Genomic DNA, 144,179 nt, shown 5'->3' with positions numbered 1-144,179 from the left:
CATAAAAGCAGCGACTCCCTTTGGACTCCTTTTTTTTTAAGAGTCTAGGTATTTTTTTTTTTATTAACTGATGGCAAGGGGGTTCTTATAGCCTCACTTTGTTTGCAGTGCGGAGTGAATATAGATTTCACATTTAAATATTCTAAGCTTAAACGGTAAAACAAATGGCTAGGTGGCGTAAGCTACCGCCCGATCCAAAGGGCTCAGCCGGATTCATCCATCCATCTATCCATCCATTAGGTTGCTTCTATTTGGTTGGTTTCGGTTTATTTATTTATTTATTCATGGTACCTCAAAGGCCCAATTAAGGGCATTACATGAGGGGGGTACATTCAAGGTACACAGTAAAAGTTTTTACACCCTTAAGGGTGTAGATCAGTTTGTCCCAGGGCTAACACCCTTAGGGTGTTCAGGCAAGCACCCTTTATAGTGGGTGCTTGCCCAGCACCCTTGGCGAAGGGTGCTTGGCATGGAATGGGCGCCTGCTGCGGTGGCCCAGTGGATGCTGGGCCACCCCAGCCAAACCAGCGCCGGGAGAGTATCACGCGACGTTTTGGTTGTTCAAGGTCACATGATGCTCTCTTGACGCTGGATTGGCCGGGATGGCTGGTAGATTCCGCCGCCCTCGGACGAAAGGTGAAATGAAGTACAAGCCCAAGTGAAAATTTTATAAGAATGTGTCCAATACACATATCAGAACTTGTAAATTGTACAAAAATTATAAAAGGTATTCATATTCTTATATTATTGTTATATGAATTACAGCTTATGTTTACTTTTACAGTTTTCACTTAGGGGGATTGCAACTTCACCACATACGAGGCACGTGATAAAGAAATAATGAGTCACACTGAGCAGAACTCACCTCATGAAGAAGTATTACAAAAGAGCTCCTTGCAAGCCACATCATAACCCCGAGGGCAACTGGGTAGTGCTACGGCGTCCCCCTTTTTCGAACTCTAAGTGAGCAAGCAGTGGCCTCAAACATCGTACTGCACGGCTGAACCATTGCAAGCATCACGGGCTGCCACAAACGAAGCACGTGGAGCTTTTCTAGTTGGATAACACGTGACATGTTTTGTTTATCTCAGAGGATTGCAGGAAACAAGCTTCGCTTATCACTTGTCCCCTTATGCGCATCAGTTTACTAATTGGAGGCATGGTAGAGGGGGTGGTCTAGCTTTGACTGAACCAGAGCAGTATTTCAGTAAGTGAAGCCCACTACATCAATGAGAATGTGTTAAATTTAACATTTATTGAACCGTAAGAGACAAATGAAAAATGCAATGCATGCCATTCCATGACATAAAGAATGCTATCTGCAAACATTTAATGAAAAATATCACAGATTGAACTCGCACTTTACGTCAAAAAAGCGAATGTTTCAGAAGACGACGCTATCCTCTTGTCCATGTACAAGTAAAATTATAAAATTCTGGAAGACGACTATGGATGAGGAACTTGTACAGCTAAATATTTAAGCACCTCACCTACAGGAGGTCAGCATAAGCTATCACAGAAAGCGCCCGACGTTTAAAGTTAGAAAAAGAAACATACCTTTCATAAACCCTTCTATCATTCGTTCTGTAAGAAAAATAAAATTAACCTGATAATACTGACGAAAAAAGTGCATTATACACTTTTAAAACGGCTCACCAAAATATCTCTTCAACCACACACCTGTCTGCATACTTTGTTCAAAAATTTAATTACGACTGCCCTTCGAGTTGTGTCACTCAAGCCAAAAAAAAAAAAAAAAAATCCTCTCCAGAGCAACCGCGTGCTGAAGGCCTTGCGTTCGTACTGGATGCTGAACAGCCAATATACTGCCAACAACATGCACAGCCCCTCTCAGCATTAAAAACGGAGAACAAGCGCTCACGACCCACAACAAGGTGAAGAAAGTCTGCACCGTCCAGCTCTTGCTTGTTGTAGAGGACACATGGTGCCGGTGGAATGTTCTCGTCCTGCGTTAGGTAAAAGAAAAAAAGAAAAATGCATTTTAATGTAGAAGGCCAAAACATGTTTGCTCTTTTCAACTGCTATTATTTGCTGCAGTTAAGGCCATGAGCATCAGCCTCCACACAGGCATAGAGTGCTTATGTGTGAACAAGTAACCGGCGTCTGCAGCAATGTAAAACGAATGAAGAATTACAATCCGGATAACATCTCGACATGAAAGTATTGCGATATAATCTTAGGGACACTTTTGAGTATCTATTTCTGTACCAAGATGCATTTGGGAAATCTATTTGTATTTCAGTAGTGAAATACTTTTCCGATGTACATTATGATACGCTGCTAGACTGATGTATTTTGCTACATTTATTGCTGAGAATGAGCTGACAGGTTTGGAGATAAAAAAATAGAATCCACGCCACAAATCCGACGCATCACTGGTTCATTTTCGCAATGAGTGATTTTTTTGCTTTGCTATCAGATTTTGCTTCTACAGCGGCCGCTTTTCTTTTTGCAAACAGCGGCCTCCCTGTGAAAATTCGAGGTTATTGTTTGGATAAGAGGACACCAACAAATGCACAGATGAGAAACAATATGTCCAAAAAGGTGAGAAAACAAAAAAGCAGGGACGTTTGGGCAGACACGTTTTTTCTGGCGGTCTCATCGGTCGCCAGCGTTCTTTGGGTGCGATAATTGGTTCTTATCGGTATCAGCGAACATGGCCAAGGGAAGGCAAGTTTCAAGAAGAAAACGGGACAAACACCAACAGAGGGCAGGGAGCTCAGGTGCTACAATATATGTCGGCCACGAACACACTTTTTTCACCTCGCCACCCTACATTTAAGAACCGTATAGGGCTGCCGACTGACCATAATTGTACATGCTGATATTTGTCCCTTGGCTCATGTTAATTTTGCTTTCTCCTCTACAATCAGCAAATAAAGATGAGGGTTGCAGAAAACAGCAAACATAATGATGTCTCGTATGTAGCCGTAAAAAATAATTTTCATGAGCTACATTTTATGTACAGACACCGGCCATATGAGCTCCCCCGTCCGAACACCAACCGGTGCAGCGAAAATCCAGCATGCAGCGCGTCAAGCGTGGCAAAGTTGACATCTGTGATTTTCAACGGTGGAGGGGGTGATTGCACACAAACAGGTGCTCGTGATAATATATTTCTACAGCTGTCTATGAGACAATGTTGTGTTTGCACCTTGCTGTACCCCTCAAATTCGTGACAGACGAAGGTGTTCTGAAAAAATATACAATGAGCTGTAATATTGTTGAAATTTGGGCTAGTTGGTGAAACATGTTTACGGGTAAAACAGCACGAACAAGGACATTCTAAAGAGAAGATGTACGTAGACGGAGCGCTGACTGTCAACTGTTCATTTTTAAAGAAACGCCCAACGGCGTGGTCACACCAAACAAAAATTACACCACGACACATGATCGTCACAAGTTAAAACCCCTCAAAAATGCCAACTCACAATCACAAAGATCTATCGAAGGCACGCTGACACAGTTGTCTTTGAACTTGGAATAGTAAAAGGCCTCAGTTATCTCTCTAGTTCGTTGGTGACTGTGTCTTCCCAGGACCGTGGTATCTTCCAAAACCGCAGAACAACCACATCTGTCGCAGTGAACCGCCATATTCCCTGACGGAGATGCCCTAATCGAACACGCGTGTTCAAGTAATTTATAATTAATGCAGCGACCGGTCTGACCGTTGTAACTTTTTTATAAGTCAGGGGATTACTTGTTTTTATGCTTCTTATCATATGCGGCCCTGACAACCGATCCCCTCTCCACCCTCACACATAAACGTCCCAGCTTGGCCGGTGCTGAGAAAACGACAGGACCATCGTCGCGTTGCGCTACTTTCTTTAACCTATGCACCACCTTATGGATTTCTGCGTAGAATTCCTACCCATAACTACCTCCGGATTTCTCACCCTCCTCAAGAGGCACTCAGTCACACCTACCAGGAAATTGCAAGGGTAGCCGCCCTCCAAACGTTTGTTATGGGTAGGAAGTCTACGCAGAAACCGGTGGTGGTGCCTATATCCATAAGGTGGCGCATAGGTTAAAGAAAGCGCAACGCCACAATCTTCCGGTTGTTTTGTCAGCAACGCCTGCTGAGATGTTTATGTGTGAGGGTGGAGAGCGGATCGGTTGTCAGGGCCGCACGTGATAGGAAGCATGAAAACAAGTTTGTCCCCTGCGTGGGTGTGTGTGTGTGGGGGGGGGGGGGGGTCTACAGAAATTCCCTGACTTGCAAAAACGTTTACATCGGCCAGACCGGTCGCTGCATTAATGATAGATCCTGTGAAGACGCGTGTTCGATTAGGGCATCTCCGTCAGGGAAAATGGCGGTTCACTGCGACAGATGTGGTTGTTCTCCGGTTTTGGAAGATACCACGGTCCCGGGAAGACACAGTCACCAACGATAACGGAGGCCTTTTACATTTCCAAGTTCAAAGACAACTGTGTCAGCGTGCCTTCGATAGATCTTTATGATTGTGAGTTGGCATTTTTGAGGGACTCTAACTTGTGACGATCATGTGACGGTCATGTGTCGTGATGTAATTGTTGTTTGGTGTGACCACGCCGTTGGGCATTTCTTTAAAATAAACAGTTGAAAGTCAGCGCTCCGTCTGTGTACATCTTCTCTGTCCTGTGTCCTTGTTCGCACTGCTTTACCCGTAAACATATAATGAGCTGTCTGCGCCAAGAGAAGAGCAATTTCGGTGGCCCAAAAAGTAACCTGCGGCTGCTGGATGACTCGATGTAAAGGACCCAGAATTCGCAAGCTTGTAGAGAGGTGCAGAAACAATGTGATATCAAACTGAAAAGTTAATCATCTCAAATCATTATCCAATTTAAGCCCAAATTCTATGATTCGCACATGCCTATTATTTTCAGTACGAAGCCAAAGACAAACCAAGTAGAAGTCCGTTAAATTTATTGCCGAATAGAATATATTTTGAGTACCAAACTAGATGCTTTGCTTATGTTTGAGAGGTTGCGATAGAAAATGCAATACTTTAATTGGGTGAAAAGCAAAGCTTTGTAACAATTATGTGCATGATTACATTCTACAAGTCGTTTTACATGTAGACAGCATTCAATTTGAAAGCTAACAGAATTTAAAAAAAAGGCCGTGAAAGTTATGTCAATGTCTTCTTCACTGTGTGTTCGTGGGACTCGGCGGACATTAGTAAAGGGGATAACCGTCACAGTATGCTGACTAATTGACCGAAATCTGTTACCTTTGTAATTAATGGCTTTATGGGCCACGTTGCAACTGCAGTGTTAAAAGTCAGTCAATATTAAAGGCTATCCCGATTTAAACAATTCACAAAAAGTCAAGCGGCTTCGAGATATTCATTGTCCAACTTTTGCGTTTTTAATGTCAGATGCAGGAACCGAGCTCAGTTTGATCTCAAGAATTGGTGCCATTAATGGTGGGTAGAAGAATGACCGTCCTACCAGGCACGTCGTCACTATCTCGACAGTGTGTCCTTGGTGGATGCATCAGCGTCATACTTCCAAGATAGTGAAGGTGCGTTCGAAGCCACGCCATCCTCCTGAGGTCTTCTGAGCGCAAGATTTTGGAATTGGGTGACGAAAAGGCAGATTTTTAGCATTGAATATCTCGAAACTTGTTGCCATTCGCAAATTGTTTCAATCGAGTGAGTCTTTAATATTCACTGCCTTTGAAACTAAATTGAAACATGCCCTATAAAATCATTAATTAAAAATATGAAGACATTTTGGTATATTAGTTATGATTAACATATTGTGACGGTTATCCGCTTGTCTGATGTCCTCCGAGCCCCATAAACACACAGTGAAGGTGGCATCCAAGTACCAATCACGCTGTTTTAAAATTTTGTTCCAATCAAAATATAAAGTTTTGTATATATGTATATATAAATACCGGGTGCATGTGCATGCAGCCGGGCATCACCCCACTATAGAGATCCGCTTTTTCCTTATGTAAAACTGGATCAAGCTGGACAAGGCCAGTTTTACATTAACCTCCAGCACGGCATGTACCAAGGACCGCCAGAAATGATTGCTCGCCTCATAAAACACTCTGTACGGCTTGAAGAGAGTGGCTTGCAGTCTGTGACGCTTAGGTATACCCACTTGGTTCAGCTGGGACCTGGAATTAATTTGGATACAGCTTGCCAAATACCACAAAGTAACAAAGAGAAAGCCAGTAATACATAAGCCTACAGCACGACAGGTCCCAAGGACTGCTAGAAATTCTCGCTCACCTCATAGAACACTTCATGCGACAAAACCCTGCATTAACGACCGATTGAACTTAGTATAAATGTTGCAGAAAAATAAGGATCTGTATTCAGCTGCATCAAAACACGTGATCTAATGTAATAATTCTGTGTTCTTATAGAACACTACTGAAATAATTTTGAGTAAAGAGGATGACCACAACTTAAGCATATACTGAAAGAATCAATAACAATGATGAAACCTAGGAATCTGCTGAATGCCTTCCCTGTGTTTCGCCATCGAGTGGAAAACGTTTCTTGGCCTATATTTATTTTAGAAACAGGCATGATATCCGTATGTATTTTTTTTATCTTAATGTTCCGCATGATATTTTCTATATTCTAGGTTGAACGCTCAAGGGCATTCTCTGTTGTTTGTTTAATCAAATTTACCCAGATGTTAGTAAGTTGCTTCTATGCGTTTACTGTCCTTGGGTATACTAGTGGTTGTCAACAGTATAACACTGTGAGGTCCAGGAAGAAATTCCCTTTGTAGAGGGGTGGTAAACAGAAGAGTAATTGTAAAGAGCGATTTCATGTCTTCCCCTCCATTTCCTCTTTTGGGTCGCCTATTCCTTTTTTGTATATTAAAACTCAGCTCTGTTTAACACTTCTCTGCGTTTGTGTCATCCTTCAGAGAACCAGTCTTAAATACATTTTTCGTGTTTAGCCTGTATAGCTAGCTTGGACCCTCGTTTTTGTTTCTGCTCATTAATCAATGACTGTAGGATTCAACTGTAAGCACAGTGTTCATGCATACAAATAAATAGCAGCATACTTTTGTTGACTAGGGGTGCTAATAATTGGACCAGTTGGTAGCCAATAATTAAAAAGAAATCATGAAGAATATGGAAACAGAGGATACGAACGGAACACAGCATTGTGTTGATCTCCTCCTTGTCCGTGCGATTCACACTCCGTGTTTCTAATAATACATTTTTTTTTATATTTTCTGCTTGGTATCATCTGTATAGGGGTTCACTGAACGACTGACCTGCCATTGCATTCACTTTAGGGCAGCTCCCCCTTCCTCGTGGTGCCATCGTTGAGGAAGTGCTTGACGGGCGTCACTCCCACTCTTATGGTGCATTTCCCTAGGCTCCCGTAGGTTCCAAGCTGCTAGCCAAACGGAGTCAGCCCTGCCAGCCCTGCAGGAAATGTCAATTCCACTCAATTAGACGTAGACACCCACATTTTGCGTGTACCTGAAAGAAGCTCTAACAGAAAGGAAACAATATGACTGGCCCTTTTTGAATGCATTGTTTTCTTTCGCTGAGAATATACATACAAGTCATACGCTATTGTACATGCAGTGGTGCGGCTTAATTTATGAAGAGCACGTTTTTATATAACGTCGAGCTTCTTAAGAAAAGATTCAATATAATGGGACGGACATAAATAGCTGCTATGAACTGTCTTATGCATTTACAAATCATCTGATATCATAAAAAAACAATAGAGCAGGGTACGGCTGTACTGCATCAATTACAAATTTGTAACCAATTAATAGCTGGCATTTATTTATTTATTTATTACTATTGGCTATCAAACTTTGACAGAAAAAATATCCGGGCGAGTTGGCACGGTGGTAGTCTTTCAACTCGATCGAATATTCAGGTTTGACATTAGCGTTTCAGTTAATTTTTTTCCACCTTTTTTATGCTTTTTCTAGCTGCTCTGCTTTCTGTGAGGGCTTTCGCCACCACTCTACTCTGTTTCATACATAACGTGCAACGCTGTCAAAGGTACAGAAATGGTGCGCATAAAAAACAGAAAGAAATGTGTTACTCCGCGCGTTTCGTGGACGAGTGGTACAAGGCGCTGCTCTGGCGATACCGACGTCTCGGTAGCGGTGGCTCAAACCCACTTAACGCGCAAATATTTTTTTTTCGTTTTTAGACATACTTTTTATGCAAGATTGTGCGCATTGCCAAACTGCATATTTCAATTCCTCCTTTCTTCTTGCTTTTTATTTATAGATCGCCAAGAGGCCCCATTTCTACCATCTGCTCTGCCGCTTTGCAAGTGTTATTTGCCTCCAGCTTTGAGTTATATTTTTCTTTCGTGCAGCGTAGAATGAGGAATCGCACTGATAGCAGCCTTGTCCCAAAATTTATCTTAAGACGTTACTCGACAATAGTTGTGGCCTCTACAATCAGAATGCAATTAAATGCAAAGGTGCCAGCGCGCTTGTCCTTCGTCCCTCTTGTTCCCCTTCTCCGTGGATTATTTTCGTTGACTTGTACAGTTTATTTTGAAATAGCTGTCAAGGGTAGGAATCTCCCTCTCGGGGTAATTGCGATGCACCTTCAGGCGAATGGTGTTGTATGTAAACTCGTCATGCTTGACGGTCCCCGTGTTCGAAACGTTTACGTTGCGAGGTCTTCGCTTCGGGGACGCCACCTTGCCAGATAGACGCTGCGCCTTGCACTTCGCGACAGTACGGACGCACACTCCGGTGTTGTTACTGACCGTCGCCAGGACTTCACGACCGATCCAGGAAAGGCGTTCTTGTACTCGCGTACGCGTTGGCGATCACCTGCTTGTACTCTTTCAAGATCTTCGCACAACGAATCTTCGAAAATATCCGAGCAGGAGAGGTACTTGAGCTTGCTGCATAAGACGCCATCTTCTCAAAACCAGCCAGTGCCACACAACCCGAAAACCCGCCGTGGCTGCGGCACGGATGAAAACAATTTAAAATAGTTTACAATATTTTTTTTATTGAAAAATATTTCCGCTCTGTCGAAATTATAACGCCACCTATCAGTTACTAGCTCCGAAAAAACACATTTTTCAACTTTTATTTATATATATATTTCTTTTTTTTTTTTTTTTTTTTGCAGGGGACGCACTATTTTATGGGGCGAACGTAGACACGGTCGGCGATGCAAAGCGCTGCGCTAGCTTTGAGTGCGTTGCAGGCTATGTATGAAACGGAGTATAAAAAACGTAACATTCAATTTTTTTTTTTTTACATTACACTCTTGTGAACTTTGAAAGTGTGCCGGTTCGGCGAACGCGAAGAGACCGCACGTCTCCACGGCACAGGCATTAGCTTAGGCAAAAAAATCATGCTGCTCGCTCTTGTAAAGTTTTTCTCGCTCCCGCGCTATGAAACAAATCGGTGGCGAGCAGCTGTTGGGACAAGACGTCAGAACTAGCAATGCATGACCTGTGATTAACACTTTGGGACGGTGATTGAATGCTTGAACATCCGTCAGACGGCACTTGAACGCTTCGCAAAAGCGTCGTCGGAGGAGCGTCGTTGGACGGCGCCAAGAACGTGCCCACAGTTCCGCCGCATGGGAATCCTTCTCGCACTGCGGAGCGAGACACAGGCTTGTAAGAAGATACGCTCTACAGCGGGGCTTGGATTGCCGGCTGGACGCCGCGAAGCGGCGTGTACTGGTTAACTTTTCTAAATAGCAGCCGCATAATGTCGCCGCGAAGCGGCGTGAACGCAGGCGCGGGGCTGTGTTAACAAGCTCCCCAGTGATACACGCGCAGTTCGAAAAAGGGTGGCCCGGGCGGCATGAGCTCTCCGCGTAGTGCGCATAGCAATTCCCGTCCAAAGTGCACTACGTAGTGCATATAGCATCGCTCTAGTTAAAATGAAGCATAGCTTAGAAAGCACACGGTACACGACAAGGTTTGAAACAGCAGCCCACTTCGCAGAAACAAAGAAAGTTGCTTACCGGCGTTTGCACGAGTCGTCCATGCTGTCCTGAACTTACGGGCGTTGGACGCAGCGTCTCACAGCTCTCAGTCATTGCTAGCTATTCTTGGACACCGTATTCATAAGGAAGATATCTGAAATATCCGCTAAAACGTCTATAACGTAAAAAGGAAAAAGATTCTCGAAGCCTCTGAAACTCCAACGGCCATCAAGTTCGGCAACTCAACGAAAGCTGATTGCATTAGCAATGGTCTTGCGCAGTCTTCAAGAGTCTCTTTTCCTTTTTATTTATTTATTTATTTTTTGAACGATACTAAGCAAATTATTATTATATTAGTAGAAATAAGAATTTCACTGCAATAATAGTGTAAAACATTACAAAAAGTGAGTAAATCTTGGGTTTTCTTTAAACGGTTGTTTCTCTTGTGTAAACCGAAACCGAAACTAGCTCAAGCAACGTTTCCTTCGCCGTATTGGTTGGCGTGTGTGTGCGTGTTTGTACGCGCGAGTGTGGATGCGTCCGCGTGCATGTGTGTGTGCGTCTCTGCTTGTGCGTGCGTGTGCGCCTGCGCGCGGGCGTGCGTTTGCGCGTGTGCATCCGTGTGTACGTGCATGCGCGCGTGTATGTGTGTGACTGCGAGCGCGCAAGCGTCTGTCTGTGCGTTCTATTGCGCTGCGCCAGCAAGAAGACCAATTGGATGTCCCTGGACACTGTTAAAACACTAACTTATTGATTATTATTATTCTTATTGTTGTTATTGAAACATAGCCCTGAGACTTTAGACACAGGGCCATAGGATTTCCTATAGGTGGATAGAGAAAATGTATTGGTTCCCAGTCTTTAGACTTGGGATCATAGAATTTTCTATAGACGGGAAAAGAAAATTGATTGGTTCCCAGTCTTCAGACACAGGGCCCTAAACTTTTCTATAGCTGGCTGTAACTGTATTTATAAATTTCTAAGGCCGACCTTGCAAAACTACAGGGGGTGATGGCCTGCCATTGAATTTTCCATAGACGACCATAGACCATTTTTGTGTGGGATGTCTCGGACTGGTTTATAATGGGTTTTGCCTCTTTATTCGTGTGAGTTCTTGTGCATGTCATCATATTCTCAAATGAAGAGCTCACCCAGGTTGACATGGTCATGTGACAGGTTTTAGCGGCATGTCATGAATATTTGTCAAACATTTTCACTATATTTTGATTAGATGTTGTCAGATATAAACTCGAGACTAACTGATTTTCTTACTGTACACTTCCCTATAAATATTTGTAAAAAATGCTAGTATTGAGCATTTCACCCTAGTTTCCAATTTCTGAGCATGGAGTGATTCGTAAGGAAATTAAATATGAACTCATTAATAAAATTTTCTTTGCAAACATAAAAATTGTATACAAAAGAGACACTTTATTATCAGCTATTTGCATAAATTACAGCTGACATTATAAAAAATTAGACTGCTAACAACTGTTGCCTTTCAAGAAGAAATCTTACCTGTACATTATGGACAGAGCCATATATAAGCTTTCCAAAACCATTTCATATTATTTATTTAGCACCCTCTTCTACACCCTTCTCGCAACCTTCACTAAATGTAGGGTGTAACACAAAACAGCACCCCTTTCGGTAAAATTATGAGGGTGTATACCTAGATTTTAGGGTGTGAAAAGGATGTAGCCCAGGGTGTAAGTTGATAAAACACCCCTTTTACACCCTTAAAGGTGTAAAATCTTTTACTGTGTAAGTATCAACCAGAACAAAAGAATAGAAACAAAGTCAATAAAAAAAATAATAAATACAAAAATAAACCACACACACAGACACGCGCGCTCCGAGGAAAAAAAAATCTTGGATTACAGGGAAAGAAAGCAAATGCAAAGCGAAAGTATGTAGATAAAAGAAAACGGATGTGAAAATGAAGTTATAATGCTAGCATGCGCGACAAGAACCCACAAAGCAATGATTCAAACTAAATGATCACAAATAATAACAATGACAATACAAAAAATTCACTTTGACGCAAAAATGACAGAGTAGAAAAGGCAATAGAACAACAAAACAGCAATTTTCAGGATGCAGTGAGAGATCATGGGGGAAAGAAATGATTTGAGAGGGCATTGCGAAACATTTTTTTATCAGATATGTTGACGATGGCTTCGGGAAGAGCGTTCCAGTTCTTGATTGCGTTAGGAAGTGCTGAGTTATTAAATGCGGCTGTGGAGCCAAATATGCGTTTGAAGCTTTTGCTGTTATTTTGATGACGAGATACTCTATTCGGTGGTTCTAGAAGTGATGAGCCTGGTTGACCGGGATTAAAATGTAGACGATGTAGCAGACAAAGTAGTGAGATTAGGCGGCGAGTTTCGAGGGGGTGAATAGAGTTGTGCTGTTTAATGAGTGAGACGCTAACAAATCGAGAATAAGATGATGATATAAACCGAGCGGCACGGTTTTGGACAGATTCTAGTTGATTAATTAGGTACTTCTGATGAGGGTTCCAAATAGGCGAGGCGTATTCGAGTTTAGGGCGAACGTAAGTATTATAAGCTAGATGACGTAAATGGGCGGGTGCGGCCTTTAAGTTTCGTTTTAAGTAGCCAAGAGTGCGTGATGAGTCAGCGGAAATTGTGTTAATATGAGTGATCCAGGAGAGATTAGAGGTAAGATGTACACCGAGGTACTTGTAAGAAAGGACAGAGGGGAGGGGAACATTATTTAATAAATATGTGAAAGACGAGACTGAACGCTTTCTAGTGAAAGAAAGCAGATTACATTTAGAGATGTTAAGTTGCATTTGCCATGCAGTACACCAGTCAAAAATTATATTAATATCATTCCGAAGGACATCATGGTCATGTGAATTGTTAATGTTTCTGTACAACACACAGTCGTCAGCAAAAAGTCGTATGGTAGATGACACAGTGGTTGGAAGATCGTTAATATAGATAAGAAAAAGAAGGGGCCCGAGAACTGTGCCCTGTTGGACTCCAGAGGTCACATCAGTAGTACAAGGTCGAAAATCGCCTGTTACGGTAAATTGTTGTCTCTTGGTTAAAAAGTTACGGATCCAGGAAAGTGTTAGCGAATCTAAATTAAGAGCGGAGAGTTTAGATATTAGGCGACAGTGGGGAACGCGATCAAATGCCTTTGAACGTGCACGCGGTTATGTTGCTGTTTTACGTGGATTTTGCTTAAATTGGTGATACAATTATTTTCCTTGTAGCACACAACCTATGAAACAGTGACATTGAGCCACTTTGAGGACTACAAGGCGTGTTTGAGCCTAAATTGCGGGCTTTTTTACGAACTCCTTTGATGTAGCTAATTATGGTCGGTTGCGAAACGCCCGACTAATGCACAGGGAAGATTACCATCGTCTACGGCCCTACCTGATGACACTAGCTTCCAGAAAATACAACTAATGAAGGGACCAACACGGGAATGTAAAGAAGCATATCGACACCTTGATTAGCAATGTGCTGCATCAGGCAGAACAGATGAACTCGCGAGTTTACTACTCACTGTTTGGTTTTAGTGGGAACCCAACCTTTAGTGAACTTCGCGGACTAGAAAAGTATAGATAATGACGTAGATAATTTATATAAACAAGTAGTATCGTCTCGGCCTCTTTTTTTTTTTAATTCAGTATTGGAGGATATCTTGACATGCCGAGTAGTAAATTCCTTAGATTATCAGCCCTCCTAAAGCAATCATAAGCAACATTTTGCGATATTTGCCCTAGAAAATAAATTATTCTTATGTGAACATTTGCTCACTCAAGATATTATGTAAGTGACTGACCCGTCAAATTAAATCTGACATTTGTCATCCGTAAAATTGGCCAAATAAAATTAAAGGGCGCAGGAGAAATACCTCGGAAAGTTTCGCTGAATTCTAGCGCTAGGCACCACTTCACGGGCCTGTGTGAACAAACATTTACTTGTTTGAGCAGATTCGCTTTGTAAATTTCGGTGTCGACAGCCACCAAAATTAAACTTCTATCAACCATCGACAGCCCTGGACTCGGGTGATTGTTATGCAGACGCCGTTTTTCCCGGCGCCAAATGTTGCGAACCCCAGATACTAACAAAAGTTAAAACAATGTACGCAAAAAAAACAAGAACAAAAAAAAAAAAACGTTGTCGTTATTGCGCATGCGCCGCACCGCTTTTGCGTTTGGATTTCGAAATAGAAACGACGTTATTTTTTGTTCACGCGATTCTAAAACTGGCTACTGTTAAGTTGTGTGTGGCACTTACACGGGAAGTCCCAACCTTTGTGTTAAAATAAATTAAGTAAATTGATCTGGTTATCTAAAGATAATTAATAAATCACTTAAATGACTGTCGAAATGGGAGTGAGCATGGTATAAATTTCTTAAACTTCACAAGTAAACCGACCAAACGAATGTTTACACTATAAAAAAAGATTGAGAACCTCATACACATGTATGTGTGATATTATGAACAAACAAATCGCCTGAAGTTGACGTGCCCATATTTTTAGCCTCAGATAAAATACAAGTTAAACGTTCGTTCTCTATTTCCTCCACGAGTTTCCTCACATAATCAACATCAATTGTTTTTTTATATATTATGAATAAAAATGATACTTTCATTAAATACAGACAGCCTTCTTGCGCTGACTATTTTTGACGCCTTCCGATCCTAAAAGCGCGATATAAATAAACGCGCTCAGTTGTCATCAGGACCTTTGAACCCTCGTGATGTCTTAGTCGTTGAGTAGACGTATCGGACTACAGTTGCCGAAGTAAGTCAAGAAAGCGCGGTGAAACGCGGCAAAAAACACGATTACAACGCACTCGCCAAGGCGCGGAGGGGGGAGCGGAACAGCAAGTTAAAGCAACCTGATGGCTGCCGCGTCACGTGATTCCAAGATGGCAGCGCCCATGCGAGGGAGGATGAAATGGAGCGTGCTCCAAAATGCAATCCCGTCATGCCCCGCTCAGGCGAGGAGCGAGAGCAGACGACAAGGGGTCGTCTGCTACGATGTTCGTACAGCGGAACCGAAAGAAAAAAATTAGGTTTTATTATAGAAATCGTGTACCGGGGGCAACGCAATCAAACGCGAGTTTAAATTGTGAGTGTCTGCTATTTCGTAAAGGAAACAATTGACAACACGTGCTTTATTTACAAGTTTTTAGTCGCTCTGTTGCCGTACAGACTCTGAAATATACCAGCCAGTGTGTGAAGAAATGCTCAGAACAAACGCATCAGTGGCCCCCCAGATCTTCATCAACGACCGTGTGCGGCGGAAAAATTCAACATTTGTCGACAAAGATTCCCCAGCAGAAACCTGTTTTCTGCCCAATAAGCATCCGAGAAAGCTAAACATAGTGACTTTACCCGAGGCTTGGGCAACATCGTCATGTTTACCACTTACCTACGTCAGCTATCTTGCCCCTTCGTATTTTGTTTGAGAAAGCTCTCGCTCTCGACGCCTTCACCAAGGCTAAAATCTGATCCACCTGTAACGACGATCGAAATCGAAAGTCCCACGAAACTTTTGCTAGATATTGCAACCAGTGGCGTCACGAGGGGGGTGCGGGGGGTGGACCCGCCCCGGGTGCAGCACTCCAGGGAGGTGTTGCGGCGGGCCACGAGACCGGGGGGTGGCGGAGAGGGGGGTTGGGCAACGAGCGGGAATTGGGTGCCGCCGCGGGCCATTTCCTTGCGTGCCGCTGACCCTAGTGACGCCACTAATTACAACAGACTAGTTTTAAGCAGTGCCCTAATTCAGTGGTTAACGCATAATGCCGTGCACAAACGGCTATAAAACTGAATATTTGGCAGTATTAATATTTTGCTATTGAACTTATATTAATTTAATGTATGATGTATTGTATATGTATGTTGATGCTCGCTGCATACCAAGAGGGGGTTAAGGCCTTGACAGGCACGCGTGCCTTTAGCCTTAGAACCCCTCTGCGGAAGATGTATCCGCAGGCACACACACACACACACACACACACACACAAAAAAAAAAGAGCTTCTGGGCGGACAGCATCATCAGTTTTCTCCAGTGTAAACCCCAGCTCTTTTGGAGTCAGTTGGTAGCGGAAATTTATGCTATCTGTAAAGATCTCTACAACATCCAAAATGCTTAAAATCATCGCTAAAAACAAAACAAAACAAAACAAAAAACTACAGGTTGTAGGTACCAATGTTTATAGATAAACGTTCGTAGCGGCTGCACTTTCGCATTCCACCCATCACGTCGACCAGAAAGGCGCTAGTTTCGGTTCGAGGTCGGTGCTCTTTCTACAATATAGATGGCGGCAGCATCAGTCTTCTGCACTCGGTGCATTTGGAAAGTTCGTTCGAGGGCAAGGCAGGCAAGGTTCAATGCGTTCAAGGCGAGTTCTCCGTGCGACACTCCGCGAGTGTCAACGTTGGCGAGCCTCGCACTATCTTAGAGCTCCGTCAGCCACCAGCTTCCCATTTAAAATTTCTAAAAATTACTTATAACTCTCCACTAAGACAACGGTTCTGGTTCGGATCAGAAACGCAACATTTGGGCGAAGAACGAGAGCTCGGCGACGCGTCAAGACGCTTTGGTTTCGTATTGGAAACGAAACCAAAACAACAGGTTGTCAGCGTTGCCCGCATGACTTTCGATGCTGCATTTTTAACAATATTTCGATATTATGCAATACAGTTGGCAATCAAATTCGCGACCGTTTACAAAAACATAACAGTAATATATTTTTGTACAGTTTCTGTTTTTAATTGCAACTCTACTTGGTTTGCTTAACGTTTTCCGAATTCTCATTCGAGTAAACATCAGTAAATATGGCCGCCTGTTCGTGTTATTGTGCGGCGGGTTATTTCGTTGACTTTGTTAGGTGAACATGCAGCAAGACGGAGCGCGAGGTAAGCATGCGACCACATCCCAAGATCTGTCCTTTTGCAAGTCGCGCTGCTACCGAGAAACGAGGGACAGTCTTGCTGCAACCGTCTCGGGTTTCGTGCAAATGGCGCGTCAAGTGTCGTGTATTTTTGCTTCTCGTTGCGTGTTTTCACAGCTCAGTGGTCAGTCCAGCTAGAAATTCCTCGTGTGCATCAGATCCAACACGGTCGATACGTGCTTTCGTTTATTCATTGCTTCCCATCGGTGACGTGATTCCGATGCCCAGGTTCCCCGTCAAGGGTTGTGCGCGAAAGCACCCGATGTCAAAATCCCCGTGTGAATCCCCCGTGTCAGGTGGCCGGGTTTTCAACGTGACGGCGGTGCAGTCTGCTTTTTAAGTAAAAGCCGGTAAGTACGCACGCGATCTTGTGTAACGTAATCATGACGTACCTGGGACTCGAGGAATAACTGGGTAAAGCTTTCCGTTCTTCAGTCGTGCGCTATACTCATTCACGTCTTGCGACGTTAAAAGGGAAGAGTAAAGGTATACGCCCTTCGTCGTGCATCTTGACAAGAAATGGCTATGTGCACGACGCGAAACTCCTATAAAACGAATGGTTGCAACGAGCTTCCAAAGCGGTGGCGTAGCTTAGTGGTCAGGTGTCTGCTTCGTGCGCAGCGGACCCGGTTCAAAACCCAACGTGGGCATACTTTTTTTTTTTCTAGAACATTTGTTTTTGTTTAGCATTTGGCGATATTTACTACATTTCTTTTTTAGCGATCAACACTGAAAAAAAAAAAAGAATGTTTTCGATCAAACTTTGCTAAACTAAATGGTATGGGACTCCGAAATAACAGTGAGAGCGCAGGCGAGCTGGTGTAGTATTACCATTTCTTTAAACTACCCGAGACTGGTGCCAGAAAGCTATGATGCATCAAAATGTATAGCCATTTCCAGTCTAGGTGCACGACATAGTGCATATAGCTTTACTCAAAAGGGAAAATGAACATTAATTGGGAGTAACTGGCAAAACATTAAAGCAACAGCTTTTATCAATAAGCATTCAACCGAGGCTTTCGTCGCCTTTGAAGCATGCACGGATGTACAGTTCTGACGAAATGGGTTCTTTCAAGACTTAACCTGCAGCTCATGGCGCCATACTTATCACAGCACCAAACACCAGTTCCATTAAAAGATTTGTTGTATCCGTAGAGTGACTACTGGCGACTCCAGCGAAATCGACGCCGCGTAGCGGCAACGCCGAGAGACTCAGGACAGGAGGTCGTTTCGACTCCGTCGTCTGCTATCACTGCTTGATTCTCGTAGGCAGCAAAGAAACAAACATTGTTTCCAATAATTATTTACACTTCCAACATGTCATTCCTACGCACTGACTAAAAAATGGTTTGTACCGTCAAAAAATCGCTTTGCTTTCGTATGTAATAACCAATTTTACGCTGCAGTGCAAGATATTTATAGTTGTACGCATGCTGAACGACGAAAACAACCTCTTTTCGTCTGCCATTTTGCCTGACCAGCGTGCCCCCTATGCACGAACTCAACTCTGTTACGTCACGCCGCGGTGGAGGCGCATCAAGCGCACTTCCGGTCTGGGGCGGTGGGCGGAAGTCACCGTGCGAGACATTCATTCCTGTTTCCTTTTAGGAGATACCAGACGAAAGCCTGCCTTCTCATCAAAACGCCGAGACCGGGGCTGTACCAAAAGAGTCGAAAAAGGTTTGAAGACCAGTTTTTATGTGTTTTCTGCCTTCTCCATTTGTCTGAGAACATGGATAGTACTTGTGAAAAGGGCAAACCAGACGGTGTCGAACTACAATTGCTTGTGCGGGAAACACTTTGGGTTGAATTCAGGGATGCTTGTGGTCATCAGATTTATTTGTTTTGTTCTAACATGAACGAGGGAAAACCTCCAAGTTGTCCCGACCACCCGTGGGTTCACTGCGTCTTCAAGTTCAAACGGCCTCCTGATCGTTCGAACTGTAGTCTGCTCTTTCACACTTGTCTGCATTGTCGTCTGCTTTTTCAAACAGCAGCGGCCCATAGACCAAATATTGACCCGATAATTGCAATAAGATGTAAGTGCAGGCCTCAAAAGTCTTTTAAGTTTTAAGGTTAATTGGGATAAGTAGGCTCAGTGTAAACATTAGATACAAGGAGATGTTGATCATTGTTACCAGTGGCCATCACCGACTTGTAATGCCCGATTCTGCTTGCGATTTTGAGCATCGACGTCGACCATCTCGGCTATGGTCAAGACTTTTGCAGCCCGAGCGATGTCGCGACTGAAAATAGCAATTAGAATCTCATCGTCAGGCTTTAGCGCCCATTCTTTCGGCGTCCACGTGAAATGAATCGCCGCATGTCACATTATTCACATTATTCAGAAGCATTGTTATGAAGACTTAGAATGAACAATGCCAGCGCGAAAAAGAGCACGGAGACTCACACCGGCGCCGACAACATCGCCTTCCAATGGTTTGTTTATGGGCGACGGCGAGCTTCTTGCCCACACTCCATCGCGCAGGCGCGGCGCCGGTGGCGTCTGCTAGGGGCACTCCGGTTTGTTTTGTAAACATGAGTTGGGGGGTTCTGTAGTTTGCTGGAGTCGCAAATAATCCTTGGGCCTTAGAGTGGGACGCATATCGAGAAGGGAGGGAGGGGGAGGACGGGGATGTGGATTATTGTGTTGCGAGACTTGAGAAGTTTAAATTTAGGTAACAAATCGCACCTTCTATAGTTTCGTATACTTTGGGCACATTTCTTTTTCATGCAATTTGCATTTGCATGCACATCTAATACATTTGATTGCAGTATGCCTTTAGCATTAATGTATTTATTTTCGTATACTATGTCCATAGCACTTTTCACATGTCATAGGCATAGTAACCATCAGCATCTTCTCTGCCGAGCATATCTTGTTCCTTGATCAGAGAAAGCACCCTCTCACTAGTGCGATCCTTCCGTTTAACCGCAAAATTTATCTATTTGCGGTTTGGGAGAGCTGAAACGGGAAAAAACGCCGTCCCACAAGCATGCTGATGGGACAGCGGGACCACAGCCAGAAATGCTAGACCTGTCCCGCCTAAATTGGGACGTCTGGTCACTTTATGTGTAGATATAGATAGATAAAGTCTAAAGGTCTATTATTCACATGATGCATCTTGTTGGCGAATCTTGTGCCCCGAAACTAGGTTTCGGGAGACAAATGACCCTTGTGAACGCGACTAAAAAATTGGCGCACCTCACAAAAAGGTTGCGTGTACCGCTTGCTTCTGGAGCAATTTTTTGCTAAAACCTCATTGAGGCATGTCAAACGCCTGAAGGAGAAATGCGGACGCTGCCAAAGGCCGCCCGACTTTGCTTTGACGTCTGACCTTCGAGGCCGAGCAAGCTTTCGAAAGAGTGATTTTTGGCTGATTCCGTATCTGAGCCAAAGCCGAAAAGAGAAAAGCAAACATGATGGCGAGCGCCAAGCGGAGAAGCGGTGTGTACGGCGGGGTTGGTGCATTGCTGGCATGGTGCAGGTCCATCAACAGTCACGGCGAGTGCAAGCACTCCATATAAACATGATGACTGGGGATAACTTTTGTTCAGCTGGGTAAAAATGTGCGCAATGCTTCGAGATTGTCCGCCTGTCCACGGTCTTTCCCGGGTTTGGCAAGCCTAGTAAACCCGGTGAGCAGAATCTGACGAAGTTTATGGAGTAATAATATTAAAGCAGACTGCCTCTTCACACTGCATATTTCATATAATTTTGATGCGAAATGCTTGATATTCTTATTGCAGATGACAAGGTTTAGCGAAAGTCTCGTGAGTCAATACGTCACAGTTTTCGCGCGTCAAATTCGACACGTGAACAGGCCGATTTTGCGAAATCTCGGCTTCGCTAAACCGTGGCGCGTTGAAAAGATGCATCGTGTGAATGAGCCCTAATTCTGCGTTTGAGCTTCCTCTATGATGGGGGAGTGTATTGCTGGTAATGCAGATATATGCAGTTAACCCTATTTTGTTACCTTCACTGAAAAGACCCTTTGTAGACCTGCAACGTATTAGGCTAAGACATGGAACAGTACTGATTGGAGCGCGAAGAGAAATATGGGTTGGACGCAGTAAGGACTGGGCTTTTCGCAGATGTGGAATCTCGGATGGGGTTACTGAATTCGAGGTTTTCAAAACGTGCGGCTAGTGACTCGGGGCTTTTGCGACAGAATTTTGCGGGCAAGCCAATTCTGCTACAATCCTGCTACCCCCCCCCCCCCCCCCCCCCCCCCCCAATTAAGACCACCTCGCATCTAGCTGCACAAGATAGAAACCGAAAACACCCGCAACATCAGCCCTTCACCTTCATACCCACACGCTTTACTCAAACAGTAATCACCATTTTGCTTTCATTTGTACTGCTGAGACCCTGGAATGGAGTTTGCCCTGGCAGGTTGCTCCATCAGTGCGCAACTTTTGCAACGATGGGTAATCCGTTTCGTCATTTGTGCCTTGAAGATGCTATGCTTGTGTTGGCAGAGTGCGCAACGACACAAAAATTCAAGCATCTTTTTTTTTTGCAGTCTGCGTTTAGAACTATGTTTGTCTCATTCTAATGTGTAAAAGAGCAAAGGCTTAAAAGCATGAGGTCCTTGCTTTTTGTACATGGAGTGTGGGGGGGGGGGGCAGTGATGGAAGTGCTGCGCCAATTGCGCCAAATTGCGCCAATGACGCAATTCTGCTACATGTAGCGCCAAATTGTCATTTTACCGAAGAATTGCGCCATGCCTTCGCCGAGATGAGATGTAGCAATAAGAAAATAGAAATTGAAGTCTTATCAGAGCGCGTGGCGGTACCGCGGTATTTTGCGCGCTGCAACTGTTGCGCAAACCGAAACTGCGAGGGCGCATTACCATCACCATCATTGAAAGGAACAACGTTAGCAACATCTGAGACCAAAGCCGCAGAGGCTAAGCGAAGAACCATCCCACTAAGCAGATCAGTGGAGCAGTCTATTTAAAAAAAAAAAAAAAAAAAAAGAAGGCCGAGCTTGTGGATGTTTTTTTTGTTGGCCCGCCCTGTTCCCGTGGGCTAGCTACCAGCGAAGCCAAAGCTAGCGCGAGCCCAATGCTCTGTGCATTCCTGACTCGCGCGTGGGCTCGTGCACTGTGGGCTCCGTTACGGGCTCCATGTGCGCGCTTGTAGCTTCGTTTGCGCTCGCACCGAAGCTGAAACGAAGTATAGTTGAGTTGCACCAAACTCTGAATGTAGTGCTGGTAAAGCCTCAGCGTCCTTTTCGGAGTACAAAGCACTGCGCGACTCGCGCGACTGCGGTGTCTGCTCCGCGGGTGTCGCTTCTCTGTAGCGCGTCGGTGCATGCCAAGGAGCGCACTCAACGGGTTAACTCGCCGTGATCCGATTGTGACTTCGCCAGCACATCGAAAATTAATCGGAATTTTTGAAGCGAATATCAGATACCGCAATATTAGAAGCTGCTGCCCGAAAGACAACTCTAATCTGAACTAAAATATTCCACAACAGTGAGGGTCGTTAGATGCTGCTGCAGATACCTTAAAAGAAGTGCAGGCTGATAAAACTAAATATCCTGTACCATCAGAACTCAGTGTGACATATTTAATTGTATTTTTAGAGCGCAGCTCTTAGGCGCCCGTTTCCGGCTTGAGCGGCGTCGCCGTCGGCGTAACCGCGCGGTGCATTATGGGTAAATTTCCCCGCTAAATCTAGCGGAAAAATTTCCCCGCTAAATTTAACGGAAAAAATTTCCCGCTAAATCTAGCGAAAAAAATTTCCCCGCTAAATCTAGCGGAAAAATTTCCCCGCTAAATTTAGCGGAAAAGTTTCCCCGTTAAATCTAGCGAAAAATTTTACCGCTATATCTAGCGGAAAAAATTTCCCCGCTATGTCTAGCGGAAAAATTTTCCCGCTAAATTTAGCGGAAAATATTTCCCCGCTAAATCTAGCGGAAAAATTCCCGCGGAAAAATTTCCCCGTTAAATCTAGCGGAAAAATTTTCCCGCCATAGCGGAAAAATATCCCCGCTAAATCTAGCGGAAAATTTTCCCCGCTAAATTTAGCGGAAAAATTTCCCCGCTAAATCTGGCGAAAATTTTCCCCACTAAATCTAGCGGAAAAATTTCCCCGCTAAATCTAGCGGAAAATAGCGGAAACATTTTCCTGCTAAATCTGGCTGAAAAATTTCCCCGCTAAATCTAGCGGAAAATTTCCCCGCTAAATCTAGCGGAAAAATTTCTCTGCTAAATCTAGCAGAAAAATTTTCCCGCAAAACCTAGTGGAAACATTTCCCCGCTAAATCTAGCGGAAAAAATTTCCCGGCTAAATCTAGCAGAAAACTTTCCACGCTAAATTTAGCGGAAAACTTTCCCCGCTAAATCTAGCGTAAAAAATTTCCCCGATAGACTTAGGTGAAAATTTTCCCCGCTAAATCTAGCAGAAAATTTCTCTGGGGGTCACGTGACACCCCCAGGTCACGTGGCCCCCACATGATTTTGGGGAGGGGGTTGCGTGATCTTGGGGGTGACGTGACCCCACCCTGGTCACGTGACCTCAGGGGGGTCCGTGACCTTTTGTGGCCTTGGCTCCTCCTCCTCAAGAGCTGCGCTCTAATTCGGCGTTACAGGGAGTTGTAAACGGCTTTCATTTTTTAGAGCGCAGCTCTTAGGCGCCCGTTTCCGGCTTGAGCGGCGTCGCCGTCGGCGTAACCAAGGTCACCCCAAGGTCACGTGACTCCCGGGTCACGTGACCCCTCCCAAGGTAACGTGACCCCCCGGTTGCCCCTCCCGAGGTCACGTGACCCCCCCGGTCATGCGACACCCCCCCCCCCCCCCCCCCCCCGAAGTCAGGTGACCCCCCCCCGGAGCATATTAAAGAATGAGGGGAGGAGGAGGAGGAGGAGGAGGGGTCTATTTCCCCTCAGTACCCTTCCCTTCTCCTCCTCAAGATCTGCGCTCCAATTCGGCGTTACAGGGAGTTGTAAACGGCTTTCACTTTTTTATCTGACGAGCAGATAAACTTTATCTTAAAAATGTTTTTTTTGTGTTTTACTTTGTTGAATTTTATATATCCTGTCTTAAAAAGGCGACAGGCGCTGTGTTCCAATAATAGAGATGGGCTTTATATAGCAATGTAGCATTATTTTATTTTCAAGTAATATGCCAACATATGCCGGACCCTGCTCCAAAAGGGCCACTACTTGCTCCAAGGCAACATTGTGCCTGCTACAAGGCCTGCTCTAAAAGGTCAAATGGCACTTCCATCACTGGGGGGGGGAAAGGGTCCAGGCAGGCACATGGTAACAAATGTTTGGAGATAAAATGCTGAATTTTTTTACCTATTTGATCTATATCCTTAGCTCTGGCGATCACTTAATTGATACTGTCTTTCAGTGATTGACTTGTTCCGTTGTAGCGCTCAGTCAAAACCATCAAAACTGCATTTGTGGCTCTTTTTTGTTTTTAATGAGAGAACACCAGCCTCACGCCAAAATATTCTGGCGTGAGGTCGGCAAAGGAAATGAGTAAAGTAGGTAAATGTTTGCCTTTAAGAGGGGGCGCACCTCAGAGCCCCATAGAGAATACATGAGGTTTTTCACCAAATTAAACAAATTCTCACATAATAACGGCTGCGCGGATCTTCTTGAAAATTTCGGCTTTAAAGACATTGAGTCATTATCGAGACACTAAACGCAACAGATGTTTCGTCATAAATTTAATTATATTCTTTAAAAAAATCATGAAAATGGTCAAAATCGGCTAATTCGGCACTCTTGCGTTCGGAGCGAATTTACAAAATTATCTAAATTCAAACATAAGAAGAATTGCGTTTAATGTCTTCTAAATTTATTACGGAATCGAATAATATTCAAATTATTCATGTAAGTCGATTTGTTCCGTAACTACAGCAAATATAAAGAACCAAGGTGTCGGTGCTTGTTTTCGTCGTTTTTAAGGTACCTCTCTCTCCCGTGCGGTGGCGCTCGCTGTCCACGAAATGCGAAATCGTCCGTTCGGAGATCGGCCGGATCGGCACTGTGCGAGGTGTTCTTTTGCGGCCGTGTTCCGCGCCCGTATCCTGTTTCATTCTGCACGCCGAGGCGTCAGTGTGCGTGTCTTGCTTTCCTGGTTCTCGCTGGGTAGGTCTCCGTGTTTTCGCAAGTGGCAAATTCACCTTGGAGCTATGGGTCGAAGACAACAGTCCTGTGGCAAGCGGACCGCGAGGTGTTCCACAACCTCGCGGTCCGTCAACGCGTTGTGCTTGTTTCTACTTTTTTTTTTTTCTTTTAAAAACGGGCTTTTTTTTTTTGACGCAAAGTTTTATTTTATCGTTATCCTTCACACAAACGTCCTTCGGCCTTGGGGTCGTGGAAATTGGGGATGAAGCGTGCACAGAGTAGATCGTTGTTTGCCTCCTTTTTATTTTTCACGGACGTCCTGTGACCTCCGTACGGTTCGTGGTCACCACAATCTAACGCGGGGAAAAACGGGTCGCCTGCTCTGTAGTCAGGGTATTCCTAGGGGAGGGTGATAACTCGCTGTTCTTCTGGAAATTCACATATCACCCAAAAAGGTGACATGGGTAATGATTACGGTATGTTTTTTTTCCGGTGCTTATTTTTGAGCGAAAATCGGTGCATGTTTTTCGGTGCTTATTTTTTAATCACCAGTGTATTATGGGTTGAACGTCTTGTGATGACGCTAAAAAGCGTTGATAACCAAAGAAAAATGCGATTGGACAAGAACATTTCAAATTTCCAATTCTATTCACATATCCATTACGCTCTTCTCGTGGGAGCATCTATCCTGACGAAAAATGCCAAAGTCATTGAGCTGTGAACGCATACTCAGTGTACAATCTTTCGGCCTAGAGAGGTATTGCGCACGCTCGAACGCGCTTCACAGCCCAGTAGACGAAGTTGGTGGCACCCAGAAGGCGAGTTCTTGAATGGTCTGTAGTAGGCAAAAGAAACAAATAACAATCAACGCATATCAGCTCTTCAAGCGAAGAAGCGCGTTTCTAAGGTGAATGGTTCCGGACGGCACTAATGTTGTTGGCGTTGTCGTAAGATGACGTCAGTTCATACGAACTGACGTCATCTTACGTGATGACGTGACACAAACACGTCATCTTACATGATCTCGTTACACGAAATGACGTCATCTTACGTGATCACGCTGCACGAAATGACGCCATCTTACGTGACCACGTAACACGTCATCTTGTAAGTCAACCTCTCCACACAGCAGCGCTTTCCGGGCCCGTGCAGTGCTGTAGTCGAAAGCAAGCTCCCTATGGCAAGCGAAAGCTTCTGAAGTCTCACATTGAGAATACTCGCTAGCGACCGTCTGTGGAAGCTTCGCACGTTGAGGTTTTTGTCGAGATCGAGCCATCGTGTTCCATTAACTATAGTTGAAGTTATCGTTCAATAAAGCCCTAAAAAATATGAATGTAGTTGGTGTAGACATCAAGATCTAATCAAAAATGCGGTTTGACGTCAATTAACGTGCATATACAAGTGTAGAAAAAAATGAGTTATTTGTGCATAGATGTTTAAAAAAGTGTTTATTATTCGACATAGGACTTTGGGAGAAGGATGTGTTCAGATTTTTCTTCATGAGCGCAAATATACCTGACGCAATAAATAGTGACGATTTCATCGTCCCAGTGGTGAGCAGGTGATTTCTTGCTCGAAACAATGATGCCATTTCATAAACCAAGTTCTGTGACATATGCTTTTCCAATGTCTGGTCACTATTTTGTAAACCTTTCAGTCCAAACGAGTATACTTCTGTTTGTTTTTGTTAGCTTAGGAGAAGTCACAGAGCCTATCTCTTTGTCTTCCTCTAGGACAGACGTACAGAGTTATACCGCAACACGCATCTGTGGAACACACAGAGCTATCGCTCTCCTGTTGGCGGTACAGTAGCAGACGACACAACGCAGCTCCGTAGTCTATCGAGGGCACGGCTAGCCGCGGCCCGTAGCGCGACCGTTCAGACTTGGGAAATGGTTTTGAAGAACCGAGAAATGGTATCTTGTGTACAATAATCACATGTCGTTAGTATACTAGTATTCTACTTGCTAAGCCAAATAAATATTTGCAGCTTGTGAGAATATGTTTGTGTGACGATTTACCGTTCACACTCCTGACGGATGTTAGCGAGTCCTTCATGTTCGTGGCTCGCAGTTATCGCTACCCCCCTCGGAGTGACTTCACCATATATAATTTTTTTCTTGCTTGCAGGACATCATAAAAATCACAAACACGCGAGAAAAAAAAATCTTATGAGTATGCGTGATTTTGAGCTTCGCAGCTCTAAAGATGCCCGGTAAATGTCGTCCAGTCTGTTTTGTCTATACTCCGTTTCACCGTAATTTGGCAACCCTCAGTCGCGGAGCAAAGCACGTGACAGCTACTTTTACGAGCAGTACTATGGCACCTGCAGCGCGTCTCCGACTGGTGTGGTTAGCGTCTTATGCTGGCCATACATCAAAAGTTGTCCCGAAGTGCAACAAATGACGTCACAGAAGACGGAGTGTCACGCTGTTGCATCTCGCGATCCTGGCAATTCATCGTAGAAATGCTGGCGAAAACCACGAGGGAACACGAGTGTCGCTGTCGTCATGGCGTTCCAACGAAAAGCAATCATACAATTTCGACGTTTTTGTAATTCGGTAATTTAAATTACTGTATATAATTTTTAAGAAAGTAAAGACATCATAACCAAATAGGAACTTCCGTGCCAAAACATGCAGTGCGAAGTGAAGACAACTACTATCTTTTTTTTTTTTCTTGATGTCCACAAAAAAAAAAAAAAGGCTATGCAGCATCGATCCTACCGTTTTTTTGTTGTTTTTTTCGCACATTATGTGATGTCCTCTAACACGAAAGTACCGACGTAAAAGCGCTGTAGAGACGATATAAAAACAAAAATTTAAGGGAATCGAGCTTTGTAGTAAACGGAAGAAAATAAATAATTAACGACTTTTTACGGTAAACACTTCACCTCTAAGTAGAACTTCAAAAAAGTGACGGTTACGCGCTTTCATGCCCATTTCAACAAAGTTGGGAGAACTATGTATTGCATCTTGTGAATAGACATGTGGAGCAGCATGTTTATATTAGAGGCATTGTGTGTAATCGCTGCGCAGTACCTGCCAAAAGAAGATATTATTTGGGCAGTCTCAACCGTTTCCGTCTGTGTGTGCTACGAATACAGCAACTCTTTTCGTAGAAGAAGTGATGAGGAAATGGCGTGCCCTTGATGATACGATTGTGATTATGAAATAAAATTTTTAATCAGCCAATAATTGCGACCTGTCCGGTCGCCTGGAACCCCGACAACAACTCTCGTTCTCTGGAAAGTTCATTCTAATATTTACACGTTTTGTGGAGTTCATCGAGCGAATAAGAATGTTCCAACGATGAGCTAAACCTACACGAGTTCCCCAATCCAACTCGGCGCTTTTGAATTTTAGCACCGTAGATAGTTCTGCGAAACAGAGTATACTTCTGTGCAAATATTCGTCTAACAGTTTTGCAACCTTGGAAAGCATCGGAATGATTCAGAATCACTGCGGAGTTGATACTCGGGAAGATAGGACGGGCACTTGGGAGAAACGGACCGTGGCATTTGAGACAGGGGCACAACCGGGGGACAAACGTGCTACAATCGCATACCCTTCCAAGGTCATCGCTTGGGCGACCGCGCGCGCGCCCAAGAAACCTTTCTTTTCTTCTTTTTAGGGGTGGTGGGGGGGGGGGGGGGGGGGGAGTGGAGGGGAGTGGTGTAGGCGCTGATTGTCTTCCTCCTTTGTGGCTTTTGACAGACGCACAACGAGACTGGCAGAACAAGCGCATGATTCATTTCTTTCGATGGAGGCGTTCTGTCTGTGTATGCGAACATGATTTTTTTCCCCTTTTAGTAGTTAGTTGTTCTTGCCTTGACTCGGGTCCCAGTGGGTGCGTTGTCGTTGTATGCCCACTATTTTTTTTTTTAGTTTATGGTAGTTTTTGCGCTGATGGGGTATCAAGGTAGACAAAAAGTAAAAAAAATGAAATAGCGCCTCGACAAAAAAAAAAAAAAAAAAAAAAGTTGCGATCAGGAACGTTTTCAAAGCCATTTTAGGAGCCTGCGGTGTTACCACAGGTGCAGGATTGAGAGCGTAACCCACGCACTTGAAGAGAAGGGGAAGCTCTCGTCTTATTGGAACTCTCTTTTATGGGTTTCCACGTCGCGATTGTCCTTCAAAATCAACTGTCATTTATTTCTCGCTCGTGGCTTCCAAGTACTGGAAGCCACGACTCGAGCCACAATAGTTTTGCGAAATCAAGGTTTCGCTGAAATGGATAACTCTCACGTACAGTTCGACGCGCAATACCTTTGCCGTATTGACTCGCGAGAGATGCCCCCAACACGGCTGAGTATGGCGGTGCTCCAGACCTAACATCTAAATTTTGTTGCCTTACCTGTTACTATTTCGCGCCCATTTTGAGCCATATCAAAATGAAAGCGCATGATGAAATAAAAGTCACACTCGTTTTCCGCTCGATGGAAATTTCACGCCAGCTCGCTGTCTTTGCTGGTACCTTGAGCGTTTCCCAGCAATGCGGAGAATTAAAAAAACAAAAAAAGAAAAAAAAAACGTACGATGGCATCCTTTGCGGGATGAGGACGATTCGTCACATGCGCATTCGTCACAGGACGATTGGTCACAGGATGATTCGTCACATAGGAACATTTGTCACAGGATGACTCGTCATGCGGGCAACTGGTCTCATTGATCGAGCAGGGGACGATAGTAAATTGTAAATTTCAACATCTGCCTACATACCCTGATGAGGAGTTTCACAATTTTCCACTGTCACGTAAACCAATGGTTATATAAACTAATATTACAATACTCATCCGCTTTTCCTTTTATTATATTACGGGTCTTCAGCAGGTTGATCTCAGTTGCAGGCTTGAACGAGCAATAATCCGACTGGCAGCCAAATTAGTTTTTAGTTTTGCCTTGCATACACCTATTCGACAAAACCAACAAGTATCGGAATTCCTTCTGCCGAATGTGTACGAGTACCCCTCGTGCAGCATCATGGCTCTCCCTGTTGCGATCACCTCCATCCTTTTGAATGTAGTTCAAAAATAGTCGCTCTTCTATGGCCTCCGCATTCACCGTTCAGGACGGACCCAGATAGGGTCCGTCCGTCTGTTACAAATTCTTTGACCTCGAGAAGCGAAAGACATGCTAAGATAAGAGGTGACCGACTTTCTGAGGCCCAACCAACATTCAATGTTCGGGACCGAATCAGAAGCTAAAACGTTCCTTACAAATTCTTCGCCTTTGTCCGCCCGAACCAAATTGAACAATACATTTTTGGGGGGACGAACTATTGTGAGACCGGTTGGCCGCGTGACGAGTCATCCTATGACGAATGTTCCTGTGTGACGAATCGTCCTGTGACCAATCGTCCTGTGACAAGTGTGCATGTGACGAATGGACCGTATCCCATCCTTTGCACACTCATTACTTCTATAACACTGAGCCACCTCGTATCCTTTTGTTTTTCTTTCATGGTACTAATTTCTTTCTGCGCATTACGGCTGTTACGACGCTAAGTCTGTCTGCCCTTCGAATTTAAACTTAGGCTCAGATCAGGGACGAACCAGTTTAAATCAGGAAAATATAATTAACACTGTAGCAAAGTAAATCTATCATATCGATCGGAAATACGATTTGGCACATTCCATCTGAACACATATTGTGCACAGCGAATGCAATAGCGAGTCAGCGTGCAAAACGCCGCCACACTGAGCTACCATAACATCTCAGCGATTTTTGCATAGCACCGAGCACGGAAAAGAGAAAACAGTTATTCATTCACATAAACGAAGCAAATTTATTTAAAGCCCGGACACTCCGTACGTCCAATCTAGCTAAGGTTATCAATAGACTCGACCATGTCATTTGTCGAAACAGATAAAAGACGTTGGCAAAAATGATTAGACTGAATAAGTCAATCTAACGCACGTATTTTACCAACCGACGGTCGCGCGCCTTCAATACCCTTTCCAATTGTCATTGCGCACCTTGGACACACTTTGGGAAGCAATGCATATTTACATCGCCGCCCGAGGTCTCCATTAAACGTGTAGTGCTGACCCAAATAAAATGCTAACCTGACTCTCAATCGCTCACCGCAAAGGACGATTTCGAACAGGCGGTACTGTAGGTCACTTGAGATAAAAAAAAAAAAAGAAAAACAAGCTATAGAAACGAGCGTCGTAAAAAAGGGGACCGGCATTTTTATTCCTACCTCCGAACAGAAACGAGCGCCACCCACTGCATCACACAGCGCAGAGGCTGGACTCGGTCACCGCGCGTACATACCAAGCGCGCGCGAGGGATGCAGAAACTTCCTCCGCCGGGAGAACACGGCAGATTTCGGGATCTATTTCACGCAGCGGATAACGCGGGCCTTTTCACACCTCGATACTGGCGCCATCTATAAGTTGTGCGTTCAACCACGTTTCGAGCCGCGCGCCATCTGGTGGCTGAAACGGACGAATAAATAGAGGTACCGCGCCCTCTTAATCTATTAAAGATGCCAAAATAGCGTTCTTACTCGGATTCACTGTTTTTGTGGCACTTGATATTGTTATTTCGTGAAGAGTTCCAGAGTGTTATTTGCAGAGTTGCTACTTGTTCTTTGACCAATGCTTAAATGCTTTTTAAATACACAGCCAACCCCTGATCTCCGGTCTTACATTCTCCTAAGGCAAAAGGTTCCACACCATTGTAATTTGCTCATAACATATAATGTTGCAATGTGCCAACTTTGCAATCAGTAATGTTTTATTAGCTTCTACTTCTGTTGAAACAAATCAGCATTTGCATACCTTAAACAAGTATTGCTGTGACTAGATCTTTTGAATCGAAAACGCAAAAAAGTTGGTCATGTAAATATATTATTCAAATAGAAAATATTGACAAATTTATTCTAAATCACAAGATATATTACCGTAAGATATTAAAAAATGCGACATATTGGCCAATTTGTGAAATATGAAGCCATAGAATTATGCTCAACTACTGTTTCAACAGCATTAATGTAGTTTTTCACGTTTAGAAGTTAGCAACGAGCAAGAGGGCAGAAGCAGATGACACGACGGCGACTGCCCATCGTTGCGCTTATTTGCCGATCGAGACGCTGACTATCGTCCGACTGCGGCACCTCTTAGACATGTGCTCAGGGGTTATACCATTACATCATCATTAGATGCGGTGTCGAAGGCCTTCAATGGTATGGGCAGCTTGCCTTTCTGCAGCACCACGGCTCTCCTGAGCTAAAACAAATATCTTTCCATCGCTGATTCTATATTACAGCGTGAAATGGTGGTTCTGAAAGAATATGATTGCTGTGCATGTGGTCATGTGGAGGAGCACTTTTGTGTAGCGGTAGAACCAAGCCTACTGACGTGCACTCTCAGCTCTGGCACGCTCCCTAGCGATCATGGTACAAAGACATATTTGATCAAAACCTGGTGTTTTCTCTGTAGCTTTGGCTCTTCTACTGCTGCAAGAGGAAGCGAGGTATTGGAGGTTTTGAGCTCTTAGCTTTCTCAAAACTGCTAACAAAGTGCACACTACCAGACAAGCCAGTCTCGTATTTGGCATTCAAAGACACTAAAACTCAAAAACCTTTTTTGTGAAGTTTTCGCGATAAGATGCCTATGCCATAAAATGAAATTTTCTCTGAGAAAAGATTTCTAACACAGTCCTTACGTCACAAGGCTCATTTTGCGTTTGGATCGTTTCGGAAATGGTCTACTATTTTGACATGTCAAGCTCCCGAGAAGAAGTGTGTTTCGAATTCGCTTCCAACTCAAAATGCATCTCACAACTTAAATATTGCGCTAAATGTTTTTTTATTATTTGACGTACGTGTCTTATCCACATACTTAAAAAAATTATTTTCTGGGAGGAGTTAGTGTCTCTACGCAGTCATTGGTGCTCGTTATATTGTACACTGTTCGCGAAACACGTTGCAACATTCGCCCATGCCCGCTCACCTCCTGTTCCGCCTAATGTGTCAACTGGTTTTTGCAGGTCTCCTCCAAGTCACAAAGACTAGGAAGATAACATCCGGTGCTGCCTTAGAGTGGAGACCCTGGACCAAGCAGCCATACTGAGGTGCTGTGAGTGGCTGTGCCCCTGGTGATTTTCCTGTCGAGCACCAGTGACACTTCAGAAAGGTAGATTGCGCGCTTTTTAGCACACCCATAAATGGTGTGGTATGCGGCAACGTTTGACGTAGGAATCTTTTCAAATACTGGTACCCATGTAGGCATTTGGGAAAATGGATAGATCTGTAGAGACAATTCAGCTGCATTTTTCACCATATTGGCGTAATCTATGTCTGCCAACTGAATATTTATAATACTCTATGAACTCAGATGTGAAGTGTTGCATATTTATTGTTCGTCGCAAACATGTTTTAAATTACGGCTTGTTATACTTTTTCAATATGCTTGCCCTTATGCCGAAAGCTTTCAAAAGCTGCTTACTTCAAGAAATACATTGACAAGGTAATATGCTTTGAGCTAAGTGCATTTTTATTGAACTGAATGGCACAGCAAACTTGACACTGCAACATCGGCTGAGTGCAATGGTGGAACTGCTGTGCCATTTGCGCTAAACGACGCCAGAATGAAAACCCTGCTACATTCTGCTCCAAAGGTTGCATTCGTGCACAATTTGTGCCATGTCTGCACCAAAAGGAAGCTGTTCTCAAAAAGTGTCTGGCACATGGCGTTCTTGGCAATGCCACTGAAAATTAAGAAAGTACAGTTGTTTTTTTGCAAGTATCAGGGATGGGCAAAATATATGCAAATATGTATCGAAATACAAATACAAAATACTTTGTCAAAAATATATTTAATTAAAAATCTAATTACATTTCCAAAAAAGCATTTAAATACAAGATACAAATACAACCAAATGCATTTGGTCTCCTCCAAATACTTTTCCAAATACATTTCTCAAAATTAGCGTCAGCGACTTCAGGGCACCTGCAACGGGTTCCTGGGTATCTCATTTTAATTTTGCAACGCACACTCGGGAGTTAGTCTGCGAGGCTCTAGTATTGTAATAGAAATATAATTTTAAAAAAATGTAATCAGCTTGGACGTAATAGGTGAACAAAGTACAGAGCTTCAAGCAGCTTTTTTGTCGATTACATTTTGGTATAGATCAACAAAGAACCGAGACGAACAAGACGCGCAGCATTAGCTAGATAATTTTTTATTGTTGCAACTCACATCAGTTACAAAAGTCTGGACGACCCGCGCATTGAGAATGTTCCAGGCAAAAATATGGATGGAAATCAGGCTGGAAAGCATCACAAGTTGTCACAGGCACTTATTTAGCCAGTCTGTGAACGTCGATTTCGTCACTATTCTTGCCCTGGACTAGCACCTGAATCACAAAGTCACTAAACGCTTGTGCTTGATTGACAGACACTGCATTCGGTGCAAAACATTGTTTTCTTCCTGCTCTGAACAGTGACAATAAATTTCAGGGATGTATTTTCGCCCACAAAAATTGTATTTAATTACAATTGTATTTGCAATACCCATGTTTTAGTATTTAAATACACACATAAAATAGCTTACCCAATTTGTAATTAAATGCAAATGAAAAATACACAAAGTATTTTAAATACATATTTCAAATACTTGTATTTGAAATACTGCCCATCCCTGGTCCGTGGGAAGAAGGAATATTTAAAAGGATCGATTAGCGCTTTTATTAGCATTATCATTTCATTGTGATTTTTTCTAAGTTCTCTACTAGAATGAGCCTTTAAATATCGCAGTGAGTCTATGTTGAGACCATTTTTTCGTATCAAATTAAGAAATTTTAGTCTAGCTACTTTTCGACGCTCTGCTAGTGATTGCAAGTTGAGATGAGTGATCATCGCGCTGACAGACTGAGTCTTTCGGTGTTGTGCTGTGATAAATCTGGCAGCTCTTCTTTGTACCTTTTCTGATTTTTCAATTTGTTTTTGTTTGTGTGGGTCCCATACGGCACTTGCGTATTCTGAGACTGGGCGTACAAATGTTAAATAAGCTGTAAGTTTTCCTTCCTCTGTCGCTAATTTAAGGTTTTGTCTTAAGAACCACAATTTGCTTTCTGCAAAGCTTGCAACATTGTCAGTATGGAATTTCCAATTAATATCACTCGATACGGTTACACCCAGGTATTTAAAAGTGCTGACGAACGTTAATGGTTTATCGTCTAGTTCGTAGTTATAAGCAAGAATGTGTTTAATCTTGTTTGTGATTCTTGAGAATACAGTTTTGGTTCAGTCAATTTGCATTTTCGACCACTTGCACCACTCATTTATGGTATTTAATGCTTTGTTCAAAGTGATCTGATCTTCAGGAGATGTAATTCTGGAGTAAATTAGGCAGTCGTCTGCGAATAAGCGGGCGGTAACTTTAGGGCCAAGGTTATTTGCGAGGTCATTAATATAACAAGAATAATACGGGTCCCAGCTAGGATCCCTGGGGAACCCCCGACGTGACTTTTAATGTAGCTGATCTAGCACCATTAACTTCGACAAATTGAGTACGGTTGGTGAGGTAAGCCATGATCCATCTCAGTACCTTTAAATTTATGCTGACGACTTTTAGCTTCTGGATAAGTTGTGCATGGGGAACGCGGTCAAAATCCTTTAAAAGGTCCAGACACATTGCATCTGTCTGGCCCCTTTCATCCAGCGAAGTGGTGAAATCGTGTATAGTTTCTGTCAGCTGTGTGACTGTCGAAAGCCTCCGCCGGAATCCGCTTGTGATGTGATTAAAAAAGCATCTCAATGCTTTTTTTAATCACATCTGCGTGATTTGCGGTATCGGTACGCGACAAGCGTGCTCGCCGCGGATTTTCTCGTGCTTATCACACCGTGACACGCGAATCTGCAGCATTCGCACTATGCGGGGTATCCCTTCGCATGACGTGCAAACTCTTAACTCGTTCCCGCATTTTTTTTTTGTCTGATTTTTGTGCGCGGTATTGGTTCCTGTGACATCCGAGTTTGTAGCGGCCGTGTTCTTGCGTCTATATCGCACTGTGAAGCGCGAATGCGCTGCGTCTGCGTTTTGCTGCCATACCCGTGACAGGGGAGTTCATAGTGAATTCCCGCATACTGATCGCACACGCGAGTTCGCCGTGTCTGTGATATTTATCAGTAATGAAATGACAGTGAGTGCGCAGTCGAGCTGGTGATAGTTAATCATGATGTTTAAAACCCCAGGCTGGTGTTGAGGGAAAAGTTAAGAAACTTTAAAGTTGAAGAGTTCCTGTTTCACGTAGCTTGTAGCGCCCCCCCCCCCCTGACGCATGCACGCACACACGCACACTCACATACACACACCATTTACCTTTTCATTTTGGTTGGTCATTCTTTCAGGACCTTATTGTATATAAATGTACTTAACTGGCGTTTGTTCACCTATCATCTAATTTCTGGAGAAAGTGATAACTACTCTATAAAATTAAACATTTGGCGTTTGGGGTGAGTGCTTTTGCTAAAACAGCTTCCGCGCTTCTCATTCGTGTCGTAAACGTAACATATAGAAGTGATAATTGGTTGCCTCAATCATCTGTAGAGTTTCTTGTAAATGACGTACATGGCGGATACACGTTCTGGCACCCAAACAGCAAGCCGGCAGGAGGACGAGGAGAACAGGAGGAATGTCCTGCTGAGCGAAGCAAATTCTAAACCATTGTGCTAGAACGCATCTAAGCAATGCGAACAGCAAGTCGTCTGCTTCTTGCACAGGGGATATGGTGACTTCAGAACGACACCGAGCTCCGATTGGTTTTGATCGAAATGATAGTGGGTAGACCTCAATGCTAGGGGCCTTGAGGTATACCCACTATTTTTTTAATCAGCCAATAAGAGCTCGGCGCTTTGATGTCACGCAACTCCTGTGGAAGAAGCAGACAAACCTTCGCTCCACATTGACTTAAGGAAAACACTTCGTTTTATGGTCTTACTTGCTAGTTTTGTCTGTCAGTTTTTCTTTTATTGAACTCCTAATCAAGCTTTCTTGTTTCTATTTAGTCAGTGATGCCTCTTTTAGTAAGGGTTAATTTTTGCGTATGAATGAATGAATGAATTTGGAGTTTTCTGGCGCAGCAGCAACATAGGCCATAGTGCGCCAAAATTTTTGCAAATGTATGAGCAGGAGTGGGTATAGGTGGTATCATGAAGTTTCTAATATTTTGCATTTGTACTTTTATCAGGTAGAGTAGATTTGTACTGTGTCGAGGTTTGGAATACCTTTGATTTGTACTCTGTTTATGGGTATTGGGATACTTTTGTTTGCTAAACAGGAGTCAGCATTGGACTTTATTTCATACCATAGTATTGCAGCTTGAAATGGTTTTGTTTTTAACTTTTGGAACATGCGATTTAGGTTGTTAAACAGTGAAAATGTCTTGTTTTCGTGAAGCTTAAGTTGTTTTTCTTTAGTTCCCTATACTATTGTAAATCCATGAGAGGAACCAACCCGCTACCACCAGGACAGTTCTCAATGGCAGCCATTCAAATATCTTTTTTTTGCTATGGGCTGGAATATATTTAAGGAAAGGTCATGTTTGGAAATGGTTCTGGAACGTCACATGGAGATGCTTTTTTATTTATATTTCTTTTTGTATTTCGAAAAACACAACTGTGCTTATAGCACCAAGCAGCTCCAAGATTTGCTTATACTGCTCCGAAACTCGATTTTTGTTGCTCCTGAGCTGCTCCAAAGCTGCTCCAAAGGGGTACCTTTGCTGCTTCCAGGCCTGCTCCAAAAGGCTGAAGCTTGCTTCCACCCCTGATTTAGTCGTATGTGCCACATATGTATACATGATCGAAGGGACAGACTAGAAGAAAGTCAAATAGTGAGTAGACAATATCAGGAGGGGGCCAAATTTCGGCATGAGAGCCACGTGCAGCTCTTCATGCTCCCCTAGTGGAGCTCTTCTAATCTGAGGACCCTCATGTTAGAACAGCTGAGACCAAACACCAAGCTTGTATACAAAAACATTACAGTGAGAAGCGGGTGCAAATCAAATGGACACTTTAGAAACACATGTAAGGGTCAGAAGGTGCAAATCACTTGGAAAGATAAGCTCCATATTTAAATTTGCTTATTTCTTTCCCCTCCACATGCTGGTTGAGGCAGCGTTAGCTTTGTGCGCAAATTTTTCCCTAAAGTTCATCTCTTAGCTGCCCGAGTTTTGCTGTTACAATGCAGTCCAGCTGCCTAGTGGAACACGAAGGCCTTTTTTCTACGCGATCATGCAATAGAAATGGTTTCGATTGACTGCGAGAGCAGATAAAAGGGGTTTTTACTCTCATGTCTCGAGCTCGCATGTCCATTGCCTCGCGGCAAAACGTGTGCACTTGGTCTGTGGCCTATGCTTAGGTACACTTTCCATAAAAGGTACAGCACTGGTGCAGGATGTAGGAGCTATAGTTAATTGGAGCTGGCGGAAGCAATTGGGACAGCTTTCCTATCAGTAAGGTATGTGCGCTTCTATTTAGCGCATGCGAGCGGTACCAATTGTGGCTGCATGTCTTTCATGATAGTAAATGTACAAGGTGTTCACTTTATTTCAATAGAAACATTAAGCCTGGAAATTATATAGATAAAAAGTATGGAGTCCTACTAGGCATCCACATACATATACCAAAATCAAAAATAGGAAATTACCTCTGAAGGAACTCCAGGGTCAATGTCAGGCCCTCAGCGTTGCAGATGTTAAAGGAATAGTGACTCGCCAAGAGTGCAACACATGCCGTTATGATGTCTGGTATCTTCTCAACCATGAGCCTGCCATCGATGCTGAATGTGTACTCGTGGATGGTCCACAGATCATCCCCTAAGGAAGTCTGAAAACATTCAGATAAAAATATAGTTGCTGACAAGGCATTGGATCAATGGGGCTGGGCTGCACCTACACATCGTGGACATTTCAAATAATGCTAACTATAATACGGGGGAAGATAAGGGGTCGAGCTTCGTTCCTCCCTCCACATTCCAAACACCTCCGACATTACTTTTTGCTGACAGGATGAGATCATTGGCTCGATTTTCCTTGCCTCCACAGTGAGTGAGCCCGCTCGAGGGTAGGCCACAGTCAGAGTCCTATTGCAGGAAGGAAGAAAACGGAGAATGAAAGCACCTAGGTAAATGCTCCCTGGTTAGTGGAGGGGAGACACGTGTCACCAAAACTGAACAGGAAGCTTGAAGACCCCCTTCCTCTTTAGTTGCATATGACCACCGCATTTGCATGGGTACTCACTGTATCATTATATTTAGCCAGTTACAGGTTAAGAAAAGCATTCGAGGGAAAGGAGAGCTGGGGAGAGGGAAGCAAACGGAATGCTGAAGAGGAGAGAAGGAAACCTCATTCTCTCTCATCCAGCATTCAGTCTGCTTCCTCCTCCTCAGCCTTCTTTTCCTTCGAAAACTTTTCTTAACCTTCTACTGACTATAGCATATACTTGTATTGGTTGCAAGGAAGCCAAATGATTTGTCACTTATCGGGACTTCGGAAATGTGTGTTGTCGCTATGGGCTATACGTAGTGATTATAGATTTCATGAATTGTCTAACAGACATGTGAAACACTTAAAATGATTTTTTTTTTTAGCTAAACTGTGAAACATGTTTTATATCCTCCTGACACCTGGGAAAACTTTTTATTGTGGATTCTTATCAAATTTACAGGGATATCTCTATATGATGTAAGGAAGATATGAAAAAATTATCCTACTCCAAAATCACAATTAGAATTGATGCACATTCATGTCCAATAAATTGGGCATTCATTAGCATGTCTAACAACGACAGAGAGAAGTTGCAGAAATATTGTATCAAATGTTAAATATCAGTGACACAGGACCAAGCGAAAAAAATTTTCATTAGCTTCATTAGCACAACACACTTCAGAGCAAGGAAACCTTTACTTGGTCAAGTGAGCCGTCTGAAAACAACGTCTTTCTTTTGTTATGCAAAAGAAAAGCTGGCACTTTGTGCAAAAAAACATTGTTTTCATACTGCACCCTTCCAACCTGCAACGCGCAGCGTTCAAAACATCAGCAAGCCTTGTCATGTGCCCCAGAATTTTGGCTCTGCTCTCGACCGGGGGAAGGGGTGCCCATTTTGTTGGTGGACAATAGTCTGCATCGCTCTCATCAGTGCTCTCCTGACTACCTTGTGTAACAAGCACTTCGCCAACGGAGAAGCAGAAATCTAAGAACTTCAACACGTCCTTTTTGCCTCTTTTGCATTGTTTTCATGTCTTTCGTAGAGAGGATTCATGCGTTACTAAGAGCAATGTCAGACATGAAAAATGACTCTGATAGTCCATCTCTTTACTCGTTTCTTAATGCGGCAATAGCTGATCATCCTGTCTGCCATGTCCACTCCCCCCATGCTCACATTGTAGACTTGTACAATGTGTGGCCTAGAAACATCTATGTATCTTTTTTTCTTTTGCATTCCACCTGTGGAAGGTGTCCTCCGGTTCTTTCCCATGCATGGATGACACTAATGTCACATAGCGTCGCACAATGATCTGTTGGTCATCACTGCAAACCCACACCTCTGAGGTCCTCCATCCTATGGCTTTAAGCTGCCCTTTTGACGACAGCCTCACCCCCTTGGGTAGGCGATTGTTCATCACAGTAGCCGTGCCTTCTATGTCCGATAAGCTTATCTAGGAGCGCTGGGGATGTAAAGTACCGGTCGAAGAAAAGCCTGGTGCCAGGTGCAAAAGTTTGGGCAAGCCTCAGGACAGCTGATTCTGCAATCCCAGAACTGCCTGGATACAGAAAAGACTTCTTTCCCTGATAAATCTCGAAATCGAGAATCGGGCCGCTCGGACTTGCCAAAACAAAGTGGTTTAGTCTTTCGGGGTTTGGCTTTCTTGGTAGAAACTGCCTTAGTTGCATTCTACCACTAAACGGTATCATTTGCTCATCTATGCTTGCCAGTTCCTCACGAGGGAGTTTGTGACATTCTTTCAGCACCTCCGCAATGAGAGGCCGAACCCTCCAGAGCCTGTCCTGATTTTTTTCTTCATCAGTTATGTTGAGGTCACTCGCAACTTTTAGTCGCGATCTGAGCTGAAAGTACCAGTCCCGCGACATACTGTTCGCGATGAGTGGCACCCTCTTTCTTTTCATCCAATACATTTTGACCTGAGGATAGCCCAGACAAGACATCGTGACTGAGGTGCCGAAAAATATTTTTATTTCATCTGCAAAGGTGTTAAGGCTCTTTCCTCTCTTAGCCACTTCTTTGGTGTTCGTAGCCATTGCCATCATTGCATACATTTCGTCAGTGGCATACTGCTGAAAATATTCATATGGGCTGCAGTCAGCTCTCTCCCACGTCGTCCGGAACGGCTTGGAAATCCGCTACCCAGGACAGAGGAGAACTGAAAGCAACATTGTACCAGCTCTTACAAATATGTACCAGACCTTTCGAGAACACAGCAAACTACCTTGTCGAGGCAACAAAGTGTGGCAAAGTTAGCAGTATGACAAAAAACAGTGGTCAGAACAAAAACAATATTCTTCAAAGCTTACTGAAAGCTGCACACAGATTAGAGCCGGACGCAATGTTTAAACCATCTCGCCCTCAAAATATGTTGCAAACTGCTATCATTGTAGCGATCAATGTAGAACAAGCAAATTTTCATACATCCATTCTCTTATTATGTATCTCGATAGCGGGTAAATCTCACCTCTGACAGGCTTTTCACAAAGTCTCTTTTTTGTAGCAGGGGTACTAGCCTGTGGCTCATCTTCCTCACTGCTGCTTCCCTCTGCAGAACCGGGCTCATCTTCAACAGGAACCAATGGAGGGTCATATTCAACGGTGTTGTCATCACTGTCTGACAACTCGATGTCAGACGCCTGTCCTTGTGCAATTTTCTCAAGTATTTGGTCAGCAGTTTCTTCACTGATGCGTGGTCAATATCCTAAACCAACCCAAAATAATAACATTCTGCATGAAAAAAATGTAAAAGACGGTATTTTTGTACGGCACGCATGTGACCAACTGAATGTTACGTCAGGCTCGCAAACTTCGCACTGAGTCTCATTGTCCCGTCTAGTGGATGTCGCAATCTCAAAGGCATTAGTGTAAAACAAAGACAACTGGAGACCAACATTGTATAGCGGCGTGGGCTCTAATTAGTTGACAATGACTTCCAAACGGAAGAAGTACCAAACTGAGCGAAAATTAGCAAAAACATACTTACTTCTTTGGTCGCCACCGTAGATCGCACTCGAAGTGAAAACCGCCATTTTGGAATCCTCTACAGCTCCCGCCGGTGAATTGATTTTTATGCAACTTCACAGATGGCACCACCAGATGTCCACAATGTTGGACATCGGGTTTCAACAACGTAAACACTGTTGATGTTTTTCTATGCGTTCAGATCCTCTGTCCAATATATTAGACAAATTTTGTATTGCCGGGTCTCGGGAGGATATCTAGAGATCTGTGTTTCTCGTTTTTTTTTTCAAGAATTTTACATACTTTTTTCGGCTTTTATTTGGAAATGAAGTTTTTAATTTTATCGGTGAATATTTTTAGAGATGTAAGCTTATCATTGTTTTGGTGAATATGCATTGACTAGTTCCATCTTTCAATGCATTCGGTCCAAAATGCAGTACATTAGATGGATATCTGAATTACATACTTGCAGCAACATTTGCAGACATGACAAACATAACCTTGGTTACCACTTTCATAGGGACGACGACCAATTCTAATGTGCAAAATTTCGCAAGCATAATCATACGCACTTTTGTGCTCTTCCCACTCATAGGGTTATCAAAACTGCTTCCCGCTAACCGGAGAGAAGTTTGAGAAGGTGTTGAAAGAGCTCCCCTTCCCACAAAAAAACCCAGCTTAAATCAAACGGCTTGACAAACAATGAAAAACTCCAAATCTGGCCTTTAGAAGACTACAGCCAACTTGACGCACAAGGACAATCACAAAATGAACACAAGTTGCGTCCAAAACAAACCCAAGTACTCCCTAAAGAGTGTTGTCCTGCAGACCCTCCGCCAACAGAACACTTCGCAGTTACATAAATAAAATAGTTGGCCACTCGGTCAATTGCGACGACACATCCCCTTTCCTCTTGCCTTGCCATAGTGTCCTGAAATGCTGACTTTTCTTGTTTAAAACCCAATTTGCAAAAATGAACTTGCGACTTTTACTTGTTTAAACCAAAAACGCCGAACCCCATTTATATTTATAGTTAGAGCCCTACATATCCGCGGGTATCCACAGTAATTGAAAGGTTGCGGATAAAAATTAGATGGATTTTGGCGGTTTGCGGATCGGATGCAGATATCACGGGCTCCGGATGCGGATATCCGCGGATCCGGATCTAAATTTTTGCCCGGTGGCATTCAGTCCGTCAACTGACGTTTCATCTACACATTGTTTCGTCAACATGTGACGTTTGATCGAAAGGCTTCTCGTGTTCGTCTCATAGAAAAACCTGAGACGTTTCGTTGTACACAACCCTGTTATTTTTGTAACAAACTTTTTGCGTCTCGCCTGGATTACAGGGGGAGGGAGACATGGTTTGGTTGAGCACGCCTTAGTGAATCGCGCGCTAGCTTTTAGCGGCTTAGTGAAGAAATACATTGTCGATAAGACGTCGCAGGGGCATGTGCCCCCAAAACATACAGCGTCGACGAACCGTATGTTCATGAAATGTATGTCCGTGAAAAGTTTCCTACGAAACGTATTTCCACAAAACGCGTTTCGAAGAAACGATAGGGATCCTAAGAAAGATCTGATTCTTACTGAAGATCACTTCAGTTAGTGCATTTCATCTTGTCGAAAGTGCTAAGAAAAAAGTAAAAGTAAAGAATGCAGGGCATCAATCATGCCGAGAAAGCTAGTTCTTCGGCAGGGAAAGAGCGGAAAACTTTTTTCGGGCAAAGAAAACCTCAAACGAACAAGTCACAAGAAAGTAGAAGAAACCTCCACCTCTCCGCAGAGAGTGGTGTGGTCATGATACCAAAAGCAAAAGAAGTGCTTCGACAGCGAGCGCGACCCCGTGGCGCCATGGTTTGTAAAGTTTTGGAATCAGTGGCGCACGCACAAAGGCAGCCCTTAAATTGCCTGTTTCTTTTTTGTATGCTTATAGTTCTAGCCAAAAAAGCGTTGGACTCTGAGTTAGCGGCGCATCTGCCCGCTTGCTGACACGAAACACCGTGAGACTCGAGGCGGCCACATACGCTCGGTAACATCACAGAAAGGATGTTGTCTTTCTACCACTGCTTCTCCTCCTCTCTTTCCAATCTTTTTTTTTTAAATTTTTTTATGACCTCTTTTTTTAGGCATTCAGACTTCAGGGGAGTGTTAAGGGGGGATGTGGGGATGAAAACCCAACTTTTTTATTTTCAAAGCCAAGTGAATGAAATTTTCAGGGTATGTTTATAGCATGAACAATCGAATAACAGCAACATTTCATGGTGCTGCACTTATTAGTTCTAAAGTTAGAAGAGTTTTTCCAATTTATTTTAATGCCTCCTTTGTTCCGAGCATAAAGTAATAATGAAACACAGTAACAGTGTGTAATTTGTTCTGAGGATTCCTGGATAGGTACTTAAGGGCAAGACAAGGCCCTTTTTTTAAATTTCATTTTAGGAAATATTTGCCGCAACATTGTATTTTATGTGATCAGCGGTCCTCACATTCATGCAAAATAATTGATTTGTCATAAATAGCTCGGACATTTTTTTTATAAAAGGGGCTTGTCTTGCCCTCAGAAATTTATTCAGCATCTAGATTAAAAAAACAGCACAGAAATCCATCACACAGTTCTTAAGTTATCACCTGAACAAACACCAAGGTAAGCAAAAAATTCAATTTTGAGAAAACGGCACTTAAAGTTCCACTTCAGTTTTCAGCGTTAAAACGCCCCTGCAGAATAGTCTGAGGTGTCCTTTTGCAGTCTCTTGTTCTTCCGCTGTTCAGTCTTTGCTTGTTGCCTCTTGTTGGCCTTGCGTACCCGCATGGCGTCCTTTTCAGCCGCCCGCCGGAGAGCTAAATGAGCTGGCTTGAGCCCCAGTGCCTCAGAAATTGTCTCAGTCGCCCTGTACAGCCCGGCATTAAATCTCAGCACTGCCTCATGCAGTGCTGTTTCAACAGCAATTAGTGAAGCGTGCTGCTCCTTAGGCATCAGCGACCACAGCACCGAGTGAAAAGATTCGGACGCGTTCTGGGTCCTTGCCCCCATGCAGCGCTCAAGCAGTGATCTCTCAGAGAGGCGTTGATAGACCGGCAGCATTGCTTCAGCAACAAATGCTGGGAGGTTGTACTTGTGCTGGGGCTGAGGTTCACTCTTCGCTTCAGCAACTCTGTGCTGGCACCACGACTCGCTTCCGTCCGGGCAAAGTTCATGGTGGGGATTCTTGTCTGTTGATGTGACATGGTAGTATGTCGCCATCACTGCTCGCTGCATTTTTGTTAAGTCATTGCAGTTGTTCCTTAGGGCCCAACCATAGTAGCCTGTCAGTTTGTCGATGAGCACCTTAGTCAACTTGCCCTTTCCACCCAGAGGCTTGTCACTCTTTTGGACGATATTTCGGAGTGCGGTTCCCATCCTCTTCTGAACATGGTTCAGGCATTCCTCCTTTATGATAGGGACAATTCCGTATACATTCTCTTGCGAGAGGGCTGAGAAGGTCCTGCTGTCCCCATCCGAAACAAGCGTTGTGTAGCGCAGGTCGTGCTTCGAGATTGACCGCTTGAAAAGAATCAGAGCGGCTTCTACCTCCATCTGTCCCGATTTGGCGTCAGTGTTTTTCTGGCAAATGTGGTGTTGGTGCCAGGTGTGGTAGTTCTGGTCTCCAGGCTTGGGTCCTATCTGGCATCCAAGGCACAAGTTCGACAGAACCACAGCATCCAAGATGAGGCCAGTGTGGTACTCGATAACTGCACCAACACCAATGTGGGACGTGTAACCACGCTTGTGCCATGTCCCATCATACATTATGGTGACGTCTCTGTGGAAACCTGAATCCATCTCCTTGTAGATGGTTTTTACTGCTGAGGCCGATTCAGAATAAAATTCTTCCAAGCATTTTGCCTCTGGCTCCTTGAAAGTATTCTTGAGGTGCTCTTGGAAGGTCTTATGGTGGAGACCCCTGTGAGACACATTCATTGCCGCCCATAAATCGTTCAGAGCAGTCTGCCCCTTTCCAATTTGCTTCACTGCCATCATGGCTCGAATGTTGACCTCAAAGGCCCTGGAATCTTGCTGGCGTGGTGAACTCCATGAGTCTGCTATGATGCCGCAACGGGGACACACGACCTCCAACTTCAGTGCCAGCCCAAGCTGGGTGCCTTCTCGAATGGCCAATCCACTCTCCAAACAGTTCTTGCAAACTGTACAACACAGCAGTTCATTCAGAACATCAGTCTGGATAAGTAAAAACTTTGCACCTGTGCTTGTGGCAGACGACACCGTTCCGGGTGTGGGACCACGCTGCATGGCCTGGAGCTTCCTCTCGGTCGCCGACGTAGAAGAAAGTTCGGTTTGGACGGCATCACGACGCACAGCTGCCGCTTCGATCTCTTCTTGGGTCAAGAAATGCGTCCGCAGATGAACACGGGACGATGGTTTCTCTTTCATTGTCGCGGACGCAAAACTGGTGCTGGCGATCTCGGAAGACCCCGCGGCGCAGAGCGAGCTCGCGGGCCCATGCGTACTCGCACCGAAAAATGCTTCCTCGGCGACGGCTGGCGCCGCGGTAAACTCGTTGTGGGACATATCAACCCGATCGTCGTCGCCGGTCGGCCGAGCTGAGTCCGACTTCGCCATGCGGACAAACTTCATAGATCGCTTCCGGCTGCCAAAGGCGTGCTAAGTCTTGAATTTCATCTTCCTCCGCATCGTGCGCGATCACAAAATACGCAGGAAAGACAAATCGAAACTAGTAAAGGGGCGATAAACGATCGTAAAGGTGGCGAAAGAGCGAAGCGGAGCTGGAGAAAGCAAGCAGACCACTGAGTTAGCAGACGATGCGAACAGGCGACGCGGGAGAAACCGGTCGGTAGAACGGCGCTCCGGGAGAGGAGGAAGGCCGCGTTGGCCAATGACGACCTCGTATTCTGTTGAGCGCCCGCTTTAGCCAATCACGGCTCTCCGATCGCGAGAAGGAAAAACACCAGCGACGCGGGAACCACGAGGCTGACGCCATTTTGAAAGAAGGCAAAAGAAAGAGAAAGAAATCAGCTTCAAAACGGGACCAAGATGGCGGCCGCCAGCCGAACGAGGCGGGAGCGGCGACCGCGCAAAGTTGGGCTTGTTTGGTGTGTTTGATTGTCGATTTTGAGCTCCCGCGGCCTCGTTAGTAATTTTTTTAACACATTTCTAGCGCGAATTAGGTGCTGAAACTTACAGAGAAGATAGTTTATGGAATAAAGAACCCGAAAATGTTATTTTCCAAAAAACGCCATTTTCGCAATTTTTTGGTTTCCAAGACCCGCGTCCCCCCTTAAGGGGCCACAGGTGAAAGTTTCCGGTTCCGCGTGCGGCAGGGAAGAACGTGGTCGGCATGATTTCCACTGATTTTGCTAGTCTAAATGTAATCATGACCTCTGGTGGTTAGCAAGAACATCGACATGGTTCCACATTTCGTGGATGCGGTTCGGATACAGATACAAAGTATGCGGATGCGGTTTGGATGCGGATACAAAGTCTGTGAATGCGGATCAGATGCAGATACTCAAATTGTTATCCGCACAGGGCTCTATTTATAGTCTATTCAATTCAATTAGTTTATTTTTTCCAACATAATTGGCATCCCCAGAAAAGAAGCTGTCAAAGACAGCTTGAGGGTGTCTGAGGGCCCATGCAAGTAGCAGCAGTGATTCATCGAAAAAAAAAAAAAAAGTAAAACTAGAAAAAATAGCACAACTTTGGCATCATTACAGAAAATACGAAAAGCAAGTGAACAGTAATACAAAATGTCTGTCAATATTGTACAGAATGGACAATAAAATTCATATACATTCAAGCACATAAGATAAAAAGAAAAATAATTGCAGATACCCACTATAGTCATTACACATTTTATAGCTAAGTGGATTCACATGACATAAAATATATATTTCTGCATTAATTACAATTTGTAACATTTGAACTTGAACTTCTGGAACTCCATTTGGGGAAAAGGCAAATTTGCAGTACATATAATGATACAATATACCGTATATTCGTGCAGTTGTATAAGTTGCACATCCGTATATTGAGCCATTTTTGTGGAGAAGTTGGTATATAAATCGCACCTCTTCGCACGGTTCACGCAATGAGTTCTCTAGTTTATGCGTATTGGTATCGCGAAATCGGAGTTTCACACAGTTGTTAGATCGCACATACCATTTGACTCTAGGGTGACCACCCATCCCGTGACTCGCGGGACTGTCCCTCATTGAGGGCTTGTGTCCCGCGTCCCACAAGGAATTTCCAAATCTTTAAAGGGATACTACAACGAAATTTCGGCGCTCATTTTTTGGTCTATATGTGTTCAAAGGAGCAGCATCATATCGAACATACCAATATCCTGTTAAAAAAGTCACGAAAAGGAATTTTAAAATGAATTAAACAATTAGCAAAGAGCGCCTGGTGGACGTTGCTAACGCCTCGCTTGTAATGCCCGTCTAGGAACCTTGACAGCTACTGACGGAGGCTGTCTCGCCTCCGGCCGCGACGAGAGAAGAGGGGCAGGAGGAACTCCCCTCTTCCCGAGAATGCCTCTTGTGTGTCGCAGAAGTCTCTATTGTCCCCCTACAAGATTACAGAAGATTAACCCGTCACTCAAAATTCGTACAAAAGCAGCCGCTTCGGTGGCTGGAACGACTAGGCCATCCTCTCGACGTCAGCCTCGCCGTAGCTTTGCTCGTCCTGAGACAACCTACGTCACAATTGCGTTAGATGTCACGTGGTCTCCGCTGGGCCTCCTCCGAGTGATTGCCAGAGTGGGCTGTTTATAACGAAAAATACAGCCACCAGGCTCAAAATACAAACATGCGATTGTCATTTACGGATATTGTGGATCATATTCAACCTATTTTTGAACACGACGGGAATATTTTAAATTTCGTTGAAGTATCCCTTTAAAATGTCCCATATTTCATACTGTTGTAAAATTCACTCAGCAACTCATGGTGCTGCCGAACAACGGGGCACGGGGAAGCGCGGAGGTCGCTATTAACGGTGTGAATCGCAATGGTACGCTATTTTCTATCCAAGCATTGCGGGAAGCGACCGTCCTTCTTGCATGAGAACCGACGTGTATGCTCTGTTGTACCTCTCCCCTTGGTGCAAAAATATTGTAAAAAAATTGCTTTAAATATAGGATATTGTTAATATTTTCAAATCACTGTGTTACTGCAAAATGGTTGCTGTTGACTTTTGTTTTTGGTGAAGACAGCCACACAAGGCAAAAAAGCCTGCAACTTACAATGGTCGAAAAAGAACATAATGTTAAAAATTTTTATAGGACCATGTTGACAGAAGCAAGAGTTGACAGGAAACAATAACCCAAAAAGATTCACTGTTTCCTATTTCCATTTGATGCTCTCAGTTCTGCTGCAGTTGCTTTTTATGCTTTCAACTTCGACACATTTCGTAACATATTTTGCATAAAAAATATCATTGGGAGCGAAAATTATTTTAGCCTAATTGCTGGAATACAATTTGCAGGTGTATAAACTGCAAAGGATATTGGATATGTTAACAGAGCCTCGGTTCGTGGTGTGCGTTTTCATAAACTTCCTCTAACCCCCTCTTCCTCCCCCCCCTCCCCCCCCGCGTGTCCCGCATTTCGCTAGCAGGAAGGTGGTCACCCTATTTACGCGCATTTCGACTTGCAAGAAAGTTCCATAGTATGGTGCTCTATGGCAGGGGCAATCCAGTATTCCGTAGCAAAATGAAAATGCGCAAAATAAGAGGGTAGTTGAATTTATGAGAGCAAACGCATGCTGAGCAAACGAAAGTTTAAGGAGCTAGACATTCGGGAACCAAGCTCTGGAGCACTAGGCCTAGCCGAGGCCAAGTCTTGGAGACGACGCAATCATCGATGCGCAGGCAGAAAGATAAACCTTGACATACTTTTTTTTGGTACCTCTAAAAGATTGACTAGCCACAATCCTTCCTTTTACATGTAACAACACGGCTGGAGCATGGCACAAAAAAAACGGCTTATCAAACGGAAACTGAGAAAGGCGTGAGAAAATATTTAGCAATGCGTGTATACCAGCCCACTTACTTTTCAGTGTTACTGAACTGAAGCAAAAGAAATGCGGAACCATGGCTGAACTAGGCAACATCACTGTTGTGTGTCCGCCGACAAAGGAGAGACTTTGGTACGGAACGTGTCTTTATTCCGCAACCAACATGGGGAGCGACTTGCTCCGTAGCGTCCTGCTCAAGCGGCCCAATGAAAACAGACTACTCGCCGCCCGGGTGCCCCATCCCAGAGTTCCCCGCGGCGTTGTACCCAGGGTGACCCGACCCGAACCTCACTCCGCCAAACACCACATTCTTCCGCACTTGATTGAGAAAGTCCCCCTTAGGTCAGTCCCCCGGTGAATAACGATCAGGAGGGCAGCGCACTCTTGTTGGATACCGCTGAGTCGGCGTTCGAGGCCTTGAAATACTGGTCGACCCCGGGTCCGTTGAGGCACTTGTAGGTGGGCTGGCAGGGGGAGGCTGCGCTTGGCTTGCTATACTTAAAGCTTGCGGTATGAAGCTAGCTCCATCTTCCTCCCGCGACGCCGGCGTTCCAACTTCCTGGTCCCCCTCCTGCCGAATGTGATCCTGATGGCGTCGCCAGATGACTGTGTCATGGTCCCGGTACACACGCAGCTTGTACGAGACAGGACCGCTCCTTGACAGTATAGTTGCCTTTAGCCACTTGTCCCCCCGATGGGGGTTCCACACACGTACCCGGTCCTTTATTTTAAACTCTCGGGTACGGCAGCTTCTTTGCAACATCTGGCGGAACTGATGCCTGGCCACTCTGTTTTCTACAGATGGCTTGAGAACATCCAGTCTAGTGCGAAGGCGTCTTCCCAAAAACAAAACTGCTGGCGCCTCCCCCGTTGTTGCATGTGGAATGTTTCGGTAGGTTTGCAAAAACTTTCCTAAGGTCTGCTGCAGTGGCTCCGAGGCAACTCCCTTGCGCAGCGCCGATTTTAAGGTTTGCACAAATCTCTCCGCCAGGCCGTTGCTACTGGGGTGATACGGTGCTGTTAACACATGACGTGTTCCGATCCGTTTTAGAAAGTCCTTGAACTCGTTTGACGTAAACTGTGTACCGTTGTCAGAAACCAACGTCTCGGGCATTCCAAAACGCGCAAACACCTCCTGTAGCTTTTCAATAGTCTTTGCCGAGGTTGTCGCTTGCATAATAAACACCTCTGGCCATTTTGAGTGGGCATCCACAATTACCAAAAACATAGCTCCTCGAAATGGTCCAGCGTAGTCTACATGTACCCGCTGCCATGGTTTGGTGGGCCACGACCAAGGATGCAAAGGCGCTTGCGTAGGCAGATTACGCTGTTGCTGACACTGCTCACATGCCTTCACATGGTTTTCCACATCCTGGTCCACTGAGGGCCACCAAAAATAACTCCTAGCTAGCTCCTTGGCTCACACTACTCCTGGATGCCCTTCATGGATTTCGTCCAGCAGCACGCTCCGTAGCTTTTCCGGCACTACCACTCGCAGTCCTAACATAAGGCAGCCCTGTTGTGCCGACAGCTCCGTGTTACGTTGAAACCAAGGTTTCAGCGCTTGGTCTCCCACGTAAGGAGGCCACCCCTTCAAGACGTAGTCGTACACCCGCCTCAGCAACGGGTCTCGTGCGGTTTCTCTTGCGATGTCCCGACTGTCCACCGGCAAGGACAGTAATCTTAAGGAACAAAAAGACTCCACTTTTTCGTCACTCTCTTGCCGCCCTTCCACTGGAAGTCTGGAGAAACAGTCCGCTTCAACATTCTCAGTCGACCGCTTGAACACCAAGGAATACCTGTAGGCAGACAGGGTCACTGCCCACCTTTGCAGACGTGCAGCCGCCATTGCCGGGATCCCAGTTTTTGGTCCAAAAATAGTCTGCAAGGGCTTATGGTCCGTCACAAGCTTAAACGTGCGTCCATAAAGGTAAAAGTGAAACTTCTTCACCCCAAACAGCAACGCCAGCGCTTCCTTTTCCAACTGGCTGTACCCTTTTTCTGCAGATGTCAGTGTCCGTGACGCGTATGCGACTGGCCGCGCAGTTCCATCTTCCAATATGTGAGACAACACAGCTCCGACACCGTAAGATGATGCGTCACACGCCAGTTGTAAGGGTGCTGTTGGGTCGTAGTGTACGAGCACTTCTGAGGACATCAGCAACTTTTTGACTCGTTGGAAGGCCTCTTGACATGTACGGTCCCAGTGCCACTTCACATCTTGATGCAGTAGCTTGTAGAGTGGAGCCACTATGGTTGCCAGTTGAGGAACAAACTTGCCGTAGTAGTTCACGGCCCCCAGAAGCGATCTCAGCTGCGACACGTCTGCTGGTGCTGGTGCCTTTACGATAGCAGCCACCTTCTCCTCCGACGTCCTTATTCCTTCAGGACTTATCACATGTCCCAGGTACTGCAACTGATCCTGGAAGAAGGCACACTTTTCTCGCTTGATGCGAACGCCTCGTTCCGCAAAACGCTCGAACACCTCCTCCAGACTTCTTAGATGCTCCTCCTGTGATTTTCCGGTAATTAGCACGTCATCCAAATAACATGCCACCCCTGGGATTCCTTTCAGCATGTTATCCATTACCCTCTGGAAAATTGCCGGGGCCGACGCTATTCCAAAAGGTAGGCGATTCATGAGGTATAGGCCTTTGTGTGTCGTGATGGTCAGTAATCGTCGGGACTCCTCACTCATGACAACCTGCTGATATGCTCTGTTGAGGTCGATTTTTGAGAAACTCTGACCTCCCGCTAACACTGAGAAGAGCTCATCTACTCTCGGCAAGGGATAACGCTCAACATCCAACATCGGATTCAATGTCATCTTGTAATCGCAGCACAATCGTATGGTGCCATCCTTCTTGGGAACAGGCACTAATGGTGTCGCAAACTCGCTACTGGTTGTCGGTGTGATGACACCAAGGGCTTCTAGGTTCGACAGTTCCTTTTCTACAGCTGGAACCAATGCAAAGGATACACTCCTGGCCTTCAAAAACTTGGGATGACTTCCTTCTTTAAGGAACAGCCTCGCCTCCTCTCCAGAGATCTTCCCCAGTTCGTCCTTGAAGATGGCCTGATACCTGTCTAGTAATACTTGCAACTTGTCCACTGGCATCGGACTTGCCCCTTGTGTGCTCCTCTGAAGATTGTTGAAGCCCGTCACTTGCTTCCAGTTCAACCGCAGCCTCTGTAGCCACTCCCGGCCAAGAAGTGGTGGCCCTGACTGGTTCAGGACATACAATGGCAGGACTCTTGTTTCCTCTTGATGCGAAAATTTAACTTCCAGAACTCCACAGGGCTTGACAGTTTCCCCGGTGTACGTCTTCAACCGCAGCGCCGTCGGCTTCAAGTTCAATGCCGCAAACCTCTCACGGTACTGCTGCTTTGAGATGACTGATACCGCTGCTCCGGTATCGATTTCCATTGTCACCGGCGAATTCTCAACCAGCACTTCTACCGTCAATGGCTGGTCTTTTGGAGCTGTAATGCGGTTGACATGGGCGTCCTTAGTCACCGTTAAAGTTTTCAGCGACTTCTTCCTTCCTTGCGGCTTCCTCTCCTGAAATGAGCGGCATGCTCGCTGAATATGCCCCACTTTCTGGCATTTGTAACAGGTGGCCTCGCTGTGTATGCACGTGCGTGCGAGATGCTTGCTTGACCCGCAACGGTAACAAGCCACCCCTCGCTTCTTAGTATCTTCTTTGTCACCTTTCAACTTGTGGACGCTGGCGCTTTCCACTTGGTCGCTGTTGCCACCAGACCCGTGCACATCGGATGTGCTTTTTATCGCTGTCTCCAAAGCCACGGCCCGGTCAACCGCTTTCTGCAAGGTCAACGTCTTATCTTCGGCGAAAAGTGCTCGCTGAATATCCACGCGGCGCACTCCGCAAACGAACCGGTCACGCAATGACTCATCCAAAAACGTGCCAAAGTCGCACGTTCGTGCGAGCGTCCTTAGCGCGGCGACGAACTGCGCAATAGTCTCGCCCTCCTCTTGAATTCGGCGATGAAATCTGGCTCGCTCTGCAATAACAGATGGCTTGGGTTCTAGATGGTCTCGTAGTAGCTGCGTTAGCTCGTCGAAGGACTTCGTTACTGGTAGCTGAGGAGCTGTTAGCGACTTGAGTAAGTTGTACGTCGTAGGCCCAATTAGGCTTAAAAAGGCGTCAACCTGGTCGGTTTCCGGCACATGGTTCGCTCTCAAAAACGACGCTAGTCTTTCTTCGTATGACGACCATGAGCACAACGAAGCGTCAAAATGTTCGACTTGCCCGAACTTGGCCATGGCTCTGCACCATTCCGCTGCGTCGCTTGCTCCTCCGTACCCGCCGCAGTTGCTGTCTTCTCAGGCCTACACGGCGTCCACCAGTTGCTGCTCGAGTTCTGCTCGCATGGGTGGTCGGTCGAAAGTCCTCGTCGCCACTTTATGTTGTGTGTCTGCCGACAAAGGAGAGACTTTGGTACGGAACGTGTCTTTATTCCGCAACCAACATGGGGAGCGACTTGCTCCGTAGCGTCCAGCTCAAGCGGCCCAATGAAAACAGACTACTCGCCGCCCGGGTGCCCCATCCCAGAGTTCCCCGCGGCGTTGTACCCAGGGTGACCCGACCCGAACCTCACTCCGCCAAACACCACAATCACTAAGATAATGTAGAAAGGAAATTGAATTGCTTAGACACTACACTGCATAACAAGGAGGACACCAGCACCAGCTTCAAGGTCCCCTCTTACACCATAGAAACCGAACGCATAGTACAGAACAAAAAGCAACACCACAAGCATTGAAAGTCCACGCATCATCATGAAGACAATTTTTCATTATTTCTCAGATTTTTATTTTTTCCAAACTCACACATGGGAAAACTCAAGCAAGGAAAAGGAAAAAAAAGAAAAGAATGAACAGTTGTTAGTTTGCACCCATTCATGTACATTGTGTTTCTCCTCATTGTTTTCCTTTCATTTTTTGGTCACGCGTTTATTCTGTAGAACTTCGCAGTGCACCACATTCGGATATGTACTATAACCAACTAGCCCAAACCCAAGTCTCAGCTTTATTAATGCTGTAAAAGCTTTATTCTCACTGTCTTGCCTATCCACATTGAGCCGGTTTGGGGAAACCATAAAAATGAAAATATCTCGCCTTTTGGAAGAGGAAACACCACCTATGGTTACATAATTATGGTGCTCTACAAAAAATGGCGTGCGGCATATAAAAAAAATTATGTCGCACTTCGAAAAAAAAAAAAAATCTTATATAAGTCACATTGTTGTATAAGTTGCACCAAGAAAAATGTTTGAAAAAAACCGCGGCTTATACACCAAAAAATACTAGTCATAAATATACCCAGTGCTGTGATGCAAAGAGAAAGTGGAAGGCCATCCTCGATTTTAGCTGCTGTTAGTAATGGCTGTTAAAATTGATGTATGGTTATGTTAAAACAAATCCTCACTTCCACAACCACTTGTCATTCTTAAAACATTCAGGCTTTAGGAAAAAATGGTCATGGTTGTTGTTAAATAATTTTTAATCAGATATTCTTCATAGAAAGGAGCACATACTCTGACAATATACCATTGTTGATAGCACACACTGCTTAACAATTTGCTTTAGGAAAAAATTAGGTTGAATGCAACATACATTGGCAGGTAACAATTTTAAGATATTGTGCAAAGGCAAGAAGAAAGGATCCAGGAAGTAGTAGTGCAAAACTATTGATAGTACTATCGATAGTATCAATAGTCGCCAGAAATCAGTCTATCGACAGTAAAAAAAAACTGGTGATAGTACTATCAATAGTCGACTATCGAAAAACTATCGATACTTCTATCGATAGTCGACTATTGATAGTTTGTGACACCATCGATAGTTTTGGAAAAACTACAGTATCGATAGTCAATTTATCTATAGTTTTGCATCATTACCAGGAAGTCAAGAATGCTTAAGATTGTAGATGTTCTCAAGAGGAATACCATATTTTCGCACGTATAACTCGCCCCTGCATATAACCCGCAACCCCAACTTTGAACCCGCAACAAATGCAAAAAAAATCCATGCATATTACCCGTACAATGAACTATGAAATGCAGTGCTCACACTTAAGGAAAAAGAAATGTTTATTTTCAAACCTTGCATAACGTCGAACTTCCTTTCGTAACGTTTAGTCATCACTGCTGTCACTACCACCGCTGCTGTCGATAGAAGCGTCGTCATCCCAAACAACGTCATCTTCCGTACCGTCAAGACGGTTGCTGATGGAGCACTTTCGAAAGCTCCTGCGCACCATCTCGGCGGGAATCTCTTTCCACGCGTTATTAATCCACTTGCACAGGAGCGTAATGTCCAGTCTCTTGACCCGGCCCGTTGGTGTCAGCTCGTGGAGCTCTTCGGCCATCCACTCCGTGTATTGTCGCTTCACGTTTGCCTTGAAAGGTTTGTTGAGGCAAACGTCGAGGGGTTGGAGTACGGATGTCATACCTCCTGGTATCATTACAAGGTCCGTGCAAGCCTCTGAGACGAGCCTTGACCGCTTCAGAGCTGTGGCCTCGAAACGCGTCCAGCACCAGCATGGATCTTTTAGCGAGCATGGCCCCTGGTCTGTTTTCCCATATCGTCTTCAACCAGTCCATGATGAGATCACTGTTCATCCAAGAGTGTTCTGCCACACGGACAACAATTTTGAAAGGCACTGTAATGTTCCGTAGTGTTTTGCGCTTGAAAATTACATAGGGGCATAGTTTCGTGCCGTCGGCTAAGGTGCACAGCATCACAATGCAGGTTAGCTTCGTAGCTGCTTTGCACCGCTCCTAATTTCGCTCAACTTGCCACTCCTGATTTTGCTCAACTCAGTTCCCAGGGAAAGCAGGATTACCTTTTCGTTGTAGTCCCAGGCTTTGTTCTTGCACATGGCCTTCGTGTGCTCTGCAATTGAGATAAGAAGACAGAAATGTACACACTTAAGCTTTGTAAATGTAAATGACTGCAAAAATAACTTCCTGATGGAGTTATACACTTTATATCACAATTCTGCAAAATGAAAGTCAAATGCAAGTAATAGTACACCTGCATGCACTATTTACAGGACCGTGCAACGATTTTAACATTACAAGAATCTGCACTATATTAATCTTACGTAGTTTACATTAGCACCGTGTATTGCAAAGCAAAACGTTTAGAATTTCCTGACCTGCAATCGCGAATGACTGTCACGGAGTGATGTGGCCATTACAGTCTGAATAAACTCGGCAAGTCATCAATGGACCTCTTGGCAAATATGTGCTGCCACCTAGACACGCGACTGGGGTCGAGGCTAAGTGGCGAGAAAACAACGCGCGCGCGAGGCCTCTCCCACCCGTTGCACTCCCAAAACGTCAGCTACATCCTGTTCACCCATTGAGACACTGTGACCTAGATACGGCTCCCCCAAACTCGCCTTTCTCCCCATCGTGCGTAATCTTCCGCCCCGAAGTCGACACAACGAAACCATCTTCCCTTTCTGCTCGGCCAGAAGGAAGAGAGAGGGGGTACTGGAACCAGTTACTCTCGAACCGATGTTTCTGCAAAAGGTCCATTATTTGCTCAGTCTAAAGCTAAGTTATCAAAAATGTGCCAGTTTAACATGACCTTAGCACGTCGTCAATCGTTGTGCTAAATTCTGCCTTCGATATGAACACCAAGTAAACATGCCAAGAGCCTTTTATTGTCATCAAGATTCATTAGACAGAGTGTCAATGGTGCAATCGGCCCGACATCAACAACATCATTCCACTTTTGCTGGTTCCATAACGAATGGACAAAGGCCTGTCAACACTCATGCTTTCTTGCTTGTCCAGGAACGGTTACAAGTCGCAAACATCAGGGATGCTGACTAGTTGTTTTCGGACATGATAGAACCACAGCTTGAAGAGTGCTCTGATCCAAGCCAAAAACCTTCAGCAACAAAGCAGACTAAAATAAAACAAACACCTACACAAAATAGCCGTGACGGCTGAAACGTCCAGTGGGGGCCGATTTCTGATGGCCTATGTGAGCCTTCGGCCCATTGACTTTTCACCCAGCAGATGATAAAGGCCTGTTGCATGAACACGGCGGCGAACAGCCCATAAGCCGTGGCCGTTGCGGTCTTGGAATATGTCTGGATATTCTGGAGCTGGCCGCATTCTGGGAAAATTCCGGAGCCAGGCCCTTGCTCCACAACCTGCAGGACAGACCAAAGAAAAGAATGTTTCAGAGGAAACTCAAGAGCAGAAAAAAATGTGATGAACAACCTAAAGATGCAAAACAGCACGAAACACAAGGACACAAAGGAGAGAAATACATACAGGACAAGGCGCTGACTATCAACTTTCTTGTTTTGAAAACTTGCAGTTATGGGGTCTTTTTTTTTTCACTGTGGTGTAGCTTTTTCAATTATCCAAGGTCCAAAAAGGCCATCTCACTGTATCTGAGGTTCACTGACGGTTGGCTCCCGCACATTGTTTTCTTTCTTGCTATATGGTAGTCCTCAATAATCCTCCTAGAATACTGAGTTTGGTGTTTATACAAGATATTTGTGTCACTGAACCGTGGTTCACAGTCACAGTCCTGACAATGTATTGCTAAATAAGAGTATGCTCCACCCTTTAATGAACTGTGATGTTTGCAAAGTCTGACCTGCTAATGAATTCGTCGGCGACGTCATTTCAATTTATTTTGCGGGAGAGCTCTTTGTGAGTGAAGAAGTGCCAGGTGATTCAGTCGAGTCCGCCTCATCGTCGATAATATATAGCTTTTAAGTGGCCGCAGACAAGAAAATCACCTTTCATAGGTGCATGACTGGTGAACGGAATTTTGATTAACTTCGCCATTTCCGGCAAAAGATTCCTCAGGTGCTGAGCTTTGGCACGCGAAAATATCAGCACTACGTTGTGGAATGTGTAGGGGTGCAGTGTTGTGCTGCTTTACTATATCAGCATATCTCTGTGTAGCAACAGGCGTCCTGGTTCTAGATCGTCCCCATAGAATTTCGTGACATGCGTGACCCGATGATTTCATCACCTTCAGCCATTCTTCAGTTACTCAAGATAAACCTTTGTTGCCTGTTTTTAGATTGGACACGACCCTAGGTTACTGTATTTACAGGTTTATTACTGGACTGAGAGCCACATTGAGGTTGCTGGACATCATGAGCACCAGGATCGAACTGTCTCCATTCACGAATGCCAAATGCACCGTCTCTTCAGCTCACCGGCATATTCTAGCAATGCTTCTCATGACGTGTCTTGTGCTTCCGTCCAATCGTCCTTCTCTTTGACAAGCCGGGTAATCGGTCACTACAGTAAACAGTATGAAATGAGCATGCAACACTTTGGAGGTTGTGCGTGACAAGCACCATCAAATGAAAGGAACAAAATTTTTTTGTGAGATACAGGAACACATTTATTGCTGCAAAATGATTTCTTTTATCATTCAAGCGATTTTTATTTGCTAAGATGTTTTTGCGGCTGTGTATTTGAAGCGGAAGTTTTGTGTAAGGATTTGAGATACTACCGTGAAGAGTGTTAGCTAAAGTGGAGCCCACAACAGTTTTATTTCACATCCAGATATCCCGTGTAGCTCTCCAACGGGAATTCTTCTCGAATTCTTCCAACGGCACAGGCTGGCAGGACACATCGATTGTAGCGGCCCAGTCATTACCACGTCCACTGTGTGAATTGCTTGTAAGCAACAAAACGGAGCCTCGGAAGTTGGTAACTCATCGCCATAATACAAATGTTAGTGGTGGCAGTCAAATTACATCACACGCTATGACGGTTTGAGTACAGGATTATTTAAGGTGCATGAAAGAAAATAAAGTTAAACAAGATTTAGTTGGCAGAATTCTTAAGAAGGGAATGCAGGACTACACAGATATGGCATTTTACTGTGGCCAACTGGGAATGGAATAACATGAGGCGAGTGCCTGACCATACTGCTTGTGTACGTAAGAGGCCTGAAGGTTTTTGATAAAAGATGTGCATCATGTGCAGTCTTGGGTAGTAACGCGTTACTAGTAACGCGTTACTGTAATTTCGTTACTTTTTTGGTAACTTGTAACTGTAACGAGTTACTTTTTAAAAATGTAACTTGTAACTGTAGTTCTATTACTTTTTTCTGAGGTAACGATGAAAGTAACGACGTTACTTTTGTCGTTACTTTCCAGTTTTTCATGAATAATATATCACTGAACGAGTACAATTTAGCCATTTTTTGCGCTTTCCAAATTGTCTCTTCCGACATTTCGAGTGTCAAGTTATTTTTTGCACAGACTTGTGAATAAGTTCTTTCTCGCCAGTCACGACCCGAATATTGCCACGTGTAGGTTCGGTGAAAAAAAAAAAAAAGTAGTTATCTTTAGCACGCGCTTGTACTTTGTGACTGAACACTTGCATCTTAGTGTCTTGAAGAACTATCTCTTTTGCGGTTTTTCTTTTTTTCTGCGCAAACGCTTTTTAATCGAATGAATCAAACGTGAAACAACAATACACGCGGAGGGCACTGCGAATGTTACGTATTTTGATTAGCGCCGCCACTCCGCACTGCGCATGTTTCGTATTGCGCCATCAATCCAGTGTAGTGTCAACAGTCGAGGCAAAATTTACTGCTGTTTGCGCGGGGTTTGTTTCTGGCTTGCCGGGTACAAGCTGAAATATGTCCAGGGACTGTATGAACCCAGCGCAACCGTCAACGAGCCAGCAATAAGCTAGTGCTACGAAGGATATGAATGTTGATAAGAGTAAAGAAAAACTACCATGGCCGGCGTACAGAGAGTATTTTGCTGACGTGGAGGAGGTTACTAACACTTTGACCGCAGAAAACGGCACTCTATTGCCTCACCGCCTACCCGGCAATCAAAAACCTTTTCCGGCGAAACAACACTGCAATCCCATCCAGCGCGTTAGACGAGCGCCTGTTCAACAAGGGCAGGGACGTGTTCGTTATCAAATAAGGGAAACTTTCAGAAACTAATTTCGAGAAGCAACTGCTGCCAACTTACAATACGAAGTAAAAAACACACTTTTTTAATTTTATGCAAATAAACTTGGTGAAAAGCGTTTTCTAGTTTCTCCTAATATTTTTTGCGTTATAGAAAAAGTAACTGAAAAGTAACGTCGTTACTTTTTAAAAGTAACTGTAACTGTAACGAGTTACTTTTTTGTTGCGGTAACTGTAACGGTAACTTCACTACTTTTTTCTGAAAGTAACTGTAACTGTAACGAATTACTTTTTAAAAGTAACTTACCCAAGACTGATCATGTGTCAAACTTCTGCCTCACTTGCATTTAATCATTTCTTGTAAATGGGTAACAGGGCCACATCAGACGGCACATCTGCCTTTTGTCCCCTTACCCAATACCTCGTGTCTGAATAAACCCGGCAACGCGAAAGTGAGTCGTCTGTCAGTATCCCACATGTAGTGATGTATTATGCAAGAAGAGGGGTGTGTGCCCCATCAAAGCTTTAGTCTGCCCCTTACTATAATTTTGAAATTTCTGCATCATGATAAATGGGGCATAGCTCTCTTTGGCATAGGGAATACAAACAGAATTTCTTAACACCAGACCTCAAAGTAGTAGCTGGAGTAAAGAGAGGCACCCTGACCATTGAATGCTGAAGTCCTTAAGGTAGCCAACACTTCCTGAGATACCTTGGATTGAGTGGTCTTTTGGTCTTTGAGGCTGTTCACCGCAACTATTGCATTTTGCCCAATGTGCACATTGACTCGAAAAAAACTTTTAACAGCAGGTTGGTTCTACTTTTTCGGCCGAAAGGGTACTATACTTTTGGCTGTGAGGGAAAAAAGCCAAAATCAGCGGTTGCATATGTATATGTATGTTCTAGCGGTGTTGCGTTCTGCACTACCTGCAATGCCGCATAGCATAGGAAGCCCATGGCAACCAGCAACAGGTCTCTACAAATCATTTCAATCAAACTATCCACTTCTGTTCTCCTGATGTCGGGTGACGTTCCACCTCCTGCAGAGCCCAAAATGTGACACGCAGCACACGGCTGCAGGCGTATCGCCACAAAGTGTGTGCTCCGTTATGCATTATGCACCCCTCCGGGTGTGTCGTGACCTCAAGTGGGCATTTGCGGCAGCAGACGCACTCCTTTGATGTCGGCCTTACGTCGCACTGCTTACAAGAACACCTGTGATTTCAGCGAGAGGGATGTGATATGAAAGCTACCTGAAAACAGCACGAAACGAGACGAGGAAATGAAATGAGACGGGGGATTGTTACCATGCCGGCGTGGTGAGCCGCCATTCATCTGGGTCTGGAGTTAGGCTAGGGCTAGGCGCAAGCGAGTCCTCTTCACTACAGGATCTTCTCTGATGCTTCAATGGCATGTCCGCATAGGGGACAAGCCCCATAGACCCACTAGAATCGAGCATACCGTGCTGAACGTCACTCAGGCTATCCCGCCAGGCTGCCATGCTTTTCGCGATATAGATACGAGATTCAAATACTACTCTTAGAAAAAAGGGTGTATACAGTCCTCCCCAAAAGAACTCTCTTGACACATATGTTCCTTCAGAAAGGGAAAAACTTTCATCCCTGAAAGAACAGTAGCAAAGTTCCTCAGTCACCTTCATCTCATTATGGCGGCTTGAATCAATGAAATCGAGCTCAATAAGGCTTAACAAGGATGCTACGTCTATTGTACGGGGCGAGAGGAGCAGCAAATAGAAGCGTAACACAAACTTACCGCAACCTGTATTTATTTCTGATGCCAGCTTGCCCCCGCAGGTAAAGAAACTTGTATTTCGAAAGCAGTTAGCTTTCGAAAGCAGAAAGCGATACCCAGTTACTTTGTCCACTTTACCGTGTTTGCCCGATTGTAACGCGCTGGTATATTTAGCCCTCAAATATTCGAAAAATAACATGGTGCCGATTGCACCGCACAGGTGAAAAAATGGAGGGTGAATACCACATACCTGAAAGACACATTTTATGGAACGAGTAAACTCACACATACACTCGAAATAACCACACTAGTCACTGTCAGAGTCCGACGATAGCTCCTTTTCGCTGTCCATAGACCACAGACAGTCCTCGCTGCCGTCCAAGGCGTTGGAAAGGCCACACTTTTTGAAGGCGTGGACGACCATCGCCCGAAGAAGTGCCTTCCAGGCGTCGTGTACCCATTTTGCTAAGTCGTCAAGCGTCGCCCTCTTCAAACTCCCCGCCGGCGTCAGCGCGTGCTCCCCATCATTCAGCCGCTCATTGTACGCTGTACCTACATAGTCCTTCATCGGCTTGTTCAAGCAGACGTCAAGCTGCTGAAGTTGAGAGGTCATGCCACCTGGGATGATCACAAGGTTGGTGTGGCAGGCCACAAGTGTGTTCTTCACACGGTCGCTGATATGGCACCTGAACGAGTCGAGCACCAACATGCACACATGCCCAGATCGGCACCAGGTTGCTTCCTCCACACCGAGTCTATCCAGTCGATCATGAGAGCTGTGTCCATCCAGCCTTTGGGGTGCACCTGAACGATAACATTTTTAGGAAATATAACGTTCGACGGAAGCGTCTTTCTCTTGAAGATCAGGAAGGGGTCCAACTTGTGCCCGCTCTGCGCGGAGCGGAGAACGAACGAGCTTGCTTACCCAACACCCGATCACTGCTGCGTCCGTCCATGAGTGAAAACGGATCACCACAACTCAATTTCTGGTCGTACTGGTTGTGAAAGTTGTCCAGACACCAATGACACGGCAAGTTCTATTGGGAAGGAGATTGAACGGTGGCGCTGGCTAGCGGCCGCCGTCGGAACTATTCTGCGGAAATAACAATCCCGCCGCTAAAATTCGTTCAGCCATGGAGGACGAGGACTTGAGGCTCGTGAAGGGTATGTGGGTAATATATCTGCTCCAAAAGCATCTGCGTAGGGGTAGAATAGTCTCTGCTAGTCTCACCTTGCTTTAAATGTCGCGGCATTCTCTTTGGACGCAGAAACTAACCCAAGTGTAGGCACTCGCGATCGGCCACTTCGCTCCAGCTCCGCGCGCCAGGTCGTACGTAACTGACGCGGTGTGGCGATATTTGTGCGCTTCCAAGGTTGGAGAAACAGTATTCACGAAAGACACGCATTGTTTTTCAGTGTCACTGTCTCTTGCAACGATTATCAGCCACATCGACGAGAGCAAGAGTTGCCTCGTTGAAGGCGAGGACGTGCTGAAACGTGATCATGTAATCGAGTGCAGCGTCGCCCCAGAGAAATTTTCACCAAAACAGCAACCAAAATAGTCATTACATTACGTTTTTCTTGAAATGCCGAAAGGCAGAACAAACTGGTGAACATTATAATGTAGAATGTGGCTAATTAGACCGCACATTGGCATTAAACGTTACAAGTTGTCTTTTTCAGTTTAATTTATCGGTTATTCAAAGGTGCACGATTCACACTGAAATATCAGTGAGTTCTGCACGACAAGAACTTAGTCATACACACGTTTGCATTGCTCAATCGAAATAATAAGAAACTGAAAATGACTCACGCAATTGCGTAAATATCACAATATCGAACTGATACTGCTACCTAATATGTTCCAGTGTAAAAGCTAGCCTGGAATAAAATAGTGGTCGTCAAATGATAGCAGTACCTCTCGGTGGCTTATCGGCTAAAACTGATTAGACATTTGTTTTAGCTGATCGGCTAAAACAAATGTCTAATTTATTGAAGGACACACAAACAGGCGGATTAAGCCGATTGAGTTACCCCCATAAAAAGTCTGTCAAAAACCCTTTATAATGCCCTTTTAGCCTGACAAACCAACACACACAATAAATTAGCTCATACATTAGTTCATACATCCCTAGGCTATGTGAATATTTGCTACATCTACAGCTGTATCTGTGTTTTTCTCCCACAAATTCTTAGTGAGGAAGAATTTCTCGGTGGAAATACAGCCACCATTTTTAATACACCCGCTCAGAATATATTGCGAAATATTTTGTAGCTGAGGGGACGACTTATAACTTGGACCTGATGTTTGCGCAAACGCAGACTTGCTAAAGTTCTTCGGTCAAAGTGTGAGCAGCCAGGAAATTCTTCGCACCTAAATGCCTTTACTTCGAAGTAATCGTGCACTGAAACGCATATGCATTTAAAAGTTGGTGGTACAAACGAGTGCACCTTAAACTAAACTGAAAACCACATGCACCGAAAGGTCTTACATTGAAATAGTGGGATCCCATCTCAATTGACAGAAACTGGCCTTGTTGTTTAGACCAGTGGTCTCAACTCATTTCAGTGTGGGGGCCAGATAGCCCACACCGGCAAGGTCGAGGGCCAACGCAACATCGGGGGGTGGGGGAAGTTGTCAGAAGATTTTAAAGGGAAGAGACCCCGTGCTTTATGCCTTTTGTAAACCCACAATTTCGCCAGTGACATTTCTAGATTTGATTTGTTTACATAACTACGTTGAGGCCTGACCTGATTATATGAATTAAAATAACACAGCCCGCCAACGTTCTGGCATTTTTAATGGAACAAGAGAGCAAGTACTCTGTCCTTTCTGTTGCTCAATTAACTCAGGAATTAACCAACTTGAACATGTCTCTAAGAAAGACAACCAGTTAATTTGTTTTCCTCACGGTTTTTATTAAAACACTCTGAACAAATACTTGTCTTTTACTGGTGATATGTTTTTGAAAGCGAGAATCCCGAGCTCGTAGCTTTATCATTGGCAGCTACTCCTGCTGATTGAGTGTTCGCGCAGCCGAGATGCAACCTTCAAAGAATAGTGCGCGCTTGCAGCAGTAGTAGAATCGTACATTACAAAAAGCTGGGAAGCATGAAATAAAGCAAAACAAAGGTCAAACGAGCACAGATAAGTATAAACTATATGCGAATACGTTAAAAGAGCACAGCTAGTTTTCGAGCGAAAATGAATAGGCGAGATGAGATGATTATGCTGCTTGCCATTTCTAGCGCCCAAGACATGGGAACTGTGACTCGGAGCCGGTTGCTTGCGGGCCGCTTGTTTGAGACCCCTGGTTTAGACGGTACATGCCATTATTGTCTAATTTACTAGTTCAATTTGTGTCAACTCGGGCCAAAAAATAGTTCCCCTTTGAAAAATGCAATTTCAGCAAGGCACTCATGATACTAGTGCGGAAGGGCAGCTCACGTTTGTAGAAACAATGTAACTCTTTTTTCATGCCATATTAGAGTTTCAATAAACTTCCTTTTTTTCTGTTGGGGTCCTCTTTCATACTGTCTTTCCCTGGCTTCCAGATGGGGATCATGCGATTTGGCACTTTTCCTTTATACTCGTTTTCACTTCAAGGACCAATAAATCCCAGGGTCAACGGTTACAGAGCGATACCAGCACGAGCCGAGCATGGAGTTCAATCTCCTTGTGGAAGCTCTGTAGAGCTTAGGAGACTGTAATTATGGGTTAGTACAACAGCCTGAATTCCTCAGTTAATTCAACTTGTAATTTCGTTCTATGACTGAAACTTACTAGATTCCTCGGGTGCAGCTTGGATATTGAGTACTGCTGTTGATGACTCCACTGCGCTGTCTTGCCCTGGCGTGACCTCAGGTGATGCTCTCCTTTGCGATTCGGTCAGTGCATCAAGGCTGGTTGCTGCTTGAAATGGATAAATTATGTCTCATTTTAGCTGTAGAACATGCATGCATACACACTAAAAGGACTACATACCATGGAGGTGATCGTTGGTTGACTTTTTCCGGACTTTGGCTCTTGCTTTTTTCTGTGTGCCGTCAGATGGTGGGATTGTCGGCACAGCATTCCACCTGAGCAGCCGTCGACCATCCACCCTTTTTCCTTCCAACTCTGAGCCCTCGAAATGGTCCTAATAAAAAATAGACAAGGTGAAAACCACTAAAGGGGACACGATTTGTTTAGATGAATACAGTCTACTCTCGTTAATTCAAAATCTCTTAATTCAAACTTTCGGATAATTCAAACTAACGTGCAGGTCCCATCCTATGCGTCTCTATGGGAAGAAACTCCTGATAATTCAAACTTTGCTTTATTCAAACTCATTTTCGGCCCCCCTCGAGTTTGAATTAATGAGAGTCGACTGTAATTTACAACGATACACTCTACTCATTTTCATATTTCTAGCTGGATTCGCAATTTTGGAAGCACAGCAACTTCGAGTTTATATTGGCATTCTATACCAGACCACTCCACAATTTGCAGATGCAGTCAGACGCATTACAATAGCGTCTGTCTACGTTTGAAGTGGTTGCGTGTAGATTTCCAATAAGAAAACACTCTAACTGCATGCAATTACGTCGAGATAAAACTACGGGTTATCAGGAAAGTGTGCATCCAAAACTGCAGGGCAAATAAATCACGGGGTAGCTTAACACATCGTACGTACATGAAGCACGGACTCCCCGATATCTCGCTCTCGAAGTAACATAGCCAAACACAACTGTGTGAATGGATCCAGATGCGGGAAAATTTACCATCACATCGTATAATAGTCCCAAGTTGTCGGTTCAAGGATTCCGAGAACTATATGTTGCGCGAACCGCACACGGGCGAGCGATTTCGACGGGATGAATGCTCCCCTAAAACGAGCGCTTGACCAGTGGAAGCGCATGTTCCCATCAAAAGCGCTTGAACCAGTTATGAGTGAAACGGCGGCAAGTTGGTTTGAAGAGTTATTTTCACAACCGAGAAGCACGGCAAGCACTGGCGGGAGCACTTTTCTGTACAATGCGCTCGACGAGCCTGTTTTGGACGGCACCCGCATGTCATGAAGTAATGAACGGTTTCAAAAAGACATCTCTCTCCACATGAGACGTCTGCTGGAAAGGAACATACCTTACAGACCCTTGAGCTTGGCGTAGGCTGAAAATCTTTGCGGTCGGTGAGCTTCACCCAAGCTTGCAGCCGGACTTCGTCTTTTTTGCCCAATGGAAAGTGCATCAGGCGCTTTTCATTCTCCTGAGAGCTAAAACAGCCCGCGACAGAGCAAAACGGCATTGCTGCTGTCTCTTGTCCACTTGTCTAGCGCATGAAGTCAGGAAACCATCTCACTTCACGCGCAAGACCGTCACCACAGCGCCCGTTCCCGCCGTCAGTACGCACACGAAGCTCTACGAGCCAAAATGGCAGCGCCCATGAGCCGTCCTCGCGAAAACAAATCCCACGTGACCTGAACGGACGAATGACCGCCGAGGCGGCGGTGGGACAATGGGGGAAAAGAGTGCCGATACTCTGAAGCGTAGCTTCATATAGTGACACTAGCCCAACCTTAGTAATAGTAGTGTTGTGATCAATGATGGCCTCTGCTTAAATGCAGCTAGTTAGCTGTGGTGGGATATAAGCGAACGTTGCTGACTGAGAAGTACAGTCATCTTCACTACCCCTCGCCACCATAACAAGCTTGGAAGCGACACAACCTAAAATAGCAATTTGTTTAACTTTTCTCGATTGTACTCCGAAGGTTAGCCCACTCCATATTTTCACCCGATTTGCTCTCGATGTTAGGTGGGCTCTCTTTCGGGATTTTACGGTAAATGCCCGTTTGTAAAAAACAAAACTGCTTTTCAAAACTAAAAGAAAGAAAAATTCTCTTAAAGGGCAACTCCGCTTCTTTTCCAGTAGTGCAAAACTATACAGTTCTCTTTGTCATCATCTACAAAACCCCCATGGCAAATATTACGACGGAATTCCGCCTAGAAGTTCATTAAAATCGCTGTCAAATTTTGACAAGCACGAATCCGCTGGTTTTGGATGAGACGTGCGGGCCAGACAACACTGCCCGGCTGCATTTCCGCTTCCTCCAAATTCCTTCTCCCGGCACGTCCACGACGTCATCAAGCATGTACAGCTTCTTTCTTTTTTTTTTTCTTTTTTTTTTTTTCTGGGAGAGCATGGGTGGCGCCAGCGCCGTGAAAGACGTGAGTGACGCGCTCGGCCGGCCCGGCGCTCGACTATTGATACTACTGATAAGCCGATCGCCTCGTTGAGCGCGGCTTGTGTTACATCCCATACTTTTGAACACCAAGTAAAAGGAGGAGAGGGAAGCTGCTTTTGTAAGAATTTTGAGTGACAGGTTAATCTTCTATAATCTTCTGGGAGGAGAATAGCGACGCCTGTGCTAATCCAGGAGGCACAAAGGAGGATCCTGATAAGAGGGGAGCTCCTTCTTCCCTTGTATATCACGTGGGTGTACATGCTTAGTGATGCCGAATATACAATGTTGTCCGGCTTTGCCACCGTTTCGGTTTCGGTTTGTAATCATGGCTAGAGTAAAATTACACGAAAAATATTTTATTTTTCATGAAACAAAAGATTGGGGATTGTTTTTGAGTGCTTCAAAAAGCAAAATCAGCCACTATCTCAAAATTTTTGAAATTAAGCGGAGTTGCCCTTTAAAAAGAAATTTTTTAAGTGGAGCAGGGTGGAAATTTGTTTTCTACCCGTGATTTTTCTACCCAGTTCTGTGCATTAGTATGAATACAGAAAGCTTGCAAAACTGACAGTAATTTCTTGATTGCTTGTATACCATGCCGACTGTCTTTTAGTTGAAAGGAAAATACCTTACTATTGCTTTTGACTGAAGTAAGAAATGCCAAGCATTATCTCTTTGACAATCTGGTGGCATATTCAGAGCCTTGTATCTTACGAGTCATTATATTCGTCACCAAATACAATGCGGGTGTAGTCGTCCTATACATGGGCTTTTGATGGCATAAGTTAAGTTTATTTTATTTTCACAGAGTATTTTATAGTAAATCTAAAGTATCGTCAAAAATGAGATTTACCAATATTTTGAATCTGCTTTATTAAAAAGAAATTTTTTATTTCATTCATTTTTTTTTTTTATTGCTGGTCGATCAGATGAACTTTCTATTGGCTCGATGCGATTTCCCCTTTTTTTATTGTCTTCTCTACAAGTGATCGAAATTGCACCCACGCTCTCAGAATGGCCGAACGCAGATTTCCGCAGGTCGACTTTGTTGCAAAGAATATACTGCTTATTTTTTGCGTTAAAAGCAGATGGTTTATTGTCTCCGCAAAAAGAGCAGAATGACCCATTCATGTAGCCAGACCGGGGTCATATATCTGTTTGTGCTGTACAGAACTTGTAAGGCACATACACTGCGCCTGGCCACGTCGTGCTATAGGCCCGTCACCGTTATGCCCCGGAAGCACCCAGCACAGGCTGTCAATTCATGATGTGATTTGTCGCTTGCGATCAAATAACCATGTAAGTGCCTGTTCTTTATCGGCAGTGTGTATATAAAAAAATATATCACATGCCCCTCTTTAAGAAGGAAAAGCATTTTACAGAAAAAAAGCGGGGAAAATGGACGGAGTTTTTTTTTGTGAAGTGAAGACAATTTTTTAAGAAAACAAACACCAACTTGCAGTATAAAGTCAGGTTTATTAAGGCTAATATAATATATTTAGGATGCACTTGTAATACAATAAGTTGCTGTGCTTTAAATGGTCCAGTTCACGATTTTATTTTAGGCAGCCACGGTAGATTTTTTGGCTAGGCACACATTGCTTGGGTTTGGAAATACATAAATGTTTGTTCTATTTTCGCCTTTAAAAAAAGTGCGTCCGGCGTAGGTGGACTTGGCACGGCTGCATAAGAGCATCGGCGAATGTCTTTCATATTGCCGGAGACTGTACATCTCATGCTAATGTCACGTTAGGTTCCTGGCATGACTCGCGAATTGTGCACCACACATGTCAGGAGCGTATCCCTTTGCGAGCACCTACAGAGGCCCATTCTTTTTTGTGCTTGCCGTATGCATCGATTTCTTTCTCCGGTAAGTCAAAAAGCACAACGCTTCTTGTCATTATTTTAATTTTTTTCAATGAAGTTCTCTGACATCTGTATCAAGGAGCCGTCCTGCGAACGAAAATTGGGTACTGTGGTGAGGTGCTTCAGTTAGCCACCAACTCCGTCACATAAGTTCTTGCCGTGGCTGGATGCCGAGAATAGTCATTTTGCTTTGTCAGAGCTGCCTTGTGCAAATTCGAAGAGGTGGTAGCGGTTCTTGAAGTGGGATGTGGCTCCATCAGACACTTAGGTGATGCTGGAATAAACGGGAACATTGTCTTCTGACCAGTCTTCAATCAATTGGATTGTGAGCAGAGCATGTGGTGTGTCATGACCGATATCTACAGACATGACGTCGAAGCTCTGTGGACCCTTAGCAGTTGATACGACGCATGTGAAAATTGATATCGAGTGTTTGTGCCAATGGTACTCTTAAATTTCGTTTGGTAGCGCAGCTGTCCAATTCTTGGTGAAATCAAAGTGAAGCACAATTCGCTTCTGAGCTATTTCGGTTTTGGCGAGTCGGATTGCGTCACCCTAGGGGTTCCAAATGTATTCATGCGAAATGCACCTAATGGTTCAAGTCTGCAGTTCCTTGAGGAAGACATGTGGTTCGGTCGTTTTTCGATTAGATCTCCTTTTCCCACCTGCAAAATGTGACATCTTCCTCTTCCAAATTTTCCAAAATTTGAGAAATGAGATTATGGGCATTCGGACATTTTTTGCATTTGCATCTCAAACAACTAGGTGTCGGTTCTGAACAAAGGCACATGGATATCAGTGCCTGCTTCGTGATCTCTTCTTCACGCAAACGGGTCAAACCAGAAAAACAAAGGTTGCAATTCGTACAGGACATGCAGGCACATGCTGTTTGCTTTGGGTTGGTCTTCACCCATTTTGGGCGGAATAAGTAAAATTTAGTAATTCCCAATTTAGTTCCCGGGTTGGGATGCATCAGGTATTTCTCCTGAATGGACCTTGTCATGTATCTTTTCATTATGACTTCCTTTTTGCCATCCTTAATGACTCGCAGGATCTTTCGTGTTGGTATTTTGAACTGAACAGTCAAGATCGTCATTCGTGTTGTACTCGGTGGCGAACTGCAATACTTTGTCATCAACCTTCTTGCCCGATGCACAAATCTGGCGATTTCCATGTACCAAAATTTGTCTGCGGTTTTCTCGACTTTCGCCGCAAGCATATGGTGCTTCTGGAATTTTTTTTTTTTTTGCTTCGACAATTGTAACGCTGGAAGGAATAAGCGTCAAGAGCTGACATCTCTTCCGGTTGGACAATGCCTTTGCAAAAGCTTGATGCATATTAAGCCACCACTTGTCGCATCCAAAGCAGGAGCTGGGAGGATTGAGCTGCTCGGTTTTGTTCCATAGGCAGTACCTAATTTCTTAGCCACTTTTCGACTAAAGGCAGCTTCTAGTTTGTCTTGCTTTCTCTTCTGATAGGACTTTCGAGTTTTTGGATTAATTGCCTACGCCACTTTCGGCGAGGTCGCCTCCGGTATGCCGCCAGCGATTCCTTCATTGAAATCTTTGAGCACATGTTGGGAAAGAACGCTGGGGCATGAACTTGAGCTCAATTCACTAGCACAGGAAGCAGAAAGTTTCTCACCCAGATGCGTGAAGCAATTCTGGCAGAGCGTGTCGGTAACCTTCATGGCTCCAGCTCTGTGAGAAGACAAGAATGACCTCACCAGATTCATGTTGAGGTCCGGATGGCATGGAGCCATGCGTCTAACTTTGAGGAAAGCTCACCGTTCTTCATCAAAAACTGCCTCGTTAGTGTACGGAAAACGCCGTATGGCGAGCCTCCCGCGCCATTACAGTTCATCGTGATTAGAGTAGAGCTGCACGACAATCTGAAAGACTGGCACCTGGGGCTGCACAATCTTTTCCATCTTGGTCACTTTCACCACCAGTATTGGTACCCTCACTGAAGATGTCAGCAGAGTGTTATGTGTCTCAGACTCTCGCATGCTCAACAAACTTCGAACAGGCCAAGAAGCTCGAGAGAGTGATGCGAGATGAGTGGTGAACTGAGACAGTGATCATTGTGACGGCTTCCGCTACATGGTTGGCTGTGGAGAGCCTTAACCGTTAGCTGCCTTAGCATGCAAGCCAGTTCGGGTACACCATCCCATGGAGACTTTGGATACTTCCGCTAGTACTGACTGACCCCCCCCCCTTCCCCTCCAATGGTGAGTTCTGCTGGCATCATCATCATTTTATGACACCTCAATGAAACATTAGCCCAACATTACTTTAGTCCTGACTTCCTTCGTACAAAATTTGGTAACCTTTGGTAAAGCGGTAGAAATCTATGTTATTCAGATATTTTTAAGGACATTGACACTTGGAGTTTGTAATCCATGGCTATAGCACACCTTTGGTAAAGCATGGTAGAAATTTGCGTTATTCAGATATTTTTAAGGACATTGACACTTGGAGTTTGTAATCCATGGCTATAGCACACCAGGACGGGTCGTGACGGCCACTCTTGACTTAGAGGGTGTGTTGCTATTGCCTGGATTTCGTTTTGTGATGCACAACTTTTTACGTAGTGAGCAATTCCGAACTATTTTCTTGCACTGCCTGGAAACCAACATTCTCTTTAGAGACTTCTACTTATTTAGTATTTGTAATATGCAACCAACTGAGTAATGTAAAAAGCGATATATGTGCGAGCCATTGTAGCCGCTCCAGCACCGTGAATGTTTCACCTGACTACACCTCTCCCAAAGGTCACGCTCTGGCTCATAGCATTTGCTGCAGTCCACCATAAGGGTAAACGGAGTATAGTCGGTCATCTGGTGTCCCAGCCGTAGATTAGAAATTTAGTCAGTGAAAAACCACTGCTTGCCTAGGGTCTAATGCACATCACAAAGCAGCGATGCACGGTTCCTATTTTGAAGTCGAAGCTTGAGAATTGCTGTCTCTCACCTTTGCAATGCAGTTGGTATAAAAGTGAGTTCACCTGAAACTTGACTTCATTCCAGAGGCAGGCTGGCAAGTGTCTTACTTCATTCCCCACGTGAATTCCATAAATCCTAAAAGGGTCGCTACTCTTGTCTTTTGGCCCGACTCGCCATCTGCCTTGTCGACTCCTCCACTATGCGGCGAAGGGAGCCCTCTTCCTCCCGGGAGTAGGCCCGTGCCACCTTCCTTGCCCGCTGCTTGGCCAGCGGCTGACCAGCTGCCTGGGCAGGCAACAGATGCTGCTGCACTGGAGCAAGCTGTGAAGCTGGTGGCCGAGCTGGCACCAGCTGCACAAGGGTCGGCAGCTCGTGGTTTCGCTCCAGCTGCAGCAGCAAATCGCAGGTCTTTGAGGATTCGAAGTCCTTCAGCATGGAGTCCTATGAAAAGAATTTAGGATTATTTTATTTATAAGAATTTAAATGGAATTTATTCATTCATAATTATGTTCAAAATATGTAATTATGACAGTCACAAGGCAAAATTGTGGCTAGTCTCTGCAATGTTATCAATGCTGGAGAAACCAGTTGCAACACCAACATTTTTCATATGTCGCACAAAGAAGTTCTCGCAAAATTTGATTGTCAGAGGCAAAAGCAATGCTTTTGGTGTTTGAAATATGTATGTCTTGATAAAATAGCATATATCTAATCGAAAGTGCCTTGAAACAGTGCCGTTTCAGCGCTGTTTCAAGGCTTTTCTTACATATCCCTTCTCTGCATAAAAGGGGAAACTTGCAACGCTCTGCAAGGAGCCGGACTTTTTTTTATTACAGTTCTTCAGGTGAAAACTAGTAGACTATACACTAAATATATTGTTGAATGCTGTAGAAACGTGCATCATAAATTATCTGTCTGGCAGGCAGTCATGTTTTTATTTTAATGTAACAGATGCCTACTCAAACTATATTAACAAATGTAGCTGGTGGTGGCACTTGCAAAAGCCGTGATGCAAGCATTGGAAACTATGATTAAACATAATTAATCAGTGTTACCAATAATGTCCGTGAAGAGTTGGAAGGAAAAAAGAGCCAGTACTCTTCTATCTTCGGTGACTTCCCCTGCCGTCCTCCTTGACCACATTGGGTAAACAAGCACTCCACACGGACAACGTCGCTGCCGCTGTCTTGTTTGTGTTTGTGTTTGTCCAAGCTGCTGCTGCTTCTCTTGGCTGCGAAGTTGGCTGACGTACTTCTGCGATCGGACGTGGGCGACAACATCGCTGTTGACACCATGGGAAACGCTTATGTCGCAACAACAAACGACGCGGAATGCGTGATGCTTGGTATTCTGTGACTCCACAATGCAACCGAATTCGGTTGTATAGCTCTCTAAAAATACTTGCAGATACTTTTTGCATTCGCGCTCTTTGCTTAAAGCCATGACTGGCAGAGGCCAAGGAAACGTTGCACGCCGAGGGACGCTGTAGCTCGCCACTAGTGACAACAAAGAAAAGAGAATCTAAGCCAACTAGCTTGGATTGGATAAAGAACAGTCAAGTGCTTGGATAGGATTCGATTGGATTTTATGCCAATGTGGCCGGACAAAGAGCAGGACTCGGGTAGAAACGGGGGCCAAGTGCCTTTACCGGGAGATTTCCCTGTCAATTGTACAACCGTACGAAATTGTCAAAATCCAGGAGTCTCCCGGGTAATCCGGAAGACTTGGCAGGTATGAGGACACCATCCCCCTTCAGCCCCCCTTACGGGTGTTCTTACAGTAGTGAAGATGCCATAAATGCTTTCCTTGCATGCTATCAAGTTCTTGTTTTTCTCTTTTTCCTTTTCTAGCACTTTAATAGAGCTCCCCTTAGCAGCACTCTCCATTGCATCTTTAACTGAAGTAGCTTTAACTGAAGACCTCTTGCAGTATTTCTAGTATTTCCAGACCCCTGATGTTGGAAATCACGGTGTCGTAAAGATGATGGAAGCTTGACCACACCTTCAGCGGGTGCCCCGACCACAGCCAAACTCGACAAACAAGGATCCAGACAAAGGTGGGCAAGCCGAACTCCTCCACAGCCGTAAGGGGTCCCAAATTTGCAAGTTAGCAAATGAACTCTCACAGAGGGTAAAAACATAAAATTAAGCTGGACAAAAACACACTTGTGCAAGCACAATTTTGCCACTACAGTCGAGCCCGCTTACAACGAACCCTTCTACAACACGAAACGCATTCGCTCAAAGAGAAGTTCGTTATAAATGGACTTACCCTTAAAATTCAAGATAAATAAGTAAGCACGGCACGGATTGGAAAGCGCAACACCTGCGATCGATGTGCATGGCGTTTATTCAAGGAAGTCCGTAATCGCTGTTTGCTTCCGCAGTGCAGATCCAATTATAGCGCTCTCCAGGTTGCTCAGCTGATCGATGTGAACATCGCTCAGTCCCCGTGCGTACACCAGCTGCTTCAACGAAGCTATGTGCCCCAAAGCCGTCGCTGTCGAAACCGGAGGTGAGGGAGCAACCCCATCGCCGACGTCGTCTTCGTCGTCCTCTTCGTCGTCGGACGCCGCAATGTCCTGCCGCACCACCCGCACGATAGCTTCATCGGAGGCGCTCTCCGAGACGATGACATCTTCGTCGGCGTCAACGAAGTCGTCCCACGTCTGCCCTTCCTCTGTCAGACTAGCAGCAACGGCTTGGGTCCACAGGGTCGAGTCGATGCTTTGCGCATCGTCTTGGCTTGCTTCCGCAGGAGATTGCTCCGCAGGAGAAAACGAAATCCCAGCTTTTCGAAAGCAGTTCTTGATGCTGCCAGACCTGACTTCCATCCAGGAGGCTTTCAGCATTTCCACTGCGTTCATGAGAGAAATTGTCAGCTGAGGCCCTCGCGCACTTGGTCGGCCGATTGCGATGAGCAGCCTTTCGATGACGCGGCGGCGGTAGCACACTTTGAAATTTCTGATGATCCCCATGTCGAGGGGTTGGAGCTTGGCAGTGGCGTTCGGAGGGAGGAACATCAAAGTCACAGCATTCAGCTGTGGGTTCACATGATGAGCTGAGCAATTATCCAGGATCAACAGGATCTTTCGTTTTTGCTTGACCATGGCATTGTCAAGCTCCGTGAGCCATTCGGCAAAGAGTTGCCGAGTCATCCAAGCCTTGACACTGTCTCGGTACCGTACGGGCAGGGGGTTGGTGAAACAGCGCGGTTTCTTCGCCGTTCCAATCACAAACGGCAAGCGCCTGTCGCTGCCGTCTACATTACAGCACAGGAGCACAGTTATCCGCACCTTGCTGTGCTTCCCACCGACGCATTTGTCGCCCTTTAACGCGTGCGTACGCACAGGCCTCATCTGGTAAAACAACGCAGTTTCATCCGCGTTGTAGACATCTCGCTCACTGTAGCTGTAGATCTCGTCCAGGTTGTCAGCAAGCCACTGCTCCGCTCTCTCTATGTCCACGGATGCCCCTTCCCCGACGATGGACTTGTAAACAATCCCGTGGCGCTCCTTGAAGCGATGGAGCCATCCGTTTCCAGGGCTGAACTCTGTGAAATTCAGGAGAAACGCGAAGTCCCTGGCTTTCCCAAGCAGCAGGGGTCCGCTGATGGGGACGTTCATAGTTCTTGCGTCGAGAAACCACTTGAAGAGAGCGTCTTCGACGTCTTTGTACGCGGCGTGCCGCAGCCGTTTTCGAGCACTGCAGTCACCATTCATGCTCATTGCTGCCATGATCTTCTCCTTTTCCTTGGCGATCGTCGAAATGGTGGACTTCGATAAGCCATATTTCTTGCACAGTTCGCCGTTTTTCGCCCCTGCGCTCAGCTCCTGAAGGATTGCAGATTTCGTGCCCATGTCGATCGCCTTGCGTTTCTTCGCAGTTGAAGCAATGTCCGACATAACGATCGATGACTCGGCGAGTGACCGTAGACTGAACGATTGCGCGGAGGTCGAGCCGAAATGCCGAAACCAAACGACGAGAGGCAACACGCTTCAGACGGAACGAAAGACAAAAGACCGCGAAACCCCAACACTCAAAATAAAAAATAAAAAAAAATGCAAAAAAAAAAAAAAAGGGGGGCTTTGCACACGGCCCCAACGCTTCGAGCAGAACGCGTGCAAAGCGTTGGGCTGGGAGGCCTGATTGTCTTGCTTTCCCCTTTCGTTCCCTCTTCCCTCCCCATCCCCCTCCCCAAGAACCCGACGCTGTCGGGGTGTTGCGCTGCCGGTGCTCCTCCGCGTTTTGCGCCTACTCTCCCCTGCCTTATCTCCGCCGGCAGCCAAGGTCGCGGCGCCGTCAGCGCCGTTTCGTTCGTTCTATCCGAGAATTGCGCTCAGAAATGGCCGTTAAAAGTGGGCCGTTTTGTGCAGGATTCTTGCGAAATATGTTTGGGGATGAGAAATTGTTCGTATTAACCGAACGTTCGTTTTAAGTGGGGCCGTTATAAGTGGGCTCGACTGTATATGGTCTAGGAATAGTCAGCTTGACTATGGGAAAGATGTCACTTTTTGAGGGCCGTCCAACTAGTTGGCACCCAAAATATAGTTCACTTGACTATTGGCACTCAAATGTCGTTTTTTGAGGACTTGCTGCAAGTTTTCGGCTGATGTACGCTTGTGTGCAGATGCTGCTGTTTGACGCACATCCTTCTCTGCCATCCGCTTCATGCTCCGTGGGTCAGGGGTTACATTCAGTTCTTGCAGAACCCTTGCAGAGGTTTTCTTGTTTCCGCCATTGAACTTCATCAGCTACAGCTGTTTCAACGGTGAACAGTGATGCAAGGCAGTGCTTTGGCGCCAGTGCCCACATCGAAGTGCAAGCTTTCATTGCTGTTCTCGGTCTTGCTGCACTCACGCCGCTGCAGAAGCGTCCCCTCTGACAGGCGCTCATAAAGGGGAGTCTAATGCACATCACAAAGCAGCGATACAGGGTGCCTATTCCGAAGCCGAAGATTGAGAATTGCTTAGTCTCTCACCTAGCTTTACAATGCAATTGATGTAAAAGTGAGTTCACTTGAAACTTAGCTTCATTCCAGAGGCAGGCTGGCAAGTTTCTTATTTCGTTCCCTACGTGAGTGCCGTAAATCCCAAAAGTGTCGATACTCTCTTGGCTTTCGGCGGACCGACTCGCCATCAGTCTTTCACCTTTGCTGCAGCTGATATAAGAGTGAGTTCACTTGAAGCAGAGAAGTATGCAGTGTAAGATGAAGATTGTTTCATTGAAAGCATCAGAAGGCTGGTTTGCCCGCTCCAAAGAGAGACGTGGACTGGTCTTCAGACACGTCTGCGGAGAGAAAGGTGCCGTTGACGGCGATGTAGTCGATGACTGGAAGAACATCAAGCTTTGCGAGCACCCCCTTAGCAAAAAAAGACTGTACTTAAATGCATTTCAAAATGCATTTAATACACGTATTATTTCATATTCTTTTGTCCACACTGGAAATGCATTTAAATATACTAAGATATACCCCAGACATATTAAAAAAATAGCAAATACGCATCTGAAATATATTTAAATGTATTTTCCAAATGCATTTTAATGTGTTTTAAATATATTATGTACTGGAAATACATATATTAAACACATTTAAATGTATTTCCCAAATGCATTTAAATGTGTTCTGGAAATGTATTGGAGCACACTTTACGTAGATATAAAATATATTTAAATATTGCTTCCCAAATGCATTAAAATACATTTTAGCACTGCAAAAAGAATATGTTCTATATTAACCAAATGCACTGAAAAGTGCTCACCCATTGAACTCAGACTCAGGCATAGTAAAGTTTCATAATTTATTTATTCAAATAGACATCACCGTAAAACACTTTCTAAAGAAACTGCTATACACTAAGGACTTTGAAGGAGGGACACTGTCTAGAGACTTAGCTTCTGAACTACTCAAATGATAGGAATGAAACTGGCAGAGATTTAACAAAAGGCGTATGTGTAATGTGAAACCTTTCAGCTCTCTAGGACAATTTAATATACCTGCCTAAGAAGATATGTCACTCTTCATTAAGAAATCTATGATATGCAAATAAAGCTATTAGGGATCATTATCACTATTATTATCATTATTTTAAATTTAAGCTTGTGTCTGCCCTTAAAATATCCCGAGTTTTCATTTGTCTTCTTTCCCGCACAACCCTCAGGATAGCCAATCACCGCAATTTACAGAAAGAGCTTGGCGAATGATGTGGCCGAAAATATGATCAGACCTAAAATTGAAGTCCGAGGTGGGACATTGCACAATGCAAAACATCATGCCCAGTGTCCTGCCACAGACTTCAATTTTATATGTAATCATATTTTTGTCCACCTCATTCACCGAGCTCTCTCTGTAAATCAGAATGAATGACTGTCCCGAGTGTGGTGCAGAAAAGCAAACAAAAGAATACGAGGGCAGTTTTTACAGCACTAAAGAAGAATGGAGGTTCCTTAGTTGCAGGCATCCTCGAACAGTCTGGCGTGGGACCCGCCTCCATTCTTCTTTAGTGCTGACGAAGCATTATCACACTGGCGCCGTGAGTAAGCGCGGACACTTGACTCCGTCTGGTCTGGAAATTTGGCCACCACATGGGCTAAAAAAGAAGAAAACAAGCAACAAGTTAACAAAAGCAGGCTTTTCAGTTCTTAAAAACACTATGTAGGAGTGTGAAAAATACTGGTTCAAATTGAATAGGTTGCCATCACTTTTCAGGTTCACAGTGCAATAGACGTATTCCAAAACTCGAAGCACCTGGTCTAGGCGTAATGCTACATTATGCATTGTGGGATTTAGTGGGAAGCGAATTCCATACGCATTTGACTACTAGCCCTTAGGATCCCAGAATGCAATACATGAAGTAAGAAATCTATGGAAGTAGTCTATTGGAAGTGCAGACCACTGTTTTTTTTTTAATAAAGTTAAAGCTTGGCATGGCACTTCGCCTGTTTCATTCAAGAAGCAATAAAAAATACACTGGAATAGATAAAAATAGGTAATGGAATCGAAAAACAGAGGATTAAGAGGAGGCAAGCGACAAGGCAATGCAAGCGACAAGGCTTCCAGCGTTATCAAGGAGAGGGGCTAGACCAGAAGTCTCAAACATGCGGCCCACGACTCTCTGGGGGCGCGGCCCGCAAAACTGGCTGTGAGCTTTTGTTCCCATGACTTGGACTGTAGAAATGGCATGTGCCCTAATAGCCCCTTCCCCCGCCCCCCCTTGATTCAATTCCACCCAAAACGTAAGTCTCCTCTTATAACATATTCATATAGTGTATTCTATACTGCTTTAATGTGTCTTGTGTTTAGTTTTAATTCTTGCTTTCCAATTATTTGTCACCTCGGCTGCACAAACTCTCACTCAGCGGGAGCAACAGCCAAAGACTAAGGTCAAAATTCTCGCCTTCAGAAAATATTAACATTAAAATATAAGTGTTTAATCATACTGCTGCTATAACGATCGTCAGAAAACGAAAACCGTCGTACGAATAATTTCTTTTTTCGATACATGTAGAGAGAGATTGATTAATTCCCGAGTGAATTGAGCAACTGGAACTACTATAAAGCGTGCATGCTTAGCTTGGTGGCTGGGCGGTGTCATTTTTCTTGTTATCACATGAGGTAACTGCCGCAAGCATTCATATAAACAAGTCAAGCATAAAAATTGCACGCGCAGCAAGCACAAGGTCTCTTCTCTCTAAACCCCCCTCCCCCCGGCCTTACCATGGGCCTCGACCTTTCCGGGGTAGTATATCTGGCCCCCATAGTCAACTGAGTTTGAGACCCCTGGGCTAGATTGTGAGGCGGTAACAAAGTGAAAGAGCTCAATGTTTGAATGCCTTCTTCTCAGTTCCACTTGCTGCTATTTGATACGAAGGAATCCTTTGTTCGAAGGTAAAAGTATTCTGATACCACAATCAAGATGAACTGAAATATCCTGCGGATTCAGGTTATCTACTTCATTTTAAGTTGAAGTCCTCATAGAGAAAAAATTGTTTTCAAAAATTTGCATAGACATATATGTGCATCTAATTTTCATAAGTAATAACTCTTCCTGAAATATTTACATTTGAGTTTGAAAGACTAGATAGCTTGAAGTACCACATCCCCCACTTTACATTCAAGCAATCAAAACGGTGCTCAATAACTTCATTTGCATATCATAGATTTCTTAACGAAAAGTGGCACATCTTATGCAGGTACGTAAAATTGTCCTAAAGAGCTAAAAGTTTGCGCAATCCACCTACATCTTATGTTAAATCTCCCCTGCAAATTTCATTTCAATCACTTGAAGGCTTTGTTCCCTTTTTGTTAGCGGACTATTTAGCTTAGAAATAAATATAGAAGTTACATATATTTTAGTCCTGCGGGGCCGAGCCCCAAAGTCGTAATTATTGTTTTTGGGATTCTCACGGACTAAAAGACGCTTTTGCACAGTCCCCTGAAAGTCCAATAATCGGGGTTCCACTATACTTCTAAGCTAATAGCCCGTTAGACGAAAAGGAAACAAAGCCTTTAAATAAATCAAAAGAAAAGAAAAGCATGGTGGGGTAAAGGCACTGATAAAATTGTATTGGCACTTTACCAAATTTTAAAAAAAAATTATTAGTAATTTGCACCCTTCAGAAACAAGTGAGCAATGCCCTCTTGGACATATGCAAACTTCCGAATGCCATCAAACATGAAATTTCCACATGTCAACATACGCAGCTCAGAGCCCGCGACACTCATTTTTGTCCTAAGTATCGGGATCGGGTAGTTCCCATTTTGACGACTTCATCGAACGACACTGTGTCGCAGACGGCGATGATGTATTTGGCAATTGACGTGGTACACAAGTCATGATGAGGCCATCTGGTCGAGGCCCTCTGCCATTTAGGAGCATGTAAACTTCTGCGGAGCACGTGGAACTTATAGGCACAGTATACAACCGAAACTCTATGCCTTTTCCACTTTCTAAATGCTCGGCACGACCCGGCAAGCGAGATCACATGGCTCGTAAAAAGAATGTGCGCCACTTATTATGGACACTAAATTGTTTGGTTTAGTATTCCTTTAAGCCGAATATGAAGCGAAGGCTACAGGCACAAGGCCGCTGCAGCTTGGAGAAAGTTTTAGCTGACAGCGCTCGCGCTAGAAATGCCCGTTTCAGTGCGCGGCGCACGCGCTAGCACGGGTTCATAGCCCTTCGCTCTAATATCTACATTACGAAGTTAACTTGAAATCCATACTTACGGCTGAACTTCACGACCTGAGCTGTCAGCAGCTTCGTTGTCCCTGTAGCCCGTTTGTTCTTGTCTTCGTTCGGCCAGTTCACTTTTACCCAATTGTTCTTCTGGGTTGGCCCGGTGTAAGTGGGCCACGTTTTTGAATTGTGCTTCACTATTGGATCGAAGTTTTGAATGAGTTTTACTGAATCAACTGAAAGGCTCTCGTCCGGAAACCTGTACAGGGCGAACTTGTCCATCGTAACGCGGACACTTCGAAGTTCCAACGTCCCAAACGACAAACGAACGCAACAGAGGTAGACAAAAGCAGTGGTGACCCAGCCATTTTAGGTTTTGGAGCAAGAAAAACCCAATTTTGGAGCAATTCGTATCACATAAACTCCCCTTTTGGAGCAGGGAAAAACTCGTTTTGGAGCACCTTGGTATCAGGAAAACTAAACATTTTGGAGCAGCATGAACATAGAGCAGTTCTGTGCCATGTCTTTATTAATATATATATATTACGGCGGCCCTTGTCAATCTTTCCTCACCCCCCATATATATATATATGTCTGTGTGTGTCCCGAACATCTGAATTTCATATAGTAATTTACAAAGAAAAGAACTCACCATAAGAAAACCATTTTATTTATGACAGAACATTCTTGCAGCTAAAGCTTAACTATGTAACAAAATATCACAGATGAAAACTAAAATATTGCTTAATACTTCTTGCCTTTTGACTGTAGGCTATATATCACAGGTGAAAAACAAAATATTGACTCAATGCTTTTTGCATTTCTTTTTCAGTTTGTCCAGCTCGCAAAGAGTGTGTGGCAAAGTAGCATTGGCTTCAGCTAACATAGTTTGGCCACCTTCTACTTTTTCCAAGCTTTGGCACTTCAGTCCTGCCCCAACGGTCTCTTCCGCCCTCTTCAGCAACGCACGGCACGAGGTCACCTTTTCCTCCAACTGCTTCTTTAAGCGCTTGTCATGCGAGTTGTCAGCATCAACTTGTGCGCTGTCAGGCTTTTTTCTCTTCATGACGGCCTCTCTGCTTCCAAAGCTTTTCACTCATGCTCATTATTGTTTGTGACATAATCCGGTTTCATGTCTCATTTCTTTATTTTTAACCCTGACCACTAGAGTTCTTTCTTCTTGCTTACCCTCAATAAAATAGTTTTTTCTTTGGTGCTGTTTGGCCTCAGCAGCCCTTGCACCATAAAAATGCAATCCAACCCTACAGTGATGTGGGAATGTGGAGCTGGATGGCAGGGTGCCTTCTGCAAGCATCAGGCCCTCGTTCATCATCGATACAGAGGGACCTTCCCCAACGCTTCTCTTCTCTTGGCCCATGACTGCCACCAGCTCGGGCTCTTGGCTCTGGGAGACAAGTGCCAGGCTGTGGCTCTCTTCCGAGCCTTCCAAGAGCCGCCAGGGCAGCCATCCACCAGTACTGCCGTGAAAGAAACTGCAGCGCCAGCAGAGCCGAGCAGTGCCCCTGCAATGGAACACCAGCAGCTAGCCGGCCTCGACGACTCCCCTCCCATTAATCTGCAAGAGCATCGACAGCAGGGTTCGTACAGGTTTTCAAGAAAAAAATTCAAGGACTTTTCAAGGACCTTTCAAAAAATAAAGAACACTACAGTAGATCACATATTATTTTTATTGCACAGAACAAAGAAAACTGACTTCAATTGAAGTTATTGCACGTACAGTTTCATTTGACTAGGTGAAGTTAGTTCTAGAGATTGTACATAGTCTCATTCGACTACATAAAGGGTGAAAGCTCACGTCAGGTCTTTTAGTTTATTAGCTAGTTGAGTCTTAACGCTGCTGAGTTCCTCAGCCTTGGCTCTTGCGGTCTTTCTTAGGCTGTTCAATTTTACCAGCTTCTTGATGTCAGCAGTTGCTTCAGCCTTTTCTGCATATTCATTTGCAGAGGCCGTTAAATCGGCAACAACTGCCTCAAGCTTCTTTTTCTTCATCTGCAGGCCTTCAACATCTTCCATGATTTTTTGCCTTTTTGTTTGCTGCGAGTTTTCCTGGCACTGTTTCTTTTGCGATTCTAGGTGTGAACTGTAATGCTGCCTCGCTGCTGCTTATTGTTTGTATGAAGTCGGCGGGCTCACCGCCATTCCTTATTCATGTTAATTAGACTGTATTCTCCTCCCTCAAATAATGCCAACAGGCCTTTGAGGTACTTTGAATAAATAAATAAATAAATCGTGCAGAAGCATGCCTGAGCCTTTCAGTATATGACCATTGTTCACGCAATGTGGCCACATTATTTGGACAGAAAATTTGAGGGATTTCATTAACACCCCGAGACATGTGATGATTCCGTGGAAACGCTAGTTTCATGTAACGACGCAAGCTACTGGCTAACGAGAACGCTATCATGAATGGTGCTTATTTCTTTAAGGGGAGACGCGGGTCTTAAAATGGAAAAAAAACGCGAAATTTCACGTTTTTCAAAATTCACATATTTGGATTAATTGTAGTCTAAGGTACCTGCCTGCAAAGTTTCAGTGTCGAATTCAATGTCTAAGCATGCAAAAAATGATGTTTACGATGTCCCCGCAGAGCCCTAACACAGCGAGTTCAATGAAAACAAGTGGAACTTCGCGCCCCGCGCGTTTCGCGATCGCTCGTCGGATCGCGGCCATCTTGGTCTTGTTGGAAAGCTGCTTATTTTCCCCACGTTCCCATTCCATTCGTTATCGCGACAACATCGGGGAACGTCCGCATTCCGCGGGTTTCGAAGGCCCCAATTGCGATCGCTCATTGGCCGGCTAGCAAGGTGCCCATACGTCGGAGCACGCGCGGCGCCTAGCACCCCTGCTATTGGCCTAAACGCGCCCCTCCGCTCTTTTTCTCCTTTCCTCCTTTCTGTTCCCGCGCTGGCGAGAGGTGCGTCGTCTGCTCCTGGGCCCGTCTCCGCCCGTCTCCTTAGGCCTGTCTGCTTTGTTTCTTCCGTGGTCGAGCGCACGTTTTAGTTCCCGTTTGCGCGCTTGCGTTGAATATTGTTGGTTCGTTTTCCTACGAAGTCGCGCGTGTTTTGTTTCGCTTCGAGTTCTCGAGATGCTGGACGACGCTCGGTTGAAATCGAGCACGCGGCAAGCGTTCGGAAGGAAGAGGAAGCGACCGTGGAACAAGAAGCCGAAGCTGTCTGCTGCAAGTGCGCCACCGCGATTGACGCCACCGCGATCGGCACCGCCGGATGCCTTGGATCTTCGGGAAACATCAGCCGGAGACATCGCGACTCCATGCAGCAGCGGCAGTTTGTCGAGCTTTGCGAGCGCGGTTCGTGTCGACACCGCATACTACACGGCCGAGCAGGCGCAACGAGTCGCACGATCGGACGAATGCAAGCGTGCGCTATCGGAAAAGTCGGCGACCCAGCGCAAATCCGACCTTCTCGGCATCACCACAGGAGGCCAGACGCGCGACGCTGGGACACAGTTCATTGTAGTGGACATGAAAGCTCTCAAAGCATGGAGAAGGACAATCTGTTTGCGTAAGGCCAGCGCTGCCCACCAGAGCAGCAGCAATGCAAAGCAGAGGTTCTCCAGGCAACACCAAACTGGAACAGCTGGGGACTACAGTCCTGGACAGCTGTGAGGGGCTCCCCTTTCAAGTGCTACACGAACAAAGGCCCTTTTCAGGCCAAACAAAATCTGCTTTCGGAACGTGCAACCCTTGGTGCCTCCTCCCGTTGTCCCTTATAGAGTCTACTCATTCTTTTATAACTTTATTTTACATTGCAGACATTATTTCTCAGTTTTATATTATTTTTTAAAGGTTCTTGTGAACGGATTGCAGAATTTTTCATCTCAATTTGTTCAGATAGAACTATGCTTCATATTGCTGAACATTATTGCATGGGATCCCTTACTCAATTTTATGCAATGAGTGTCAAAACTTCAACTGCAATTTTCTCAGCTTCGCATTCTTCGTCTACATGCCTAGCCTTACGGTTGTTTTCATGAGATTATTCTTCAAGAATTTCTATATACTTTATGCCGTTGAATTCAGAAAGAAGTGAACTGCAGGGTGATGCTATTTTTGTATGACAGTATGGGCCCGAAATTTTATTACTAGTGATAATGTGACCTCGTTAGGCTTTCTAAATAGTGTACTTGACCTAATTAGACTAGTTCTATACAATGATCTATCTTTACAAAAATATAAATAGCATCATCTTGCATGACAGGTCTTTAGCTACAAATCCATATCACTTATGCAAAAAAATTCGTATTAGAAAGTTCCTTAATGAGTCGTAAGAAATGACCTAATTAGGCTTAATTATTTTCTTCATAACTCAAAAAGTAATTGAGATATTGCAGAACTAATTGAATATTTGAAAAGAGGAAGCCAAAACACATATGCACACCGATTTTCATTATAATCCATTAATAAACAAAAAAGTCGATTTTAGAACCAGTGTCTTGCCTTAAGTGATCCTATGACTGGTACCGGATGCATTTTCCGTTCAAACTGTCGTTCCGTGCGCACAAATTTAACATTCATCACGTCGTATCATGAATGTCATTCCCTGACCGAGATTGTGTGTTTTCATGTAGATAATAGGAAAATGATCCGGGCTTTCAGGCGATAATGTTACTCACCTCCTTCAGGTGCCCTTTCTCCATACAAAAGGAGCAGATCATCTGAGGCTCCTGCATCAATGAAAATAATATGTAGCGAGACTGCATCCCTAATTTCCATAAATTCTCCCAGCTCTCCCCCAGAATGACGAGCAAGAATATCTAGAAAAGTGGTCAGTAGATTCCCTGAAAGTTGTCCATTTGAACGTTCCCTAAAAATTCTGCATCGGTACGGTCGCTAAAAATTTTGCGTCGGCATATTTTCTGGCGATTATGCGCCGGTATGTTTCCTGAAAATTCCGCGTCGATATATTTTCTGAAAATACAGCGTTATGGCATTCCTTAAAGACACTGGATGACCGCCTTCCTTGAAAATTAGGCATCAGTACATTCCCTGAAAATTCAGCGTCAGCATATTCCCTAAAATTCTGCATCAGTATTATACGCACGGAATATTCATTTAACACGGTCCTCACTTGAGAAAACTTGTAATCCTTACGAGCTTCATAATATCGGACTTTTCATGAACCCAAAAAAGCCGATGCGGACAAATTTGGACGCTCGGTCAATGGTGAAACTAGCAAACTACAGTCGACTCTCAATAACGTGACGGTCCCGCCTCACGTCTGTACTTTCTATGTGCTGGTGGTGCGAAGCATGAAGCACCAAAACCTGTAACGCAGTAAAGTAAGCTCCCATCGGCTCTGGACTCGGACTTTCCAATCTTTCGGACTCAAGCCTAGAAACTAAACAACACCTAAATGCATAATAGATCCTGCAAAAAAATTGCTGTCCAAGAAAAATAACTACAGTCCTCAAAAACCTTTTCTGCAAAAAATGTGTCAATGAAAATTGGTACCTGTTGCACACCTTAGGAACCTGAATATACGGTCGACCGCTGTTCGATTTGAACACAAAACCCAACCATTCGCATGCCTCTACTGGCCTGCCGAAGTGAGAAAAAATCGTTGCATGCCTCCTTTGAAAGCCGGCGTTGCCGTGCTTGCAACCTGGAAAGTAGCGTCAAGTATGCAAAACTTGAAAAACTGCAATCAAAAAGAAAGAAAGAAGAAATGGAACTCTGGCTGGGAGGCCGTCGTCCGCGAATGACTTTTGGTCTTTTCCTTTATCCGTCCCCAACATTTAACCTTCCTCACCCGCCCGTTTGAGAGGGTCTCGCGGGTGAATTGGTAGTCTAAGTCCTCTTTCGAGAGCCTCGACAACCTTTCGATGTTCTGCTGGGCCATCGGGGGCCCGGGTTGGACAAACTGGGATGCTCCAGTGATTGTGGAGGCCTCCTTCCGCCTGTGGGGTTTTGCGGATGGGCTCTTGGACCCGTACTCCGAGCCGCCCTCGTCGTCCAGGGTCTGCGCGTGCAAAGTACCAAACTAATGATGAATTCGGGTTGTCAATCGCCGGCGAGACCGAGCCGGCGGAACCGGCAACCAGTAACGCACCAGCGGCACACCATGTGACTTTCAGCACCCGAACACGAAACGTCGACGGCGGCAGTTATCTTCGCCTGTTACCCACGCGACACCGCTAGTAAGAGGCTGTCGCCGTCGTAGCTGCCGTCACCCATGTCCCAGCGGCTTGGATTGACTCGAGTAGTGACTGGTGAAGTTACTTCAGGTCAGTCTCGTTGGTTCGTTAATTTTTTTCTCTCTGTCCTTCTCTCCCATTTCGAAAGTGACGACACCGGGTACAGTCTGGTGCCTACTCGCTTGGCCGTTTGGAGCTCGGGGGGAAAAAGCGCCGCAAAGTTGCCGGTGCTTGCCGAGGAACCACCACCCGAATAATGCGCGCGACCCCGACTTTGCGCTGCCACCCTGCATGCGCTGGTTCGCAAATGTTTTAATGGCTCTGTGTCTGATTATCTTTGAAGTGCTCCTGGAACAGGGATGTTTTACATAAATGTAGTTTCTTCGTGAATTAATTATATAGTTTATACATGTATGCAGGCATATTTCTTAGAAAATGCACAATTACTGGAAATTAGTTTGTATGGTAGCAGCAAAGACGGTCAAATTGCTCCCAGTTGCTGTATGATATGTATTGAACTAACCAAAATATGCACAGCAATAGTGCCATAATTTGGAATGTTTATACTTTTTCCTGGCATTTTTATTCTAGCCTTGGGTTGTCATTTCCATTTAAAAGAGACACTGCTGCAGGTCTCCAAAAGCTTCATCAGCCTCCAAACTCCCTACAGCTGGACTCTCTGACAACAGAGGAAAAGAGGAGTAAAAGCGAATATTCGCACGTCTGTCCAGTGGTAGATTCAGCACAAGTAGCAGAAAATGTGGAACCTGTGAAGGGTAACAGTTTAAATGAGAAAAGCTTCTAATATTTAGCTTCAGGACAATTCGATTGAAGTAAAATCTCAATTTTAGGGCTTAAGGGACTAATAACGAGCTAGACACCTTCAATTACATTTGTTATACTTGAGGGTTGATATAAACAAGTTCACATATACCACCCGCGTAGTTCTTTGAAATACTATCCGAATCCAGCAAAGGTCAAATGCGAAAAATCTAGGTATATAATAAATATTCCTTGTTTTTTTACTTTGCCCCTGCACTTGGGCTGTCTTGCTTGTGATTCTCTCCCCATGGCCCAGACTGTATTTAGCATGTTGCTCGAGCAGCATGTAGCTTTTCTGCCTCAGCGATCTTTTATTCAGACCATCAGCAGCATTTATTTTGTGAGATGTAAATCTGTAGGGATGCTCCTGCAATGGTGACCATATTTCTTTATTTTCATATACCAGCTGCGATTCATGCGTCGCCTGCCCTGTCAACCATGCTTAAAATGTTGGTTGATGTTTCGCCTGTAGCTACAGGCCATACCTCAATAAAGGCACATATAAAAATGTACTCTTCCTACGAAATACATGCAAAAAAAATAAATAGAAACGAGCGCGCCGACAGCTAGCGTCGTCACAGCCTCTACAGGGCGAGCGGGGCGAGTCGGGGAAAAATTCTCTCCTCGCCATGGTGCCCTGACCTCCTGCGGTACAAACATTGTCCTGATGTTTTTGTGAAGCGATGTGCATCTTGACGTCGGTCTTGCCGCCGCGCGAAATGCTCGCATTGCAGGAGCAAGTAGTGCACAATCCATACTTGTCATCTTTCCGCGAAGTGACAAAGCACGGAAGCTCCATCCTGTATGATCTCAGAAATACTTGCAACTACTTAGTGGTTAAAGCCAACTGGATACCGATGTGGTGGCTTAAAGGGCAACTCCGCTTCATTTTTGATATTTAGAAAACTATGTAGCCCTCTTCAGTATCATATAGGAAGACCCCATGTCAAATATTACGATCTGATTCCGTTTATATATTGAAAAAACTGGCCAGCAAACCTTCAAGCGAGCTAAGTCGCCGAAATCTGCCAACTCTAGCGTGCGGCGCGTGGCGCAATCACCAGTGCAGTCAATGCCATGGAGATGGAGCGGCCAACGTTGAGCCACTACGTCAGAGGCATGCATACGCCATTCTCACGTTTTGTTTGTTTTTACTTCTCGGAGCGAAATTGACCGATGACGTCATGAGTTTCTCCTCCTGGTGTTGGCTGACTGGGCGTTCACGTGATCACCGTAACACGGATGCGCCTGGGATGCGCTGCCCTGCGCGCTTATCGGTCTGTTTCTCCGCTCCTTTTCTCCTCTTTCGTCTTCTCCCCTTCCCCCTCGCCCCCGGGCCATCACCGTCCACGCCATGCAAAGCGACCTGCCCGCGTCCAATAAAAAAAAAAAAAAAAAAAAAACTCACTCGGTTTCTTGCTTCCTCCCGAACGTCACAAGACCACGTGGTTCGACGTGACGTGCCATGACTCTGACGACCCGAGACCAATGTTGCCTGACGCAACCGAAGTTTCGGTTTCGGTATCTGCTGATGTTTAAATTAGGATTACACAATTATTCCACATTTCGCGAATCCGAAGACGTAGAGTTGTTTAGTAGTGCTTTGTGAATATGAATCACATGGAAGCCTAAATTTTTCGGAATTGAGCGGAGTTGCCCTTTAACCCTTTGCATCGGGTGATCACAGTTTCAGCAAAACTAAACCTAGCAAAAAAAAAGAGCCTAGCGCAGTGCTCTCTTATGATCATATAAGCCGTTTTCCAAAATGCGCTCAAACTTACTCCAGAGTAGAGACTTCCTACCTTGGCGTTTAAAAGTCTACCCTCTTTTTACGCTGCTGCACTAAATGATTTGTCACGTGGTAACTTGCCGGAGTAACCTAAACCTAATCTCGAGTAACTCAGATGATTATAGCAGGAGGGCGTCATAAAAAATTTGAACAACTACGGCGACAACTTCTTGGGAGTTTCCAGGTCGCGGGAGGCTCCCGGACAATTCGGGAGAGTTGGCAGGTATGCGTGTCGGCTCCCGAGCTTGTCTGAACCTTGAGGAAAACGCGGGCAATCCCAAAGTGGTAGAGGATAGATGAATTCACCTGGGACTCCTCCTGGTGCGAATCAGAGTTCGCCTCAAACTCCGAGTTGTCCGCGCACCAACAGGGACACGCACGCATGTTCTCACGGATCAGGTCAATGGCCACAGTGACCTGTGGCTCGTGGAAGTTTATGGCAGACTCACAGACTGCCCGCTTGAGGAACAGGTTCATATCCTCGTTCGGGATGGAGTAGGTCAGGTTCCGCTTAATGGAGTAGGGGTCTGTGTTCAAGACAAGACAAAGTAAGTCATTTTATGCTCATGGTTTCATGCCCACTGACAGCGACATGCCTTCCCAGTGGAGTATCACAAGACAACAAAGAAGCACACACACCTAACTTTCCAACATTACACAGGCATACACGCCAAGTTCGGGGAAACCAAATCCGGGAAAACTTCTAAGCCTGGTCAGGGGAAAAAAGGAAATAGATTTTTTGTTTTAGGAATGAATACATGCGAGCCCGGTTTTAGTATCGCACTTAGGTATTTCTAACTTTTGTTGATATCAAACAGTCCAAACATCCCCTTGAAAATCACATATAGTAAGTAGTATAGGAGCTTTGTCTTTTTCAATCCAACTCCCATGGTGGGGACACCTGATGTAGCGAAGGAAGCCTGTCCGCCCGTTGCTTTTCCCGCGATTCGATTCAAGCAAACACATCGCTTGCATTGCGTGGCTGTAAGAGCGCCAAGCCAGCTACATCCGGATACATCGAACTCGCATTGGGCAAAGTGCAAGCCATGTGGGAAAACGTTTGATGTGTCATCAATGGGGGAGTCAGCCCTTAAGGGACGAAGTGGGGATCAGCAGAAACTTTTTTGATTTTCATCAGATTCTAATAAAATTTGGCACATATGTTGGTAATGTCTGTATGGTGATACAAACACAATATTATTTTCTTATCTACACTCCTTTTTGATTTATCAAACTTTTCTGCTTCAGTCTTTGTGGAGAGCCTGCAGAATTTAAAAGAATAGAAGGGTGGTTGTACAACAATATTCCCAAATGTATCCTACAAAACATGACATTCTTTAATTTTGTTTTATTTTTGTCATAATTATTTTTAATTTTCATTTTTGTCACCTGGTTTGGACAGGAACAAAGGACATGCAGACAAAGAACCCCCTCATAAATTGAAAAATAAAATAATCTAAAAAAATAAGAATGCCATGAGCTGTAGCATAGTTTAAAGAGTATAATAAAACAAACGGAACAAAAATGCTCAAAGTGGTAGCCAAGATATCAGCTCCACGAGCTGAGCGGAAAGCAAAAAGTTCTGAGGAAACGGTCTCTAAAGTTCTAGGTTCTGCTTCACACCTTAGAAGCCACCAGGGTTGCAGTTTTCCACATCCTTTTCAGCACGGCCCCTATTTGGCTTCTGACCTTTTGCTTGAAAAGCTTTTGAAGCTTTCTTTTTCCGCGAGGCGTCCTCCGCTACCCTACGAAGGGCGAGTCGTCCAGGTCGGATACCGAGGGAAGAACAAAACTCCGTGTAGGCACGATAGCTGCCACAGTTGAACTTGCGGATTGCCTCGCTGACGGTGGTCTCTGCTACTATCAGGGTAGTGTGCTCATCTCAGAGGTGCTGGTACACTGGCAGGAGGGCAGTGGCAACGGCTCGCCAGCTGGTACTTGTGAGCTGGCTGAGACTCACCTTAAGCTTCTGCTGCTCGATGTCTGCACCAGCTCATGGGTCCAGGTGGACAAAGATGATGATGAGGTTCTTCATCTGTTGAAGTTATGTGGTGGAAAGTTGCCATCACCGCTCGCTGCATCTCATCGACGTCAGGGTGGCTTCGTAAAGCCATGCCGTAGTACCTGGCGAGCCTTTTGATCAGCTCCTGTGTCAGGCCACCTCTTCCGCCGAGGGGTTGTCCTTTCTTGCCCTTGGTAATGAGGGCACGCTGAGCAGATCCCATCTTCTGCAACGCATACAGTCTTGGTGTAGTGCAAGTCGTTCTTGGCTAGGGAACGTCCAAAGAGCAACAGGGCCGCCTCAACTTCCATCCTGCCCAACTTCACTTCAGTGTCCCTTTGACATTTGTGCAACTGCACCCACTGGCTGTAACCCTCAGCATCTGGCTTTGGGCCCACTGCGCACCCATGGCAAAGGTTTGAAAGAATGACAGAGTCCAAAACTAACCCCGTGTAATGTTCAATCATGGTACCCACACCAATGTGGGATGTGTGACTGCGTGTCATCCATGTGCCGTCGTATATCACAGTCACACTCTTTGTGAAGGTTGGGTCCATTTCTTCGTACACTGCGCACAGCATTTACGGCATCAGTAAATACACCTGCTGCAGCTGTATCTGCGGCAGGGCTGAACTTGGACTTGAGGTGCCCCTGGAATGTTTTGTGGTGCATTCCCCGATGTGACACGTTCATAACAGACCAAAAGTCTGTCAGTGCAGTTGCACCCTTGCCAACACTCTTCACAGCCTGCATTGACCTCAAGTTCACCTCGAAGGCCCGGCTGTCTCCTTGTCGCGGTGATGACCAATGGTTAGAGACAACGCCACACGTAGAACAAATTAGGAGCATCTTCACCGCCAAACCAAGCCTTGTTCCCTGCACGACGGTGTCTCCCGGCTTGAAACACTTCGGGCATGGTGTCTCGCTGAGGAGCGCATTCAGTGCCGCGACCTGAACCACCAAATAGTCATCAGATGGCTCCACACTCGCGGGTTTGTGGCCTTTGCCGGTCAGGTTCATTTTCCGCTCAGTTGCCGATACTCTCAATGACTCGTGGACCGCAGCAGCGCACTTGCGGGACTCCTCCGTCGAAACAAAGTTTGGTTATAAATGCGCCTGAACGGTCCGATCGGTGCCCGTGGAGGCCATGTCTTCAATGCCAGTAACAGGACACGAAGTGCTTGGCTGTGCATTTAAGCCGTCCGCAGCAAACTGCGCTTCAATGAGACGCGCACTTTCGAAACTTGGCGGCAGGAGGGAAGTTTTCTTACTTTTCTTGGCCATTGGGGATTTCCGCTTGCGATTGCCGAAGCGATGCGTCGTCCCATGCTTCTTTTTGAAGGATTGTTGATCCATGATCGCGCGAAAAAGTCCGAGTGGGAGCAAAAACAGCGTAACCCGAAACAAAGAAAGAAAAGCACCTTTGGCGAGCAGGCGAAAGCGGCGTAGGAGCAGACAACGCTCTCTCAGATACCGGCCTCGCCGGCGCTGTTGCTAGGGGCAGCCACTCTGCCGGCCAATGATGGAGTGCACCCGACCCGCGCAGCAGAGAAGGCCGATCGGAGGCTGCCGGTTCCATCCGGGAGGCTTCCGAAGTTTTGTTTTTTATGTGCTTAGTTCGCATTTGAGGAGACGGTAGACGTGGGAAATAGGAAGATGACGAAATGCGCTTTCCGTAGAGACCAAGAAAGCCGCGCTTGGTAGCGCAGTCGCGGAGAAACGGGGGTTTGAAAAACGAGGAATTTTCACGGATTGGAAGCAGTACTTTGCTACCTGACCTCATATAAGTGATTATTTAGAGCACTTAGAGATAGTTTTCAACGAAAAAACTTTGAGTGGCCAAAGAGGAAGACCCATCAATGTGAAACAGTCGACTTTCTAAAAATAAACTTTTTTGACATTTTTCGCGAGTTCATCCCCGCGTCCTCCCTTAAATGTAGTGATGTGCCAAACTTTTGCCGAATCGAAAGTTCGGCGCCGAACCTTGGGATTCGACAAAGCCAAACTTTTTTAAAGATTCGGCAAAAATACATTGTTACCAGACTTAACGTTTTTTCTGGAGAAAGAAGGCTTTTTGTTCCTTTTTTCTTAACTGAAATGCAACATGTAATGCATATTGATAGTTATTACTAAATAAGGTGATAGTCTACAAGATAATTGTATCAGTGTCGTTTTTGTGTGTTTACTGGCAATTTTAGTGGCTCCTTGCAGAAGTGGCGTGACAACAAGGTGGGGTAGAAGCGAGCGTGGCGCAGTCACGAATCACGCTACGAGATTTTCGGTTTTGAGGCATCATCAGCGCAAGTCTGCATGTGTGTGTACATTGTTAAAACGAAGGCAATATCGCTGCGTTCTTACTTTCTCTGGGAGTCACCATTTCGTGCGCGAAAACGAATGCAATGGTTGCTGAGCCTTCACCAGAAGAGATAACAATATTGTAAATATGCATGTTTTTCGATTTGAGTCACTTGACGTCAGCTTTGCATGAAAGTGTGCGTCTCATATTCGCAACGTCTCGTTTCAAACCTTTAAAATGCCAGTTTCTGGTGTTAGGACACACACAAACGTTTCGGAAGATAGGAAGAGTTAGAAATGTCGGATGTGCAACGTCGAGCATTATAGCTCTGTTTAGTTTTATGCAGGTACGTGAAAATCGCAAAATAACACTAATTCAAAAAGCAATATTATTTTGTTTTGGAACACACTACTCCTGAGCCGCAAACAGAATTGTTATCGTTGCGAGGAGTGCTTTAAAGTAATTGTCGGCCAATGTTTCAGAATGCACCACATCATTTGTCACTTGCGCAGTTGACTGCGGAAATTACTGGTTGATCTTCTATTCTTGAGGCAGAAAATATTGAAGAGAACCACACTCGCTCACAAACGCAGTTACAGTGTTGCCTACTCCACATCGTGCTGTAACCGCTGGTATACTACACTGCAATGCACGATGGTAACCACATGACTGCACGGCGTCCGTTTGCAGTCCATGGCTCCATCGCGTTCTCGCGCGTGCGCGGACATTTGCCGAAGTTTTGCCGAATCTTTGCCGAACTTTCCTTCAAAAGTTCAGCATTTGCCGAACTTTGCCGAATCTAACGTTGGTCAGATTCAGTCCATCAGAGCGCAAATCACATGGAGAATATGAAAGCGACTACGGCGCATAGTACCGTGCGGAGCTACTTGACGACAACTGTTCATGAGCAATGCATCGAGCCAGCTCCATCGACGTCATTCGATGTGAGCAGCCTAAGCAAAGCGCACAAGTGTGTGACCGACGCGGAGATACTGTGGATCCTGAAAACATTGCACTATTCCTACAACTCGTCATCACATGCAGGGGAATTGTTCAAGGAAATGGTCCCTGATAGCTAAATCGCTGAGGCATTTTCCTGTGGCGAAAAGAAATCTGCATACGTGGTGTGCCATGGTCTGAGATTGTTTTTTCTCTTGTGCCTACAACGCGAATTAGAGCAGTCTGATGGTTACACCGTTCTGTTTGATGAGTCTTTGAACAACTGCCTGCAGAGAAAACAGATGGACATACATTTCCGGTACTGGAGCACAATGCCGAGCGTGTAACCACGAGATATTACACGTCGGTGTTCATGGGTTCGACTGTCGAAGACCTTCAGGAGAAGCTTCTGGCTGCCTTGGCCAATTTGCCGCTGGCGAAAGCTGTCCAGCTGTCCATGGATGGCCCCAACTAGGGTGGCTAGAGAGTTGGGTGTGTCGAGCGCGCCGGCTCTCCCATGCATTGGCGCGGCCGGTTTTGAAAATCACCGTTAGGGGCGCTCTACTCAGCGTGTATGCTTGGCGCGCGCAGCTGACGCAGGAATTTCCGTGCAGCAAGACGGGTAGCGACGAGTTCACGCCCACTTTCATCTATCCTTTAGCGCTCGTGTGAGTTTATTTCAACCATTCCTGCATGCCCGTCCGTCAGGTGACACATGGAGAACATGGACGTTGCCCCGCCAACCTCCGGCGTAAAGAAAAAAGCAGCGAGCGAAGCACTGCTTCGTTCCAGGGTGCACGACAGGCTACAGGTCTGCAAAAGAAAAAACACACGGTGTTCATAAAAAAACAGTGAGTGCGCAGGCAAGCTGGTGGATGTTGATCACGATGCAGAAAACTCGAGACTGTGGTAAAAGTGGGGAAACTCGGCAAAGAAGAAAGACAGGGGAAGAGAACGTCTCAAAGACGTTCTTTTCCCCTTTCTTTCTTCTTCGGCAAGTTTCCCTGCTTTTACCACAGTCTCGGGTTTTTTACATCATGATCAACACCTTGTTCGCCGTCCTGAAGGGCCCAGTTTTCTTCTCTCAGTGAGACAGGAATATTTCGAGGGGATACACGCATCTTCAGGAAAACACTGCGGTGTGCGCACTTCACTTCGACAAGCGGTACATCGAGCGATACTTCTCTAAAGTATCGCTCAATCCGTTCTGAACACGTCTGCGTCCAGTGTTAGGAAGTACTTTAAGTGCATTGTACTTAAAGTAGAATGTACTTAAGTATATTGTACTTAAAGGACTACTTATATTAGATTTAGGAAACTTGTACTTCACTTCAAGTACATTCTCTGAGTATGCACTTGTACTTTACTTAAAGGAATGTTTCTGCTAATTTTCGAGGAAAGTACAATTCTCAACTTCAAAGTACATTCCCCAAATTTGGTTTTGTTAAATTTCTATCACAACGTGATGCCTTGTCAACTTCAAAGAAATACCGGGAGGGATATTCTACTCTCACCAGAAACGTGAGCAGACGACGCATCGCCCCATTTGTACTGGTAGCGCCTTTCCCGTAGCTTTTTGAACTCTCGCTACTGCTTGGTCGGTCAGCGCAAGCGAGGAGGTTTGAAATATTAGGAGAGAAAAATAATCATAATGTAGCATCCGAGACTGTTTTGCGAAAAAAACTAAATTTTCAAGTCGAAGTGAAAGACAACAGAGGAACAATGTTTTGAGACATTCTCTTTTGTCTTTTCCTTCTATTTGAAAGTTCCTTAATTTTTTTCGCACCCCAATCTCAGGCGTCACGTTATGATTAATTATTACCAGCTCGCTTGCACACATATTATTTTTTTAATTAAGGAGAGGACATTTTTCTATGAGAGCTATGGGGCTGACATTATGCTCCATTTTATTACATTTAACCCCCTTGGGTGCAACAGTGCAGTACAAGTGGCACCAAATTCAGAAGAGGGTCTTCTGAATTTGGCTCCATTCCTGAAAAAGACTACTCTGTGGCCACTTGACTTCATCAAATATTCGCCGCTGTTTTTGAGGTCATGCACCCTTGATTACCCCTGGGCAATGCACAGCAATTTAAAAAAAAAAATCACTGTATAGGGGAATGAAAGGGCATCATGAAAGATTGTGTTAAAATACTTGTACTTTACCTTGAAAGTACATCGTACTTATAGTACTCTACTTCAAGTAGATTGTTCCCAGTGTTTTTAATACAAATTTACTTAAATTACATCACGTCTCATTTACTTTTTACTTGAAGTATTTTCTTATTTTCTGAAATCTTAATTTTGGTCCAGCATCCCTTTAAGCTGGTTGCATGCACTTTTCAACACGACTCTATGAAACTCCTTTTGCGTCAACAGGAAGGAGCGGGCGTCAGTGACAGACACGAGCCTAGGAATGTATGCATGCATATACTACAATAATCATGTGTGAAAGGGGCTGTGTAAAAGATGTAAATAAAATTTGAACTGTTTTTCGTCTTCAGTACGTGGTGGTTTACATTCGCAATCCCCCCCCAATGATCCCCGTTTTTAGCGTCTCCATGAGAGAATTCACCGATAAACATCCGCCGATTTTTGTTATAAATAAACTGAGCTGATGAACATCCGCCGATTTTTGTTATAAATAAACACCGGAAAGTATACACCTTAGCTATGATGCATAATATGTTACTTCGCTCACTCTCTTTTAAAATCGATTTTGTATTTCATTGCTAGTTTTCCACGTTGAACAAAAATGTCAAGTGCCAAAAATGCATTGTTTGCTTTGTGTCATGACAAATTTTCGCGTTGTTTCTCGCCAGCCATGCCTTCTCTTGAATCACAGGGGAACTGCACCAGAAGTATCCAGTGTCCTCAGACATATTTTAATGTTAAAGTGCCTGTGCCGTTCAGCGTCGATTCATTTGATAGACGTGACACAGCGGCTTGAAACGCGAAATTTCGTCACGGCTGCTGATACCTCGGCGGACAATTCACATACTTTGAAAACATAGTACACGACAGAAACTAAAAAAAATAAATAAATATTGCCCCATTTTTCCATGTATTACCCCGAGTGCGTTGCGGTGAGAAGAGAACGACTTCAAGTGCGCATTTACCTTCGTCGACGCTCCGAAAATCGGGTCGACTATCGAATCCAGGTTTATCAGACTTTCATTGTGCTACGCCAATTAATTTTGTAAAAAAACATAGCCGACAAGTGACCGGGAAAAGGTCTGCACGCAGCGCATTTCGGCCCCAGCGCAGCCAGAACACCGTGTTCGATAACATACTGGCCTTACGAGGCGCCTCCTGGCGACAGATTTCCCTTTTGGTGCCGCGCGCCGGCCGCCGCTTGACACACCCAACTCTCTAGCCACCATACCCCAACATAAACCTAAAGTGTTTTAGGGGAATGCAGGAATACCTGCAGCGGAACCATCAAGTTCAGTGTTTGGACCTGAGAACTTGCGGACTGCATACAATACATAATGCTTACAGGACGGGTCTTGTTGCCAGCAAGTGGGGCCTAGAGAATCTTCTTTCAAGCCTCAACGCCATTTTTCATGATGCACCAGCCTGAAGGGAAGACTTCTCTACTGTGACAGGCCAAACAACATTTCCTCTAAACTTTGCTCCTCATCGCTGGGTAAAAAATGTTCCTGTGATCGAACGTGCCATTGCACTGTGGGGTGATGTGAAAAGGTATGTGGAAAGTGAAAAAAAAAAAGAGGTGAACTTGCCAAAGTGTGCGTCATTCACACAGCTCAGTGACTTTTGCCAGGACCCACCGCTGTTGGCCAAACTGAAGTCTGCTCTCGGCAACACAGTGATTCTAAAACCATTCCTCACGGAATAACAACTGGACAAACCACTGATGTTCTTACTGAAAAGAGATCTCGAATGTCTCGTGAGATTCGTGAAGTGCTCGGTGCCTGCTGTCCCGCTTCCACAGGAATTGTCAGCGTGCTCAAAATGGACCTCGTAAACCCAAATAACCATGTATCCTCGGAGAAAGTTGAGATTGGGCATGCTGCTGAACAAGCGCTCGAAGCCGCGAAGGTGTGCACTAAAGATTTATAAGTACAACCAAGAAAATTCAGGAAAAGAGCCCACTGACATACCATCTAGTTAGGAGTCTGTCTTCACTCGACCCCCGTCAAATGGTCTCAAAGCCAGATGAGTGCCTTGCAGGTTTAAGGAAAGTCTTAGACGCATTCATTGCAGTTAGGGTGAGCATGAGCGTGATTCTGTCCTTGGTGAACACACAGAACTTCTGCAAGAGAAGAAACAACCTGCGGCAGTTTGATGAACACTATTTTAGCCTAGATGAGTTCTACCTTGAGCTATTGAAGGTCGACTCATCCTATGTGCACTTGTGGAAAGTGTCTGACTTCTCGTCTTGAGCCACGGGCAGGCAACCGTTGACAGAGGCTTCAGCGTCAACCGTCAGGTCTCTGTCGAAAACCTGAAGGAGATCTCGTATGTGTCACAGTGAATCGTTTGCGATGCAGTAAGCAAGGCTGGTGGCATCCTGAACATTGAAATAACGAAAGAGTTGCGTACATCTGTCTCGGCCGCACACAATCGCTATCGGGCTTACTTGGAGGAGAAAAAAAAAAACAAGTGATAGAGCAGACAAAGGCGTCAAAGAGAAGTCGCATTGAAGACGAGGTGCATGGCATCAAGACGAAGAAGAGGCTGGAAGCAACAATTGTCATTTTAACAGCCTGCGCCGACAACTACGCTCAGCGGGCAGAAGCCACAAGCGACATCACCTTGATTGTGAAGTCAAACAGCTTACGAAAAACGGTAAAAGAAAAGACTCTGGAGCTCGCAGAAATGGATGCAAACCTGAAGGGAAAGCTTCGGGAACTTAATCTTGTGTCCACTGTTTGAAAATAGGCCCCTTTTTTGCGTGTGTGTGCAATACCTCTATTTGCTTGTGAAAAATGTGCTTGTGTGCAGTAAAAGATGTGCTTCCATGCTGTGAAAGTTGGTGTTGTCTTTTTCTACGATCTCAAAAAGTGTTGTTTAAGTCCTTGAAAATTCTTTGTTAGGGCCTTGAAAGTCATTAAAATCCCTTGAATTTTTTTCTTCTCAGTTGCTATGAACCCTGGAAGAGTGGCAAACAGCGCTGGGGAACAGAACAAGGAGCGTGCTTTTGGTGATGGTGTGGACTGCCTAAAAGAATCTGAGTCGACGCCCTAAGGCAAAACCACCTTTTAACAAGGTTGCGGATTTTTTCAAGCTCAACAAACTCTCGCTTGTGCAGGTCGATAAGGAAGGGGATTCGTTGTAATGTCGAAGGGCCAGTTCCAGGAAAAAGCATTGAGAGCAATAGATAAGAACTTCAAACAAGTTAACTTTCGACCAAAGTCTCAAAAATCTGCAGCTATTGAGTTGCTAAAAGGTCTGAACCTAGACATTTTAAGGAAAGCTGTAGACAAAGCAGAAAGTGGAATTTTGGAAACTTTTTTCGCGGCAAAACGCACAAGGCTGAGTGTCCTTTCCGAGCCATTGTGTCGGAAAAGAACACTTGGTAGGTTTAGACCAGTCTGTTTTTACAGCGCCATTTGGACACTCTTGCTCTAAAAGACCCTTTTTTGGTGCAAAACTCGCTAGAAATAGTCAATGAACTTGGAGAAGGTTTTCAGAATGGTTTCACTGCAATATCTGTGGATGTTGAGGACTTATATTATTCCGTTCCTCACGATCGACTTCTCAAGGCTGTTCGGGATAAGATCAACGAGTCTGGAGAAATTAGACTTCAAAGTTCCGCGGGCGTTAGCAGCGATAATTTTTTGGAGCTGCTAGTCTTTTATCTTCAGTTGACTGCCGTCAGTTTTGACGAGTAATATTTTGTACAAAAGTCTGGTGTGTGCATTGGGTCGACAGTTGTGCCTGTTTTGTGTAACATTTTTTTGGCATCACTGGACCGGCGAATTTCAGATAGGCTTGCAGATTTCCATGTTTTAAAGACGTATAGATACGTAGATGACTATTTTTTAATTTTAGATACAGACTTGAGTTTGGAGAAAACGGTTGACAAGAATGTCCGATTGTTTAGGGAGGTGTCAGGCGGACCTAATTTCACCTGGGAATTGCCTGTGAATAACTGCATTCAGTTTTTAGACATTTTGATCCTTTTTTTCTGAACAACATGTCTGTTGGCAGTATTGTCCGTACACTATGAAAAGCCTAGTTTTTGAAAGTGCTCACTCTAAACTGGTAAAGAGGGGTATAGCCTTGACATGTCTAAATGCTGCTCTGGAAAAAAGTTGCAATCACCAGATGATAATCAAAAACATTAACAGACGCGGGGTACCCCCCGACCTAATCTCTAGTTGTTGCGAGAGCCTTCTTCAAAAGCTAAAAAAGTAAAAAGGCAGCGAGGCAAGTAAAGAAACAAATGCAAGTCATTCCGTACATGAATACCGTGTCTCATAATCTAAAAAAGGTAGCTGGTAGATACGACATTAGCGTGGTTTTTTCGGCACCGTGTAAACTTGCCAGGATAAGTCCGTGTTGACAAGGCAGAAAAAGGCACCGTGCTCCAAGAAACACGCGGTGCAATATACTGCGTGCGTCACCAGTGTGGTGTACAAAATTGTGTTTAGTTGTGGCAGAGTCTACATTGGGCAGACTGGGCGCTGCTTCAATGATAGGGCACGTGAACATAATTTGTGTGTGCGCAACGCGAGGGGCCATCTCGCTGACCATTGTAGGCGATGTGGGTGTAAACCTGACCTGACTGGCGCAGGAAGAAGGCAAAGGAAAAAAAAGGAAAGAGATGTTATAGAGGCATTCTACATAAAAAAGAAAGAAAACAATTGCATCAGTGCTCCGTCTTTGTATTTGCTTCAGAGTGAGATAGTGTTTCTGGAAGGTTGGCTCTGATTGTGGTGATTGTGTGGTTTGGGCAAAACACCTGTCCTGTCATTCGTGTTTCTTTATTGTCCTCGTTTGTGTGCACTTTTTACCCTTTTATTCAGATTAGGTCGATAGCTAGAAACCATTTTTCACTGTGGTTTTCACGGACATCAAGTCTAGTACTGATAATAAAAAGGAAAAAGAACTTGTGTTGGCATTTACTGAATACATCTACAACTTGTTTAAAGGGACACTGACAGGTTATTTATGCTCGCCGAGGATTTTAGTTGTACGTGACATATGAGAGCTCAACTACCCAGAACAGAATTTGCGGCTCGAAATTCGGTTTCTTTCCGCCCGAAAACCGCCGATCAAGAACTGGCCGGTTCGAGTCTCGCTCACTCTCTTTTTTGCGGTCACGGGCCGTTTTCTAAGGTATCGATGCGACCACCAAATTTAATCGAAGTCGTTGGTCACTGAAGGCACACACTCAGTATTAAAAATAGAAAAAATATGAAACCCATTTTTTGTGGCTTCTAAAAAGCTGTAAATACGTTGATTGAAAAAAAAGTTCCACAGACAACCGGAAGCATTCTGTGCGTTCGCCGTTTCGCGTATCGTGGGACTCGCGGGGACGGCGATGGCAGCGGACGACGGGCGTGGGACCTCTATTTCAGAGCTGTCGTTCGCGGTACCGGCGAATTCTGTCTACCGTTAAAATAGGAATTTGGGACTGATCAAAAGAATTGGTATTCATCCCGTACGACACGCCCGGCCACCAAGCCGATTTGCATGAAGACGTCGCTGAGCCGTCGCTCCCTTCTCGCGGCTGAAGACATCGCTCGCGCAAACGTCAAGCACGACGTGTCTACTTCGAGTTGAATATGCACGCGTACGATTTCTTGACTAGGTGCAAATGTCCCCAAAGCGTGGTGCTTCCCGACTTCGACCCGGGAGTGCTTTTGCTGGAGAAAAATCGACAGCAAACTTTCCAACTTACAGTTTACCGGCTGAATTATTACCAAGGAAAGAGATCCACCAGAAAAGAGATGTCCCAGTAGCTTAGTGGGAAATACGTCCGGTTCACAAGCGGTAGGACCGGGTTCGATCCCCCGTGAAACTTTTTTTTTTTTTCAAACATTTTTTTATGTTTACATAACTTTTTCTTTTTTTTCTTACAATCATCACTGAAGAAACAAACAAAAAATAACAAACAAATGTTGTGGACGATACTTCGCTGAATTGAATGGTATGGGATTTCCGTTTTGACACCTGCGAACTCAATGTAATCACTTTCCACAAAATGCAAGGAGCATATAAATCAGGTAGCGTCCACTTTCCGAGGTGCCCGTATTTGTTCTACAGGAATTGCAGCCAGCCATTGGTCCCGATCCCGTTGATCTTTCGGAAACTCTGTCGCACAATGCCACTTTTTTTCAGATGCAGGACATGTGAGCCAGCTCTTCACGAAACATCTTGGGTGTATTCTTTTCGAAGCCGATCATGGAAATTCACCACGGGCACTCACTACTCATCTCCAACTCCTCAATGTACAAAACAACTCATCTTGGAGTACAGAACAACGAGCGGAACAAACAACTGCAAACGAATCGCACGGCGAGGAGTTCCCGCACGCCGCATGTCGTGTCGTCTGCTACGGAGAGGAGGAAAAAAAAAAAACGCACGGTCGGGTGTAGCCACGTGACTTCCGCCACTCACTCTCTTCTCTCCACTTCTCCGACCTCCGTCGGGTTTCGGTTTCGAGCAGTTGCGTCTTTTGGCTTTATTAAAAAAATATGCTACTCTGTTGCAAAGTATTAATTGGGTAGTCCTCTGACACCATAATAAAGCACCTGGCGAAAGATAAAAGAAATTTTTTGGGGGGTGTCAGTGTCCCTTTAACAATGAACACCTTCATGAAAGCAGATGAGGTCATGGCGAAAGCACAAGAGCAGCTATGGCATCACCATGCCATTGCTGTGGACAACCCTGCGTACCTTGGCCAACCCCAGCACATCTTTTCGGGGATGGAGAAGGTGCATCGCGAGCCTGAGGTGATGGCCTGCATCGTCACCACCAAGGCAGACTATGCTGGGGGCAGGAGGCGAGGAAGCATGAACAAGGTCCAGCCAAAGGTCATTGCCAAGTGTTGGCCAGGCATCACCATCATGACGGACAAAGAGTTCTTGGATGTCTTTATTTTTAAACTTGGGGAGTGTTACCCAAGTGCAAGTGCAGTTTTTGTTTTTCCCCGAGCGCATCAAAATCATTCCTCGTTTTTTGCAATGTTTGACATTCGGAAAAAGTTTTCCGTTCAGGACTTTTTTCATGCGGGCAGCAACCATTGGTGGACCTGTAAGACAAAAAACCTTGATTGCTCCGGTAGAAAGTAACACTTAAGGCTAGACACATTATATTGTCACGAATGATAATTGATGAGGCGATGATAATTGAAGAAACTAAATGTTTAATGGGGCAAACTTGTGCCCAAAACAAAACAAACATTACACGAGTGACACGGGATTTTTCTAAACCACTTTGTATTTTACGTTTGTTTTCTTCACTGGTGCGTAGTCGTGTTGAATATGCCTCAGTTGTTTGGAACTGTATTGGAGTGACAAATTCAGGTTTAATTGAGAGTGTTCAACGTAGGTTTGTTCGTGTTTTGTTTGATCGTTATTTTCAACCAAATTATTTCTATAGTTATGAGAGGATTTGTGAACTCGTGAAGTTAGCCTCGTTGCACAACAGGAGAACAATTCGTGAACTGACATACTTGTATAAGATTGTAAATGGTATAATTGACTCCCCAGAGCTACTCAGCCACATCTATTTGCACATTCCTCGTCAGTCTTGTAGACTTTATACTTTGTTTTATCCTATCGACTTTTATCATGCTGCACCCATAACACGCCTACAACTGACTTATAACCATTTAGAACAGACTTGTGCGAATGCTAGCCTTGATATATTTGATGAAAAGCGTAAATTTCGACAGTGTGTTGAGGCTATTGTTCTTTCCTAACGTTTCACTTTTATCCTGTTTAGTGTTGTATTTCTGAAGGAATAAGTGCACCACTAAGGAGGCGTCAAGCTGTTGGCGGGTCACTGAAAATAAGAATGAACATAATGATAGAGCGTCGATGGCGGTACAACAGCAGGATCGTACGCTGGGGCAAGACTGACTGGCTCACCACGCGAAGCCCCTTATGTCCATGCATGGGCTTCTGGAATGATCGGCATAGAAGGTTCGACGCATAGACCATTCGGACCTTGAACAGACCACAGGATTCTCGAATTTACCAGAACACTGAATGGAAGGAATAAACAAAAGATGTGTCGCTCCCAGGAATCCAACCCTGGCTTTTCGCGTGGGAGGCAGGCACAATAGCCATTAGGCCACACGCACGCTGCCCACTTGGCCAGCTGCGCGCGCAGCAATATTCTGTGCCTACACAAAATTTAAGCTTAGTATTTTAAGGATTATGCATCCTTATTCATAACAAATACTCTGTGACCAAGTGACTACCTTTAGCTTTTATCGCACCACTCAACAATCATTTACAGAAGCTTCTGTGCTTGTGACGCCTGTGTTGCAGTTCAAAAGCAGTTCCACTGAAAAATCAGCTTCAAAAAAATTTTTTTGTGCCAAGCCTTGTGTAAATTTCATGTCCGGCTACTAAAAACCCTCTCTTCTGCAGTCTGTAAAGTGGTGCTTAAGATTTCAAATACGAGTGATGACACAGGTAAAATATGTTATGTGGCATTAAACTTTTACAAACTTTATTATCAGTCCCAGCTTTGGGTTTTCTTGCCACGTTACATACATACAAAGACAAATATTCCTTTGTATGTCCCCGACACAACAGTGTGAAGCCTAATCTAATGTTAGTACTGATGAAGACATAACTTGTATTTATTATCCTTGCACCATAGCTCCTATTTGTGAAGTGTGTGCTGCTTTGGCAATTCATCGAAGGAGTGTTCAGCAGTGTGTGATCTGGTAAAAAATTTAGCGATTCTTTCGTACAAAACCAAGCTGTGCTTCAGTAAATTATCTTAGCACGCATGTACCATTTTTCCTGCTGGATTGGCTATGCCTCTTGGCACAGCATAAATGGAAAGCTAAAAATGGGCTATGTGCTTCTTACTAATACCAACAATATCATGGTGTTTCCTGCTGTTTCGTTATAAACAGGTTTGACCGTAGCTGCATCGGTTTTCAGTGCTTTTTATAGACCGACACGCGGGCTTGACGTCATGGAGCTGCGGCGACGCTGCGATCGCGCCGAAGCCGGGTGGTGTGGGAAAAAGGCAGCGCGTTTCGCATGAGCGTCATAGCATTTCAGCATGCCGCAAAGCTGTGTAGATGTTAATTGCACCGAAAGGTACAGAAAAATTAGCGGAGTGAGTTTCCACAAGTTCCCGGCAAACTTTGAAAAGCACAGAAGGTGGATAATATTTGTGGATCAAAAAGAATGGTCGCCTTGCGCGAACGACCGTTTGTGCGGCAAGCACTTTCTTGAAGGGAAGTGCAACTTTCATTTCAATTTCCGTCCCGAGGCTTGCTGATGTTCAGGGAAACCGTCAACTGATCGAGACCACCCGGATTCTGTTTCAACGGTGTTTGCACACAAAGCACCGGCCAAGTGCTCTTCGGAGGCTCGCTAGGCCCATGCTACCAAGCAGAACGGGATCGGCACTAGAACGGCAGTGTTGTAGGCGCTACCGAAAAAAAGCAACGAAATACGTTACTCGTTACTTGCAAATAAAAGATACACGTTACCGAGCTACGTTGCCTAAAAATAAAAGGAATGCGTTACCGCTACCGATAAAAAGTAACGCACGTTTTAAATTATGGTTTAAAACGTTTTACTGTTTTGACGATACAGCTGTGCATAAGCTCATATATCAAGAAACATTATGTTCATGCAGAAACAGAACATAATTACTCTATCTTTTTATGGTTTCACATAAATACGAGAAAAACGCAGAAACCTCAGAAATTTACATGGCTTCACGCCTAAAAACACGGAAAAAATTGAAGTAATTTCTTTGAGTCTTGGGAAGTAGTAACGCATAACGTAGCTACGTTGCTTGAAATAGAAACTTAAGTATGTTACCCGTTACTGTGTCGAAAAAGTAACGAGTAGGTTACCACGTTACTGGCAAAAGTAATGCGTCCCTGGTAATGCCATTACTTATAACGTGTTACCTCCAAGACTGCAGAACGGACAAAGCGTTAGTTTGTCATGCCTTGTGGTCATGAGGGTAGGAAAAATATACCTCGTCTCAATGACGCTGTGTGTATTTAATCAATTAATAAATACTGTATTTACTCACACAATGAACGCACTCGCGTAATGAACGCACCCCCAAGTCGGCTCTCAAAATTTCGACTTTTTTCACTCGCATAATAAACGCATCCTCAACTGGGACGTTAAAATTTTGACCCCCTCCCCTCACGCGCGCGAAATGAACACACTTTTTTTCTTAATGCAGCGAGGTCGCGAATGCATGGGCAGCGTGGGCGAACAAAACGCCTTGCAAAAGGCGTTAAAAAAATTCGCAAAGATCCAACGGAAGCAAGAAAAAAAAAACATGGAGAGGAGCTTTTTTTTTTTTTGCACAGCGCACTCTGGACTTTGGGTTCGCGTAGGGTGCCTACATGTTTCCGCTCCGCTTTAGGGTGGCGCCAACTTCTTGTTACCCTTTCCCAGATCCTCTCCCACCGCCATTTTGACCCACTTCTTATTTCGCTAAACGTACACAACGTTGAGTTTTCGTAGTATCAACACACCGGCAACACTGTGAGGCCACTTCCGTTTCCGTTCATAAGAGGAGTCGGACGAGTCGGAGGCTCAGCGGGATGGCGGTCGTTGTGGCTGTCGCTCTCTTTATTCGGGTGTTTCATACTTTGAAGTTGCGAGCAGGAAGTATGCATTGCCCCCGCAGGGGGCACCTGTGAAAGCAGGTGTTTGGAGAGTGGCGTCTCCACGGACCCCGAGCCCCGCAGGGGGCGCCTGCACCTTGGGTGCTAGGTGCTTGGTGAGTAGCGTCACCACGGACCCCAGCCACGTGGGCCACCATACCCGCACGCAGGGGGCACCTGCCTTGGTAGGTGCTTGGTGAGTGGCGCCACCGCGAACCCCGAGCTATGTGGGTTTACCCACCCACGCCTGGCTGTGCGTGGCTTAACCCGTGTCCGGGGAAAAGGGGACCCTGGTGGTTGAGCTGAGCACGGGGTATGTTTGGACCCTTCGGGGCCCCCCGGGCGAGGCAATACACCGCTTCGACCCCTGCTTCTCGTAGACGGGTGTCCTGGCTTGGCCCGACCAGGATGATTCAGTCAGTCGCCTCTTCTACCCTATTCTTCCTTCTTTCACTTTTCCTCCCACCTCTTTCTCTTTTCTTCTGCACTCTCTTCCTTCCTTTTTCACCACCTTAGGCGGCAAGGGCCAACCTTAAGTGGAAACAGGACCTATCCCTGCAACCACACTAGGGTATAGTGCCCGGGCAGCACTGGTAGAGTAATTGTGTCAGCCAAGCCTTTCTTAGCTATGCCACATTACCTACCCCCTTGTTGGGCTCCGTGGTGGGCGGTGCACCCGGGCACTGAACTTGTTTTCCCATTCCATGGGTTCCAAGCACAACAAAACCTCCGATCGGTCCCTGAAAAGGGTCCGCACCGAAGCTCTGTCCAATTTCCTTAGTATAAATGACTCAAGTGACCACTTTACAAAATTCTTCGTCTTGCACTCTGAAGAAAACTCCAAACCACTCTCTAAGCTTTCTCCATTCATTGTTGCAAAGGTGCTTCAAGGCATCTTGGGAGTGAAATTTGAAGCAAAAAAGCTCTTTTCAGGCGATCTCCTCGTACAAGTGAATGAAAAATACCAAGCTACGGCCTTAGTCAACCTTGAAACCATCCAAGATATCAAGGTCACCGTGTCCGCCCATCGTACACTGAACACTGTATGCGGTGTGATCTCAGAGGATGACCTAATGGACAGTCCTGACAATGAAATTCTGGAGGGCCTTCAATCCCAAGGGGTTGTGGCTGCAAAACGCATTAATATCCGAAGGGACGGCAAGGAACAGCCCACCAAGCACGTTGTATTGACTTTCGAAAGGAACATTTTGCCACCTTCTGTTAAGGCCGGTTACATCAACTGTAAGGTGCGGCCCTATGTCCCAAATCCTCTTCGCTGCTTTCGTTGCCAGCGGTACGGACATGGTTCGCGCACTTGCCGTGGTCGCGAGACATGCGCCAGGTGTAGCGGCACCGAGCACACCGCCGACGACTGCAACGCAGATTACAAATGTGCAAATTGCAATGGCAACCACCCAGCCTATTCGAGAGCATGCGACCAATTTAAAAAGGAAAAAGAAATTCTCGGACTTAAGGTCAAAGAAAACATATCCTATCATGATGGAAAGCGTCGCCTCTCCGCTTTTCAGAGAGGCTCTTATGCCGAGGCGGTGTCCAGCAGGGGACCTGCACCGCCTAAGGTATCAGTGGCGACCCAGGTGTCCCTTGGGAACCCTGGAAAACCACTCCAGTCCTCGACGCCCAGGTTGAAGATTTCTCTTCCTGGGCATTCCCTCTCGGCTGCGACAGCAGCTAAAGCACCCAGTCATGCCAAAGACTCGGGTGCAACAGAGGCGATGGATGTAACTCCATCGCCCACTCCTCGCAGGTCGTCCTCCCAAGAGGGGCGAGCCCCCCGCTCCTCTCAGAGAAGGACTTCCTCACCACGGAAACAGCACATTCCACGTGCAGCGCCTGCAGTATCTGTAGAACCCGACCAGATGGACGGATCAGTGGTTCGGCCTAGCACGTCGACCACTCGCCCTAAAGTGTTAGGCAAAGGCCGGGGTCTGCCCCCCAAAAGCACCGACTTTTCGGGGTCTGCTGACAGGCTTGCTAGCAAGAAAACATTGAATACAGGAGCAATGGCAGACAGTGAAGAACTTTCTGCCCCTGACACAGACCTCGAGGAGATGGAGGTTCAGACCCCAAAGCAAAAAGCTAAAAAGCCGGTCACTCCACCTTGATAATACCCTATTAGAGCAAGGCTTTTCATATTCCTACTTAACCAGATCAAATTATGTGTGACTCCTTCATGCAGCTAAGATAGCCAAGAGCCATTATTAGCTTGGCTAATCTTATGAGCATCATACAGTGGAATTGTCGAGGACTACTTTGTAACTATGATGATGTCTACAATTTGTTGGAGGAACACAACCCTATAGCTCTTTGCCTTCAGGAGACGTATCTAAAAGAAAGCCACTCAAACCTACTAAAGCGCTTCCAGCTATTCCGGAAGGATAGGCTATATGGTTCACACGCTTCTGGTGGCGTTGCTATAATAGTCCAAAGATCAACTCCTTGTGTTGAGGTGTGCCTGGACACCAAACTGGAAGCAGTTGCTGCAAAAGTTTTAACTGATCGTGCAATAACTATATGTTCATTATATATACCTCCTAATTATTCATTGCAATATGAAGAACTTGAAGCCCTTGTTAGACAACTTCTACATCCATTTCTTATCCTTGGTGACCTAAATGCCCACAATCCCTTGTGGGGAAGTAACAGACGGGACACGCGGGGAGTAATAATAGAACGATTCCTGCTCTCATCAGATTTATGCTTGATGAATAAAAAAGAACCCACTCACTATAACTTTTCGTCAAACACTTTTACATGTATTGATCTTGCGAAAGCTGATCCCAGCTTATTCCCTCTCTTTACATGGTGGGTTATACAGAACCCGTATGGAAGCGATCACTTTCCAGTTGTCCTTGAGCGTTGCCTCCCGTCTCCGACACAGTCATTAAGAGAACCACGGTCCTCACTCCTAGCTTGCTCATCATTTGACCAGCTCTCAGTTGACGAGCTAAACGAACTGCTCACACAACATATCCTTGCCGCCGCCATGCGCAACATACCTATGACATCTACGCGCCTCTCCAGGCGCCCGAAACCCTGGTGGAATCAGGATTGCCGCGAGGCAAAGACGAACCAAAACCGAGCGTGGGGTAAACTTAGACGTTATCCTACTCCAAGTAATGTAATTGAATTTAAGAAGATCAAAGCCCAAGCTAGATTTATCCACAGACGATCCAAACGTCAGAGTTTTCAGAAGTATGCCTCCTCAATTAACAGTACCACAACATCCAAAGAAATGTGGGACAGAATCCATAAAGTGAATGGCACCTATCGTGCTTTCTCTGTCCCTCTTTTGACCAGAAATGGGTACTGCCCTGCAAATTTGGAGGAGCAGGCTGATATTCTAGGGGAGCACTTTCAATTGATCTCCAGCTCTCAACATTACCCAGCTGTATTCCAACGACATAAGCTCCAAGTGGAACGACAAATTGTAAAAACGTCTGGAGGTGAGAGGGAACATTACAATTTCCTTTTCACATTGCATGAACTCCAGGTGGTATTGAAACATACTAAACTTTCAGCTGCTGGTCCTGATGGCATCCATTATGAAATGCTGAAACATCTTCACCTTTCTACACTAGAATTAATTCTATACCTTTTTAACCGAATCTGGAGGGAAGGATGTTTTCCACTTCAGTGGAAAGTAGCCAACATAATTCCTTTATTAAAACCTGGAAAGGACCCCTCTAAGGTAACCAGCTACAGACCTATAGCCTTAACAAGTTGTTTGGGAAAAACCCTGGAACGTATGATCAACCGAAGGCTAACATATGTCCTTGAAAGAAAAAACTTGCTTGCAAAGTATCAATGTGGTGGCCGTTCCTCTAGGTCTACTCTTGACCATCTTGTTAGGCTTGAAACGACTGTACGTGAGGCCTTTGTAAATAGAGTTTTGTTTGTCAGTGTTTTTTGATTTAGAAAAAGCATATGACACAACTTGGAGATATGGCATTATAAATGATCTATATAACTTTGGCATTCGTGGTCTAATGCTGGGTGCTATTCAGGACTATTTAGAAAGACGCACATTTCATGTCAAGTTGGGAACTACTCTTTCTAGAGAATTCGTGCAAGAAAATGGCGTACGCCAAGGTGGTGTCCTCAGTGCTACTCTTTTTCTAATAAAAATAAATTCTATTTCGCAAGTAATTCCCCCTTCAGTCCAATATTTCTTATATGTCGACGACCTTCAAATTTCTGTGTCATCTTGCAATTTTTCTATTTGTGAACGCAGAGTTCAGTTAACAATTAACAATATGGTAAAGTGGGCAAATAATAACGGGTTTACGTTTTCTACCGAGAAAACATCTTGTGTCCTCTTTTCTCGAAAGCGTGGACCTGCCCCTGAGCCCGCCTTGACCATGTATGACGTTTCCATCCAGAACAAAGCAATGCAGAAATTTCTTGGCCTTACCTTTGATAGCAAATTGTCCTTCAGCTTCCATATAATTGATCTAAAGAGAAAATGCCATAAAGCACTGAACGTCCTCAAGGTCCTTTCTCACAAGTCATGGGGTTCTGATCGCGTATGTCTATTGAGAATCTACCGCTCACTTGTATGATCCCGACTTGATTATGGAAGTATAGTGTATGGATCGGCAAGAGCATCAACATTAAAGATGTTAGATCCTGTTCATCATAAAGGACTACGTCTCGCCACTGGTGCTTTTCGCACATCCCCGGTGTTGAGCCTTTATGCTGAAGCCAATGAGCTATCTCTTGAGAAAAGGCGATTTTCTTTAGGCTTCATGTACGCACTTAGAATCCGTTCGGTACCGCAACATCCATGTCGGGGAGTTTTAGAACAATCACGTTTCGAAAGAACTTTCCTAAATAAACCCTCAATCATTCCTCCTTTTTCAATGAGAAATAAATCAGAAGCCGTCTCAGCAGGTCTTGACATCAACCTACCTGTTGCTTCGGTTTTAAAAACAATAGCTCCATGGCAATGTTTGCCTGTTGTAGACCTGTCTCTGACCCAATACAATAAGAAAGACACCCCCCATGAAGTGTTAAGGCAAGAATTCTTTCAACTGCAAGAGAAGTATAACAACTACATCAGCTTTTACACTGATGGCACAAAAAGCGACTCCTCGGTCGGTTGCTCCGCAATCGGGCCTTCATATGAATGTGTGCGGAGAATTAATAGCAATGTGACAACTTTAACGGCAGAGCTTTATGGTTTACTTCTCGCCACAAATCACGTCACAAAAAATAGACTGCCATGCTCCATAGTTTACACTGACTCTCTCAGTGCCCTAAGAGCACTTGCATCACTTGAAGCAACGAAAAATCCCCTTGTTACTGACTTACAGTTCAAAGTCTGTACTGCATTGGAAAACAATATTCAAATAGTCTTCTGCTGGGTTCCAAGCCATGTAGGAATTCCTGGAAATGAAGAGGCTGACCGTGCTGCAAACAAATGTAGTGAAAGGAATGTGGATATTGAAAACCTACCGTACAGAGACTACCGTGCAGCCCTAAAGAAGCACATCAAATATAAATGGCAACTAGAATGGAACAGTGAAGTCAACAACAAACTCTATTCTCTAAAGCCTATTTTACAGGAATGGGCGAGTGCCCGGCACCGGGAACGCTTCTTCGAGGTAATCCTGTGCCGGTTAAGAATTGGCCACACGCATCTCACGCATGGGTATTTGCTTTGTCAAGAAGATCCACCCATGTGTGAGCACTGTACAGAACCCCTAAGCGTGGCGCACATTCTCCTTGAATGTCCTGCATATGACAGTAATCGCAGATTTCACTTCTCCCATTTTTATAGAGCCCACCTCCCTTTACACATTGCTTTGTTGCTTGGAGACAAACCTTTCATTAACCATACTCACATTTTTAATTTCCTAAAAGACCTCGGCCTTTTACACCGACTGTAGTTTAAGCCTTAATTTTTATATTATCACTTACATAATTATACTCACCGTGTCATGCTCATCGTTTTATTTGTTCATCAGCTACTAAAGCTCTTTTCCTCCTTCTAAACCTTTTCCTGCAATAGTACAATGTTTGGCACTCTATGGCCTAAGGTGCCTTTGTGCCAATAAACCCTAATCAATCAATCAATCAAGTATGCATTGCGTTTATCGAAACGTGAGTCCCCTCGACAAAATGGAACGCTACGGACCGGCATCGCACGCCGAAACCTCGCCGTCGGAACGAGAGCAGTGGGCGCTCCCTAGCCCTAACGAGGATTAGCGGAGTAGCGCGAGCGCACGATTGGCGAGTGTGACAAAATGGTCAACGAAACAGCGGAGGCTGCCATGGTAACGAGGTAGGCAACACAGATTTGTCGGCAACAGGTATCACAAACGTTGTCGCCACCCTAAACAGCGGAGCGGCGGAAACATGTAGGCACCCTAGGTTCGCGTGCTGCCGCGCGCAAGGAGGTAAGAGAAGTGCTCTAAGCGAGCGAAACAGCTTGCGAAAGGCGGCAAAAAGAAGAAAAAAACCCCACAGAACTAATAGAAAACATAAACAAAGAGGAGCTTTTTTTTTTCTTCTTTGCTCAGCGCAGTTTGGTTACAGGGGTCGCGCGCCGCGCGCAAGGAGGTACGAAAGAGGAGCGGAGAAGTAAGCAAACGAAACAGCTTGCGAAAGGCGGCAAAAAGAAAAAAAAAAACACGGAACAAAAAAAAAAGAGCTTTGTTTTTGCTTTTTTTTGCACAGCCCAGTTTGGTTACGGGATCATGCGTCGCGCGCAAGAAGATAAGAAAGATAAGCGGAGAGCCCTCGCCTAAGCAAACAAAACAGCTTGCGAAAGGGGGAAAAAAACCCAAGGAACTAAGAGAAAAAGAAAACAAAGAGGTTTTTTTTGTTTTTTTTTGCACAGCTAGTTAGGTTACGAGGTCGGGCGCCACGCACAAAGAGATAAGAAGTTACTTCGATTTTTCAGGATAAAAGGTCCGCTTATTATGCGAGTAAATACGGACGCAAAAATTTTACTTCGCTAAATAACTAAATAAACGAAGACGTGAGCAGTCAACTTAGGTGGCAGCAACGTAACGTCGGAAGTCCAGTGGGCCATTTTTGGCGTACAGATCCTCGAAGTCAATGCCTTCCATGCACAGTTTGTTTCGATACTGCTGCCGCCGTTCAGGCTCACGTAGCAAGCTAAAATAGTCGGGCATAGCATACGACATACGTTTTAAGGAAATACGATGCAAAAATAAAGCTAGAAGCGTCCCTACAACGTCAACGAGCGCACGCCACACAGCGCAATGGTGAAAACACTGAGAGCAGGGCTGCTTTTGCCCATATAGCTTCCGCGCATGCACGGACTTCCGGCCGTGTTGGTAAACAGAGCCACTCCGCGTGCCGGTCTATACCCCATACTACCGATACTAAAAAGCAAAGCATCAAAATACAGTCGCCGACGGAATTATTGGGCACCGAAATTACGGACTTGCTTGTTATCCGGACATCGACGAGGAACCGTTACTTACCCGATTGAAATAGTACATATTAACAACCAGTTTTGCGTGCAGTTTGCGGCCCGAAAGTTCAATTTTCCGGACTAAAATGCAAGCGGCGGCCGCCAAAAGGCTGCCATTTTGGATTTTTCGCTGGCTTGACCGTGGGCTTGGCAGCTGCCGAACCAGCCGCTAGGTGTCCTATAGTACTTTTTTTTTATTCGCATCATCATCATCGTTTGTTTTTTTGTTCAGTCGATTTTCCATCTCCAACCAAGGCCAGTCGCCATCTGTAAAGTGTGGAGCACAGTGGGAATATGACGCTGGTACGGATGCAAGCGGACGTGATCTCCCGCAGGCGGAACATGAAACAAGGTAGCCTTCATGACCTTTTCAAGTCTGCCTAGGCTCAATAAAGCAGAGTTTTGTGATCTGGGGATTTTTCAGACTGCTTTATTTATCGGATGTTTTTTCGGTTCTCACGAAGTCCACAACATCGGTCGGCGACTGTAGACCAAATACGCGTGAAGATAGATGCTGACAATGTTGCTGTCACCATTTTCACAGGGCACTGTGTCCCAGTGTCCTTGAAACTGGAAAAACAACGGATAACTAGCTCAAAGGTTCTGCATAATGTAGTCCCTCTTTGCCCCTTGACTTGTTTCGCTTCCGTTGGTGCGTCGTTACCATCGCCAGATTCACTGTCTTTTTTAGGTTTGCGACCAGTCACTTCAGTGTTTTCGGTGAAAAGGGGTCCGTTGTACACGTTTTGCCGTTCCATGCATGCACTGTGCAGGATGCAAGCTGCCACAATGGTCGTCGCTGTGTTATCTGGACGATGGGCTTCCATGTACCTCAGGCACCGGAACTGTCCCTTCAGAAGTCCAAACGCCCACTCGATGGCCACTCTCGTCATTGCGTCTTTTGTGTTGTAAGTTGTTTGCTTTGCAGTGAGCCTACCATTGTTCCTGTATGGAACAAGGATGCTCTGCCGTGGCGAGTAGGTGCGCTCTCCGGGGAGGTGGCTGTCCAAGGGAAACTTCCGTGGGGTAAGAAACATGGGCAGTTCCGATCTGTACACTTGTGTGTCGCGCATGGATCTGGGGTCTCCAGCATTGCGATGGAGGAACCGTGCCTCACTTTCACAGACGGCTTATAGAACAACCGACAATGCATAGGTCTCTGCTTTGAAAGTGTCATCAGTTACAAAAAGCATAACTTTTCCCTTCCCAACAACCAACAAACCATACAGAAAGCAAGCCAGGCAACACGCCGGCACTTTTAGTCAAAAGGGATGTAAATGCAGTAATAGGGTTTACATCCCCTTGAAACCAAAGAACTTGTTTTTTACAACTCGCACAAATTAAATGGTTGCCTCATGCCTTTGGGGCATAAAAATATAGTTTTCAAAAATCCGTATTAGTTCAAAAGTTATGACATGTGCAATAAATTTGAACATTAAGCAAGTCCAACCGGTAGACAAATTGGTATTCTGCAGTGGTTAACTATAGTGCATGCCAATTTGCAGGCAAACCTCTTATTAGGTTGTAGAATCGATTCGCCTTCCGCTTGCTTTGGGTAGTCCTTTTTTGCCACCAAAGGAAGTGCATAGCGGGATGGCTTTGGTTTACCTCTTGAGTGCAACGTTGCAACTGATGCAGTCGAATTTAGTGAACTCCTAGCAGGGATCAAGGTATTCATCCGGGAAGGGTCCACAAGGGTCGCGCGGGCATATTCCATTCAGCGGGCCAGCCGGTCATGGCCAAGGACTGCTGGAGCAACGGTGCACCGAGTCGGTGTTGCTGCTAGGCCTATTATATTCTGCCGAGCTCGCTTGGTCGGTAGAATCGTGGTTGTTGTAGCTCTTCTCGGGTGTTTGTGGATCCTGCGTTCTTTATCGTCGTGGTCTGTTTCAAGTACTCCTTTTTTTCTTGCTGGTTTTAGTCGGGACGCACGAGAAGAGCACGTAAAAAAATAAATGTCCGTTGGTCGTCGCTACCAAGTAACCAAGCGACGCTGTTGGCCATGTTGATTTGATCGTAAAAATCCTACGACAGCTTCGGAGCTGTCGTAGGATTCTGTCGTAACCTGCGCAAAAGTTATGACAATTTAGTTTCGAAAATATGGGTTTTCCCTCAAATTTGTCGTACACACTTTTTTCGTCGTGAGTTTGCTTTGAGAATCCGGCCTCAGAGCTGGTTTTGTCAGTGGTGCCGTGGTTGCCGACTTGCCGTGGTGCAGCGTGCGTGCAGCCCTTGCCCATCCAAAACGGCCACGTTGTCACAGGTCGTAAATCGTTGATGCGCCACCGAGTGGCAACGCTCGTAACCACAACATCCATGCCGTAGCCTTTCCCGTTCACAAATGTGCCCAATATCCCAAGACGCATCGCGCTCTCCGATGGCTGATTTCTGAGCGCGCGCCCAATCGGGCCCCTCAGGGTGAAAAATATAGCCATCCGTTCAAAATACAAACGTGCGATTATGATTTACGGATATCACTGATCATATTGAACCTATTTCTGACGATAATAGGTGTATTTCAAGTTTCGCTTCAGTATCCTTTTAGTAAGTGCGTCGGAGTAACTGTCAGTGACTGAAAATATGGTGCCCGTGATGTTTCAATCATGGTCATCCGAAATCATGGTGGAAGAGTGCGACTAGTGGAACGATCGACATAATCCGTACGCAGGGATGGGCAAAATACATGGAAATATGTATCGAAATACAAATACAAGATACTTCGTCAAAAATGTATTTAATTACAAATCTAATTACATTTCCAAAAAAGCATTTAAATACAAGATACAAATACAACCAAATGTATTTGGTCTCCTTCAAATACTTTTCCAAATACAATCTTCACAATTTGCGTCAGCGACTTCAGGGCACCTGCAACGGCTTTCTGCGTATCTCATTCTAATTTTGCATCGCACACTCGGGAGTTAGTGTGCGAGGCTCTAGTAACGTAATAGAAATATAATCACAAAACAATGTAATCAATCAAATACACAAAGTATTTGAAATACGTATTTCAAATACTTGTATTTGAAATACTGCTCATCCCTGTCCGTACGGCAGGCGCCGAGTGCTGCGAATTCGCTGTCCGAGCAGTCGCACCCTGTCCGAGCAAAACAGTTTGAGCGGCGCATTCGTTTCTTATATCTTTTTGCGTAATCATGATCAAAACATCACGTGCACCCTATTTTCTACCATAAAGGGTTACTACACTTAACTCTACAACTGGAAACACATTTTTAAAAAAAGCAAGATTTTGTGTGAAAACCGCACACGAAAATTGCATGGCAGCTAGGCTCCTCCTTTTTTCCGAAAATCGGGAGTGGTTCGAGATATCTGCAGCGCCAGATATTTTCGCACGGCGGCTCCGAATTCCAGGCGGATGAGCTCGGTGAGCGAAAGCCCGGAACAGGACGGAACGACAAGATACAATCACCTCGCAACATTGCGGCTCACGCAGCTTCGGAAGCAGCGCTGGCAACGTCGTATGGCATTCCTGCGTTCTCATCTCAACCTTCAAAGGAAACCTCCTCTGTCTCTGTTTTAAAGGGAGGTGGTACAAAGGCTCGTGTGGCATTCAACAAGCTTTTAATAGCTGAAGTTTTTAAGAGGCGCGAAGTATGGGACGCAATTTCGCCAGACTAGTGGAACAGTCTCGAGAGGTCGGACACTGGAAGGCTATAGTAACGGTGCTGGGATTAAATGGCGAGTTTTTACGCAATGCATACAGTTGTGCAAGTTTCTACGAACATGTACAGACAAGCAAACTTCTCTTCGTCTGTGCATGCTTGACAGCCACTCCCGTCTCTTGTCGGAGTTATCACTTGCTTGACACGCACTATGTACTACGTGGTTGCTCTTCAACATCCTTCGCGAGCGTTATGCCGCTTAGGTCTTGCTTTGAGGTGCACACTCTCGATCCAGCTTGATGCGCTCCTGGGGCTTAAAGGTCTAAAGAAGCTGCATATGAAGCAGAGTTCCGACCTTTCTTGTTGGAAACAGGCGCCTAATTATTTGTTGCTGCACTTTGCTCACTGCCGCTTAAAAGAGGTGCAGCGACTAGTCGTGTCTCAGTGGATCATTAACTGAGCAATATAATACTGTATTGAAACTATAAACTGAGCCAGAGAAACAGCTTTTGTTGGCAGTATAAATAATTAAGTGTTTTTCTTATTAGAGCATGGGATGTAGAAAGTGTATGGTGTAACCTCAAAGACACCTACGCCAAGGAAGTCTGCGACATATTCAAGCTGGAAAGAAGTGGAATGGTGACACCACGAAAGGAGGTCTCTGCTGGATGTACTTGAACAGCTGAAATTTTTAAAAGATGCTGTGCAGATGCAATTGTAAGATAATATTTTGGCTATTTTGTTTTATTTAAAGGCCCCATATGCTCCACCTCTAGAGTTCTGGGTAATGGTGAGAGAAGCACAGGCTACTTGTGTGGCTGAACTTGCCATATAAGCCGTCAGCAAAATATGCCCACACCAATGAAGGACTTGAAGCAGGACCTTTTAAATGAGTGCATGCAACTGAACTGTGAGCAGTTATTTTATTAAATGTCTTCTCCCAAACTCAATCTTCAGTATGCCCCCCCCTTCCCCCCGCATTTTTTACCTTAAGGAATATGGTAATCTTAAGCAGAGGGAACGTTGCATCCGCACATAATTTTGCAAATCGAAGGGTAGATATGAAACATTCAACCTGGTAAGCCATTGCATGAGAATTTACATCACCCTTACCTCAGCATCATGGCCTCCCGCTTGGATGCACTAATTGGTTCCCTGCACACATAGGAACGTCGAAGGTCATCTTCTACAAGTTTAAGCACGTAATCATACTCTTGTGGGGTCATGCGGTAGAATTTCTCGAAAAAGTCAAGATCCCCTACCTCCATAAGCTTTATCTGAAAGAGATAACCACGACATTCCGTGTCAAGAACTAGACTGCTACGGTATCTGAGGTACCCCCCCCCCCCTCTAGGGCTATTGAAGTCGTACTTGGGGCATCGAAAGCAGTACATAAATGTTGCCAGCTATTTTTTCGTAACTTAGCCTATTACTTTTGGAGTCCCTCAAGTTAATATTCTCGGTTCCCTTTATTTCAACATGTACAGTGGCCCAATTTTTTAAGCGTGAACCATCGGGACGGCCAGCGCTGTGCGGCGGAAAAATGTGGCGTTATGGGAGAGATCAAACGCGTGCGCACAAAACTTACGAGCGTTGTCTGCTAGGCTATTCCGTGGACCGCACACAGCCCCTGTTCATTATCTGGTCGCGCGTGCCTAGTTTCCTCCGACTTGTCACGGTGACCACAGATCAAGACAATAAATGTGTTCGTACCGTTGTTCAAAATTCTGAGTGAGTCTGCATCATGTACTAAACAGCTTGACTGGTCCTCCACCTTCACGGAGGGGAATGGCTCATGATTTTTCCTCAGCTTTGCCTTTTCTTGTCAAGTGTCTTTGCCTGACAAATTTTCTAATACTGTCGTTACTCGTAACTGCATCCTAAAGCTTCCATTTTTCATTTTTGATAGATAAAAAGTAATTAGCTGCAACATAATGTAAATATTATCCCATCTATTGGTTTTTCACAATTATTATTTATATATAATAAATGACAATTTTATCATACTTATTAGGTTTAGGATGTATGGTGGACCCTAGGAATTTCTCGTATCCAGTTTAAATGCAGTTCTTTTCGAAGAAATCCCTTTAGCGACTTAAAAGAAATGACCTAAATAGAAATTTATAATTTGCTTTTAATTAAATTGATATAATGCTAATTATAATTGCATTATTTATGCAATCCACTCATAATGATAATGAAGAAATTTGAAAATTCAGTCATTACAACTGATTATCATTGTATCTAGACTGGGTGTGTCCAGTCTAGAAACTCGAAACTGATCGTTAAAAGCAGTACATCGTTATATGTGGTATCGTCATAAGAAACTTGCACTGTATTTTCGATTAAAAATATATCCGAGATGTAATTCTAGACAATGTGAGGATTAAGAAACACACTTGCATTCTAAATTTAAGTAAGATGTGCAGAAAAGTAAGAAACATTCTTAATCCTCATCCCCTAGGGTTTGGTGATTCCAGAATAGACACATAAACCTTAAACCACTGTCTTAACCCACTAATTTGAGCAGTATTTTAAATAAGAAAAATCTCGTATTTCCTTCTCTAATCGGTATCTGGGCAATTTCCAAGTGTTCATGATTATACCCACATTCCCTCAAAGTTGGGAAATGCGCGTGGATTTTCTTATGAATTGTCATAAACGGGGGAGGGGGTGTAAATGGCACTTGACGAAAATGGCAAAGCTGGGAAGATTATTCTCAACTTTTTGAAACTTGAAATTTTCTATTTTTAAAGTACCTAAGATGAAATTGAGCAATCATAGTTTGTGAGGAAGCTGAAAAGATTTCAGGAATACAATTTTTTTCAAATTCGATCATTCTCTTGGTATCGCCTTTAAAAGAGCTCCCCAAATTATTTTTGGGACACGCCGTACTAGAGCAGGACGCATTTCTTCGCAGGGCTACTTCTTTGGCCGACGCCGGCTCGTGGACGGGCCCCCCCAACGACCGGGGTTGCTGCCTCTGCTCCAAGATTGGTAACCGGGCCAAGGACTGCCTGCGCCGCCGCGGTACCAAGAACAACGGCAGCCAGAACAACCGGGTGCAGGGAGGTGGCCCCCACTTGAAGAGATCGAGGCACTACGCGTCGGGGAGGGGCCAAGCCCCAAAGGGCAACTGGCGCCAGCCCCAGATTGGCGCCTGACAAATGTGCGCCAACTCGCTTTATACGTCTGGCGTTTGTATATACTGTATTTTCTAGTCTACAGGCTCTCGGTGACACTCGTCAAGTTACTAATTTGAACCATGTGACCGAAATAAGTTTTTTAATTGCAGTTAATTATTAGACTTATCCTGACTGCAGGCCCGTATAACTCTTGTACAATCCACATTACTGTAATATCCTGAGTCATAGCCAACCCCCCTGCCACCTGAGAACCATGAAAAAGTAGGGTGGGCCATGTATGGGGTGGGTAAATACAAAAAGTAGAAAAAAAATATAACAAAACGCCAAACGTTTTGTATGCACAGAACGTTTGGCGTTTTGTTATTTTTTCTACTTTTTGCATTTACCCACCCAGACATGGCCCACCCCACATTTTAGCGTGGCTGTCCAAGAGATAGGTTGCCCGGTAGCGAAAAAACTTGGATTTTTTTTAGGTCACCCTCGTATGTGTGTTTAAACATAATATTATTTCGCCAAAGGCATCAAGCACGTTGAGCTGAGCAGGCCATAAACCAGCTCAATGTCCAACGATAAACTAAGTTGCAATATTTCACAACCGATACTACTCGGACACTGTGATGTGCTCATAAAACCATAGCCTCCAATGGCTTAGAAAGTTTAAGCAAGATGCAGGCGAGCTGGTTAAGGGTAGACATAGTAACCCTGGAGCTAGGGGACAAATAGGGACGGACAGGCACGAAACTCAGTTTCGTGTCTTTCCGTCCTTTCTGTCCCTAGCTCCAGGGTTAATATGCCTTACAACATTTGATTTCGAGGTATTTGTATTTCACTGGTTCCTAGTTTGTTTCTGGGCGTTATATTTCTACTACGTATAGTTTCCTCGCTGTGGTTTTCATATCATAAGTCCTTATTTTCTCTCTTAGCGTAGGCTTACTACGTTTAACATGACAACGGTGCAACGCTACGAAGTCAATTAAGCAGAGGTCACCCTTTTTGGAGGCGCAGTGGGGGAAGGTGGGTGCATCCCTGGAGCGAGGCGGGCCATGACCACCTGGCTCGAAGTGATCCTATCTTCATTTCATCCAAGCCTGCTAAGCACTGTTGACTGCACTCCTTGAGTTAGGGGCAGTGAAAATTCAAATCAAAATGACGCCAGCTCTGCCAGAGTTCACTCATTCATTCTTTTCCAAGCACCATATAGGATGCGAGTACCGCCTCAGAGTCTATTTTGTATTTCCGTTCTACGGGACACCACTTAGTCAGCCTTCTACACCTAAAGTCACGTGATTCTAATTTATCACATAAATGCAGCTACGTGAACTCGCAACATATAAGATAACGTAGACATTTATTGAGCACATCACCACACGACCTATTATGAATATGTAATCACGTAACATATATATATATGAATAATGTTGCCAGTTGTGATTATGTGATCACGTAAACGTTGTGGTCATATAATTCACGCAACCTATGATTACATAACCTGAATTGCTTACGGGATCACGTGACTCTTTTTGCCATTGCTGCGACTACGTTTTTGCAGAACCATGAGTAACCATGACCATGTAACCATGATAATCAAAGCCGCCCCACTAGCGCAGGAGATGGGGTGTCGGATCATTGAACGGTTCAGTTTTTCAATTCCCGCCGAGTGACACAGTCTTTTTCGAAGACAACTAACTGCCCGTGTGATGATTGTTTCGTTAGAATATTTAGTGCCGTTTGAGGTATAAAAGCCAGCCTCAATGTATATATATTGAAACCCTTGCAAACCCTTGAATTTGAAAGTTGCTTTTTCAAGGCCTTGAAAGTGCTGGAATATCTTTGCCGTTCTTGAAAACCCTTGAATTCTTAGCGTTTCGCGGGGCTCGGTTGCGCGACCTGCGTTTTATAGCGGTTGAGCGTGGTCCCGGGAAAATTCGTTGCTTGCTTTCCGCGACACCGGGATCGCAAAGTCAAACCAATCAAACTTCCTGCGCGAGAAAAAAACAAGAAATACGCGCGGCCGCCGCGCTTTTTTATTTTCCCCCGCAGGGGGCACCTGTGAAAACAGGTGTTTGGAGAGTGGCGTCTCCACGGACCCCGAGCCATGCGGGTTCGCCCGCCCACGTCTGGCTGTGCGTGGCTTTCCCGAGTCCGGGGAAAAGGGCATCCTGGTGGTTGAGTCGAACCCGGGGTAAGTTTGGACCCTTCGGGGCCCCCCGGGTGAGGCAATACACCACTTCGGCCCCCGCTTCCCGTAGACGGGTGTCCTGGCTTGGCCCGACCAGGATGATTCAGTCAGTCGCCACTTCTACTATCCCCTCCCTTCTTTTACCATTGTCTTCTCCTTCTTTTCACTCTTCTCATTTTCTCTTCTTTCCTTTTTTCATTTCCTTTGGCGGCAAGGGCTAACCTTGGGTGGCGGCAGACTCCTCGTCCAAAACCACACTTGGGTATAGTACCTGGGCAGTGCTAATAGTCTAACGGTTCCAGCAAAGCCCTTTTTGTTATGGTCCGTTAACTATTCCCTTGTTGGGCTCCGTGGTGGGCGGCACACCACAGGTTCTGAACTTTTTCCGCCTCTCTCTCTAAACCCGGTTCCAGGCAGGCATCCAAACGGCCCTGTCCGGAACAAGTCATCGCCAAAGCACCAGAAACAGAACACTTTGTTAAATTTTTTGTAGTTCACTCTGAAGACAATTAACGCCCTGCCGCCAAGCTGTCTCCGTTCATTGTTGCCAAGGTTCTTGAGCATTTGATCGGACACTCCTACCAAGCAAAAAAGTTGCATTCTGGGGACCTCCTTGTTGAGGTCACCACACAAGAGCAAAGTGTGGCCATTCAGAAGATGAAGAGCATCATGGAGACCTCAGTCATGGTAACACCGCACAGGACTTTGAACACTGTGCGTGGTGTCATCTCCGAAGAGGACCTGCTAGATGTAAGTGAGGATGAGATCCTTGAAGGCCTACGAAACTTGGGTGTCATTGCAGTAAAGCGGATTATACTTCGCCGCGAGGGTCAGGAGATTCCCTCAAAACATCTTATTCTTTCTTTTGAACGGCACTGTCTCCCAGCAACAGTAAAGGCAGGCTATCTAAACTGCTGTGTCCGTCCTTATGTGCCGAACCCCCAAAGGTGTTTCAGGTGCCAAAGGTTCGGGCATGGGTCCAGGAGTTGCCGTGGAAGAGAGATCTGCGCCAAGTGTGGCAGCAACGAACATGTCGCAGACGTCTGTGAAAGCACTGTGTGCTGCTCCAACTGCAAAGGCACCCATGCAGCGTACTCCCGTGCCTGTCCCCTGTGGAAGCAGGAAAAGGAGATACTGAGTTTAAAGGCTAAAGAGAACATTACATACCTTGAGGCCAAGAAACGCTGGTCATTCCTTGCACAAGGCTCGTATGCCGACGTGGCGCGCCGGGGTCCTGCGCCGCGTATGGAGTCGAGGGCAACCCAGGTCTTGCTCGAAGACCTGGCTGCCACCCTCAGGACCCCAAAGCCTACCCAGGGGCAGCAGGCTCCCTCTCTTCGCGGAGAGGGTTCGCGGGCTGCTCCCACATCCCAAGACAGGCCAGCGCCTGCTGCGCCTGTACAGTCTGCACGGTCTCCTACCAGGGAGAAAAAGCGAGGCCCTCGGCCTCACTCCCTGGAGAGACCGCCTGCAACCAAGGAGCTGCATGGCCCTCATGCAGCTTCTGTAACACAGAAGGAGGTGGAGAAGATGGACGGGGTTGAATCCCTCCCCAGTACATCTGCCACCCTCCCGTCAGGTTCTGGTTGTGGCCGCAGGTTAGGATCTCGCAGCTCCGACCCTCCCAAGTCGGCAGGCAAGCCTGCTTGCGGAGCTCAGGAGAGCGGTGCTCCTGCCCTATCCACCTCCCCATCTACCCCTGAGTCTGACCAGGAGGAGATGGAGTGGCAGAATCCGAAAACCAAGCAAAAAACTAAAAAACCTGTAATACCTCCGAAGGGATGATTTTTTTTTTTTTTTTACTGTTCATCCGTGTGCTTATAATTTCATATCTTAATAATGGTTTCAGTGCTAATGCAGTGGAACTGTCGAGGGCTACTACATAACCTGGATGATGTGGAGTTTTTGCTGGAGGAACACAAGCCACGTGTGCTTTGCTTACAGGAGACTCATTTAAATCCCAGCCATACCAACTTCCTCAGACGGTACTAGGTATTCCGAAAGGATCGTCCGTGCTCTGTCAGTTCTTCTGGAGGAGTTGCGGTGGTTCTCCCGAGAGAAGTGCCCTGCGTACAGGTCCCACTGTCTACCTCACTGGAAGCAGTGGCTGTACGGTTCATGCTTCACAAAGCTCTGACAGTGTGCTCTTTGTACCTACCACCATGCTTTACTTTGAAATCCTCAGATTTTAATTCGTTTTTAGACCAGCTTCCTGAGCCATTCCTTTTGATGGGTAATTTTAATTGTCACAACCCTCTATGGGGGAGTACATGTCGTGACATCCGAGGAAAAATTATTGAGTCTGTGTTATTCTCTCGAACACTGTCTTTTTAACACTGGTGAGCCTACCTTTTTTAGCTGTCAACACCTTTCTTCATCATGCACTGATCTCTCCATTGGGATTGCCACACTTTTCCCTAACTTCTCATGGCATGTGCATCCTAACCCATATGGTAGCGACCATTTCCCCATTATTTTAAAGTGCACTGCTCCTTCGTGCTCTCTCATGACACGTTCACCATGCTGGAAAGTAGACCAGGCAGACTGGGCCATGTTTGAAAGTGCATCTGAGATTAACCCTGACACTTTAGTTGGCTTGGATGTAAATGATGCCTGCAAATGCCTTACTGCCTCTATAATTGAGGCAGCTCATAAAGCTATTCCGCAGTCTTCTACACGCCTTCCTGCTAAGCCAAAACCTTGGTGGACTAAGGAGTGCAGTGAGACTCGAAAAAAACAAAATTGTTCATGGGATGTGCTACGCCGGTACCCGACCCCTCCAAATGTTTTAGCCTTCAAACAGGCTCGGGCGAAGGCTCGATATGTCCGTCGTCAATCAAAAAAGACGACATGGAAGAAATACACCTCCTCCGTTAATAGTCACACCAGTGTAAAAGTTGTCTGGGAAAAAGTGCACAAGATTAATGGGGATTATCGAGCCTTCTCCATACCGCTTTTTGTTCTGCCAGGTGGTGTACTGCCTAGTCTTGAGCAGCAGGCCAATATTCTAGGGGAGCACTTCGCATCAGTATCAGGTTCATCGCATTACTCGGCTGCATTTTTAAAGCATAGAAGTGTTATAGAGAAGAAGAGAATAAATTGCTCTGGAGGACTACGAGAACCCTATAATAGACCTTTTACTTTTCGAGAGTTACAGGCAGCATTAAATAAAAGTAAAAATATGTCCCCGGGACCAGATCGAATTCATTACTGTATGCTCAAGCATTTGCATTCCAATACCCTGCAGGCGCTTTTAAGCTTTTTTAACCAGATCTGGAGAGAAGGGGTCTTCCCAGATTCTTGGAAAAGAGCTGAGGTTATCCCGTCCCTCAAGCAAGGAAAAGATCCTTCATTACCCTCAAGTTACCGGCCCATAGCCCTCACAAGTTCCTTAGGGAAAACCTTCGAACGAATGGTAAACTCAAGGTTGGTCCATTTTTTAGAGGAAAATAACCTCCTCGACAAGTTTCGGTGCGGTTTCCGTGCCCACAGATCAACGATGGACCACCTCGTACGACTTGAGAAAACTATTCGTGAGGCTTTTGTTAATAGACAGCATTGTGTTTCTGTCTTCTTTGATATAGAGAAGGCTTATGACACAACATGGAGGTATGGAATTTTGAACGATCTTGTCTCGTACGGAATTCGTGGCCGAATGCTCTCTCATCAAAAGCTTTTTGGAAGACAGGTACTTTCATGTCAAGCTTGGTACAACCTTCTCTCGTAGTTTCGTCCAAGAGAATGGAGTTCCACAAGGTGGTGTTCTTAGCGTAACACTATTTTTAATAAAAATGAACTCTATTGGAAAGTCTATCCCACAATCACTTTCCTATTCTCTTTACGTGGATGACTTGCAGATCTCTTGCTGTTCGTGTAACATTTCGGTCTGCAAGAGACAACTTCAGCTGGGAATTAATAGTCTGATGAGGTGGGCTGATGCCAATGGGTTTAGTTTTTCACCAGAGAAGTCAGTATGTGTCAACTTTTCCTTACGTAGGGGCATGATTCTAGAGCCTAGTTTGACCTTAAGGGGGGCAGGCAATTCCTGTTCGTAATGAACACAAGTTTCTAGGAGTGATATTTGATAAAAAGTTGAATTTCTGTAGTCATGTACTTTACCTGAAACAGAAATGCTGAAGGTCAATGAACCTCCTAAAGGTGCTTTCACACAAGTCTTGGGGTAGCGATCGGGAATGTCTCCTTCGTCTCTATCGCTGCTTGGTTCTTTCAAAATTGGATTACGGATGTGTAGTGTATGGATCCACACGTCAATCTACCCTTCAGGTGTTGGACCCGATCCACCATCAAGGCCTGAGGCTTTCCACTGGTGCTTTTCGGACGTCCCCTATTCCTAGCCTATATGCTGAGAGTAATGAATATTCACTTGAAAAAAGACGGTTTTATTTAGGCTTCCAGCATGCATTAAGAATTCGCTCTGTCCCTTCTCATCCGATCCAGGAAGCAATTCAGGATTCTCGCTATGAAACTACATTCTAGAACAAGCCATCTGTCGTACCCCCTTTTACGCAGAGAATTAAAACATATTCACAGGCTTACAACCTTGACAGTTTCAGCCTAGTTGCCCAACTTCCACTGGCGGTGGCTCCTTGGGAGTGCGTAGCACCCATAATCAATTTTACTCTGATCAAATATAATACGCGGCAAACTCCTGTTGCTGCCCTGCAGCAGGAGTTTTCCCAGGTTGCTTATACGTACAGTGACTGTAGGAGTTTCTTCACAGATGGTACTAAGAGTGACTCTGCTGTTGGTTGTGCTGTTATAAGCGAGACATGGAAGGTTGTTAGGCGTCTTGATGCCAGAGCCTCAATATTTACTGCAGAATTATATGCTTTAATTTTAGCTGTTGAATTCATTATAGAAAACGCTATCCAGCATTCTGTTATCTACTCTGATTCTCTCAGCGCTTTAAAGGCACTTGCTTCTTTGGAAGTACCAAAGAATACCTTCGTTACTAGGCTCTGGAACATTGTGCACACTGCAGCAAAATCAGATTTGCACATCAATTTCTGTTGGGTGCCTAGTCACGTCGGTATTCAGGGAAATGAGGATGCTGATAGAGCTGCCAGTACGTGCATTGAGAGGCAAGTGGATATCAAGGACATTCCGTACACTGATTACAAACACAGTCTTAAAAAAGCAATCCAGAAAAAGTGGCAGTTAGAATGGGACACGGAAATACGCAACAAGCTTCATTGTGTGAAACCTACCCTGCGGGAATGGGCAAGTTGCCACCACAGGGAGCGCTTCTTTGAGGTTGTGCTCTGTCGTCTGAGACTGGGACACACCCATCTCACGCATGGGTACCTCCTACGGGCAGAGGCAGCTCCGAAATGTGAACACTGTAACGAGTCTGTGAGCGTCTTGCATATTCTTATCGTATGTCCTAAGTACCATCACGAACGCACCACTTTTTTCTCTACCTTTTTCCGGAATCGCGTCCCGTTCCACCCGGCATTATTGGGTGACGAACCTCTTGTGCCGCACCGTCAAGTTTTTAAGTTTTTAGATCGCATTGGCATCCTACATCGGCTATGAAATTTAGTTTGTTTTCTTTTCCATTACGTTTACCTGAAAATTAGTGGCGGCAGAGAGCCGGCGATCTTGTATCGTCGGCACATTTTCCATACTTCCTTGCGTGAATGAAATTCCTTTAGAGTGCCTCTGGTTAGTGGAGCATTGGTTAAAATTTCTGGAGGCCTTTATAGGCCTGTATCTTGTAAGGTTTGAATCATTCATTTTCCATAGTTTTAAGATGGAACTACCTACTATAGGTCTTTTCAGTATTGCCTTTAACTTACCTTGTGTTTGGCACACTATGGCCTTAGTTGCCGCTGTGCTATTAAACACCTACGTTTCTTCTTCTTCTTTTTTATTTTCCCTCATCTGGCTTGCTTCGACTTCAGGGTTGGCCAAAAGCCATAAGTGGCCACAATGAGGCTGGAGAGCCTGGAGAGTCTCGACCTCTTTGTAAAAAAGGCATGTTGCGCCAGCGTGCTTATTTGCAACGGAAATGCAGTTATATGAATCAAGAGTTAAATTTTGTAGTATTTAATTCTTTCTTTTCCCTTCGTCTTTCTTTAGCTGGATTTATTGGCAACCCACTAAAAAAGGCACAGCCCCATAGGCCGAGAATTGTCTGTTGGCCACATTGTGCTTTGTTTATATCTGGTCTGTGCCTACTCCGGATGCTTTGTTCGCTGTTTGTTCGCTGTGTGTTGCTTATGGTGCGTGTAGTGACCCAGTGATTCATGCATTCAGATGGCATAGAATAATGCCCGGGAAATATAAGTTCCAAAGCCCTTGGCTCATCAACGACGACTATAAGCTTTGGGTTGTGCCAGATACAGCAAACCCTCACTGCACAAAATGCACACGCTGCAGAAAGACGTTCGACATCACTTCGATGGGCGAATCTGCCCTCAAAAGCCATGCAAAAAGTGCAAAGCACTGTGGAATCACGCAAATAGCAGCTGGAAACTCGATGGAGAACTATCTGGCAGCAAGCGTAAGCGGGCAGTCCACTGGCTCGGCTCCGTCGCAGGCGACCGATCTAAACAGCGCCTGCAAGTCACACGAGGTGGTTACGGATGCGGAAATTCTGTGGACAATGAAAGTGATCACCTCCCACTACTCATACAGATCGTCGGCACAAACCGGCGACTTGTTCAAGCGGATATCTGGCAGCAAGCGTAAGCGGGCAGTCCACTGGCTCGGCTCCGTCGCAGGCGACCGATCTAAACAGCACCTGCAAGTCACACGAGGTGGTTACGGATGCGGAAATTCTGTGGACAATGAAAGTGATCACCTCCCACTACTCGTACAGATCGTCGGCACAAACCGGCGACTTGTTCAAGCGGATGTTTCTGGACAGCGACGTGGCCAAATCGTTTTCCTGTGGGGAGAAAAAATGTGTTTATGTAGCATGTCATGGACTGAGGCCATTTTTCTTGTCGCACTTGCAACAAGAGGTACAGAAGTCTGACTATTACGTCGTGCTTTTTGGCGAGTCGGGTAATGACTTCCTGCAAGAGAAGCAAATGGATGTGCATGTGCGCTATTGGGACTCGTCACACAAGGTGGCCACCAGATATTACACATCCGCTTTTATGGGGCATTCCACGGCAGAGGATATTCAGGAAGTGCTTCTCAGGGCTTTGGATCCTTTGCCACTTGGCAAGATTATTCAGATCTCGATGGATGGGCCAAACGTTAACCTTAAGTTCTTCAGGAATATGCAAGTGCACTTGCAGGAACACCATCAGGTCCAGTGTGTTGACTTAGGGACGTGTGGCCTACATACCATCCACAATGCCTTCAGAGCAGGTGTTGTAGCCAGTAAGTGGGGCATTGACATTTTGTTGACAAGCCTGAGCGCACTCTTTCGAGACTCACCAGCACAAAGGGAAGATTTTTTCACCGTGACCAACCAGGACACATTTCCACTGCACTTTGTGGCTCATCGATGGGTGGAAAATACACTTGTCATTGAAAGAGCTTTGCTTCTTTGGAATGATGTGAAGAACTATGTGGAGTCTGCAAGGAGTAAACAGGAGAGCTTACCAAAGTGTGCGTCCTTTGATAATGTGTACAGCTTCTGTCGTGACCCCTTGTTGCCGGCAAAACTGAACTTTGCTCTCAGAGTTGCTTTCATTCTTCAGCTGTTCTTGAAAGACTACCAGTCTGACAAGCCAATGATCTTCTTTTTTGGTAGAGACCCTGAAAGTGTCGCGCGGAAGCTCCTTGTGAAGTTCATGAAGGCGGTGTTGTCTTCATTGGCAGGGGTTGGTGGTTTGCTCGGGGTGGATGTCGACAACCCTAATAACCACACTGCACTTGATGAAGTGGAAGTCGGCCCCAAATGTGTACAAGCACTGAAGGATTAGAGAGCAAGTGCGAAGGATGCATTTCAATTCAGAATGGAGTGTAAACAGTTTCTGGCAGCTGTGACCAAGAAAATACTGGAACTAAGTCCCCTGAAGTCATCCATGGTTAGAAACCTGTCTTCCCTTGACCCGCGGCTCATGTGCTCGAAGCTAGATCAGTGCCTGGTGGGCATAAGAAAGGTGTTGGACGTCTTGAACATGGCAGGAAGACTGAGTGACTGCTAACGAGTATGTGTATTGGGAGAATACACTGAACTGCTGCAAGAGTTTAAGCATGAGCTCCGCATGTTTGAGAGGACATTAGCAGGCACGATGAGTTTTTTCATGACTGTGTGCAGTCAACGGAATAGCCTAGCATAGACATAGACGTTCCCACCAGAAATGTCTATGTATGCACGTGCTTAATCTCTCCCGTGACGCCGCATTTTTTCGCGGCACAATCCTGGTCATCCCGGCGTTCAACGCTCGCTTGATATTAAAAAATTGGGCCACTGCACATGAATGATACTGTTTAATATGAACTCTAACAAACTTTATTATTTCAGTAGGTGACACTGTCTTTTTCAGCTGCAAATGGGAATCAATTGGGAGACAGGGCAAATTGAAACTTGGGTGCCGTTCAATTGCTTGACAATTAATAGCAAAACAAAAGACATACCCTCCTGACTAAAAGGTAAGAAACAGAATTAACCGAAAGAATTCTAATAAATTTATGGAAATTGGAAGTTTAAGACTATATGGGTCAAGTGCTCGTCAAGGTGTTTCGAAATTTTTTTCCTTGGCCTCCTTCATTGATGTATTATCGATAGATAATAAATTTATCATTATTCTTTTCTCTTTTGTATATGACAAACAGCTGAACTTTCAATAGACCTTTCACAAATTGATGCAAGCACCAAGGAGGCTGCTGGGAATGTATGTATGCGTGCTCTGTGTAACAGGTTTGAAGTAAACAAATAAAATAAGACTGACGAATGTACATGCAAAGCAGAATTTGTTTTAGACTTTTCCTTCCGCTGGAGACACAACCACGACGAGTCTGTGTGCCTACAAATCCAGCAAGCTCCTTGGTGCTTGGACGGACACACAGACAGGGCAGCGCCCTGTCTGTGTGTTTCTTCGACCTCGTCCTACGTCCTTTTTGCGCTGTACCCTCCAAACAGTATGTACCACCAACTAGCCCAACTACATGCCTTGGTGCTTGGATAAATTAGCAAAAGGTCTACCGCAGTGAGAGAGAGATTTTGGGGGTTTATGGCGCAATAGCTATGAGGCTATTGCGCCAAACTAATTTCAGGCTTCATTGTACTATAAAACAGGTTTTAAAAACGGATAACCAAGAAGCTAAAACCGGTGTAAAAGGCCAGCGCTACCAAGAAATTCTATTACTCGTTCAAAAGAGACCAGAGGATTCTCTCCCAGAAGGGGAGCAGGATGAAATGGGATATGATATTGAAAAAATTCAGGGAAATGAATGCTGCGCTTAAACTCAAGGCTGGGTCACAAACACAAGATATGCAAAACGGTGAGCCTATCACCACACTAACCGCAGACTGGTGGATCTTCTCCAGAAAGCAGATACCTATGGATATAAATGAGTGTCCGATTCTCAAACGGCACAACGTTTCATGACGTCGGCTGTTGCATGAAGTCCGATGTGTCTAGCAGGTTGTCCTCGGAAATAACCCCTTGGACAGTATTCAATTTGCGATGCGGAGTAACAGTGACTTCGTAGTCCGAAACAGAGTTGAGTGCCAGGAGGGCATCACTTTGCTGTTTCGTACTGATCTCTACAAGGAGGTCTCCGGATGCCATTTTCTTTGCATGAAAGGTCTTACCAACAACGAGTTCTATTACCTTGGCTACAAGGAAGGGGGACAGTTTGCCCAATGGCTTTTCATTTTCGGAGTGCAAAACAAGAAACTTTGGGAATTTGAAAAGATCAGAGGTCTTCGTTGGAATGTCAAGGACTTCGGTGGGGGTCCTTTTCAGGGCCCGATCAGGTGGTTTTACTCTACCAGTGCTGCCCGGGCACTATACCCTAGTGTGGTTGCAGGGACAGGTCCTGTTTCCACTCAAGGTTGGCCCTTGCCACCTAAGAATGTGAAAAAGGAAGGAAGAGAGCGCAGAAGAAAAGAGAAAGAGGTGGGAGGAAAAGTGAAAGAAGGAATAATAGGGTAGAAGAGGCGACTGACTGAATCATCCTGGTCGGGCCAAGCCAGGACACCCGTCTACGAGAAGCAGGGGCCGAAGCGGTGTGTTGCCTCGCCCGGGGGGCCCCGAAGGGTCCAAACATACCCCGGGCTCAGCTCAACCACCAGGGTCCCCTTTTCCTTGGACACGGGTTAAGCCACGCACAGCCAGACGTGGGTGGGCGAACCCACATGGCTCGGGGTTCGTAGTGACGCCACTCACCAAGAAGTGCCCCCTGCGTGCGGGTATGGTGGCCCACATAGCTGGGGTCCGTGGTGACGCAACTCACCAAGCACCTAAGGTGCAGGCGCCCCCTGCGGGGCTCGGGGTCCGTGGAGACGCCACTCTCCAAACACCTGCTTTCACAGGTGGCCCCTCCGGGGTAGCTGCTTGTGTAAAACCCTTGAAAAAATGATTAATAGACGACTGATGCAGCACCTGGAAAAACATTGCAATCTGGATAAATACTAGTGCAGTTTCCGCTCGTCCCAGGATCAATTGGTTCGATTGGAGACAACTGTTAGAGAGGCCTTTGTCAATAGACAGTTTTGCCTCTGTATTTTTCGATCTCGAGAAAGCATACGATACTGCCTGGCGGCATGGAATTTTGAGGGACCTGATTGGACATTGGTGTCCAGGGCCGCATGTTCCATGCCATTGAGAGCTATCTAGGTAGACGCACCTTCCGAGTAAGGCTGGGGTCTGTACACTCACAATGGTTTGTACAGGAAAAGGTGTTCCACAGGGAACACCGTTTATAGCAAAGTGTTACTTTGCTATAAAAATCAATTCTATCGTGCGTGTCATACCACTATCAGTCCACTATTCACTGTATGTAGATGACCTCCAGATCGCTGTTTCCTCATGTAACTTTGCAATCTGCGAACGGCGTGTTCAACTGACTATTAATAATGTGACAAGGTGGGCTGACAATAACGGATTTAAGTTCTCCACGGAGAAGACTGCTTGTGTTTGTTTTTCACGAAAACGTGGTGTGATGCCAATGTTTTCGTTGACCATATACAGTGCACCAGTTCAGATAAAAATGGAGTATAAGTTTCTAGGGCTTATATTCGACTCCAAGCTCTCTTTCAGCCAGCATATCAAAACGCTAAAACAAAAATGCCATAAATCCCTTAATATTCTGCGAGTTCCCTCCCACATGACTTGGGGCTCCGATCGACTGTGCCTTTTAAGAATCTATAGGTCGATTGTGCGGTCACGCCTAGATTATGGATGTTTGGTGTATGCATCAGCGAGTGCATCAACACTGAAAATGTTGGATCCAATCCATCATGCAGGGATCCGACCTGCCACCGGTGCGTTTCGTACATCCCCTGTGCTGAGCCTCTCTGCTGAAGCTAATAAAATGTCACTACAGAAAAGGTGAGATGTCCTGGGTCTAATGTATTCCCTTAGGACACGGTCTGTAGTACAACATTTGTGTCAGGAACTAGTCGAGGGAACACGTTTTAAACGAACCTTCCAAAGCAAGCCCGCTGTTAAGCCTTCCTTTTCATTGCGGAACAAGACCGGCCGTTTCGGCTAGCCTTCAGACAAACCCACCTGTTGCTCAGCTTTTGGGAACAGTGGCACAATGGGAACATGGTCTGCTCATCACAGACTTGTCACTTACTGGGTACACTAAGAAAAATACCCCACCAGAAGTCTTAAAACACGAATTCTGAGCTTCAAAATACATATAAAGACTACACAAGCTTTTATACTGACGGCACAAAAACCGATTCTTGTGTCGGCTGTTCCGTGGTTGGACCATCACTTAAATGTGTGCGGAGGATTAATTCCAGTGCAACTATCTTGACTGCCGAGTTATACGGTTTACTATTGGCCACAGACGATATTATCAAAAATAAGCTTCCATACTCTAGTTTACACTGATTCCCTAAGTGCTCTGAGAGCACCCGGATCCCTTGAGAAAGCAAAAAACGCTTTAATAACTCAGCTACAACATAAAGTGGTTGCTGCGGCAAGGGACAGCAAACTACAGATAGTATTTTGCTGGGTGTCTAGTCACGTGGGTATTCCCGGCAATGAAGCTGCTGATCGTGCCGCTTCCACATGTGCTACAAGGAAGGTTGATATTCACGAGATACCCTACCAAGACTACAAAGCGACCATAAAGAAAAGTATCAGGGTTAAATGGGAAGAGGAATGGTCCCGCGAAACCAACAACAAACTCCATGTTGTGCAGCCGATACTACAGGAGTGGGCAAGTGCCTGTCATAGGGACTGTTTTTTCGAGGTAATCCTTTGTCGGTTAAGAATTGGCCACACACATCTAACACATGGGTATCTGCTTCGCTGAGAGGATCCACCTGCATGCGAACACTGTTCAGAACCATTAACTGTAGTGCATATCCTTCTTGAGTGCCCCGCATATCACAGATACCGCCAACTCTACTTCGCCCAGTTTTATTCACCACAGATGCCTTTACACCTTACTCTTTCGCTTGGAGATGAACCTTTCATAAATCATACAAATGTTTTTAAATTCCTAGAAAGCACTGGACTTTTACGTCAACTTTAAACTTGCTTTGCAATTTTTAAATTTTTCATCCACATTATTTATATACAGATTCATGCACATCTTTTATTCTATCACTGGTCACTACAGCCCTCTTTCCTCTCTAGAAAGCATTTATGAAATAGTCAGACTTTGGCGCTCTAAAGCCTTAGATGCTTTTGCGCCATTAAAACTCAATCAATCAAACTTGTCGCCAGAGCTGACTCGCCGTTTGACTTCAAGCGCCGACACACCCCAACAGGGCATGCCAGCGTCCAACAGTGAACTGACCACTTCCGATGAGGAACAGCAGTGGGAAGGAGGTGAAGATGAACACTTGCTGGGAGACTGGTCGGACTTCGAAGGAAGCATGTTGGAAGAGAAGAATCTGTCGGAGGATGGCCCCTTTACGTTGAGGGATGACACCTTCGCGTTGCAAGGCGGGAGTCCACGTGACTTTGTGTCCGTCACCACCGACGATGAGCTGATGGAGAGGTGTTTCACCCAGTTCAGCACTTCAACCCTACCCCACTCGAGCACAACCACAGCATAGTGCTTTTCTCTTGTTCACGCCCACAATTATATGTGGACTGTGCTGGATGACATCCCTAAAGTCGTGAACAAAATGTTTGGGTGGGAGGATGTCCTTCCAGGTACTGAATACCCGTTCCAAAAGTTGTGGGCACGAAAAACTTCGGCAGTATCAAAGAAACGTTTCTACTGTGAGCGTCCCGACTGCACTGGACTGCTTGAGCCTGACCAGTCAGGGAAGTAACATGCGCCATGTGCCAGACAGACCTCTACTGATGGTGATGCAGCTCTTAAAGCAGGGAGCTACTTCACGATCCTGAACGTCTCGGAGTAGGTCAAGCATGTTATACCAAAACCAAGCAACCCCTCAGCAAATGCATCATTCTCCTTGAGACGCTTCCGGACAGCCCAGACGTGAGGGACATTAACCAGCGGGTCTGCGTATTAGAGCCTCAAAAAGACCGGCATGCTAAAGACGCGACCTGACGTTGACTGTCAACACCGATGGAAGCCCGGTGTTCAAGTCCTCTAACTCCTCAATCTGGCCAATCCAGTCCACACCAACCCAACGCTCGCTCGATTATGGTGTGGGAAGAAGCATCCAAACATATTGCAGTTCATGAGCAAGTTTGCTGATGTGCTGATGGACATGGAGCCAATTCAGTAGGCGGCGGAGCAGGAAACCACACTTCGAAAGTGGGCCTCCTCTACTGCTGTGCAGATAGATGCCCTGCATGTGCTGCTGTGCAGAATCATTTACTCTACTGTGGGTACTTTTGATGTCCGTGGTGCCTGATGAGGGGAGAACAAATTGGAGGCAAGCTGATAGCAAGGCTGTTCCTACCTTTGTCATTCCTTATATACTGAATTCAGCATGCTGAGATTGAATTAAACATATTGTATCTTATAAGCCACTGCACAATAATCTCAAAGGCCACTACTCCTGCATGCAGAGTTTGCACATTTTTGCAGCTATTTTTGCGTTTATCCTGTAAAGTACAGATATGTTTCTGCAGTTCACTAGTATGCATTTCACTTGGAGCATGAGGTATGGCTTTTCTCTTGCAAAATTATATGTTAGCCAACAAACAAAATCAGTAATTAATTTCTTTGTGTTGCAGGCTGCATAAACTACATTCAGGAGGATCCAGAGCCAGCTGAGAAGACAGCAGGGTCAATAGCAAGGGATGCCAAGCTTGCCGAGGTTGTTGGTACCTTCTCTCCCCTCTCTTCCATCGAGGGTAACTTCCCCTGCCCATCCTCCTGAGCAATATCCTGGCCATGTGCTAGGATAGTGCCTAGATATAAATCCGCTTTAAAAATATATGGTCTGACTAAGCAGCTGTTCATGGGGAGAGATAGGCCCAGATCCTATCTTGCTTTTTTTTTGTCTTGTTTAAGTAGCTCGCAGACAGTACACAGGAAGTGAAATTCGGTTTGGATAGTTCGAGACGAGTTAGACAGGAACTGTTACTATTATTTATTAGACAAGCAGGAATCGTAAAAAGGGGAGCCTTAATGATTGCAATGGGAACATAGGGCAGAATTTCTTTGAAAGTTTAAAAATTCTGACATTGGCGGTGTTCGACCTAACCATGCCACCGAGGGAATGCTCGTGAACTTGCTATATTATATTTTGCACATCCAGGGATACCAGCAGTGCTCAGTCTGCTGAACCAGCAGCTACTCAACGTCAAGCCTCCTCACTGCATCACCCAGCTCCCGAGATCCCTTCTCGAGAGGGCTTTCTGGAAAGCCGGTGAGTGGAGGCTCTGGCTGCTTTTCTGCTGTCTTCCCTGCACTCTTGGTGTGCTGCACCCTTCTTATGGAGGTACCTGGCTCAGCTTCCAGAGGCCGTTCACCTCTTGCTGCACATGGAGATCAGCCCATCTCGGATTAATTGTGCTGGTACGCAAAGAGTTTGTCAGTCACACTACCTCCTGCAGTATGAATTACTGCAACCAATCATTCTGCTAACATCATTCCAGAGTGGTGATGTTTTGCACTGCGTGAGGAGTAGTGACAAGGCCTTTTTTTGTCTAGGTGCTGTTAGTCCAGGGCCGGTATTCGTAGGAATTATTTAATCTTCGGTGTGGTAGGGCAGCTCGGGGTATTTTTACATATTGTACACATTCTTTTCTTTTAAGTGTTATGCTAGGCGTAATCATACGCTTTCTCTTTTCTGGCTTAATTATTTCTGTAATTTGTCACAAGTTATAGAAAAGTTTGGAAAACCCAATCGTCCTTTCCAAGTTAATTTGAATATACACAGGCTTCCAAATTATCTGTTGCCTACATGTGCAGTATTTTGTACATCACAGGCTGGGTTTGATAGTACATATTTGTGGCATAGCTTTTCATGTTAACTAGGGAAGCATTCAGACTGTGCCTCTTTGTTTAATTGTCAGAGTTAAACCAGTCAAAAATCCTATGCGATTGCAGATGTCACTGCTGCATCACCTGCTGTGACATGTAAAGTTTACGTCCAGCAGCACAGTTGGTTTTTTCCACATGGAGAATGACAGCCCTCTTAAACATAGTCATAAACAAGCACTGAAAACTTAAACTGCTCAGACCATGTGTCAATGATACCCTCAACACAGTCGTGTGGTCCCAACCAGGCACTGCAGACACTTAAACTGTAACATACATTGTGCGACTACATTGTAGCATGACTGCGATGAGAGGGTATTCCAATTTCCAGTGGGTGGTTTGGTGTGGCCTTTCCATCAACTGCTGCCACTCCTGTGACTCGGTGCACTGTCAAGTGGCTGCTTGGCTCCAGCCAAGCACGCACACCCTTCATTGCCATATGTTCATTCCATGCATCCTATGCTGATATCCCCGCAGGGGCACCTGTGAAAGCAGGTATTTGGTGAGTGGCGTCACCACGGACCCCAAGCCATGCGGGTTCACCCGCCCACGTATGGCTGTGCGTGGCTTTTCCGTGTCCGAGGAAAAGGGCATCCTGGTGGCTGAGTCGAGCCTGGGGTAGGTTTGGACCCTTCGGGGACCCCTGGGTGAGGTAATACCCCACTTCGGCCCCTGCTTCTCGTAGATGGGAGTCCTGGTAAGGCCGGCCAGGATGATTCAGTCTAGTCACCTTTTCTTCTACTATCCCTTCTGATCTTTCACTTTTACCTGTCCTTTTTCCTTCAAATCTTTCTCATTTCTCTTGCTCCTTTTTCTCCCTTCTTTGGCAGCAAGGGCTAACCTTGGGTGGCAATAGATACCCTCGTCTAAACTACACTTGGGCATAAAGTCTTGGTAGCACTGGCAGAGCAGCATTCTCAGACAAGCCCGTACTGTTATGAGGTGTTGCCTGTCCTCTTGTTGGACTCCGTGGTGGGTAGTGCGCCACAGGTGTCGAAGTTTTCTTGCCTTTTTATGGCTGCCCCTCCTAAACCAAAACCTGGTTCATGGCGACTAGGCAAGTGCCTGCGCCCCGAACCTCTTGTCATAGCTAAAGAGTCTAAATCAGACATGTTTACAAAGTTCTTTGTACTTCAATCAGAAAATGATCAGCGTCCAATGTCCAAGCTCTTGCCTTTTGCTGTTGCAAAAGTCCTTGACTCGTGCCTTGGAGACGATTATAATGCGAAAAAACTGTATTCCGGAGACCTGCTTGTGGAAGTAAACTCGAAGAAACAAAGCATTGCTTTGCTCACCTTGAACACCATTGGAGATGTAAAAGTCACAGTGTCTCCTCACCGCACCCTAAACACCATTCGTGGAGTCATCTCTGACGATGACCTACTGCACAGCAGCGAAGAAATCCTTGAAGGCCTCCGCTCTTCTGGAGTAGTTGCAGTAAAGAGGATCATGTTTCGGAAAGATGGCTCAGAAACTCCCATTGAACATCTCATAGTCACCTTTGAGCGTCATTGTCTCCCTGCTTCTGTAAAAGCTGGCTACATAAACTGTCGCGTCCGGTCGTATATTCCACCCCCAAAGGTGCTTTAGGTGCCAGCGGTTTGGGCACGGCTAACGCAGCTGCCACGAAAGAGGCACATGCACAAAAATGTGGGAGCTTGGAGCATGTAGCTGATGTGTGCGAAAGCTCACTGTGTTGTGCTAACTGTAAAGGACCCCATCAAGCAGGAGAAAGATATCTTGGCTATCAAAACAAAAGAAAACGTCAGCTACCCAGAGGCCAAGAAAGGCTACTCGTTTCAATCATTGGACTCCTATGCTGATGTCGTGCACCGGGGACCTGCACGGCCAACAGCTACAACGTGAGCTCAGACGTCCTTGGACGGTTTGTGTGACTCTTTTTTGTCCCCCTCAACCTCAGCAGGGGCGGTGCTAGCAGCTCCGCCCTCGAACTGAAAGGTGGATGCCGGTCCGTCGGGATCCACTAAAAACCAAGCACAGGGGACTGTGCCTTGTGCACCCCCAGCAGCCCTGCCACCTAAAGGCCGTGGTATCTCTCGTGCCACTGGTGGCTCCCGTATACCTGGCCATCCGCCTGGGCTGGAGAACCCTAAGCGTCCTCCAGCAGCGGCTCCAGATGAACCGATGGACGAGCGGGCCCCAGTCCCAGGAGGACAGGCCCCACTCTAGTTCAGAGTCCTTACCCTCGGCCACCTGTGATACTACAGGTAGGCCGAAAGATACGTCCAAAAAGAAAAATGCACCTCGAATTAAAATTGACTGCAAAGTATAGCTAG

The 144,179-nt window shown here is 45.2% G+C and overlaps 4 protein-coding genes and 3 pseudogenes across 7 annotated transcripts; 2 read left to right on the top strand and 5 right to left on the bottom strand.

Moving 5' to 3' along the window:
* Positions 1-48,200: 48,200 nt before the first annotated feature.
* On the bottom strand, positions 48,201-50,207 carry LOC121837892 (annotated as a pseudogene).
* Positions 50,208-50,338: 131 nt separating this feature from the next.
* Positions 50,339-51,610, bottom strand: LOC121048298 (uncharacterized protein K02A2.6-like). The gene has a single exon (XM_040504474.2). It carries the CDS (start codon positions 51,425-51,427, stop codon positions 50,543-50,545), a length of 885 nt encoding a protein of 294 aa, XP_040360408.1. The 5' UTR covers positions 51,428-51,610; the 3' UTR covers positions 50,339-50,542.
* A 2,098-nt stretch (positions 51,611-53,708) lies between these two features.
* Positions 53,709-68,135, bottom strand: LOC121048311. The gene is made up of 7 exons (XM_042293539.1): positions 68,031-68,135; positions 66,891-67,044; positions 66,690-66,815; positions 63,371-63,709; positions 57,072-57,121; positions 53,857-54,025; positions 53,709-53,761 (listed from the first exon to the last, which is right to left on the bottom strand). The coding sequence occupies exons 1-7, from the start codon at positions 68,133-68,135 to the stop codon at positions 53,709-53,711; spliced, it is 996 nt and encodes a 331-aa protein (XP_042149473.1).
* Positions 68,136-76,201: 8,066 nt separating this feature from the next.
* On the bottom strand, positions 76,202-78,176 carry LOC115329103 (tigger transposable element-derived protein 6). Its single transcript, XM_029990582.4, has one exon. It carries the CDS (start codon positions 77,838-77,840, stop codon positions 76,284-76,286), a length of 1,557 nt encoding a protein of 518 aa, XP_029846442.3. The 5' UTR covers positions 77,841-78,176; the 3' UTR covers positions 76,202-76,283.
* A 5,837-nt stretch (positions 78,177-84,013) lies between these two features.
* LOC115313773 lies at positions 84,014-117,799 on the bottom strand. 4 transcript variants are annotated; one of them, XR_006078326.1, is made up of 6 exons: positions 117,420-117,799; positions 115,276-115,374; positions 114,377-114,416; positions 106,007-106,362; positions 101,477-101,604; positions 101,220-101,412 (listed from the first exon to the last, which is right to left on the bottom strand). XR_006078326.1 is itself a non-coding variant. In XM_042293753.1 (5 exons), the coding sequence occupies exons 1-5, from the start codon at positions 95,255-95,257 to the stop codon at positions 84,377-84,379; spliced, it is 828 nt and encodes a 275-aa protein (XP_042149687.1). In that variant the 5' UTR covers positions 95,258-95,308; the 3' UTR covers positions 84,014-84,376. The 4 variants fall into 4 exon arrangements, 1 of the variants encoding a protein (XP_042149687.1); XM_042293753.1 differs by lacking the exons at positions 101,220-101,412; positions 101,477-101,604; positions 106,007-106,362; ... (1 more) ...; positions 115,276-115,374; positions 117,420-117,799 and adding exons at positions 84,014-84,637; positions 87,768-87,818; positions 88,904-89,113; positions 92,206-92,426; positions 95,173-95,308; XR_006078327.1 differs by lacking the exon at positions 114,377-114,416 and having other exon boundaries at positions 101,220-101,604.
* Positions 117,800-132,452: 14,653 nt separating this feature from the next.
* LOC115313771 lies at positions 132,453-135,767 on the top strand (annotated as a pseudogene).
* A 2,945-nt stretch (positions 135,768-138,712) lies between these two features.
* On the top strand, positions 138,713-140,539 carry LOC115313775 (annotated as a pseudogene).
* The last annotated feature ends 3,640 nt before the right edge of the window (positions 140,540-144,179 follow it).

Source organism: Ixodes scapularis, unplaced genomic scaffold, assembly GCF_016920785.2.
Source record: "Ixodes scapularis isolate PalLabHiFi unplaced genomic scaffold, ASM1692078v2 PGA_scaffold4__175_contigs__length_147842914, whole genome shotgun sequence".
NCBI classification, from domain to species: domain Eukaryota; kingdom Metazoa; phylum Arthropoda; class Arachnida; order Ixodida; family Ixodidae; genus Ixodes; species Ixodes scapularis.
This window is presented reverse-complemented; position numbering and strand designations above follow the sequence as displayed.

Bases quoted from the DNA above. Each gene is read 5' to 3' on its own strand.
- LOC121048298 (XM_040504474.2), bottom strand. From the start codon at position 51,427: ATGTTTTTGGTAATTGTGGATGCCCACTCAAAATGGCCAGAGGTGTTT.
- LOC121048311 (XM_042293539.1), bottom strand. From the start codon at position 68,135: ATGCACTTTCCATTGGGCAAAAAAGACGAAGTCCGGCTGCAAGCTTGG. The intron at 63,710-66,689 runs GTAAGTTTCAGT...GTTATCGTTCAG, and splicing joins AGCTGCACCCGAGGAATCTA to GTGCACCCCAAAGGCTGGAT. The intron at 53,762-53,856 runs GCAAGCATCTCG...CGCTCATTTCAG, and splicing joins TTGTTACCGTTGCGGGTCAA to GAGAGGAAGCCGCAAGGAAG.
- LOC115329103 (XM_029990582.4), bottom strand. From the start codon at position 77,840: ATGTCGGACATTGCTTCAACTGCGAAGAAACGCAAGGCGATCGACATG.
- LOC115313773 (XM_042293753.1), bottom strand. From the start codon at position 95,257: ATGGATCAACAATCCTTCAAAAAGAAGCATGGGACGACGCATCGCTTC. The intron at 89,114-92,205 runs GTGAATTCATCT...TTGCACGCGCAG, and splicing joins CGCACCAGGAGGAGTCCCAG to ACCCTGGACGACGAGGGCGG. The intron at 87,819-88,903 runs GTGAGGAAGGTT...TCATTGATGCAG, and splicing joins AGACCCTCTCAAACGGGCGG to GAGCCTCAGATGATCTGCTC.